This window comes from Lytechinus pictus, chromosome 10 (genome assembly GCF_037042905.1).
Source record: "Lytechinus pictus isolate F3 Inbred chromosome 10, Lp3.0, whole genome shotgun sequence".
Taxonomy (NCBI): Eukaryota; Metazoa; Echinodermata; class Echinoidea; order Temnopleuroida; family Toxopneustidae; genus Lytechinus; species Lytechinus pictus.
This window is the reverse complement of record NC_087254.1, coordinates 25,357,577-25,500,227: the sequence shown is the minus strand read 5'-3', so window position 1 is coordinate 25,500,227 and position 142,651 is coordinate 25,357,577. Positions and strand designations below refer to the sequence as shown.

Genomic DNA, 142,651 nt, shown 5'->3' with positions numbered 1-142,651 from the left:
AAAAGAAAGAAAAAAAGGTTATCACCAAAAACCAGGAAAACCGATCGATAAATATGTTTTACACTTATCAATCAAGGTCCGATCTTTATCAATCAGTCATGATTTTGTCTCGAATTAAAATTTGAAATGGTGTCTTTGCCAAATTACATTAAATTTTGAATATGAAATATATATTTAGAAAATAAAGGGATAAAATGTAATAACGGGAAAGTATGTATACAAACATTAGATATCTTGATGTTCCTGCCAAGGAAGGTTTATGGAGGCAAAGTATGTCAAGTTGGCGTCCTGTCCGCACCTGAATGCCAGCGGCGTGGTTAAATCAATATGATTATCTGACCATCATGTTTTGATTTCATCTCCCATTATCCCCAAAATATCCCCTAAATTTTTATATCGGTTTAAATGATGGTATAAATCATCTATGGAAGGCCATCGGCGCCACAATCCATTGTCTTTGAGTGAACGAGGGCCACGCCGATGAACCAATGAATACAATGACAATAAATTTTCTCTTATATAGCTTCATTTCTTTGGAACAACCTCCCCCTGCGAATTCGCAATGCCAACTGTGTCAATACATTTAAAGTTATGCCTAAAACTCATCTTTTTTTAATCTCAAATTGATCATATCATATGTTTATTGGCCAATTTGAAGGTATTTTTTTATTCCTGATCTGGTGAGAACTAGTAAATTGTAATACAGTATTATTTTTGATACATTTTGCTGTGCAAAGTATTTCTATTTCCTTTATACTTCATATTTTCTTTCTCTTAACCGCTTAGAGGCAATTTGTGAATTTGCGGTATATAAAATTATTATTATTAATATTTTTTTAGTATTTTTTTTCATACTTGTATTCAGAGGACGGGATATGAAAGTGCATAATACTAGATTAGTGATGCCGTTGGCTTTCCATAGCATAGACTGATTGGATAAATCAAATTCCTTTGCAAGACGAGGTTCAATGATGTCAGACAAGACGCACTTGGTTGATTATTACGTCAGTGATAACCCATCAGTGTATCATCATTTGTTTTATGAAACCCTAATCGGTAAATAATTTAGAAGTATAAGCGGTCCGATTCAATAAGATACTGTGACTACTACCAGCTGTAAGAGTCGATTAATTTGAGAGGGCATGACGCGAATCCTTGCGTGAGGGATATCTTACATATCATACTCATGACTATGTCTGAAAAAAACCAACAGTCCCCACTTTTCGCTGTTGCTACACAGACGGACTTTACGACGGTATATTGATTTTGGAAGAGACTTTTGGGCCCGTCGTCATGGTCGTAAAACACTGTGCCCTGCACTGTAAGTTGTGTGACATGATAATTTTTTTCGTTTCGCATCTGCAAAGGAAACATTCAATCTGCGTTTCGTGTGCAAAATTCTGGTTGCTACTATGGTAACAGCGATATATCTGATTTAAGACGACTTTCCAGAGCCACATTTGGTTCCTCCCAGAGCTCGAGAGGCCGCCCAGGGGGCCCACTTCTATTGATGAGTGGATACCAGGCGCGATCATGCGTAAAAAGGGAGAGTGGGCAAGTACGTTACGTATAGGCCTATATGTAACGTTATAAGGGTGTCAAAAACGATGTTTAAAATACTGAAAAGGGATATATTTCCGATACTTGTAGGGTTTCACAAGCCAAATACTTGTTAAGGGATGCATTTTCATCATCTGGAAAAGACTTGCTTCCTCTGTTTAGGGTGCTTTTCAAACCCCATGGTCGCGCCAGGTATCCACTCGTCAATGGGAGTGGTCCCCCCGAAAATTTGAATCTAATCCCCCATTTCGGGGAAAGTAAAACATAATGCCTATTATTTGTGTGCTGGAGGCATATTGTTTGTGTAGAAGGAGCAAAGAAAAGAAAAAAAACAAGTGGAGCGCCTCTGGCTGTCTCACCTGCATCACGTGATTCAATATAGCAGCAGTGCTGACTTTGAAAACTACTATAAAATAATTGTTCAAAAAACACCATTCATATAATTATAATGATAAAATACGTTCATTGACAATAAATAAAATTTGACCTTGATCATGAGACCCAAGACTTGTCAGTGATACTTGATAACCCCTATATCCACATTTTGTAAACTATATCTATAAACTTTGAAAGTTATGACAGCAATCTAATAATTACCTCCAAAATGGCCAAAGTTCAATGACTTTGGTCATGTGACCTGAAACTCGCATGAGATGTTCAGTGATACTTGATTACTCTTATGTCCAAGTTTTATGAACTAGATCCAAACTTTCAAAGTTATGATGGTAATTCAACAGATATCCCCAACTTGGCCAAAGTTCATTGACCCTGAATGACCTTTGACCTTGGTCATGTGACTTAAAACTCCGGCAGGATATTCAGTAATACTTGATTAACCTTATGTTCAAGTTTCATGAACTAGGTCCATATATTTTCTAAGTTATGATGTCATTTCAAAAACTTAACCTTCGGTTAAAATTTGGTGTTGACGCCGCCGCCGTCGGAAAAGCGGCGCCTATAGTCTCACTCTGCTATGCAGGTGAGACAAAAACCGCAAAGTCGGATGGTTTTCAGACAGATAGGCCTATTGCATATGCTGTGTACATATCAACGCATGCGAAATGGTTTAGCTGGAGAGATGATCTGACCATGGAATCAATTGTCATGCCAGTGATCCACATTAGATGCAACATCGATTCGATGGACTGTAATGATTTATAACTAAGTCTGAATTCAGTAAGTTTTTCCTCACTCAATATGTACTAGATTTGTTTGAAAAACCACTTTCTTATCCATGTCATAATCTACGTTTCGTATGTCTCAAGCCAGCCGAAGTCATGATAGTACAGCCCCGCCGCGAGCTCAGGCGGGCATATGCTATGATGACCAGTCGTACATGCATGAAAGCGGGATTTTAACAATTTGGAATTAGCATGCTGGTATCGCATGAAAGAATTTTGCACACGAAAAGCAGATCTATAGGGCCTGTACACTGAAATACGTATTTCTAGTTCAGTGGGCCTGTAACACAAAGCTTAGCAATGATTGTAGAACAGTTTTCTACGTTCGATTCTATTGACTATAATGTACAATCAATCTTGAAAATCGAGTCTGATTAATTGTTAAATTTTGTGTTACCGGACCCTAATGTCGCATTCCAGAGGTTTGCGAAAACTCGCTATACCCTGTTTATGACGTAGCCGTTACCTTTGACACTTGGTGTGAATCTTCCTTGTCCTCTGAGAGGGGATACACACGAGTATTTCTTTTTGCCGTCAAATTCACCGAGATCGACGTGAGAGGATCGAAACGCTTGGCTCTACACACAACCATTCGGATGAATTTGGCATAACCGCGACGAAAATTCTTGTTGGTAGCACCATAGATGACGCAGTTGACGCTGCTGTTCATGTGCGCTAACGTGAATGTAAAGATATAGATGTTACGGTTTGCCACCACTTGTGTGTCGAAAAGGATGGTCATCGAGAACGGTAGCCACATGACCAGGTACATGATGACGATGATGAATATAGATCGAGCAAGACGAAGATCGCTCGCGCTAGCTCCTCCCTGCGCACCGCGGTTATTTACGTCGTTGAGATGGCGTGCTGCGCTACTGGTAGTCGTATGAAGTGGGTACCGCGTGGTCAAGTGCTTGTGGTCTACTGTGGATACTCCTGGTGCGGTGATGGAGCGTTCTTGCATACGGCGGATAGCCGCGCTAGATTTCCGAGAGAACCGGAAGATACCTATGTAACTGTAGGTGATGACGCAAAGTGGTAGAACGAACGTCGTGGATGCAAAGAAGAGGGCGTAAGAATGAACGAAAGCCATTCCTCCAGTGCAAGACATCACCTAAAAAGAGAAAAGTCCAACGAAATGAAAACGAAATAACAGTAACAAAATAATAGGCCTATGCCGTTTCATTATGTGGACAGTACTTCTTTGATATAATGAAATGGAACGCAATGCCTGTTAAAATGTGTGATTCGTCATATGTGTATTTAATTTCTATGATGTGTATTTATCAGTTGAAATATCCTTGTGAAGATTGTATTTGTATTTAAATTTCTTAATAAAACTCATAACTTTATATAAAAAACAAGTGGAGTGCCTCTGGCAGTCTCACCTGCATTTAATATGCGATTCAATATAGCAGCAGTGCTGACTTTGAAAACTACTATAAAATAATTATTCACAAAAAACACTATTCATATAATGATATAATACAATGTTCATTGATCCTAAATGACATTCGACCTTGATCATGTGACCTAAGACTTAATTGTCAGTGATACTTGATTACCCCTATGTCCATATTTCATTAACTATATCCATACATTTTCATAGTTATGACAGCAATTTAACAATTATCTACAACATGGCCAAAGTTCATCGACCTTAAATGACCTTTGACCTTGGTCATGTGCGCTGAATCTCGCACAGGATATTTAGTGATACTTGATTACTCTTATGTCCAAGTTTTATGAAGCAGATCCATAAACTTTTAAAGTTATGGTAATTCAACAAATACCCCTAACACGACCAAATTTCAGTGACCCTAAATGACCTTTGACCTTGGTCATGTGACCTGAAACTCGGGCAGAATATTTAGTAATATTTGATTACCCTTATGGCCAAGTTTCGTGAAATAAGTCTATACACTTTTTAAGTTATGATGTCATTTCAAAAACTTAACCTTGGGTAAAGATTTCGATGTTGATTCCCCAACATGGTCTAAGTTCATTGACCCTAAATGACCTTTGACCTTGGTCATGTGACCTGAAACTCGGGCAGAATGTTCAGTAATACTTGATAAACATTATGTCCAAATTTCATAAACTAGGTTCCTATACTTTCTAAGTTATGCTGTTATTTCAAAATCTTAATCTTAGGTTAAGATTTGATGTTGACGCCGCCGCCGTCACCGTAGGAAAAGCGACGCCGGTGAGACAAACACCCGTTATCAATATTTTGGTCCGTAACTCTCACGGTAGTCATTTTTGCCGACTCGGCGGACCGTGGTTCGAGCGGGAGGGTATCTCACCTTCCAGTCGAATTCATGGACGCCCCATCCAAGGATGTTTGGGAGATCGATTAGGAAGGCGACAGACCACACCGTGAGGAGGACAAAGGGAACGGTCCGCCGGTTGAAGACACGATGGTAGTTCTTCCAGTGACAAATCCACACGTAACGGTTGAAGGCAATGGTTGCTATGCTCCACAGCGAACACGAACATCTAGAGGTAAACGTAGATAAAGAAAAAGTGAGTTTTGCTTCGGGAGAGAGAGAGATGGATGGGTTCAAGGTGATATTATAGCGCGATTCCAAACAAAAAAAATAACCATCTCGTGATATCAAGAAAGATAGAGGAAAGGGTTAGTTATAGGGAAGAGAGTGCTTTTGGGACTCGAGTCTTTAAAATGGGGGGAGGGTGGTGGGTATGGGGTAATTTGGTGGCGCCACTAGGAATATCAAAAGGGAACACAAGCGTCTATTAAAGTAATAGATATGGAGTGACAAAGAAAAAGTAAATTGTAGATGGGGTTTATAAAGGTAATGCTATTGAACATCTATCCTTTTGCGTTGTCTGAAAAAGACACACACACGCAAATATATATATATATGATAATTTAGGTTAAAGAAAGATAGAGAGTGCTTTAGAAACTTGAGTCTGGAGTATAAACCGAGAGACAAAATGTAGTGATGGTCGATATAGTGAAAGAGAATGTGATTCTGCAACTTTTATTCGGTAGTTCTTTGTATATCGGTTTATTCAGTAGCGTACGTAGGTTTTTTTAAAGGGGGGTTGGAGTTGAATGAAAATTTGACAAGCAAAAAAAAAGTATTAAAAAAAAATCGGGGGGGGGGGGGTTGAACCCATGTAACCCCCCCCCCCCCCTGCGTACGCGCCAGGGTTTATAGTGACGCGACGTTGAATGAGATTGAACGATATGAGGTATAAAGAGTGAGGACCCGCATAATTTAAAAAGGGAGTTGAATCGATCTTCTGAGTTTGATTTACATAATATAGAGCAGGTGGAATATATGCCTCATAATATGCCATTTGATTAATAAGAGGGAGGAAAAGAAAAACGACGGGAGAGAGATACAAAAGGGAAAGAAGAATCTGACCTTAGTAATGTGTATTTAAATGGTCATACAGTTCTGGTTCCAAGTCATTTAATTTCAAATCCTTATCATTTTGGTATCCATGGAGAAACTGAAAACATTTTCTCTTGGCAAAAACCTCTTCTCATGGCGACTTAGTTACTAGTATTCCTTCAAAACGATGTAACGAAAATGCTTAGGTCCGACTTCCGGAATATATGCACTGTTGTCCGCCATTCGCTTTTGACCGAGCACGCTTATCACGACTCTATTGTGATTATGCCAAGATATGGAATCACAATACAAACTAGGCGTAAATATTCTTTCGGTGAACAACATCGGTAGTTCCAATACCTAAATACTCACCTTGTTAATTGGCATATCTCAGTCACTTCAAAAACCAAGCTAAACGCTAAATGTAAAAATACAGGCGTGTTTTTTTTTTAACAAGGACACGGATGTCAAATCTGGGTTCACTGAACAAGGTTTCATTTTTTAGATAAAAATTCAACTCAACATTTGACAAATATCTGATATAGCAAATAAGTCGAAATCTCCCTAATTTTATACAATGGCGAATTCATTAAAAACCGTAGTGTCTTATACATTTTCTTCCTTTTATGCAATAGATATCTGTTTGTTTATTTCCAATATATTTTGTTTAAAATGTAATAACTTGATGTTAAATGGAAGGACATAAATAATGATTTCAACTTTGAAGAAATTTCAGGAAGAAAAAAGAGAAAAGGAATCTTTAACTTTCTTAAAGAATGATTGGAAGAGGCAGAATAATAATAATTATAAGAAGAAGAAGACGAAGAAGAACAAGAAGAAGAATGAGAGAAGAAGAACGATCTTAACTGGATGGGAGAAAGTAAATATTTATTTGAACTGAAACTTATCTGAAGAACATGAAACGGCAGAAGATGATGAAGAAGAAAAGGGTGTGGATGAAGTAGTCAAAAGACGAGATGACTTACGTAACGATGCATATGACAGCGATGATTTCGCACAGCCAGTCATGTTCAAAGAAGAAACCGGATTCGTTGGTGATGCTCCCGACCACCGAGGCGAGATTGACCACGATAGACACCCCTAGATCAGCAAGAGCTAAGTTAATGATGAACACATTACCTGAAATATATAAGAAATAAAAAATGTCAAATTATTCCCCGACATGTATTTTACGTCACCTGATTCATATACACACAAGATCAGCACATTTCAAGATTCTTCGCATCCTTTTTTTTTTATTATTAGTGAGAAATACTCGGCATGGCAATATATATAGATTATAGATTTAAAATATGTGGAGTTCAATCAATGGAAAAGTGTCTTATAGCGTGAGTGGGAAAAACGGAAATGTTTTTGTTATTGTAAGAAGAGTAAATATCAAGCACGGAAAAAAACTTGGGTACTCAAAGAGTATTCTTTGCCATTCTGTAATAACTTTCTAAATCGTCAAAAAAGAGAGATTACTATTCATTTATCTACAATTCATATCAGCGGGGTTTTTATTCCGCAATGGAGAGAATGAAAAATTGTTCGTTTGTTTAGTCTTTAGAATGCTATTTGAGATAGGATAAAAGAGAATGAACGTTAAAGAAGGCATGTTGTTCACTCTGATTTCATTATTTTAAGTGATGCCAAATTATCCTTATGAAATGAATCATGGAATCTGCAATGTAATTATGTGAAATATGATAGTTGTGCTTGGCCTTACGCAAATTTTATTTTCTAAAGTGAAATTAAAGGATTCTGTGCAACCTTTCGGTGAATTTCGTGAAATAAGCGAGAAACACTCGGCGTTGCAATACATATTGTAGATAATAGATTTAAAATGTATGGAGTTCGATAAATCGAATAGTGTCTAATAGCATTGAGGGGGAGGACGGAAATGTTTTTTTTATTTTAAGAAGAGTATATTTCACGCACAGAAAAAAAACCTTGGGTATTCAAATAGTATTATTTGCCATTTACTTCTGTAAAAGCTTTCTAATGTCTTAAAAAAATAATGTTCATTTATCTACGTCAGCCGACCTTTTATTCTACAAAGAGAGAATGAGAATATAAGAATATATATTTCTTTTGGGGTGCTTTGTGTTATAGTGGTTACGACTCTCGTCTTTAAATCTGAGGGACGTGGCGGTTCGATTCATAACCATGACGTGTTTCCTTCAGCAAGAAATCTACCCACAATGTGCTGCACTCAACCCAGGTGAGGTGAATGGGTACTCGGTAGGAAGAAGTTCCTCGAATGCTTTGTGTGCCTTCTGCGCCTATATAGCGGCTCGGCTACAGCCTTGGTAATAATAATGATGCGCAGTATAGTAGCTGCGCTATATAAATGGTCCATATTATTATCATTATTATAATCATTATTATTATTGTTGTTGTTATTTATATTATTATTATTATCATCATTATTATTTTTATCATTATTGTTATCATTATTATTATTATTACTATTATTGTTATCATTATTATTATTATTACTATTATAAACAATATTGTTATTATAATAATGCGGTACGTCTGTATTTTCATAACAAGCCAATTTATAGATAACAGCCTCGCATATCCACAGATATTTGATAACATGAATAGGTTCGTTGGTGTGGACTTTGAATAATGTAGGCCAATGTGAAAGTGATGTTTCATGAATAGTTTGAAATTCCTTGAAGAACAGAAAACGTTTACACCGGGATATTGTCAATATGTGTTGCAGAGAATATCACAGATATCACTTAAAATAAACTCGCATATGCATTGCATGTACTGTTCTGCATACTACTGATGTGATGAATAAATCATTTCCTTGATACAATTTACATATTTAAACAATAGCAAAATAGATCATGTATCAATGGAGTGTGATCAGGGATCCGTAACACAAAGGTTACCGATTGATCGCTAATTTCAAAGAACAATTCTGATTGGTTCATAGTCAGTCTACTTAGCAAAATGCGCATGCAACGATGATCTTGATTGGTCATTTCATTTAGCGATTAATCGCTAAACTTTGTGTTACGGCGCCCAGATCAAAATTCGTTTGACATCGGAAGCTTTTTAAGACGTTCATCTGCATGAAAATGAATACAATTATGAGAGAAAAAACGTAACAAGACCCTGTCAGGGAGAGGAATGACCTTGGCAACCATGTTTTCACCCTTAGGCGATAAAGAAAGTGGATTTTAGCGCTGTAACATATGTTTTTATAATAAAGAATTGAATTTGGATTTTTTTTCGGAATAGATGGTTTCTTTGTGAATAACAGTGCATTTCGTTGTTCTACAAATGGGGAAAATTGCAAAACATTAATGTGCAAATCATCCACAAGGCATAAAAATTGGCAGACCTCATTAGAAGACTAAACATTTGAAAGTTGATTGAACATAAAATACAAAAATATCCGATTAAGTTTTATAGTTGTGAATACTGATTATTATAACAAGCAAATTATAGCTTACTTGTGGTTGTACATCTTAGAAGGTATTTTCTAAACATTGACAGATCGAGGTCGTATTGTACTTTAACCTACTGGGAACATGAGTATATACTACAGGCTAATCTAAGAAGAAAAACTTGTTTAGGTGGGGGGAAATGGATGCGGCATCCATGGCTAAGGAGTCAAAGACAGACAACCAGGCTTCAAACAGATCAGTGATTAATCTCGTCAATTATCCTGCAAAATGGAGAGTTAAGTATTTATTTTTCGATAACTTTATGGCTTTATTTTGAAAACAACATAGCAAAATATTGGAAAGTCGTCATAAATTTCAGCAATGATTATTATAATCATTTCTGAAATTTATGACGACTTTCCAATATTTTCCTATGTTGTCTTCAAATTAATAATAGATTAGGAGCTACTGTACGTTACAACAAATCTATTGTGGCCGAGTTATTTGCCACTTGTTTCGGTTAAATAAATAGTGAAAAAGGATGAGAAATAATACGAAAACCATTTTACGAGAATCTTGTGGAGTATTATTAGTTTTTCAATTTAAATTTAAAGTCCCAATGGTATTAGTTTATTTATATTTAGTTTTGATTCTTTTTATTGGATTAATGCGCCGAACATCAAAATTCTGTGCGCGTTCATTAGATAAAGTGTGTGGCTAAAGCCCCCGCTACCCCCAACATTCTGTGGTCAATTTATTTGTTTGTTATATGGAGGCAAGTTCGATATTCTTCAAATGTATAGAAGGTTGTCTTAATTCATGCAAATTACATAAAAACAAATATTCTGAACACGTTTAGGCCATTATTACTTTCAAGTCAATTCCTTGTCACTAAACGCTATGCTACAAAAGACTCACTTTGCATGTAATCATTATAAACGTATTCATCTTAGTCCGTTTTCCCCATCATCATGACATTAATATCCTTTGAGTCTTTCATCAAATATATGTTTTTAGCAGCATTATGTTTGTATAATTTCACATTCTCGTCAAAATATTGAAAGGTGTTTTAACGATGATCGTTCCCTTAAGCTGGAGAAAATACGTGAAATATCCACATAAGAGTAGGGACAGGAATGCATGGAAAGGGGCAACAGTAAACTTTAAAAAAAATGATTCTGCAAATAAAAACGTCTCCTCCTTAAAATGGGGATCACCTTTTAAGAAGGGACTCGAGTTGCATTTTGAAAAATGAAAGACGCAATGTAAATACTTTGTACCATCACCGGATAGATTCGTTTATTTCATACCTTTCATTTTCTTTGCATGTGTTTAATGTTTCAAGAAAAAAGTTTCATAAGATCTAAATACATTTCTGGTTTCTGAATACTCATGCATTCACAATGAGATCGTGCGTTCGATCTGAGTAGCCTCTTCGTTGTCGAGGATTCCATAGCTTATACCATTGTCATGTGTTTGAATTGTTACATTCATGCTACATATAGTTAGGTGGAAAATAAAAGACCAAAAAGTTCTAAGACATATTCTGCATCGTAATCAAATTTTAATATTGATAAGTTAAAGTATACGAACAAGAGAAATAAAATAAAATAACGAGTTATGTTAATAGAATGGACTGGCATATTGAGGATAAACGTGCGACTACGATTGAAGTAGATTTAGGTGCGTTTAGGTGTGCAGGGGTACGGTTTATTTTCATTTTTTCAAATGCCAATTCGTCCAATTACCAATTTGTCTACTATCATTAGGTCTACCATCTGTTCGTCCAATTTCCACATGGTCTAAATGCCATTTTATCCATTAACCATTTAGTCTAATAACCAGTTGTTCCAATAGCCATTTAGTCCATATATCATTTGGCCTAATTAGACTAAGTATTGGAAAAAATGAATGAAAATAAAACGAATATTAGACCAACTGTTATGAGACGAAATTGTCATAGACAAACTGGTGATTAGATGAAGTGATGACTGGACCAAATGGTTGTTAGAAGAAATGATGATGGACGGAATGGCGTTAGACTGAATTAAGGTAGACCATGTGGTGAGTGGACGAGTTGGCAGTGGACGATTACCGTGCAGGGTAGGGTTAGAGTGGTGCAGCTCCGTGTTTAGTGGGTATAGTATAGATGAGTGTGTGGGTGTGAGGTGCTTGGCTTGGTCTAGGTAGGGGTGTGTGTGAGTTCGCACACGTGTGTGTAGGGGTGTGCGTGCAGGTGGTGTGTGTATGTGTGTTTATTGAAAACAAAAACATGTATGTGTGGGTTGTACACACGTGTGCGTGTGTGATTGTTGCGTATGTATGTGATAGTTGCGTATGTATGTGCAATGGGCGTGTGGGTCCGTGTGATGTGCGTTGTGCAAGACGGAGAAAGACGTGGAAAATGCAAGAGAGGGGAAAGGGGTGAAAAGAATGAAAGACAGAGACTAATAATATCAAGAAAAAAAAAAATTTGCTAACGTATGTTCAATAAATATTCACTACTATGAAGGGGGAGAGGTATTTTGGAAGGAAGAGATAGTTGTCAACTTTTATTTTCACAGCAGAGCATCCAACTTTACTTACGTCTTTTGAACGTGACAAGAAGACGAGCAAGCCATTCTAATGATACTAAAGAGAGAAAGAGACAACAGATAAGAAGGGGAGGGGTGTAGAATTTTAAAACAAAATGATATATCCCATTTACGCAAAGATCTTGATTTAGGTTGTCATTAATTACCAATCATATTGTTGAGATCACTCACGAGATTGAACTGATCATTTCTTACGCAAATGCCCTTCATTCATGTTGTTCTGTGACTGACATGACCATCCATATTGCTGAGATTGGTTACAGAAGTAAAGTATATAAGTGGTTTATATATTATTATATCACGTTCTTTCTTCGAGATGACCGATGAAATCACATTCGAGTCTGAGAGATCACGATCAGTCTTTGACGTTTATTTACATGGTATTTGAATGACTGGTTTGATCAAGATGATCACCTTCATGAAAGCCATAAGTGGAGAAGACCATAAATGTGAAAATGTGGTAAGATATATAAGAAATATTTTTTTAGATGGGCAAAGGATGATGACGATAAAGGTCAGAGAAAATGGAAGAAAAGTGAGAGATGGGAAGATGAAGAGGGGGGGGGGTATGTGAACCAGTGAAAGGAATGGTAAATGTTTCATGCTTTCCCATCCTCTTCTGTCATGGCATAAGCATGTTGACATCATTATTTATTTATTTTATATACATTTTTCTCTCAAATAATCAGCTATTCGTGGTACTATACCATTAATCTTTACCTTTAAGTGAGGAAATAGGACTAAGTGTGATTTAAGGAGAGGTATAATTTTGCTTAAATCAGACCATTGAAAACCATTAACCAAAAAGTGCAAAATAATGACATGTTTTTTATTTCTACTAGGTATAGTAAACATGGTAAATGGAAACTGTGTGTATATGTATACCAAAAATAAATAAAAATGTCTTATCATCACTTCTTCACGATATTGTTGTTTGAATGGTTTTTAGTAATATAAATATTTCGAAATGAGTAGGCCTACATTCTTATTTCCTTCATTACTTTGATGTTCGTTGCGTCTAATGTGTTAAGCATGCAGGTGAAGCTACTGGCAATCTGTCATTCTTTTCTGCATGTACTGTCAATCTTCCAAAGCTTGATCAGCACTTATGTTTGTCAAGCAATTCGTTTCATTAATTCATTTAATTGAAATCAGGTGAACAAAACCGTAAAACGATACCGGGAGTTCTGAACACTTAATCTTTCACCATTATTGATCAAATGCAAATTCTGTAGGTTTTTAGGTGTAAATTTCTTCCATTAATTCGTCTGCACTCAATTCATTAACGTCTGGTCTTACATCACCATTTCCATCACTATTTGAATGAGCAAGAGATGCTCCAATTTGTTCAAATACATTTCTACTTTCATACACGACGAGAAGCGTGCAATTCTTGTAATTATCATTCATATTTACACAACGTACGGAGTGTTCAATGATTGCACTTTAGAAGATTCTTAACTTTAATCATCAAAACATGATGTATGAAATTTAATGAAGAACATGTTCATTTTTTCAGGGTCGGACTTTTTGCAATTCTTGTAAGGTACTTGGATTCTATCTAAGATATTCCTAATATCTGGGAATACCGTGTCACTCATTTACTATTACCTCGGTGAATAGCTAGGATTTGGTAAATAAGTGGGGCCCAGGTAGGGATCTGACCATGGAAGATTCCGACAGAGACAGAACTTACCTCATGTTGGAGGTGGGGGAGGGGGCAATATTATTTTAACGGGGGACACGTGACGTGGGGACACTTCTCATAACAGGTGAGAAACAACGTATAACGTGTTGCCAAAAAGGGGGCACTATACCTCATGTGCCCTCCCCACCGGTATTTCCCTTCATTATTTCATATTGAATAAACAGAGTGGGGTAGTTGTTTTAAAGAGCCAACAATCAGGGACGTACTTAGACAGGAATAACCGTCCTTTCTGGAGATTCGGATATGGACCCTACGAACAGGGCTTTATGTATAATCATGACCGCCGACATGTCGTTTAATTATTATCTTCTGAAATAAAGGTCGTCAATGAATATTGCAACCTTAAAGTATGTCCTATAGTAGCAACGACTAATGTTGAAGTGTGGATTCAATCAGTATTCTGCTCTCCTACATAACAGATGAAATGGATACGTTGTTACGAGGGATCCCTAGAATACATTAGCATCGTAAACATAAACCTAAATCTATCATAAAACCCTATTGCAACCCTAACCATATATATTATACGATATAAAGCTGGGAGCAGTTGTCGTCGGAGCAAATGTCGTGCCCCCCTTGACGTTATATTTTAAGGCATTTTTTTATATTAGTGGACACATTAGGGAAGATAATCATTTTTCATTGCGTCAATAAAACGACCTTTAACACTTATTATGTACACAACAAATTCATACTTGACTAGGCTCTCATGTTTATTTTTACCAATGAAGCCGAAATCAATATCAAAAATTTGAGCACCCCAAATATATATGGTATATTTAATTTTCACTTATATTTTTTAAATAAAACATTAAGAAGTAGGTGGTGAAGATTTGGACTCTTTGATTAATTAACTAATATTCGATTGAAATTCAAATTGCGAAGGCATGCGAAGCTTTGTGAGATTTCAATGAGCTCATTAGCCTACAAACAAAACACGTCTGCTGGGTTTAACCTAGTCTGCTGGGCAAACCCTTCACTCGAGTTAAGGGTCTGAATGTGCAGCCTACTCATGCCTTGTGTATATACTGAAGGCTCTCTCGCTCAGGTTTTGTATGTGCTAGTCTTTGCGTGGAGGCACACTTGTTGATCAAAGTTCCAATCAGGGTCTGTGCCTGCAGACTAGGTTTAACCATCTTAGGGCCTTTCACACATGAATCTTGAATCATCTGATTGCAATTCGTTTTTAGAATCATCGGACCTTTCAAACGGAAAATTCGTACCGTAATTTGAGTGAAACTTAGGTGGAATTCACCTCCGGAGTAAAATTTGAATTCGTGATTGTGATTAGCGTTCGTGATTCTAGTTTGGTTTCATACGTGCTACAAATTCATCACTAAGCCTTATTTTTCACTGGAATCATTCAAATTACGATTTGTTTTCACCGTGTGAAAGGGCGGTCAGACTACTTTCACATCAAGGTATGGTCGCAGCGACCGCACCCAGCGACCGATCCGTTGTGGAAGCTTAAAAGTGCCACCCAGATGTTCAGATAATCATCCTGTCATGTCTACAATCATTGAATAAGATGATCTGATGACAAGATCTTGTACAATGAGGAAGAGGACCAAAGAAATTACAAGAGTGAGCACTAAAATGCATTTATTTGTGATAAATAAATGGAATACTGTCAAAAAAAAATAATTTTCAACGAAATATATCATTCAGGTTTAAAGTTTGTGTTTAATACTGTATTTTGACTTTCAAAATGGCCGCCATAGACATTGATTGTATTATGTACAATGCGAACTGGGAAATCAATTTTCACAGGAGTCAGCACCATAAATGCACGTAATTCTGATCTATGAGTAAAATATTGTCTGAAAGCATAATTTCTAACAAGATATATCAGTTCTCCTGCTAGGTAGGTGATATATACTGTATTTTGAAAGTCAAAATGGCCGCCCAGGCCCTCACATTATTATGTACAGTGTGAATGGGGACAAATGATTCTAACAGATTTTCGCTTTGCTTGACTAAATGGCGGTGTACGAGTAAAATATTGTCTGACAACATGATTACTAACGAAATAGATCATATTATATAAAATTTAGGTGATTAATGTTATGTTTAAAATGGCCGCCATATGCCCTTTTGAGAAAATTATCTGTCCTCATTCAAATTGTACATAATACAGTTAGGGCCTATGGCGGTCATTTTCAATTTCAGAATGCAGCATTTATCACCTTGATTACACCAGATATGATATATCTCGTTAGAAACCATGGTTTAGACAATATTTCACTCTTACATCACAGTTTCATGCATATTTTATTATTCCCACTGAATATAATTTATGTAACATAATTTACTTAGGGCTTGTAGCGGCTATTTTCAATGTCAAAATACAGTATTTATCACTTACATGGTAGAAGAATAATATTTTAATCATACAAAAGGATGATTATGGATATCATAGTCAAGCAATTCTTACAAAATTACATGTCCCCATTCACATTGTAGATAATATTGTTAGGGCCTATAGGGGCCATTTTGAATTTAACAATACAGCATTTATCTCATGCATGACAAAAGAAATGATATGTTAAGCTAGAAAACATGTTTTCATACAATATTTAACTCGTATATCACAATTACATGCATTTCATGTTCTTATTCTTGTGAAAATTAGTTTCTCCATTCGCATTGTACAAAATGTAAAATGGGCCTATGGCGGCCATTTTGAATTTCAAAATACAGCATTTATCACATAAATTGCATCTTAAATATTATATTTCGTTAAAATTGTGTTTTTAGCCAGTATTCCACTCGCTTATTTTAATAATATGCATTTTAGTACTCACTCTTGTGATTTTCTTTTGTCCCCATTAACATTATATATACTGTCAGGGCGTTTGGTGGCTTTTGAGTACTAAAATGCTTCATTTATTACATACATGCTTGACATAACAAATGATACATTTCGTTAGCAATCATGTTTTCATCCATTCGTTCACAACAAATCACAATTACTTGCATTTAGTGCTCACTTTTGTGATTTTTTTTTTCCAAATTCATATTGTGCATAATGTTGAATACAGCGGTCTATGACGGCCATTTTAAATATCAAGAAAATAAATATTTTTCAAAAAGCGTTTTTTCCGAGAGTATTTCACTCCTGCGACACGATTACATACATTTTATAGCCAATCTGCTGGCAGTTTTATGATTTTCATGGGTAATTTGCATATTTTGGCGGCCATATTGGAGTTTGCCAATTTGCGGAAAATGCTCAAGGTTACACGGGTGGCATCATTCAGATTCGTAATCAGCACCCTCGAATTGACAAGAAATCATCAACAAAATATTGTATATATGAAAAAACAAGGTTTAGTCAATTTTCTATGAGGCCTTTCCTGGACTAAATCGGATTTGCAAAAATTACAGGTTCTTTAAAAGTAACCATGATTATTTATAGTGCTTAAATAAGAAAGACGCTATTATACTTTCTAAATTCAGATCACATCCACTACCTGTTACCAAAGGCCGTTGTAATGCTAACATCCATCATTCTGAAATGCAGTGTACGCTTGCCTTTCTCCTGACTTAGGAGACGACTATCACTACTTGTCCCTTTTCCATAAAGAGAGAAATGTATTGTTCACACAGAAATGACAGAGTATACGCCGTGCATTTAAGTTCCCAAGTGTATTGGTGACGGAAAATCTTGTTAATACTAAAAAAGTGGGCGTCCTTAAAAAGATAAGCTAAATATGCCCACGTCATTATGTTAGAATTTTGTCACAAACCAAAGAAAGAAGAATGTATTCTTATTTCTTCTTATTTCTTCTACTTTTAGTTCAGTTCGTATCCGAAGTGGTAGTTTAGTTCATTTTCTTCTGTAAAATAGATTGTATAATGTATTATATTGATATGAAGTTATAACTGATTAAATATTTGTTTTATAATTTGATATAAGTTGTTTATTTTATGTTGTACTCTCAAACCCCGAGACGGGGTCGATAGAGTGAATAAAATCTTATATTATTAACGTCACAAAGGATGAATAGGGCATTTCGATCGGTCGCTGAGTACAATGTGCTTATTCACATCAAGCTAGCATCGGTCGCGATCGGTCGCTGAAGTACCTCTCCGACCGTACTCAGCGACCGATCTTTTTGACCAAAACGATCGGTCGCTGAGTACGATGAAATGCTTTCACATCATGATCTCATCGGTCGCTGGGTACGGTATCTGCGACCGTACCTTGATGTGAAAGCAGTAGAGCCGACAGTACTCAGCGACCGATCGTATTTTATGCTTTCACATCATGATTTCATCGGTCTCTGCGACCGTCCCCAGCGATCGTACCTTTGTGTGACAGCAGAAAATGTTTCACATACATAAGGCTGCAGGAGGATGGGGGTCGTCACTGGATGAATTGACATTCACTTTCGATGCTTTTGCATTGGGGATTATGCAATGTGGGGGAAATATGTGTATGAAAAAGAAAGAGCAGTTTGTAAGTGCAAAATGTCATTGTCGTCTGCCTTCCTTTGCGCTCAGTAAATTAAGGTCCATGTTCCTTTCATCTCCAGAATGTAACTAACATAATTCAGCGCATGGTGGTAAAAAGGATGGATATTACGACTGAATGAAAATCAATTCATGCAGCTTCGAATTTCTAAAGAAGTACAAAAGAATACACAGGTGCCCTGTGGTCTATGGTGGCGACCTGTGATGTCGCCAATGTCATAGGAAAACTGAAAAGTGTTGAAATAGGTTATTGAGAATATTACCAGTTTGATTTGATCATAAAATGTGTGGTTTTTAAACACATGGCGAAATATATCTCAAAGCCTTTTTATTGCTTCAGATGCATTAAAAGTATAGCAATTGCTAGGCTTTAATTTGCTCAACTTTTGCTTGATTCCATATGCATACAAATGAGCGAGCAAATGGTTTTGCTAGTATGTTCAAGCAATCGCTTACTGACTGCTAGCATTTCACTGACGATTAAGCTATCGCTAAAAAGCGTATGCATAAAAGCCCCCTCACACCTGACCGAATGTATGTGGACGAAGGGTGACGAATGGGAAAAATGTACGAAATGCACGCGAATTCAACGAATTCAAATAAAATTTCCGTCAAATCATACGATCAGTAACTATTGTCAAATTTTATCGACAAGCGAAGGATGAATATGACATGCGAATGTAGGGCGCTGCACTGTGGCGACCACCACTGGCTTTTTCTGTTCTTATCTTTTGGATTTAATTTCTCTGATTTCATCGTATATTTAATCGTTTTTCGTCACTGTCAATGTACCATCATGCCTTCTTCGTGTGTTGCTTCATTATTGATCCGGATCTTTTTAATAATTCTACTGATTTCACGACTTTTTATGACTGTGTACTCATACGGCCACGCCCAAAATGCTCAAGGATCTATTTCTTACACGCGTACCGAACTGTTGTTCTACCGGACCGCCCAGTCCCCAAGGAGCAAACCACGGGGCTTCGGTGATTTCCCACGTGAAATTCTACCCCGGAAGAGAGGCAAGAAGGGAGGGGTACGGCAACGAGTGAGGAAGAGAGGAGTGAAACCACAATTGCCTTCTATCGTTTTCGGCAATGTCAGACCCGGATGTCAGATCCCTACCCAACAAATTAGATGAACTGCGTGCAAATGTCTGTTTTCTGCACGAGTATAGGGAATCATGCTTACTATGCTTCACGGAAACATGGCTCCATGAGAACATTCCGGACAGCGCCTTGGACATTGGAGATTATGAGGTTGTCAGAGGTGACCGTACTTCGGAATCAGTTAAATTCCGTGGAGGAGGTGTTTGTATGTTTGTCAATAATAACTGGTGCAATAACTGGACGGTGAAAGGGAGAGTATGTACACCCGACTACGAGTTGCTAGTTGTTGGACTTAGACCTTTTTACTTGCCAAGGGAGATTAATAGGATTTTCGTACTTGTAACATACATTCCACCACACGCTAATGTGGATATCGCCAGTAGAATAATATCTTCAAAGGTCAACGAACTTGAGACACTGTCACCAGACTCGGCTAAGATCATTCTGGGGGACTTTAATCAATGCAAATTAGATGAAGTGCTTCCTACATATAATTTGTTCATCAGCCTACACGTAATGATGCTACTCTTGATTTATGCTATTGTAATATTCCGAATGCTTTCACATCGAAGTCATGTCCACAGCTGGGTAACTCCGACCATAACAATCAGGGTACTAACTGACTAATGGATAATTTGTTTTTCCTTTCCAATCATCGCAGAGCAAAAACGGAAATCAGCATCGTGGTTCGGCCTTTGAAGACGGTCTTTGAAGACACAAAAACGAAATCACAACGAGAAAAACGTGTTGTGATTTCGTTTTTGTAGATCAAAAACAGAATAATGAAATCAGAAATGCTTTTGGGCTCTTTCTGATTTCTCATTCTATATTTGTGTTTGTTATATATCAAAAACAAAATCAGAACACGCTCTCCGCTCCGTGATTCTGTTTGGAAAAACGCAGACAGCGAAAACGAAATCGGAAACTAGCTTTCTACTTCCTGCTCTGTGATTTTGTTTTTCGCACAGCCAACAGCCATATCGAAATACGGTTTCCGCTCGTCCTTTCTTTCAAGTATATTAAAGAGCGCCCTTACGTTTCCGATCGTTATACACGTGCATGCGTGACTATTAAATCTCAGGCTTCTCTCATGAATCTTACTAGTAGTATTTTAATAACTTACAGGTTTCTTTACAGATGTTCTTTTTTGTGATACAACCATCAAGAAATGGTGAATAGTTTATTTGACTTTAGGTTGTACTGTTTTTCAATTAGACATATATATTATGTATGTTCATCAATGTAAGAGAAAAGAATATATATTCCTTAAAATAATTATGGAATCAATCTTGTTAGAAAAAAAATGTATATCAGATATTTTGAGAACAAATTGAATTGATTTAGAATTTATTCATGACATTGTTTTACTTCATTTTCGTTAAGAATTGTCAAATGTATGGATGTGTTGATCCGCACAATATTTGTACATTTAAACCAAGCTGTGTACATTATTTATGGTGTAATTTTTTTTACATCGCTTTTTAATTTATGATAGTGAATGTAATATTTTACTATGTTCAATTTTCTTTGATGAGATGCATACATATTAAGGGGGCTCAAATTTGCAAATTTAAAGGAATAAAGGGCTCTTTCAAGCATTTTTTTTATTCACAAAAAGGAATTTTTTCAAGGGGCCCCAGGGTTATTCCGAAGGCCAAGCCGGGGTAACCAGGTATCCTAACTTGTAGAACTTGACTCGCGCAACCTGATAACTACTATATTGACCCGGCCAATGAACATTTAGGGGGCTCAATCTAAAAAAATAAAAGGAATAAAGGTCTATTTCAAGTATTTTTTTTTATAAAAAAGTAATTTTTTAAGAGCCCCCAGGGATATCCCTACGGCCTAGCCGGAATAACCAGGTATCCAGGCAACCAGATAAACACTAGCTTGACCCGGCGGATGCACATTTAGGGGGCTCAAATTAACAAAATTAAAGGAATAAAGGGCCCCTTGAAAAAAATGCTTTTTAAATAAAAAATGCTTGAAATAGCCCTTTATTCCTTTAGTTTTGTTACTTTAAGCCCCCTAAATGTGCATGCACCGGGTCAATCTAGTAATTATCTGGTTGCCCAAGTCAAGTTCTACAAATTAGGATACCTTGTTACCCCGGCTAGGCCGTCGGGATATCCCTGGGGGTCACTTGAAAAAAAATTCATTTTTGTAAATTAAAAAAATGCTTGAAAGAGCCCTTTATTCCTTTAAATTGGCAAATTTGAGCCCCCTTAATATGCATGCATCGGGTCAAGCTAGTGTTTATCTCGTTGCCGAAGTCGAGTTTTACGAGTTAGTATACCTTGTTACCCCGGCTAGGCCGTTGGGATATCCCTGGGGGCCCCTTGAAAAAAAAAATCAAATATTGTATGCCCTTTTATTCACTCAAGTTGGTCCCCTTGGGCATGCCAGTGTTTTTATGGTTGCCCGAGACGCGCTTCACCTGTTAAATCCCCTAGTTAGTCTTCAAAACCCTTAATTTTTTTATATCGAATATCGAATATTGGTCCAACTTCACACGCATTTTCATATCAAACCTGAATATCAAACTGTCCATCTTTACAGTTTGAATTTTGAATATCCAACCAACTTCCTGCCGGTCAACATGCATGCACTGCGCGGCATTTAAAAAAAAAAATTTATTCTTTATTTAATTGAACATAGTAAAATATTACATTCATGATCATAAATTAAAAAGCGATATCAAATCAAATTACAACATAATTACAAAGTTTCGTTAAGAATGTACAAATATTGTGATCAACACATCCATACATTTGACAATTCTTAACGAAAATGAAGTAAAACAATGTCATGAATAAATTCTAAATCAATTCAATTTGTTCTCAAAATATCTGATATACATTTTTTTTTCTAACAAGATTGATTCCATAATTATTTTAAGGAATATATATTCTTTTCTCTTACACTGATGAACATACATAATATATCTAATTGAAAAACAGTACAACCTATTAAAGTCAAACAAAATATTCACCATTTCTTGCTGGTTGTATCACCAAAAAAAAATTGTAAAGAAACCTGTAAGTTATTAAAATACTACTAGTAAGATTTATGAGAGAAGCCTGAGATTTAATAGTCACGCATGCACGTGTATTACGATCGGAAACGTAAGGGCGCTCTTTAATATACTTGAAAGACGAGCGGAAACCGTATTTCGATATGGCTGTTGGATGTGCGAAAAACAAAATCACAGAGCAGGAAGTAGAAAGCTAGTTTCCGATTTCGTTTTCGCTGTCTGCGTTTTTCCAAACAGAATCACGGAGCGGAGAGCGTGTTCTGATTTTGTTTTTGATATATAACAAACACAAATATAAAATGAGAAATCAGAAAGAACCCAAAAGCATTTCTGATTTCAATATTCGGTTTTTGATCTACAAAAACGAAATCATAACACGTTTTTCTCGTTGTGATTTCGTTTTTGTGTTTTCAAAGACCGAACCACGGGGCTGATTTCCGTTTTTGCTATGCGATGATTGGAAAGGAAAAACGAATTATCCATTAGTACCCTGATTCATAACAACATACTACTTCTACCATCGTATCGCCAGAAGCTGAAAAGGAGCAAACCAGTTGCTAGGAAACAGCGCGTATGGAGCTCCGACGCTACCGAGGAACTGCGTGCGAGCTTCGATTGCACAGATTGGGACACCTTTTTAGATTCATCTGAGTCGTAGTCGATTTGACATTTTTTTTCTTGATTCATGTTCCTATGGGGTCCTAGAACAAATTCAGCTTGGTTGCCCAAAGTTGCCGTTTGGGCAATTTTGCTAATTTGCATAAATCCAAAATGGCCGCCACATGCCGTCTTAAAAACCTAAGTTTTGAACCACTTGCCCCAAAATGACGAAGAATAACTCCTTTTAGGGGTTTAGGGTTGTGTAGAATCCATTTCTGTTATTATTTTTGTAATATAAGGTCATCTTCATGTCAAATCCAAGATGGCCGCCATCAGATGCCATCTTGAAAAAATAAATTTGAACCCTTTGCCCCAGAATCATGAATAATAACTCTGTTCGTGAGTCATTTGGTATGTTGATTCAATTATGCTGTGATTTTGCATAAAAGAAAATTTTCAGATCAAATCCAAGATGGCCGCCAAACGCCATCTTGAAATAATACATTCCGAGGCTTTTACGTGTAAGAGCTAATGTAAAGGGATATCAGTAAGAATACTCATTTGTTTTGTTAAGTCCCAAGTCTTAGGTTAAGGTGGAGTCACATCTGAGATGTCAGATTTCGGCATTAACTGCTCACCTTAGAATGAACCCTCTTTAGGTTTGGGCTATGATCCATTTCGCGTATATTTTTAGTTGTTTAATGTCCATCCATACTTTTGTACTGAAGAGGCTTTTAGAGTCTTATTTGAATTTGAAAGTGTTTTCTCCATATTTTTCCGAAAATCAATGTGTCAGATGATTGGTAGGCATCACTTCGTCTTAAAAGACGATGGTGTAGTGCTATGTCTTACATTTTCGAGAGTGGCTGTAAGTGGCAGTCTCTAGAGCAAATTTGTGCAGATGAAGGAGAATGACGCTGAGACGGGTTTAGATGGAGATGCTGTCCTAGCCTTCCTCCTCGGTCTTTGGTCTGCCAATTTAGCATTCCGATTATTTCCTGACGTCTTGACCCCTGTACTTAGTAGCTCTTCATAGAATGGTGACTATCATCTACATCTTCATAAGTGTTAGTGTCAATGCCGGCAAGTTTTATGTCACGTTTTCAGGTGTAGCTGGGATGAGACCAATCACACAGCTCACCTTACCTGGGCGAATCGCTTCTGGGATTCGCCAATGTTTCATGCGGCGAACATGCCCCAACCACTTGAGGCGCCTTTGACTAGAGAGCGAGAATAAACTGAGGATGCCAGCACGTACGCTGAAGGCCTCTGTATTTTATTTGTACTTTGTCCTGCCATTCAATGTGCATGATACGTCCGAGGCAGCTGACATGAAAGGTGTTTAGCCGCTTTTCTTGGTCGGCGTACGTTTTCCGGGACTTACTTCCGTACAGGAGCTTTGCCATGACTGTGGTGGATTTTCCTATTCTGGTGCTTATCTCATTGTCCAGGGAAAAGAAGCTAGAGACAGATAGTCGATCCAATGTAGGTGAAGAGTCCTCCACAACCAGACGAGTGCATGCTGTTGATAGAGATATCTGGAGGACAGTCAGTGTCTTGAGTCGATCAGGATTTCTGTCTCACAGGCTGATGGGTGATCCAAACTCCTTACATGCACAGGACAGGCGGCTGTATGACTATTTCTTGTACTCCCGCTTCTTGAGAGGCAAGGGCGACATCATTTCCGTACAACATCTTACGAATGAGAACCATCCTGACCATTATTTTGGCACGTAGTCGGTCTCTGGTACGGATATAGAAGCCTTCTGTGCATTCGCCAAATGCATACTGGTGAAGCATTGAGAAGAAGATCCCAAAGAGTGTCGGGGCCAGGCGCAGCCTTGCTTCACGCCACTGCTCACAGGAACTGAGTGAAGTTACCAGATGTTCCAGCGTTGTAGGAAACTGTTGTCATGGAATGATACGACCATGGAACAGTCTTGGGGGAGCCTATCTTCTGCAGGAGGCTAAATAGTGCACTCCTGCTGACCAAGTCAATGGCTCTTGTCAGGACGAAAAGTCCAATGATTATAAAGGAAGGTAATAAGTTAACTAATTTTCTGAAAAATCACTTTTTAATTCAAATAACACTTCGAAATCCTTTCACTAGAAAAGTATAGTTGGACGTAAAAAAAATTATATGGACTCCCGAAATAGATCATAGCCCGAACCTTGAATTGTTTCAATCTAAAGTGAGCGGTTAATGACGAAATCTATCAACCTTCTGACCATCTTAGACATGACTTAACTTCGAACTAAAGATGGAGTGATTAAAAGAAATGAAACATTTTTACTGAAATCCTCTTAAATGAGCTCTTACACATAATAGCAACCTCTTCAGGAAAGCGTGTACGCTTTTAGGGAGAGTACTTCTTTACGGTTCAATAGTCTCGGGAAGTATTTTTTTAATATTGCGTTTAGCGGCCATCTGGAACATGTTGGATATGATCTGAAGATGATTCAATATTGCAAAATCATTAACAAGAATGGAATCAACATACCAAATAACTCACGGAAAGAGGTATTATTCATGATTCTGGGACAAAGGAATCATAAGTTAATTTTTCTAAATGGCATCATCTGGCGGCCATCTTGGATTTGACCTGAAGATGATATTATATTGCAAATAGATAGCAGAAAGAGATTCTACACATCCCAAAACCCATAAACAGAGGTATTATTCGTCATTCTGGGGCAAGGGGATCAAAAGTCAATTTTTCAAGATGGCATCTGGCGGCCATGTTGGATTTGACCTGAAGATGGCCTTATATTGCAAAAATGATGATAGAAATCGGTTCTACACACCCCTAAACCCCTAAAAAGAGTCATTTATCATAATTTTGGGGCAAGGGGTTCAAAAGTTAGGTTTTCAAGATGGCATCTGGCGGCCATTTTGGATTTATGCAAATTAGCAAAATTGCCCAAGCGGCAACTTTGGGCAACCAATCTGAATTTGTTCTAGGACCCCATAGGAACACGAATCAAGAAAACAACTTCATCGGAAAGAACATTTCTAGGTTGGTGTGTTGAGCCTATGGGACTGTCAAATCGACTATCGGTAGATGAAGCAGCTACAGTTATATCTGCGTATATCAATTTTTGTTGTGAATCTTCGGTTCCTCATAAAGAAGTTAAGTCATATCCAAATAGCAAACCATGGGTTACGAAGGAACTGAAGGTGTTGTTGAGACAGAAACGGGAAGCTTTTCTTTCTGGACAGAAGTCACGTGTCAACACAATACAGAAGGAAATTAATAAACAGGTTACGAGAGCCAAAGTGATATACAAAAATAGAATGGAAAGGAACTTTAATTAAAATAATCCAAGAGCTGCATGGCAGCAAATGCAGATAATGACTGATTATAAGGACACTAAGAAGAGATTATTAGATTGTAATCAGGATTTTGTTGATAGTCTAAGTGAATTTTACGTCCGATTCGATGTACATGATTTTTCGATTCAGAATAATGCAATTACAGATAGGTTGTCTGATGTAATGCTTGACCCAAATGAGGCTATTTGTATCAGTGAACATGAAGTACGGAATGTATTTGCAAAAACAAATGTTAATAAGGCATCTGGGCCAGATCACATTTCTAACAAAGTTTTAAACAAGTGCAGTCAACAACTTGCTTATGTTTTTACATGTATTTACCAATTGATTATGAGTACTGGTAGGATTCCTCGTCTTTGGAAATCTTCGATTATTATCCCAGTTCCTAAGATTAAAAACCCTAGTGAATTGAACCAGTACAGACTAGTTGCTCTCACATGATATCCTATGAAATGTTTTGAACGTTTATTGTTAAGGCGTCTAAGAAACCATGATATTTTTGATAAAGCTCAGTTTGCATATATATCAGAACAATAGAGGCGTCGAAGACGCAGTGTTAGTCTTTCTTCAGGGCGTGTATCAGCATTTAGATATTCCCAAGTCTTATGTCAGGTCTGTTTTTATAGATTTTTCAAGCACCTTTAATACCATAGTACCTCACATACTGATAGATAAACTACTAAATATGAATGTCTCACCGTGTCTTGTCAGAATTATTTACAATTTCCTTATAGACAGACCACAATGGGTTAAGTGCAATAATTTTAATTCTGTCACCAAAAGTTTGAATTTAGGTGCTCCTCAAGGCTGTGTAATTTCACCAACTCTTTTTTCTCTCTATACAAGCGATTCCAATGTCACCCACGATAATTGTTCAATAATTAAGTATGCCGATGACACGATCATCACTGGTTTCATCCTAGGAGACAGTAGGTCATATCTTAGGGAAATTGATCAATTTGTAAACTGGTGTGATCAACATCACCTAGTTCTTAACGTAAACAAGACTAAGGAAATGGTATTTGATTTTCGTCGTTCTTCTCAACCCCATGAACCATTACTTATTCACGATGAAATGATTAAACAAGTTTCTGAATTTAAGTACCTTGGAACCACTATTGATGATAAACTGAACTGGAACAAGAACTCACAAATTGTAGCAGGCAAGGCATGTCAAAGGTTACACTTTTTTGAGGAAACTCAAGGAGTTTCGTGTCGATAATAGGATCTTGGTTTTTTTCTACCAATCCCTTATTCAGAGTATCCTCACTTTCAATTTTTTGTGCATTTTGGGTAATCTCCCAAATAAAAATCTGAAAAAGATCGAAAGACCCAGGAAAATCGCACAAAGACAGATTCACTCGGATCTTCCCCCATCAGTACTTTGTATGAAAAACGTGTGTTACTAAAAATACATACAATCATGAATGATTCATCACATCATTGCACAGTTTCTGTGGATGCAACCGCTCAGGCATTCGCCTCCGTGCAACCAATAGTAACCGTTCACGATTTAGACAATCGTTTGTACCAAATGCAATTCATATGTACAATGACAAAGTTAAACGCTGAGGCTTTTGTAACCACGCATGTCAGCATTCAATTCTTGACAACGTCTTTGCCTGTCTACCCAATATTATTATTATTATTAAGTAATTCAATTCAATTCGAACACACTTGTAATCGATCTCCAGCCCATTCTTGCCTCTGTCCTTCCCAGCTTGTTATGCACTTCAAAGTCGGTTTTTAATGTGTTCTTTCTTATTATGTAATTACTTTTAACTTATACAGCTGTGTATCTTCGCTGCAATTTTGTAATGCCTAATTATCATTCCGTTTAAGCTTTTTTCTCTCCCTCTCTCTGTCTCTCTCTGTTATGATTTCCCTCTATCTTCTTCGCTCACTTTCCTTCTCCACTGTGTCCACTTTTGTTTCTATCCAACTAATTCTTTCCCTTCTTGCTTGCATGGTCTCTTCCATCTATCTCTTAGTTAACTCTCAGCCGTTTCTCACTCTTTGTCTTTAATGGGTAAATTATTTGACATCTCCCTTCTATGTTGTATTGCAATATATGTTTGAATTGTTTATGTATATTTTCTTCAATATATTCGCCCAATGTATATGTCGTTTGTGTTTGTATACTTTATATCATTTGCATGTACAGCCAGTGGAGGCCAAATTTCTATGTATTTTATCATGGATCAACAATAAATGAATCTGAATCTGAATCTGAAGTAAAATGCAGCCGAAGGGTTGATTAACCCATGCAATAAGACGAACGAACAGTGAGAAATGGTTTGATATGGCGTACGATTAGAAACGAAGACGAGGGAATAGATCGGGCGTTCTTGTATGTTTGTGTCATCGTGTTGCTTCGTCATGTTCGTTAAAGGGATGGTCCGGGCTGAAAGTATTTATAGTTTAATGAATAGAGTAGTATTCACTGAGCAAAATGCCAAAAATTTCATCAAAATCGGATAACAAATAACGAAGTTATTGAAGTTTAAAGTTTAGCAATATTTTGTGAAAACAGTCGTCATGAATATTCATAAGGTGGGCTGATGATGTCGCATCTCCACTTGTTCTTTTGTATTTTATTATATGAAATTAGGTTTATTCAATTTTTTTCCTCCAAGAACTAGAAAAATTGGATTGACAACTGATTTAGTGCATTAGATATGTATTGCTGCAACTTATTTCATTATAAGGGAAACATATTATTCACACAAGTATGAAATAATATGATTTTATGTAATAACACAAGAAAACGGAAAGTGGGGATGTGACATCATCAGCCCACCTAATGAATATTCATGACGACTGTTTTCACAAAATATTGCTAAACTTTAAACTTCAATAACTTTATTATTTGTTATCCGATTTTGATGAAATTTTCGGCATTTTAGTCCAGGATAGAAGGGGTCGAACCTTGTTTTTTTATATATACAATGTTTTTTTATGGTTTCTTGTCAATTCGAGGGTGCTGATTCCGAATCTGAATGATGCCACTCGTGTAACCGTGAGCATTTTCTGCAAATTGGCAAAATCCAATATGGCCGCCAAAATATTCAAATTACCCATGAAAATCATAAAATTGTCCACACATTGGCTTTAAAGTACATGCAATTGTGCTGCCGGAGTGAAATAATATCTGAAAAAATGATTTTTGTCAAAATATTTATTTTCTTGATATCAAAATGGCCGCCATCATAGACCCCTGTACAATATGAAAGGGGAAAATTAATTTTTACAAAATTGAGCACTGAAATGCAAGTAATTATGATCTATGAGTGAAGCAATGTCTGTAAACAAGATTGCTAACGATATATATCATTTGTTATGTCAGTTATGTGATAAATCCTGTATTTTGATATTCAAAATGGCCTTCAAAGGCCATAACACTATTATGCACAATGTGAATGGTGACACAAAAAAATCACAAGAGTGAGCACTAAAATGCATTTTGTTGAGATAAACGAGTGGAATACTGACTAAAAACATTATTGTTAACGAAATTTATTATTTAACATGCCATGTATGTGATAAACCCTGTATTTTGATATTTAATATGACCGCCAAAGGCCCTAAAATTATGATCTACGATGTGAGAGAGGACAAAAACAATCACAAGGTGAGCACTAAAACGTATTTTTTGTGGTAAATTAGTGGAATACTGTCTTCAAATATAATTTGCAACGAAATATATTATTCGGGTTTCATATTTGTGTTAAATATTGTATTTTGACTTTCAAAATGGCCGCCAAAAGACATTGACTGTATTATGTACAATCGATCTGGGAAACCAATTTTCACATAAGTCAGCACCATAACATGCATATAATTGTGATTTAAGAGTAAAATATTGTCTGAAAACATAAATCCTAACAAGATATATCATTCATTCTGCCAGGTAGGTGATAAATGATGTACTTTGAAAGTCAAAATGGCCGCTACAGGCCCTAACGGTAGGCCTATTATGTACTTTGTGAATGGGAACATATAATTTTAACAGAATTTGGCTTTGCTTGACTAAATGGTGTTGCATGTATGAGTGAAATATCGTCTGAAAATGTGATTTTGTAACCAAATAGATAATTTCTTATGTTATTTAGGTGATAAATGCTATATTTAAATTCCAAAATGGCTGCAATATGTTTCTTTGTGGAAATTATCTTTCCCCATTCAAATTTTACATATTAAGATAAGGGACTATGGCGGCCATTTTTCATTTTTAAAAGGCTGCATTCATCACCTTTATGACACAAGCTATGATATATTTCGTTAGAAATAGACAATACTTAACACTTACATCAAGATTAAGCCATTTTCATAGTAAAAATTTTGTCAAAATCATTTGTCCCCAGTTACAATGTACATACTACTTTGGGTTATGGCAGCAATTTTGAATGTGTCAAAGTAAGGCATTTATTACCTTCTCAACCATTTTGTGATGTATTTAGTCAGAAATCATGTTCAAGACCAAATTTTACCTATACATCACATAGTTACGTGCGTTTTTGGTTCTCATTCTGGTGATGATTAGTTTCCCTATACGCATGTTACAGAATTCGTAGGGGCTTGTGCGGCCGTTTTGAAAGTCAAAATACAGTATTTATCACCTATGGGAGAGGAAATGTTATATTTCATTAAAAAAATCACGTTTTCAAACAATATTTTCCTTATGCAACAGAATTATATGGATTTCATAGTCAGGCAAATCCTAATTCTTTCAAAAGTATTTGTCCCCATTTACATTGTAGATAATACTGTAAGGGCCCATAGGGGCCATTTTGAATTTTACAATACAGCATTTATCTCATGCATGAACAATGAAATGATATGTTTCGCCAGAAAAAATGTGTTTAGACAATATTTCACTCGTATAGATTACAATTACATTCATTTTATTGTTTTTATTCTTGTGAAAATTAGTTTCTTCATTCGCTTTGTTCATAATACAGATAGGGCCTATGGCAGCCATTTTGAGTGTCAACATGCAGCATAATTACCGAAATTGCAAGGGAAATTATATGTTTCGTTAGAAATCCTTGTTGTCAGACAGTGTTACACCAATATTTCGCAGTTATTGGCATTTTAAAGTCAAACAAATTCAAAGGTTGTGAAAATTATTTGTCTCCTTTTATATATTGTACACAGTATAAGGGGTCTATGACAGCCATTTTGAATATCATAATACAGCATTTATCACATTAGATAGTATACAAATGACATAGTTTTGTTAATAGTCATGTTTTCAGACAGTAGTCCACTCGCAGGTCACAATCACATGCAATAATAGTGCTCTTGTTTGAAAAAATATTTTCCCCATTCATATTCTACATAATAAAGTATACAGGGGTTATGGCGGCCATTTTGAATATCAATAAAATAAATATTTTGTCAAATATCGCTTTTCCAATTGGTATTTCACTTCTGCACAACAACTACATGCATTTTATAGCTAATGTGTTGGCAATTTTATGATTTTCATGGGTAATTTGCATATTTTGGCGGCCATATTGGATTTTGCCAATTTGCAGAAAATGCTCAAGGTTACAAGAGTGGCATCATTCAGATTCGGAATCAGCACCCTCGAATTGACAAGAAACCATAAAAAAACATTGTATATCTAAAAAAACAAGGTTCGACCCCTTGTCTATGGGGCCTATCCTGGACTATTTTGCTCAGTGAATTCTACTATATGTATTAAGATATAAATATTTTCAGCCCGGACCATCCCTTTAAGGGTTCTTTCGAGATCGTTCCACTTTGGCAAAAGCACGACGAGGGATTATGCGCGACAATAACACACGAACGATTACCGCAGACTAAATAAGAGAAGCGAATTCAAACAGATGACCAATTACGATTTTTCAATTCGTCGGGAAATTTTAAACATGTTCAAAATTTCCGCGCGAATTTGAATAATTGCAGCCGTAGTTCAGAAGATGTACAAACCCAGACACGAAGGGTAATTATGATTTACTATCAGTTACCATTGAAAACGATTTTGAAAAAAGGCCTTTCGGCAGCCATCGCAAGGCATATTTCATGCAATTCGGTTAGGTGTGAGGGGGCCCTTACGACGAATTGAAAAATCGTTGGTCATCTGTTTGAATTCGCATCTCTTATTTAGTCTGCGGTAATCGTTCGTTTATCATGTTTATAAATCATTCGTGTGTTATTGTCATGCATAGTCCCTCATCGCGCTTTTGCCAAAGTGGACCGATCTCGAAAGAACCCTTAGCCATGTTAACGAAGCAACACGATGACACCAACGTACAAGAACGCCCGATCTATTTTATCGTCTTCGTTTCTAATCGCACGCCATATCAAACCATTGCTCACTCTTCGTTCGTCTTATTGGGTTATATCAACCCTTCGCTCGCCTTCGGCTGCAATTTACTCAAAGAGGTGAACCGAAAAATCGATATCCTTCCCATGTCATATTTATCATTAGCTTACCGTTCGTTGATAAAATTTGACAATAGTTACTGATCGCATGATTTGGCGGAAATTTTATTTGAATTCGTTGGATTCGCGTGCATTTCGTGCATTTTTCCCATTCGTCATCCTTCGTCTGCCTACACTCGGTCAGGTGTGAGGGACTTTAAGCTCTTTCTTGGGTTTATTTTCAAGCTCCGTCAGAGCAGCTTGAGCGTTCGCGTTTTTTAATTGCCACCTTTCGCAATCCTCACGGACGCTAATATTAGGGTCCCCTAACACAAAAGTTTACGCTTAATCATACACTTGATTTTTAAGATTGATTGGGATAGTCAATAGAATCAAACGTAGAAAACTGCTCTACAATCAATGCTAAGATTTGTGTTACAGGGGGGTTACAGGCCCTACTGTTCTGCTTTTCGTGTGCAAAATTCTTTCCCGCGACACCCGCACCATACATGCATGTATTACGACTGATGGCTGGAGTTATTCGAAATGCAGGATCTAAAATAGAATATGACATGGATAAGAAAGTGGTTTTTCAAACAAATCGAGTACATATTGAGTGAGGAAAAACTTACTGAATTAAGGCTTAGATATAGATCATTACAGTCCATCGAATTGATATTGCATTGTGTGTGGATTATTGGTGGATGACTGGCAATTGATTCCATGGGTCAGATCACCTCTCCAGCCGAAACCATTTCGCATGCGTTGATATGTACACAGCGTATGCAATACGTTTGAACATGCGGGTTTCTTTTGTTTCTTTTGTTTACTCCTTCTACACAAATGATACGCCTCTAGCACACGATGTAATGGGCATTATGTTTTACTTTCCCCAGAAATGGGGGATTAGATTCAAATTCCGGGGGGACCACTTCCATTGATGAGTGGATACCAGGCACGACCATGGGGTTTCGAAAAGTACCCTAAACAAGGGAAGTCTTTTCCAGATTATGGAAATGCATCTTGTAACAAGTATTTGGCTTGTGAAACCCTACAAGTATTGGAAATATATCCCTTTTTTCAGTATTTTAATCATCGTTTTTGACACCTTTATAACGTTACATAGGCCCATACGTAACGTACTTACCCACTCTTTCCCTTTTTACGCGTGGTTGCGCCTGGTATCCACTATTCAATGGAAGTGGGCTCTCGAGCTCTGGGAGGAACCAAATGTGGATTTGGAAAGTCGTCCTAAATCTGATATATCGCTGTTAGCGTTCGCGTTCTTCCAACGAAAGGTCGGGATAGATGTTTCAGGGCCGTCGCTAAAGGGGGGGGGGGTGCGACACCCCCACCCCCCCCCCCCCCCACTAATTTGGATATTGTTGGTTAATCAGCGCTGTCTTCGGGAAAATAAAACAAAGGGGCGAGAAGAAAAGAAAAGAAGGGAGAAAGAGGAAAGAAAAAGGGAAAGAAGAGAAAGAGAAAAAGAAAGCAAAAAAAAAATAAGGATGGACGGAAGAAAGAAAGAGACAAAGAGGAATAGAAAAGCAACAGGAGAAAAATCAGAGAGAAGAGAATGGGATAGACAAGGTTTTGAGTACGTAAACCTGTGTGTCGGTGTAATTAAAGATGTGGAGTCTGAGATATTGGAAAAATTATAAATTGCCTGTTACGCAAGCGCAGGGTTGTTGGACTGAACGCTTGTCGGGAAAATGGCAAACTGTCGGGTCACGCAGGGTTGTTCTATTTGCTCCATGTACCTTGTTCTTGCTCGGTCTTTGAGTTCCATTATCTTTGTCGGTAAAATAATGTCAAATTGCATACTATTATTGTTAAATTGTAATTTTTTTTCGTAATGCGATCGTGGGGAGCTCTCTGTAAGCTACCGACAATGATTAGAAATTCCCGGTTAAAGGTCTAAATCCTCACAAAAATCAGCTCACGCTCGCATCATTTAGTGAAAATGTTGCTTAAATTTCCCTAAGAATGCCACAAATTTCCTAAAATAAGCACATTGTTAAATTGCATATGCCGCATCTGACTTTGTTCTTTATATTTAAAAAACGTGTAAAAATAATTAAGTTTTCAAGTCAAAACCTCAAGAGTTGTCAGCTCGCGCTTCTGTACCGACAGTGATAAGAAGAAATTAAGAACGTCCGGTTTAAAGTCTAAATCTAAAAAAAAAATCAGCTTGTGCTTCGCGCTCGCATCATATATTTAGTGAGTTCAATATTCTCCCCACAATTTTCCTTCATGTCGGGCAGTCCTTAAAAATTCCCTTTTGGGTCAGTACTATACCAAAAATTTCAGTTCACGCTTTGCTCTCGCATTATGTTTATTGAGATACACAGCTTGTGCAGAGACTGAGTTTGTTTAATGTAAAAACATGTTTAGTTTTCAATTGAAAAAAAACGAAAATGTTCAGCTCGCGCTTCGCGCCAGCATTATATTTAATTGAGATACATAGCTTGTTCAATTACATATGCAGAAACTGAGTTTGTTTTAATGTAAAAACATGTGAAAATTTTTATTTTTCAATTCAAAATATCCAAAATTTTCAGCTCGTGCTTCGCGGTCGCATCATTCAATGATACACTTCCTTTTTATGATTTCAAAAACTGCATTAGCTACCCATCATGTTAATGATTGCAAATAGTGTTAAATTTGTCAAATTTTCAGGTTGAAATATGAAAAAAATCAGTTCGCGCTCGCGACAATTGCTTAGTCCAGTGCCCACATTCTTCATGGTTACAATGCTTCAAATTTTCTGTTTTTAGTTCTAAATCTGAAGGAAACGTCAGCTCGCACTTATTTACTGTTTTCTTTATTAAAAATGTGCTTAATAAGTCCAGTTATCACGTCCAATATCTCCAAAAAAATTCAGCTCGCGCTTTGCACTTGCTTTATTAATTCATGCGTCACTGCAAAAAGTTAATTAACATGTCCTTGTTCAGAACGGTTAATTAAAAGTATAAGCTCGTGCTCGCATGAATTTTTATACACGCATATTATTCATGAAAAAAGTGCTTGGAATGTCCAGTTTTTCGTCGGAAATCAAAATTTCAGCTCGCGCTTCACGTTCGCATCAATAAAATTGTTTGGTTGATATATCCACCTTCTTCAGGTCGGAATATAGTTTTTTTTTCAGCTCGAGCTTTGCACTCGCTCTATATGATTAGTGAGAAATGTATTATATTAATGATTCACTTTAAACAGATAATTAATATGTCCTTTTTCAGAACATTTAATTAAAGTTTCAGCTCGCGCTAGCATGAATTGCTTAGTTACATATGCATATTGTTCATAAAAAGTGCTTACGAAATGTCTGAAATCAAAATTGTCAGCTCGCGCTTCGCGATCGAGTCCGGGGGGGTCACTTCCATTGACGAGTGGATACCATGCACGACCATGGGGTCCCGAAAAGCACCAGTATTTTTCCTATTCTAAAAATGCACCCCTTAACAAGTATTGGCGCGTGAAACCCTACTCTTAACAAGTATTGGAAACAAAACGATACCCTTGGCAAGTATTCCCTGAATTGAACCCCTAAACCAGTACAGCGATATAATGTCACGGACGTCGGTTTTACCTTTACCTACATCATTGGGTTTAGTGCGGCCCCACCTAGCTCCCACAACTCGCGCAAATCGGACTTCAACACGTAGTGATGATCTTGGGGCAAAAAGTACATCCTTCGTATAACATTTTAGTCTTTTTACTCTCGCAAATTTGACCCTAAACACGTAGCTTTCCTAGCAAAATATATACCCTCTTTTCATTATTTTAGTGTTTTTGACACCCTTATCACGTAACGTGCCCTATCTTGAAAAAGACATCATTTTACGTGTTTCTTTGGTCGCGCATGATATCCACTCGTCAATGTAAGTGCCCCCCCCCCCGAATCAATTATTGTTTGGTTGATTATCCATCATCTTCGTGGTTACAATCGAGTTGGAGAGAAATGTATACTTTCATGGATCACTACGAACAGTCTTTAATAGGACTTTTTGCTGGCCAGTATAATAAAAATTTCAGCTCGCGCTTTGCCGCGCTCGCATGGATCGTTTAGTTAGATACCGCCCGTGATGAGTACAAAAGTACTGTTACTCACAATGTTCAATTTTCAGGGCTAAATATATAACATATCCAAAAATTTGAGCTCGCGCTCGCATGGTAATTCATATTCAGGCCTCGTAAAATACCCTATGTTGCTTCTAAAAATGAAAATTTAGTTAGGACTAACCCCTTGATAAAAAAGAAAGTCAGATTTTGGCGGCCGCTACGGGAAAATAGGGATGAAAATATCCCCCCCCCCTCATTGATGAAAGCTGGAACTGATAGGTATGACGAAAGAAAATGTGACTAAGGAGAATGTAGAACACTTCCAGGATTCATGGTCTCCGGACGTCGGTAATCGCTACCGATATTGTCGGTAATCAGGGCCTCCCCCCCCCCCCAGAAAAGGCATAGCGACGCCCCTGAACGTATAACGAGGATAAGTATTTTTTGAAGAAAATGTAGTATAGGTGAATTAACACATATTGATTCACCTATATATTGGCTTCTGCCCGAAAGCTTCACGAAGACTAGTACTGATCTTGCTACGGCCCTCTCCATACTCTTGATCTCACATATAAAGGGAGTGAAAAAGAGTTGTGTGAAGAGAAAGTTTGTGCGATGAGAGGGAGAGCCAGGGGGAGAGATAGAAGGGGAGATTGATTAAGAGAGAGGGGGAGAGAGAGGAGGTAATGCCAAACGTATTTCCTTTGTAACGATATACCATTTTATCTTGCAATAGGCTTTAATTATAATAAAACTCATAAGTGACAAAATCTTTGTTGAAATAGGCCTATCTGAACATTCGCAGTTTTCTACTTTGTAGGTATTACGGATCAAAAGGTTGAAAGAAATTCTCATGAATGGAGAAATATCATGAAACTCAATATTTTTGTTCGCTTTAGATGGAGAATCCCAGTTATTTTTTTTATTAGAAATTAATATTTCTTCAGTAATTACTACTGCTTTGACTGCTAAACCTTGACATTCAAAGGGACCGCTTTTATTCAATTCATTGAAAAATAGAGAGTACAACATTCAACACGTACAACCTTCTGGCAAAATATGCGACTATGAAGAACTAAGGAAGGGTCGATCACAATGATATCCACGTTGTTATGATTTCATGACTAATGGTAGTGTTGTCATATCAGTCTTGTTTTTCTAATATTTTCTGCATTCCATTGCATGTATTAAAGGCGATGTTATCTTAATGGCATATTACTACTAAGAATAACCTTTGATGAAGGGGTCTCTCTACTATATTGGTAAGATTAAAGAATATTTTATCAAATCCGTTTTTCAAATATTTATTTTTAAAATACAACAACAAATAAAACGCAAATATCAAGCTAGTTCAGACCAAGAATAAGGCTCGGCAATCCAAGTGACGTCTATAACAAGGCCAAAAGACCAAAGTTATCAATATATAGGACTATAAAAACAAGGAGCGCTGCCCAAAAGATGCATAGAAATAACACAGATATTGAAATTCAGTATTATGTTTATTCGGAAATACACGAAGAACATTCAGCTTTAAGAGCAATATCAGTAAAGCTTAGCATGTTTTAATTCCTAATACAGTTAGGCAAATGGACACTGAGTAGTAAAACCATAATTTTAAAATAAAAATGGAACTTTAGTTCGCCAGTTAACGGGGTCGCATGTCACATGGAAATTAAAAAGGGTGCATAAAAGAAGGCACAGGGGCAAAGTAGAAGCTTAAAGGGGAATCCAACCCAAATGAAAACATGTTTTTATAAGGAAAAGAAAAATCAGACAAGTTGATAGGTGAAAGTTGAACAATATTGGACAAACAACAAGAAAGTTATGAATTTTCAAAAGTTGTAAATATTGGTAATCAGTATACCCATGGACACTTCAAATTGGCCGCATATGGGATGTCATAGTGATGTAAGGCAAGGACTACTCTTCCATGTACTCCAATACATATTATGGCTAAAATGTCATTTTTCCCAAAAGTTTTATTTCAAATTATAATTTTCTTTCATGAGGACATAACACAATATACTACCTGGGTTATATTTAGATTACTGCCCCAGGGGAATGGGTACTTAGGAGAAAACCACAAATCCCTGATAATAAAGTACATGGCCTATGGGAAAGTTGTCCTTGCCCCTTGTCATAATTTACTTACCCAGTTGCCAATTTGAAATCTACATAGTATTAGTGATCTCAATTTTAAAGCAGCTATAACGTTCTTATTGCTTGTCCGATTTCTTTCAAACTTTCACCATTCTGTTTAATTTATTTTTCTCCTTCCCAACACAACATTTTATGGCCAAGGCTGGATTCCCCTTTAACATTGCAGGACGCACTAAATAACTAGGGCATTTCCATAAAATAATCAACCTTTTTGTACGTCCGACCCCCATTTTTCTCAAGAATTACTTCACTCCATACACTGACCAAGTCATGGTCCCTTGAGAACATTACAGGCTGTCAAAAGAACTAGAAAAGAGAGACAGAAAAGTTCATGAAGGTCCCGAAAAGAGAGGGTCGGATGGAGTTATGAAATTGCCCCTTAGTAACTGGAGCATTTCAGCAAGTGGTTTATATCAGTTGTTATTCCTGTCTCGTTTTTCGAATCAATGTTTATTGATACTTTATCCTTTTCTTCTTCATTATTTCCTTGTTTGTATTTTGCATTTATTTTTAATCATTTCAATCTTGTAAATATGTTTCAAGAAAACATAAAAAGGGGCTCCACTCATGCACATAAACTGGAGATTTTATGAATGCTTTAAAGCTCAAAATCTCTCTCAAAAACAAATATTTTCTGATTCGATTTATTCGTTTAATATTTTTTCTGAGCATATTAATAATAATGATAATAATACTAATAATAATAGTGATAATAATAATAATGATAATAATAATCGTGCTACGGTCCTCTCCATACTCTTGACCTCAAATATTATTATGAAGGAGACCCGTACACGTACACCTACAAGATTAATAAGAGAATAATAAGGACGCGTAGCTTCACCCAAGGTCCCTCGGAGCTGTCATCCATTCTGAATCAAGTTGTTTGCATTTATCTAATTTCTCTCAATATATATGATTATATATATATATATATATATATATATATACATATATATATATATATCATATATAAACCCCTAAAAAAGTTTGGAAATCTGACTTTGATCGATAATCCTTCCTCGGTTTTGGTAAATATTAATGTTTGATTGATAGCAATGAATAGATCATTTAATTTTCTTTAAAATGAGACCCTACATGATATCATTATGGTTCACATGGAGGTACAGTGCCTTGTAATGTGGGGCAAGGTCAAAATTCAAAAGTTGCAAAATGACACAATATTGAAAGCAACTTTTTTCCGTGGTGATGAGGTGTTTCTCAGCGGTTTCTTTTGTTTTCATGCACCTTAACATCAACATTAACATGGAGATCTGTGAGATAACATGGTTTAAGTCGTGGTTTGAAATACCCACGCATGTTTGTTTGTTTGTTATGTGTTTGCTTGTGCAGATGTGTGTTTGATTCCATGTTAATGTTGATGTCAAGGTGCATGAACACAAAAGAAACCGCTGAGAAACTCACTCATCACCATGGGAAAAAAAAGAACAGTGACTTTCAATATTGTGTAATTTTGCAACTTTTGAATTTTGACCTTGTCCCACATTTCAAGGCACTGCACCTCCATGTGGGGTCACGAAGACGGGCCAAATGACGAGAAGACGAATTGTTGGCAAGTAAACTTATTTGGGTGAAAAGGACATGTTTGATAATAAATTGTTGAAACTTGGCACTTAGCCAGCCGAATTGCTTTGGAAAAGATGATGAGTTGTTGGAATATGGCAAGTCAACTTGTTTAATTGGGACATGAAGAAATGTTGAAATTTGCCAAATCGAATTATTAGGGACAAAAAAAATAGTTGGTCAAACACTTGTCATCTTGTCCTGTTGTCCCAGACAAGTTGACTATTCAAGTTTCAACAACTCATCACCTTGCGTCCTTGTCCAAAAAAGGTCAAGCTCGTCAATTAACCGTCTTCTTATCTCGTCAAACGGTTAGCACCTATAACCGGTATACCCTTCATAAATTTCAGAATGAGACTAAAGATATTTGGGGAGTGTGAATTAAAATTGTGACCTACCGATATTGCGGAGTTTGTGATAAATAATAACAGCAGCGATAATCATGATGTTACCGCATGTGCCAACGATAGCGTTGAATGTGGTCCATATCTGAACGATAGTGTGGATGACAACCTGGTCAGCGTACGGGTTTTGATAGAGCGTTCTCGATGTTGTGTTTCCCTCGAGAAATGCCATTTTTGTACCTACAGGAAAACAAAGTTATACACAACAAAAAAAGTTAGTCCCCCTTAAACAAACATCCATAATTTCCGAACCACTGGGAGTTTTTAATATATATTTTTACATGAGCGTGTGGGTATTTTATAAGCTACCCTCTGAGTGAATGTTACGGACGTATTGTATGCCATGCTTCAGTGAGCACCGTCAGAAATGAAAAAAATGTTACTTTTAAAGTCGCAAGCAAAATATCATGACTTTGATTCCATTTTATTGGAACGAATTCCACATTCTCATGAAAAAATAGCCAGAAGTTTTAAAAAAGGACTTTCTAAAAGATGACAAAGCTGTTCTGCTAAATTTCACGGCTGAATAAACACAATTGTGTTTTAAAAAATCAAATTATAACAAATTTTGACTTAAGTCAAAATTTGTTATAAAAGATTTTTATACATTTGTTTACACATTTCTATCGATAGAAATGATGGAATATGATGACAGTTATTTTGGGGAAAAGTATCTTGAAAAATATTCATCATTTCACGGCTCAATGAACATTTTGATGAAAATAAAAAATGTTCAAATATTACAGGAAAGTATTGTTTCATGTTGGGAAATGGAATTATTCTATCAACTTTTCTTCGTTATGTTCATGACCAATTAACATGCTTCAATTATTCAAAGGAGTTTAATTAAACATTCACGCTTGAATGTGAAATGTGAATAGCTCTTTTTACGCTAATGACAAAAAATGCAATTGCTAACGATGGATCCCTGTCACAAACCTTCTTTCATAGTTCATTTGATTTTTATGAAGTAGTAGTAGTAGTATGGTATTTTTATTCAATCAAGAAAACTGGCAAAAACAGTCCAAAGACTGAAAAATCCAGTGTTCAGTATAAACAAAGGCAAAGTACAATATTATAAAGATGATATATAAGCAAAAAATTACAAACAACCGATAATCATATTACACAATCATAAAAGATATACCAGGAAAAAAAAACAATGAAAAAAAAAACACTTTAAAAAGTAACATATTGATCGATGAAGCATGTACAAACGTCAATAAGTGTGAAGGTGTAATTCGAACAGAACGCAACTAGGGCATTAAATGCTATATTACATGTATAACCATGTAATACGGGACAAAAATAAAGAAGAAAAAAAGAAGAGAGAGAGGGAGATAGTGAGAGAAAACCAATATGACGGGAAACAGTAAATATAAAAAGCAAATGAGAAAAGGAAGAGAAAGAAAGAGAGAGAGGATGAATGATGAAAAGAGTGGAAAAGGGAAGAGAGTGGGTGGAAAGAGACAGAAAGGAAATAAAAGGTGAGATGTGTGGTCGATGAGATAATGGCAAGAAAGATAGGAATTGGCACGAATTACAATTTAGTATATAATGGCATTAGAGTTAACTATTACATTCATTTGATCAAAAAATAAAAATTGTGCAGATCACCGGATTGCCGGGGGATAATAACCAGTTCAGAAAACATTACAATTAAAATATAATTAGGTAAAAAAAATGGCAGTAACAAGCTTTGAATAGTGCACAAAATCACAGTGAGCTCATTTACTCGATCGAGGTAAAGTAAAAGAGGAAAGTGAAGAAAGAAGGGGGTAAGAAAGGAAAAGAAAAAGATCAGAAAAGGGAAAACAATAGGACAGTAAGAAATAAATGTATTGAGCAAGGTTTGTGATAATATAAAAAATACAACAAAATCATTGTGAATTCAATACAGATACAATGTGTGGTATTGCAGATTGTTTATATCTTCGAGTTCTGAAAAAAGGTATATCTCAGCATTCAGAGTTCCGCAGCTGGACATTCGAGCGGGACTGGGATCTTCTGGTAGGGGGGGGGGCATATTTTGATGACGCTCAGATTTTAGTAATCCAAGTCCATATAACGTAAGCTGATCGAAATAAGGTAGAACATTCGGGAATGCAATGCAGCGTAGAGCTCGCTTTTGAACACGTTCTAGTTCTTCCACCTGGGCTGCAGTAAGACTCGAACTCCAAACTGGTGATCCAAATTCTAAAAGTGGGCGAATGTAGACTTTGAAGATGGTCACCAAATCATCTACGCCGCGCGGGGCGAGAGATCATGAGCTCAACCTGACGATCAAATTTAAGATTCGACTGGGTCGTGATTCCAAGTAACACTAATGATTCCACCCATTCCAAACGGCAATCATTGATATGAAGAGGCTCTTTAGGAGGAGTAGATTTCATGAAGCTAAACTGCATAGCCTACATTTCTCAGGTTTTAATTTCATATCATTTTCAACATACCAATCGCTTAGGGCATCAATATGGCTCTGCATGGCACCAACTTGGTTCTTCCGAACAACTTCAAGAAGACTCAGGTCATCCACGTATTTCCAACGATTATTAGTGGATAAAGCGGCATCGTTGATCATGGCAAGAAAAATGACAGGACCCAACTTTGTCCCTTGAGGGTCTCCGCACGTGAGGTCCAGAGCACTTGAAGTCTTTCCTTGATAACGCACTGATTGGGAGCGATGAGTCGGGAAGCTGCAGACCGTTGGAAGAATAGAGGTATCCACATCAGAACCAATCAGAACCTATCAGCTTCTGGATAGCTAATGTGTGATTAATGAGAAATTTCCGATGTCTAATGCTTCAGTGAGCACACAATATTCGAACATTATGCAAAGGAGAAGAAAGTTCAAGGCCTTGGCCCCACTCCGTGCCGTATCGAATGATTAATTTGGTGTGCGCGCCTTTTGGTTAGTGTCACTCTGAAGCCATGTGCGAAGTTTCATGAAAAGAACTGTTGGCAGAAGTTACAAAAACCGTCCATGAAACAAGCCCTCGTTTCAATTTTGTTAAAATTTTGATTCCCTCTCTCATAGACATTGTGTATAATATCGGTGCATTGTGTTTAAGAATAAGTAACCCCTCATTCATTATGGTGGAAATTTTTTTAAACTGTCTTTAGCAAGGTCATTTGGCAGTAATGCTTATCAACCTATGGGCAGAATTCTGTGCAAAAATGAAATCGATCTGTTTACTAAATGGATAAGTGAGCCCGCATCAAAGGGGGGGGGGTGGCATTTTCAATGTCACAGACTCATTTTTGAGGGGTTATAAAGTGAATAATGGGGGCAAATTAAGTTTTAAAGGTGTCTTAGCTGATGTTGTTTTTGATAATCCATCCTTTTTATCACCACACACTTACCGAACTTTTTACAACTTCATGGTTGAGCGATCACACTTGAAAACTTAGGAATGAATACTCTTTATATTGCATAAATGCATTCTGTTCCTAACCATTTCCCCATACAGGATCAGTTGAATTTAAGGACAAATCGGTGGTTAATCCAGAATTTGAAAATAGGAAGGGGGCCGAGAAATTGGGGGAGGGGGCCACTAACATTTTCCAATTTTAACATGTTTTTTTTTGTTATAGAGGATACTACCATAAACCCCTATGATGATACGCCACAAAAAATGTGCTCACTCAAACATGAACATACGTTTGGAGTGGCTAAATGATGGATAATAAAACAGCATTAAAACCGAATGAAAAATGAACTTTTTTGAGAAACGACTCGTGAATAAGAGGAGAAAATTAAAGGTTCTTTTTGATGAACAGAATGATCTTGATTATTGATAATATAGATGCAAAACAAGTGTTATATTTCTTGCGTAATTGGAATTTCATATCACTTAAGAAAAGCATTTGCTTGCTAAAAACAGATTAATAAAGTAACTAAATTCATGTAATTTGAAACTTTGTTAAAAAGTAATTTGTTTTGGGTTTATCTCACTGAAGAATATATATCCACTCAGTTTTCAGAAGCGTAACACGTTTTAATGTTTTTTTTTCTCATTATATTGCATTTTCCCTTTAGCTTTTTTAATAATCGGCCATAGAAACGTATATCCATTTCTTTTGTACGAATTTTTTTTATAAAAATCTGAAAATGGACACATTTATATTTAAATGTACATAATAGCTTGGAAATATACTTTTTTTGCTCGCATTTTGAATGACAGGAAAATCCTTGTTATTTTATCCTTAAAATAATAGAATTATGCAAGATTAGCGTGATAGAATAAGAGTAACATTTTGTTTCTTCTGTATGACGAATGATAAAAAAAAGAAGATCGATAATAAAAAAATATTACATTTTCTGCATTCAACATTTTTCAAATCAGCCTACGAATATGTTTTGCTTATTTTTTTCATTAAAAGATGCTTAAAATTGAACGAAAAGAAATAAAAATCCTTGTTATTTTATCCTTAAAATATAAAAGAATTATGCAAGATTAGCGTGATAGAATGAGAGTAACATTTTGTTTCTTCTGTATGACGAATGAAAATAAAAGAAGATTGACAATGAATTTTAAAAAATATTGCATTTTCTGCAGTCAACATTTTTCAAATCTGCCTACGAATACGTTTTGCTTATTTTTTTTTTCATCAAAAGATGCTTAAAATTGAAGAAAGATGATGTTTTGAAGATGTGTTGGATTGAAAAAAGGATAGCTTGAAAGGTTTATCCTTGATCATGTTTTATCTGAATTATTTTCGTAATGCTCTTTTCTTCTCGCCTACGTACATAAAACAACCTGTAAATATTATCGCATGCATACAAATATGCCCAGTCTGTATATTGCGAGTTTTGTGACCTTTTTCTGTAGACCTTATTCAAAAAATAAAAAAGCTCAGATCTTTTCTATCGAATCATTTTAATGGTGGCATGAAGAACACAATGGCAATGATAATTGGCAAACAGTGATGCTTTATTCATCAGCTTTTTTTGTGTGTCTTTCAGCGACATTGCTTTACCTGTTTCTATTTTACTTTCGGAGGTATTTTTTTGCCTTCAGCTCTTACTTGTCTTTGTATACAGGAGCGTATCATTCAGAATGCTTTAACTCTGGTACATTATGCAGGAGCCGTGTAGACATTCCGTAACATTATTTTCTAATAGGCCTACATTTTCCAGATGCTATTTTGTTACAATGGATTCATATATCGATATACGTCTGTTATTTTTATCAATTGCAATGTTTTCCTAATGATAATATTTATAGTCTCTGCTATGTATGCATTTACATTTGCTTTCTTCCGAATCTTTGTGCCATGCCGATGAGTATGGATGTTTTCCCATGCATTCTTTAGATGAGAATTTAAATAATAATAGTAATAATATGCATATATATAGCGCAAAAACTATTTCTATATATTCTATTGCGCTGCAAGAGCTTCCCAGGTGCTTTTTTAATTTTAACTTGAAATTTGTAAATTTGTTGAATTCCTAATGTTGAACTTGAGGGGAAGTTTGGTCCAAAGTCGTGGGGCTGACATCAGAAAATCTCTTAGTGTTGCTTTAGTCTTGTGTGGGGATACTCGCCGTGTGAGTGTATCTGTGAGCTACGTAGGTGATGGTCATGAGATCGGGATTTCAATTTCAAGAGATCTGAGATATAACTTGGGGCCTGATCATTAAGACCTTTAAAGACTCATTAGGATCTTAAATGTGATTCTTTGCCGGACAGGTAACCAGTGTAATTCTCTCAATAATGGGGTGACTGGAGAGAATTTGGGAAGACGACATATTAAACGTGCACATGTGTTTTGCACTCTCTGCAGTTTGCTTATTTGAGAATCGGGTAATCCATAGAGAACACTATTACAATAATCCAATTTACTTGTGATACAAGCATGAACAATAGTTTTCATGCTGTATTGATAAACAAAAATTTACGGATACGTCTCAAGCTATAGATCATAAAATAAGCGGATTTACAAACATTGTTGATTTGTGATTCCATGCTTGAGTGCGTATCAAAGACTACACCAATGTTTCTGGCTTTATCTGATGGAGTTATAACCGAATCGCCAACAGTTAAGCTATACTGCTATAGCCCCCAAGTTTTGAAACCTGACGTGGGGTACCAATGACCAACAATTCAGTTTTTCTATCATTCAACATTAACTTATTTTGAAGCATCCAGGTTCTAATGTATGCCACACAATCTTCTAATGATTTATCATCTCGTGATGCATTTGGAGAGAAAGATAAGTATAGTTGTGTGTCGTCTGCATAGCAGTGGGAAGTGATACTGGGAAACTCTCTTTTTATACCGTAAAGAAGTCTATTTATGTACATAGTAAACAATAAGGGACCGAGACGTGACCCTTGCGGTACACCGAAAGGCACCTTGAATACATCTGACATACGGTATTATCCATTTCGATTGACTGCCTTCTCTCTGAAAGATAGGATTTAATCCATTCGAGTGCATTGCCATTGATTGCAAAATGATTTTGAAGTGTTTCAACTAAGCATGAGTGGTCTATCGTGTCAAAGGCACTGCTCATATCAAGTAGAAGCAGCAATGAGATCTTGTGATTGTCCATGGACATTAAGAGATTTCATTTCATTTCATTTCATTTATTTTATTTCAACACGGTAAACGAACTTCAGCCAATGGCTGTTCTTCTGAACGTCCGTGCGTACATATTAAAATCACATTACATGTATATACAATTGAGATACATAATACGAAATAAATATACAATTAAAATATCATCGATATTACAAAGAAAAACAAACAAACAGAACAAACAAGTTTACATCACTCTGGCGTCCAATCTAAATATGTTGAAACTAGTTACTTTTAAGTCATTAGGTAGTGCGTTCCAGCTTCTGGCCCCCCTGTACTGTAGACTTATTTTCTTATAATTGCTTTTAGCTAAGGGTAATTTGATTTTTAGAGACGATGATCTTAGCATGTAGTTACAATCACTTAAAATAAATTGTTTACGAATGCTCTCTGGTAACATACCATGCATTATCTTGTACATTGTTTGTAAGGTGCGTACATTTCTTCTTTCTATTAATCTTTTAATTTCTAATTCTTGAAATATATGTTCGGATGGATACATCCAATCCACGTCTAATACACAACGGAGGGTTCTATTTTGAATTCTTTGTAAATTATCACTCAAAACCTTTCCTAAGTTGCCCCAAATTATATCACAGTAATCAAATTTGCTTTGTATTAAACTCTTGTAAAATATCAGTGCTGTATGTTTAGTTATAACGGTCGGATTCTTTTGAGTAGGTACAGATTTTTATTGACGTCTTGTTTCAGTTTTTCTATTTGTTTGCTCCAGTCAAGGTATTGGTCAATCAAAATTCCTAAGTATTTCATTTGAGTGACTCTTTTGATAACATTAGCTCCTATAAAAACATTGGGTACTTCTATTTTTTTTATTCGATGTCTACTCCCAATCAACAAAAACTCACATTACTTTATATTCAACGCCAGTCTATTATTCGCTAACCATTTGTTAATTGCAATAAGATCATCATTAAGGTTGTTTACAAGAACGTTCACATTTTTATTTTCTGTATATATACACGTGTCATCTGCATAAAGGGACACTCTACAATGATTAAGAATACTTGTTAGATCATCTATGTATAACACAAAGAGAAGTGGGCCAATATTACTCCACTGGGGAATTCCACAAACGATATCATCAAATGATGAATTAACACCATTAACAACTGTACATTGACGACGTCCAATAAGGTAATCTTTGAACCATTTCAGAACCTGTCCATCAATGCCCTTTCTTTTTAATTTGTTCAACAATATATGGTGGTCTACTGTGTCAAACGCTTTTGTTAGATCTAAAGCGACTAGCCCGACAAGGCTTCCTTTGTCCAGACTATCAAGAACGCTTTCTGTAACATTGAGTAAAGCTGTCATAGTCGAATGTTTGGGTCGAAAACCCGACTGCTGTGTACAAAGTAGAGAGTGCTTATTCAAATATTCATACACTTGACTGAATACAATCTTCTCTATGATTTTATCATTTTTAATTCTAAGGAGGACTGTTTCAGTACTATGGAATTTTCGATATGCAGACTGATTAACAGGCAGAAGTCACTGAGATTCAAGGTGCCCTAGAATTTGTTGGGTAGCAGCGCCTTCAGCTAGTTTAGAGATGTACTGAAGATTACTAACAGGTCTCAAATTAATAAATTCTGTTTCAAGACCAGGCTTCTTTAGCAGTGGTTTAACTCTAAGGCAAGCTTCCACTGAGCAGGAAACTGTCCTGTTGACAGAGACAGGTTAACCATAGATGTAATAACAGGTGTCAATACATCAAGACATTGCAATAACAACTTTGTAGGCAGTGGTTCATCGGACAAGACTTCTTATTAAGCTTCAAAATCAGTTTTTCAATATCATGTTCTGTCAATGATTTGAAAGAAGATAAACTTTCAATCTATGATGCACTTGATATTACATCAAGAATAAGCTTAATTGTCATCATCTATTTCATTTAGTTTCAACTCTATATCAGCATGAATTTTCCTAGCTTTGTCTACAAAGAATTCGCCTAATTGGTTGACAAATAATTTTCTATCAATATTACTTGGTATTGTCGGTTGTTTGTTTGACCATGGACCTACTACTCTGTCAGAGTAGTAGGTCCATGTTTTGACATATTCAACAAGCCCTTTACAATATCTAATAGCGTTTTAGTGCTGTCTTTGTGCTCAGCTATCAAATCTTTTAGGTAAACCTTCCGTGCTTCACTCAATAAAAATGAATAGGAGTTACGGATGACTTCAAATTTGTCCAATCTTTATCTGTTTTAGATTTAAGCCACAATTTCTCTGCTTTCCTTTTCATTCTTTTAATATCGATTAGTGCGTTTGTCAACCATGGTGCGTTAGGTCGCAAGACAACATATTTCGTCACAACAGGTGCCTGCTTGTCTAATATTTTACTGAGAGTTGTATTGTACAATGAGGCTAGCTCAGAGACATCATTAGGAGTACTGCTACAGAGAGGGATTTCAGCTATATCCCTTTTCAAAAACTCATTATCAATTGCAGACAATACGAAACGACACATTTCGAACAGGGAGTTGAGGTTTACTAACATTGAGGTAACACATGACAGGAATGTGATCTGAGATTACAGAAGAATATGCCCAAGGTTTACGGATGATAATATCATCGTCAGGTTGTCTTCTAATCAACAGATCAAGAGTATGGCCATGCACATGCGTACAGAAATCAACTAACTGTGCACAGCACAGAGACTCAAGCAGGTTTATGAAGGATTGAGAGTCTCTATTATTGGTATCAACATGTATATTGAAATCTCCAACTATCATTAAAGGAACATTGGAAAGTAAGTGACTCTGTATATAGTCACTGAATTCTGATATAAAGCATGATACAGACACAGGGTGCAATTCTGAGTATGGAGGCCTATATATATTTATTAATTATAACTGAAATGATTTACATGAGATCTGGTACTCGGCAAATTCGAACGATGTTTTTTCACCAGCAGATGCTTGAAAGGCATTGATGATGGTTTCTCTAAAAACTAGTCCAGTTCCCCCACCATGGCAGTTGCATCGAGGGTGATGAATGAACTTATATCCGGGAGGAACAAATTCACGCAGAATTGTAGAGTCACTGTCCGTTAGCCAGGTTTCTGTCATAGGGAGAAGGTCGGCGTTACTGTCACAGATGAAGTCGTATATTATCAGTGATTTGTTGCGCACTGATCGAACATTCATGGAGCAAAGAAGAAGCTGTTCCGATGATATTGACAGTTTTGATTGTCGCAGGCTGTTTCTCCTCTTGCCTCCTCTTCTTCCTCTCCTTGTTTTCTTCCGCTGAATTCCATAGTCATGGATGGTGTCATGAACAGACGACGATAATGGAAAGTTTATGGATCTCCATTGCGAAAGTTCATTAGGAGAATACTGGATCCTTCGCTGGAGACAGGGGACCCTGTGAGTAGTAGATGATCGTACAAGTTCATCACGATTTTCCGGTCCAGGGTTCGGATGCACGTCACCTGCGTGAAGCAGCTGCAGCTCCAGTTGAAAGGTAGCTGTAGTATTCGGATTGTAGGGAATTCTACACTTGAGAAAGCGTTTTCTGTTGAAGGGTTCATTATCTGAAGATGTAAGTCTAGGTTGTCCACTAAAGTATGCAGTCCCTTTCACAGTAGCATAAAAGCAGAGAATCAACAATAGTCTAAACCGAGAAGGTCCCTTTGTGATACCTTGAAGCTCAAGACTCTTGTAATTCAAGTTCACTCAGGCACAAAAACATAATAGACTAATACTACTTACATAGACATGTACAGTGAAAATGGCCTCCACTTTGCTACAAAACTCAGAATCTGAAGAAAAATCTAACATCAAATTACAACATTAGATAAACAAAATATCACCTGAAATTTGTCCACTGCTATCTAAGATACATATATAACAGCTTAGAAACAATATAAAATACTATGGCACAGTATGAACAGCAAATAAAGAGCTCTTTGGGAGAGCAAGCAAAGAGCATGTGCATGCTGATGCGCTACTACCCAGGCCAGTAATGTATTTACTTCTTTGTTTAACAATACACAACCCCAGTTTCTTCCTAGTCACGGAGATGGTGCAGATAACTTTGAAGAAAGTATTTCTAAACAACTAAATCCTGAAATGCAATCTCTTTCCGTAACAATCGATCCTAACGACCTTTTATCACCAATATCTGAATCTTAATACCTGACTGAAAATGAATTTGTTAAAGAGTCTTCCGCCTTTAAAAAAGATATGTCTTTCTTCCAGTTTAGTATTAGAAGCCTCTCAAAAAATCTGGACAATTTCAAATCATTTCTTGACCAATTATATTTTGATTTCTCTGTTATCGGGTTATGCGAAACTTGGCTGACTGATGGAAATTATCCATTACATCTTTTGGATAGGTATTCATACCTTGGGAATAATAGAAAAAACAAAACCGGTGGAGGTGTGGGATTGTACGTCTTGTACCAATTTCAAACGAAGTCTTCAGAGAATTTAAATCAAATGTCAAACCTTGCTGAAACTGTTTTTGTTGATATAATTGTCCCAAGGGGGGAAATCTTGTCATCGGGGAAATTTATAAACCACCTCAAGCAAATCCTCTTGATTTTTTTTAATTACTTATGGGTCTTTTATCTGCAACAACTCTAGAAAATAAAGTATGCTTTATCATGGGAGATTTTAACTTAGACCTCTTGAAATGTAACTCGTGTAATGTATGTCAACAATTTTATGATATAATGCTTTCGAAATCGTTTTTACCCTTAATTTACAAGCCCACTCGAATATCTGATGTATCTTCAACCATTATAGATAACATTTTTACAAATGTTGATCAGTGCTTAAGTTCCGGAATTATTATCAGTGATATGTCTGACCACTTCCCCGTATTTACTTTTTCCCCAACCCCCGACCATAATCATAGACTGCTCCAGGTCTATGACCCGTAACTTTTCTGAAGACAATTTATACAAATTTAGAGAATGTTTAGCACAAGCTGACTGGTCCCAGGTGTACATAAATTCCGACCCTAATTAAGCATATAATATTTTTGTTAACATGTTTCTTAATTTGTATAATACCAACATTCCATTGAAGTCTTCAATCCGGAACTACAAAAAAAAACTCCAAGATCTCCCTGGATCACTATGTCTCTTCTTCGTTGTATTAATCGGAAAAATCGTCTTTTTTATAAGCACAAAAAAATCAAATCAGACCAAAGTAAACGTCGATACTCTTCATATCGTAATACCAGTGGCGTAACAGGCGGGGGGGGGGGCAAGCTGCCCCCCCCCCTGGCGGATTTCACCGGGAAAATAAAAGAAAAACGGGAAAAGGAAAAAAGGAGGGAGAAAGAAAGGGAAAGGGGAAAGGAAAGGGAAAGGGAAAAGTGAAAAGAAAACGAAGAAAAAACTTTTCAATGGAAAAGGAAGGAAAGCAGGAAAATGTACGAAAGAAGAATATTTGAGAAAGAACAAATCCTTCCGAAATAGGCCTATGTAATACAATAGCACGGCGGGAAATAAATTAAAAGATGACAAAATGGCAAACAATTGCGGGAAACGAAGGTAGAATGTAATTAATAAAAAGCTAAACTGGAAAACAAAGAAAAGGGACAAGAGAAAAAAATAATAACACGACCGGGCTGCCGATGATTGAAATTAAACAGCGGGAAGAAAGATGGACTGCATACAACATTGTGCTATAAGCTTGCTAAATTGTATGCAAAATAAGCTACCGGGGCTTTGCACCAGACCCCACGCAGTAGGGGCTCTTCATTTATAACCTTCAAATGGCTCTATAACGCCCCCCGTTAAATCACTGGCATACAGGCGGGGGGGGGGGGGGGGGGGTCTTGGTTCCACACCCAAGAGGAAATAAAAGAAATTATAGGAGACAACGTATAATGAAATGAATGGAAACAATGAAATTTGTTATTTGCTGAATATAATGGAAAAATATTTCACATAATTAGAATTTAATTTCAATAGGCAATTTTTTTTAGCTCGCTTTGCACGCTGGCGACTTTTTACAAATTTTCCCCACATTGCTATGTTTTGCCCCCTCAAAATATTTGGTTCATTACGCAACTGGGTTGAATAAATGTGTTGTGTAAAAGCTTTATTCTGTATATGCCCGCGATTTGATTAAAATAGCGGCAATCTGCGAGGTTTAAATGACTTTGATATCAAGAAGTTCCGGGGGCTCCGCCCCGGACCCCAACCGTACAGCACTGCGTGTTGAAGGGTTGGGCCATGGCCCCAAAAAGTTCTACAAACAAGAACAACAAAAAAGGAGGAAAGAAAAGCAAAGGAAAAGTGTAGGATATGATTTTATTTACTGAATATAATGTCAAAATATAGCTCAAAGTTAGATTCTCATGAAAAGGTGATTTTTCTCGCTCGCTTCGCTCGCTCGGGACTTATATAAAGCAGCCTTTTAGCACTTTTGCTATACTGCGCCCCTCGTTTTTTTTTACTCGTCACGCTACTGCCGCAAAGAGACCTGTTCACAGTGGCGTACAGACCACAAAAAAAGGAATCTAAAGAGAGAAAAGAGTGAAATATATTATTCTCTAGATATCATGTCAAAATCTATCCCATATTGGATTTGGATTAAAAAGGTCAACATTTTTGCTCGCTCGATTCGCTCGCTCGCAACTTTTTTTAAAAGATATATTCTGCCCGATACGCAATATCTGGCCTTCTCAAAATAGTCACCTCATTCATACCATGATATGACCGGGAAATTTTTGGCTCTTGCCACCCCCCCCCCCCCCCCCCCCCTGGCCACCGACCCCTGTTACGCCGCTGCGTAATACCCTTACTACTTTACTTCGGACCACTAAAAAGAATTATTTTTCTAGACAATTTGAAGAAAACAAATATGATGTCTCAAGTACGTGGAAGGTGATAAACAATGTTCTAAATAAAAAAACAAAATCACCATTTCATTCCTTCTGTTTGCAGATGACTCCAATATATTCATCTCTCACAAAAATCCTCAAACTCTCTTACATACACTAAATCATGAACTGATTTTTGTTCTTAGCTGGATACATTCTAAGAAATTGTCTCTTAATATCAATAAATCAAATTATATCTTATTCAGTAATACGATCGCTAATTTACCCGGATCTGTATTTTTAAACAACACACCTCTTGCAAAGGTTGACACGATACAATTTCTTGGCGTATATATCGACAATAAATGGACTTGGAAAGCCCACATTAATCACATTAGTAAAATTATATCCATAAATACTGGTGTCATCTGCAACTTAAGTCATCTTTTTTTTCCCACCCGTGTCTTGTTATGTTTATACTCAACTCTAATTTTGCCGTATTTAAATTACGGTATCCTTTCTTAGGGGAACAGTTCAAAACTTCATATCAATAAAATTTTACTTATCCAAAAAAGATTAATAAGAATTATTAATAATTCAAGTTACCGGGCTCATTCTAAGCCACTCTGTTATTCATGTAATGTTCTTTACAAATCCATGATCTTTGTGCATTTATTAACCTTGGAAAATTTATGTTTCAACTCTCAAGAAAAGAATTACCCACTACCGTATCTTCTCTATTTAGAAGGAATGACGAAATTCACAGCTATCCTACTCGTTAAAGTCATTATTATCATCTTCCACGTACTCGTACAGCTTTTTCACATAAAACAATTATTGTCAAAGGTCCATTATTTTGGAATGATCTACTAACCGACTTTAAAGATTGCAATTCTATATTCACTTTTAAACGTAAATTGAAAACTTATATTTTAAACAAATATCTAAATGACAATTCCTCGGCTCCCTAGTGTTCCTCTCAACTATTTTCAGTCCACCTCCCTCTGTTTTTGCTGTTTGTTTTTTTCACTCCTTCTTCTTTCGTTATTTTTTAGGAAATATTTTTTTTCTCTCTCTTTCTTTTCTTGTAACATATTGATATTAAAACAAGTTGACAACTACTTATAATTTTATTAATAGGGAAACTATAAATTACAAGCTCTGCTTTTTAATAGTTTGCCCTTCATATCCTCATCTTGTTAATATATCTGTCTCCAATCTGAACGTTTAATTGTATAACATTTATCTTATTTATTATGAATAATGGTGATGTATTGTATTATTATGGATGATTTACTGTCTTTTGATGGACGTTACATTATATTTGATATTTTATGCGATATGAAAATAAAACCAAACTTAACTGAAAAACTGAACCATAAAATTCACCAAAAACAACCTTCGCCCAACTTTGTATTTACACAATCTGAAAAAAAAACGACTCTTGTGACTTTCAAAAAATTGTAAATTTTAATTCAATCTTTGATTACTCATGCATGACTCAAGCGATCAATCTCATTTTTTTCCAGTTGTTGCTTAATGAGTGCAAAAAACTACCTTCCAACATGACCAGGTATTATATCTCAAAATTATTCCGTTCAAAAGTTACAGCATTTTGATTTGGGGGGACTTACTTTTCTGCTGTGTATATAAGAGGATTATCTGTGCATCATCGTGTAAATCGCTGCCAAGTAATAGTTAGTTTATCACGCTTAATATCATTTCCAAACACCAACGTTAAAATCTTCAATATCTTTTCCATCTCAGAATTCTCACAGATATTATGGTAATTTATGATTTGTTTTTCTTTATCCCCTTTTCAACTTCGCAATTCATTTATGCCACCATCTTCCATAAAAAAACCACCCACGCACCATATTTAGATATTTCACACGTTGTGATCCATCCTAAATCTGTCAATGATTCTTAGATAACTACCTTCAACAGAGGAACGTATAATTTTTTTAGGAATTAAATGGAAAATCTTCGAAAACATGTAGCGCAATATACAATATAGCGACCTATACAGTATAGAAATTTTTGGAGTGTGGATGGGTATAAATGGTTAGCATCTACAGAAGAAAGAGAATGGAATGGAATGCAATTTTAAAATAACCTTCTTGCCCCTCAACAACGGCAAATATTGACTCCACGATACACTCTGAGCGTATATATCTTTATATATAAAGAAAATACATCTTAACAAAATTGTAAATTTAAAGAAAAAAAATACCCCGAAAATTAAGCTATTTAACTATTACACCCTATATATCCTGAAAGAATATATACTCCATAAATAATTTAAAACCATTTTATGTGATATATGTCTACCACTTGGTTGGATAATCAGGAGGTGTAATCTACAGTGAGGTAATATTAGATTCATACCAAAATGCGGTATGAGAATAAGGTGGCGTTGCAAGAAAATATTTGCAATCAATTGTAAATATTCTGTTGCAATTTTAAAGTCGAAAGATGAAATTTATCCGGAACAAAATCAGTTTACACTCCTTTTTGGAAGAAGCAAATCAATCGCATTTTTATTTTACAATTCGGTGCAAAACAGTGATTTAATGACCGAAAATAGACATGAAATTGATCGCAAGTTAATCGCAACGTCTCATTAGACTAAAATAAATGAATCCAGACGTCCACGAAGTCATAATCCTGCAAGAGTTGCAGTTAAATTGATTAAAAATGCCTTTTAAATGAAATTGGCATGAAAATTGTTTAATAAACAATTGTTTGTATGGTGAGAGCCCAAAGGGGAGAGTAAGGCCTACTCACCTCCAAGGCTGGCTGCTGATCAAACTTCGTCTCACATTCAGATGGAAAGTTGTCCAACCAGAACTGGTAAATGACAGAAAGACCTTTGATGTGTAGGCCTACCGGAGGATGCGGAGAGCAACCTGTTTCATCCGAGGATTCGGAATAAGTGATGCGAGCAGAGGAGAAGTCTTTACTGGGCGGTAGTATGATTGAGGACAGAAATGACGTTATTACCATGACCCAACTCACGAGAAGACTGCATGGTCGTGACTGGGTTTGTTGGGAAAGGTTTATGAGCGTGGTGGTGTGAGTGAGCGTGCGAGTGAGTGTGCATGTGGGAGAGGGAGAGAGCAGAGCGAGAAATATAAATGTAACAAAGAGAAAGAGAGAGTAAATGGAGGAAAACACATTCTAATTTAGTGTGTATCATATTATGTTCGTACCTTAGATGAGGAGATTTGTTATGAATCGAAGATTTACAGACAAAATCTTCAAACAAACACTTTGAAAAGTCTCGATAAAGCGCACCAAATGTTATTTGGAGAAATGATTTTGAAAAGTGCAAAATGGTAATTAAAACAGTGGTAGTCGTAATGATAAATATCACTTATGATAAAAGAGTGAATGATGGTGATGATGATGATGGTGATGATGATAGTAATGACGATGATAATAATATCCTTACAACATTTATCATATAACTATTTCAGTGCCCTTTGAATTCACGACAAGGAGACGATAAGAGAATAGAAAAAATGCACACCAATATTCTCTCTGTATATAATTTGCCTACGTGAATTCATGCTGATCGATGTAATTGACACGCATTAAAAATATGTATTTGTTTAATGCTTTCGCAGGAGTTGGACATGCGACGTCCACAGTCCAAACCCTCATTTCCACATAATCATAATCTTGACAAACACTTATTGAAAAGTATCAATCGACCCAAATAGTCTTTGAAATTGCAAAACATCGTGAATGAAACGAGTCATGATGCGAAGTTCGGTGAGATCGACACGTTTCAGCGGAATCGTGCATATAGATATTCTGCAACACTTCGTTTCCTTTTCTTCATCACCGCGAAAGACTATTTTTTTTTAGCTGTACGGGTTGTTGTTGGTTCGTGATTAATTCATTGAGTAAAGATAGACATGATAGAGGGGGAGGGGCTTGCTTGCTCTAGCCCCCCCCCCCTAAAAAAATACGACCAAGAAAAAAGGGGAAAAGGAAAGAAAGAAGGGTAAAATATTATATTATTTTCTGATTATTATGTCAAAGTGTGTAGTAGCACTTTGTAACCGAGGGGAAAAGGCGCTATATAAAATGACCTTTGGATTGGATTTGAAAATTTATCACAAAATTCCTAATTTATCACAAAATCCCTAACTAATGATTTTCAAAACGTTGCCTCATCAACTGTAAATGCATGATTTAATTACGTTTCAATAATGAACATGACTACACTACAGATAATAAACTATAGAAAGGTGGTAATGACATAAATAATGCCCCTAATTATCAAAATACAGAACAAAATAGAAGCATTAATTTGGGATGCACAGACAACAATCCTTGAAATGAAAATAATGGTAGGGATGCATCCCAGTCGCATAAATACGAGTATTCACACTGCAACGTACGGATGATTAAAAAACAGTAAATGTATTGAAAAGCCCGTCAAATATGACAAAAACAAGCTTGGGGTCTGTATCGTAAACTGGTAAACCTGCTGGAACAGCAGTTTCGTCATAAGTCTCGGAGCTGACGAAAAATGCAAGCATGTCGTTGGCCTCGACTCTTGGAAGAAACTGCTTTTGTGATTCACCAATTTCGAGCATTAATTAGGGATGCATACCCAGCTGTACAAGTAGACAACAACAATCCTTGAAATGAAAATAATTGTGCAGTGACGTATCCGAGGCCAGTTGCATGAAGATCAAATAGGAGTATTCACACCACGACCATCGGAGGGCTCAAGAACACAGTTAATGTATTAAAAACACCTGTCGAAGGACAAAAAACAGCTGGGAGGTCTTTGTCCTAAGTTTTGGAGTGACGAGAAATTACAAATACGTCGTTGGTCCAGACTCTATAGGATGAAACTGCTGTTATGTTTAACCAATTTTCGATAAAGACTTCTTAATTGTGCTTTGTCATGAAGGTACTTGGTTGTAGTTCCTCCAAAATACTCCTGATGGAATTTTAACTGGAGGTTGTTGTGGTGGTTGAGGGTGGATTTAGGGAGTTTTTAGAATCGCAGCTTTGAATTTATCTGGGTCGGTTTGACATACCAGGGTAGGGTGGAGATCATTCCACGATGCAATTGTGCGGCGAAAGAAAGAGTTCTTGTACACATCGAGCCTGGAAGATGGTACCTAAAACTGGAAGGAATGTCCCCGTCTGTTCCTGTTCGGCTTAGGTTTAGTGTTTGCTCGGGCGTCATTAGACAATACATTGTTTTATGTTATCAAATGCGTCATGGAAGCGAAAGCTCCCTATAATCATAGAGCTTTTAATGTTCTGTATGATCACAACACAGCACACAGTGTGTCCACTGGCGTAAATCCCGGGGGGGGGGGGTGGGAGGATGTATCCCCCCCCACTTTTCGAGGAGGGGGGATGGCCTGTACAAACACCCCCCCCCCCCCAGTTTTTACGAAAGAAATGGAAAAAAAATCACAAGAGATAATTGTTTTATTGGTGAAAATTCTTCCTAAAATACCGCTTAACAAATAAAACAATATTATTAAATCATAAAATGCAAATAAAGAGCCAGTTCACAATTTCCAAACGAAATACTTATGTCCTTATTATAACATTGAAGAGAACCCCCCGTTTCTTCCAATTCATCAATGTTGGGGTCTTTGGGAAGGGATTAAGATGGAATGTCAAAACATTTTGAGTGTAATCTCTAATAAAACCATTAACCATCATGGGGTAAAAAAGATAATAATATTGGAGGGTATTTGCCATATGGACATACAGTGGCGTAACTACGGGGGGCATGGGGGGCACATCCCCCCCCCCCCCCCCATCGGCTGACCAAAAAAAAAACGGGGAAAGTGGGAAAAGGAGAAAAGAGGGAGAAAGGAAGAGAAGCGAAGTGGGAAAGAAGAAAAGATTATTCATTATAATGTTATATTATATTATAATTATGTTATGTTCCATTATACATAAGAAACATTTTTATCATAACTTTATGAAACATAATTTGCCCAGGGCCTCCGTCTTCATTGTTCCTGGTGCTCGCATTGTCTGTTTAACGAGATGTATAATCCTGTTGTACTAAAACATCCCGTTTTCAAGTCAATATAAACCAAATATATTTCCTAGCACTTGAGTTATCGTTGTTTTACGTAGTTACATATGCTTCTTTTTCATGACTCAAAAAGTGATTGCCTCATGTTAAGGTCTTCGTATATATGAAACATTTCCTGTCCGTGATTAGGTTCGCATTAGTGGATTGGTGAGATATGTCTGCTCTTCATGAATTCCTAAAATCAGTCCTTAAAATGTCCCTTCTTCTGATCTGAATATCAAAAATTTTCAGCTCGCGCTTCGCGCTCGCATCATTTGGTTAATGAAATACGTATGGTCCTAGTTAATTCCTACAAAGAAACCTTAGAATGCCCCACTTCAGGTCTGAATTATCTAAGTTTTCAGCTCGCGCTTCGCGCTCGCATTGTTTAGCGAGACAGGTACCTATCATGATTACACAAATTTGATTATAATGTCCCTTTTTAGGTGTGAATATAACAAAATTTCAGCTCGCGCTTCGCGCTCGCATTATTTGATTAGTGAGTATTTACATATCCGTTTAATGACATTGTCCTTAAAATGTCTCTATTAGGTCAGTATAACTGGCAACTGAGCGCGCTTCGCGCGCTCACTAGCGCACTCACTCAGTGATTCAAAAATTTTGCTGGTGCCCCCCCTCCCCCAATGCCGTGATCCACGGTACGCCACTGTGGACATATCAATGACAATTCCTTGCATATCTAAAAACATGATTGCAAAAAAATTCCAAAATATTTCAGTCATCCCCCCCACCCATCAACACGGATTTACGCCAGTGGCCACACACACACACACAAAACCATTAATTTGAAGTGCATATCCAGGGGTACATGTAGACAATAACAATTCTTAAAAGTGACACATCCGAGGAACGTTGCAATAGGATTGTCGACAAAAGTCGTCATTAGACTTATTTTTCACTGGAATCGTCATTAATATTCAAATTACGATTCTTTTACCGTGTGAAAGGGCGGTTATTCACGGCTCTTTTTCAGAGTTAGGTTATTCCTTTACGTAATTCAGCACGTTTAGTTTGGTTGGTGTGTTTCACAATCTAATTACCCCTTTCGTGACAAGATTTCAGTTGATGTATATGATAAATGTCTGTTACGCGCATGGAGAAAATAATGATGATATAACAGTATTTATAGCAGGGACCTACCAGGATTATAGTCTATCGTTACTGGGGGTGCTGAGCATTGTCATAGATAATCCTCCGGGGATTTATAGCGCATATGTGTCGTACCTTAATAGGCTAGGGGCGCTCGATTACCAGGGCTCCTTGGTACATTTCCTTTAAAGCAACTTTGATCCCGCAAGAATGAAATATGTTAGACATGTTCTACATTTAATTTCCTTGCAGATTGTAGATAAAATCTTACATCACCAAGCAAACAAAATGCATCTCGGGATTGATTTACTAGTCGAAAATCCCGGTCGAAAATATGATTTGAAATTTAAGATTGATCTATTTTTACACTCATTTCCATCCAGATGAATGATGAAGAAGTTGGCTGTCTTGCTGCAATTTAACGTAAGTCCATTCGATCAGGACCATTCCTTGATTGCCAATTTGCAATTAGTGAAGTTGAAATTAAAAGGTTTTATTTGTTGAATATAATATACAGTTGGGTATTATCAGCATAAAACATCTTAGATACAGGTCAAGGATTTTATTGCTCAAACATTCAAGAGAAGTATACAATATAAATATAAATAACCGGACGTATTAGACCTTGTGCTACACATTTGGTAAGCACAGAACACCGAGCATCCCGTATTACCACGTGATGAGTATATTTGTCGACAAATATGAAGTAAGTCGTTTAAAGGAGAATGAAACATTCAGAACAAGATAGCTTGTGTGAAAACAGAAAAATCAAAGAAACAGATCAATGAAAGTTTGAGAAAAATCGGAAAAATAGTGAGGTTATGAGCATTTGAATATTGCGATCACTAATGCTATGGAGATCCTCATATTGGCAATGCGACAAAGATGTGTGATGTCACTTGTGAACAACTCTCCCCATTACTTTAGTATATATTTCACTTAAATTGCCTCTTTCATCACATAGATCAGTAGATCATGTGTTCTTTCAATAGGAGAGCATGTAATGCATATTGTAAAATAATACATCATGGATAAAGACTTTGTATCACCATAAGAAAATGCACAAACAGACATTTTGGGTTTTTTTATAGTCCATCAAAGGGAAAGTTGTTCTCATGTGACATCACACATCCTTGTCGCATTGCCAATTGGAGGATCTCCATAGCATTAGGGATTGCAATATTCAAATGCTCACAACTTTCTCATTGTTTGTCCGATTTTTCTCAAACTTTCGTTGATCTGTTTCTTTGATTTTTCTGTTTCGACACAAGCCTACTTATTCCAAAAGTTTCATTCCCCTTTAAGTGCTTTATCTTTAACTCCAAAGCTAAATGACGATCGCCGCAGAAGAGTATCATGTTCGATCGTATCAAAATATATTCTAATTAAACCAGAATAACCTCATCACCCTTATCTAGTGTCAACATAATATCATTAGGCATAGGCGGATCCAGGGGGGCGAGGTTGTTGTTCGATGCTCATTATGTAGGCCTAAATTATGACATTTCGATGACAGCAATTCCATGGTAATATTCTCAACCTTTTTTTTTTTACAAAGTAAATGAGGAACCTTGATGCAAGGTTAATCGTTCAGATGCAGCGTTTATTGTTCAGCTCCAATGCTTATTCTTCAGGCCGTTGTAGATACAAGTTGTTTTTTTTATTATTCAGGCTGTCGATCCTTTTGAAAAGGTTGGTTAATTGTTCTGTTATGACAACTTTCACCAACCTCTGCATAATTAAATTCAGTCCATTTTTGGATATCAACAAATTAAGTGCTTTGTTGTCTAACCCATTATCATTTATCATGCCTTTTAGTGAATTCTTCTGCAAGCATCCTTCTCTTATCATAATAAACAAGGTACATAATGGAAATCGGTCTTTGTAATTGCTTGTGGCATTTTTACTGTGTATGAATAATATATATCCACCTTCATTATCTATTTTCTTTTCTGCAAGTATTAAACAACTGCTCTGCTGACGATGAGTCTTGTTCGTTGTTAATTATCATTATCCACCCGATTCTTACAGCATATATGGCATAAAAAGTCACCTTCTTCAAAAGCTATTTGGGGATTATTTTTTTTATGACATGTATAATAATATTCCACAATGTTATGTTTTGATTACTGCCCTGAGGGCAATGGTGCCGATTAGAACCCAGGCGATTAGAACCCAGGTGGCTGTTTCATGAAATTTGTTTTATAACGACAAAAATGTGCATTTGTTATTATAACAAGTCTTTATTTTGAAACGAGGCCCAGAAATACACGGACAACAAATTTGCATTTTCTCCACCACTTGTAAACGATCCTCTCAGTGTAATTTACATCGTCTCAAATTATCTCAGTTATATAATATAATCGTATTAATTTGAAAACCTTTTATAAGCAAGGTAATATACATTCTTTACAGAGAGTTGGTGATAATGATGAAATGGCATAGCAGAAAGTATGAATTGGAATAATGTAATGGATCGTATCAGAGCTTCACAACACATAATACTAAAATTAAGATAAACAAGTATGAGAGAAAGACATTTTGCAAAAGATGGCATGAAAGAGAGATGGGGTGTGAGAGCCACAGGGAGAGAGGCATAAAAAGTAGAGATGGAGACCAAAAAAAAAGAGAAGTAGGATAATATACCAAACAGAATAACAGAGGAAAGAGACCATGCAAATGTTCAAAAGCGATAACATGAAATCAAATATACACAACAAAAAAAGTAAGTCCCCCCTTGAACAAACATCAATAATTTCCGAACCAATACGAGTTTTTGATATATTTTTACATGAGCGTGTAGGTAATTTTATAAGCTACCCTCTGAGTAAATGTTATGGATGTATTTTACGTCATGCTTCAGTGAGCACCGTCAGAAGGCAAAAATGTCACTTTTCAAAAGTCACAAGCCAAAAATCATGACTTTGATTCCATTTTATTGGAACCGATTCCACATTCTCATCATGAAAAATAGTCAGAAGGCTTGTAAAAGGTACTTTCTAAAAGACGATACATTTTTTGGCTAAATTTCACGGTTGAATAAACACAAGTCCAAATTTGCTATAATTGGATTTTTTACACTTTTTCATCAATAAAAATGATATAATATGATGACAGTTATTTTGGGGAAGAGTATCTTCAACAATATTCATCGTTCCACGGTTCAATGAACATTTATTGAAAACAAAAAATACGGTTTTCAAATATCATAGGCAAGTATTGTTTCATTTTGGTAACTGAAACTGATCTTTTATTAACCTTTTCGTTATGTTCATGACCAGTTAACACTCTTCAATGATTCAAAGCCGTTTAATTAAGCATTCACGCTTGAATGAACATGTGGAATGTGATTAGCTCTTTTTTACGTTATTGGAAAAAATGCAATTTGTAACTATGGATATCTGTCACAAATCTCCTTGCATGGTTCATTTAATTTGATTTTTATGAAAATCCCGATGTTTAATGCATCAGTGAGCACACAATATTCGAAAATTATGCAAATGAGAAGAAAGTTCAAGGCCTTGGCCCCACTTTGTGCCGTATCGAATTGTTATTTTGGTGTGCGCACCTTTTGGTTAGTGTTACTCTAAAGCCATGTGCGAAGTTTCATGAAATAACTGTTGGCAGAGGTAACAAAAACCGTCCATGAAACAAACCCCTTATTTCATATTTGTTAAAAGTTTGACTTCCTCTCTCATAGACTTGTGTACATTATGGGTGCATATGTTTAAGAATAAGTAACCCTTTATTCAATATGGTGGCTATTTTTTTCAAGGCTGTCTTTAGCAATGTCACTTGGCAGTAATGTTTATCAACCTATGGGCAGAATTCTGTGCAAAAATGAAATCGATTTGTTTATTTATGGATGAGTGAGCACGCATCAAAGTGGGAAAATTGGTATTTTTAATGTCACAGACTCATTTTAAAGGGTAATAAGGTGAATATTGGGGGCAAATTCGGTTTCAAATGTGACTTTAATTGCTGTTGTTTTTATCATCCATCATTTCTATCACCACACACTTTCCGAACTTTTAACATTTTCATGGATGAGCGAGCACATTCGAAAACTTAGGAATGAATACTCTTTATACTGCATAAATGTATTCTTTTCCTAACAATTTATCATGATTAGTTTAATTTATGGACAAATCAGTGGTGGATCCAGAATCTAAAAATGGGGGAGGGGCTTATAATCGGGGGAGCCACCAACATTTTCAAATTTTGATATGACCTAACAAGTTGTAGAGGATACTACCAAAAACCCCTATGATGATACGTCACAATATAGGGGCCGCGGAACGGTTTTCAAAGTGTGGGGAGGGGCTGAGCCAAACGTGGGGGGGGGGTGGTCTGACCATGCAAAAAATTACAATCGTATGGTAATTTTTACACTTTTGTACATGCTTTTGGAAAAAAGTGGGCCCCCACCCCGCTTCCGCGGCCCCTGCGATATTGTGCTCACTCAACCATGAACATACGATATCAAAATTGTGTGTGGAGTGGCTTAATGATGGATAGTAAAACAGCATAACACCATAAAATTCACCTAAAAACAACTTTTGCCCAACTTTGTACTTGCACAATCTGAAAAACGACTCTTGTGACTTAAAAAAATGGTCATTTTTAATTCAATCTTTAATTACTCATGCATGACTCAACCGATCAATCTCATTTTTCCCCGGGAGATGTTTAATGAGTGTAGAAAACCACCTACGAAATATCATATCTCAAAATAACTCGGTTCAAAAGTAACAGCAATTTGATCTAGGGGGGACTTACTTTTTTGTTGTGTATATATTGGTTTGCAATAATATTCCTTATGTGATTTCTTTCAAACTGTGTCCATTCTGATTTTCTTCTCCTTTTTCATATAGACCATTTCAATACCAAGGATGAATTTATATCAAGTATATAGCTAGAATGCATGACCCTAGCATCATTAAGATATTGCTAGTAATTCTATATTGGGTTGGGTTTCTACTTTGCAATCATGAAACAAATGCATAAAAATACAGCATTATGGCAAATGCAAATTGAAATTCTTGATATTGATAATAAGTTTTGTGTGACATTTATTTAAATAAGTTTCTGATTGCACAAAATCTGCTCAGAGGATGAACTATGAAAGATATATCTGAAAATCAAATACAACTTATGAAAGGCAAGGCACAAGAAAGCTAAACATAACCACCACATATAGGGGTAGCACCAAGATATTTTGATGGGGGGGGCAAGATTGCCTATTGGTGATGCCATATTTTTTTCTCAGTTGAATTATAGAACTCTTGTAGGGCTACAGCTTCAGACCCCTATTTTTTCATAATTTTCTTGTCTTCTTTAATCCTCCCTCGTATTTCTTTTAATTTTCCCACTTTGGCTACTCAAAACAAAAAATCATGGGGGATGACTGCTCCCCCCCCCCCCCCCTTGTGACAGCACCCCTGATGATATAAACCAATCTGATTCATGAACTTGGGCTGTAATTTTTTAGCGTTCTTGTAATTTTCAAATAACTAAGTCTTTACGTATAACTAGAGGAAAAAGCAGGTGTTTATGACTGATGTAGAGTATGTCAATTGGGAACTTCAACACAGGAGGGGTAGACCATCCAGTTCATTTGTGTTCTTCTTACCCATTCCAACTTTATGCCTCCATTCCTCAATTCTCTCCCTCCCCCTTCTCCTTTTATTTCACCACCTTAAAGGAATGTTAGGAACATTTTATAACATCTATAGGTCGTGAAACTAGTTAGATAGGTACAAAATTCACCGTGAAACCAGGTAACAAATATTGCTTTCAAAACAATTTGATTTTAGGGGGTGCTATTTCACAAAGAATTTAAGTATGACTTAGTCATGCATCGGCACAGACATGCACATATTATTTTGCTCCTAATCTCATTGATAGATGCATGGTAACAAGCATTACCTGTAATGTGCATGATTATTTTTTGGTGATGCATTACATCCCATATGCAACAGGAAATTTAAATATAATTTTACAGTTACACTAAAATCTTTGTGATGCACTTGTTGTTAAAACAAATTGGAACAAGAAGTGCCAAAAATCTTTACCTCACATTTTTAAAGTCTTAATCATATCATTATGTAAATTGTAAAAAAGATCTTACTGTGACACAGTAATATTTGAATATATTTGTTGGTTTAAATGTTACTCAACACCTCATCTTAAGCTAATGTCATTAAAAAGGACTGGGGAAACCAATCTGGCTTGCCATATATATTTCAGTCACTTGTATTAAATGTGCAACAAGAATTATGAAGGCAGTGGATTAACTTATATTTTTTATTCATTTCAATCTATTGATTCATATTTATATAACATAAATGTTTGGCAAATGTAACATTATTCCTCTATACTACTACATGCATTTACATTCTCATTTCACATTAAAAAAAAACCAATGTAAATTTCCAGTATAAACCAGAAGACATTTAGGTCTCATTGATATCTCACAGATGTGACCCTATTAATATAAAGGTGAATATAGAGGACATACTATGTGTTCATAAATGTGAATAAAATTCCCATTAAGAAATTGAATGGAATCATCAATTAAGAAATATGTACATACATGTGATATGAAATATATAACTTATATTTTAGATTAAAAAGCAAAATTCAAGTTCAAGGATGATAGCAGACTTCTACAGTATTTCTAAACTTTACACACAAAAGTCCAATAAGGCAAAGTATTTTATATGCATGGTATATATTTTGGCAATTTCAGAAAAGTTTTTGTGAATAAAGTTCAACAATAAAAGGGTCAAATTTCATTTATATATCATACGACCTCAAAAACAAAACATACTTGAAAATACAACTGTGATTGGGTTGCACTATGCTGTCTTTGACACATAGGCAAGTATTATAATACAATCTAAACTATAATCTGAATAAGCAAATACAACTAAACATGAATAAATTCAATTGTTGCGTTATAATGTACTGATTAATATGTCACTTTAACTTTTCTTTTGTTTGAGGTCTTTGAAGCCACTCGCGCCAAATATATACCAAAATAGGCTGCATACTCATGTGGGGGGGGGGGGGTGGGGGTGTCACCCCATGCACAATCGACAATGCCCAAAAAGGGTATTGCAAAAATGAGATGAATTCTTGAATTCTCCAATAGCTAATGCAGGATGGATGGCATAGGCACAATATGAATGAATGCATTATAGTAGACTTGCGTAGAAATGGAGATCAAGAGGACTGTTTAATTTATTTTTCAGTGTCCCCTGGTGTCAACCTATTTCAACCAGCATAGACACAGCTAATATGTGCATTTATGCATGGTCTGAAACTCCCTTTAGGAGAAATTTGATTAAAAACAAGACCAACATAATAACTGTTTTGCAAAATCTTGGGAAGCATGGTGTATAGGTATGCTTAATATTAATTGTTCCTTTTTGTAATTCATTTTCCATAGACTTACAGTTACGCTTTGATTGTAATATTGATAGCATCCTTTTGTTACAAGACTCTGGTCTGATCAGCCTTCACTTTACAGGCAACTATTCAACAAAAATACTGAAGTGCGACTTACACAGACAAAACTATATCAAAACTGGCAAAACTTAAGCACTTCACAAAATTTTCATGAACCAAGTTCATTCAACTTGATTGCATACTTACAAATGAACAGAATAGACCCTGCATAAGAAAGCAAGGTTGAATTTCATTTCAATAACAATTCACTCTCAGTTCAGATTGCAAATATATGATACATTGATAAAACGAACATACCCAACAAAAAATTAAAGAAGCTTGATAAAGATGATAAAAAATACACAGGTTAATTTGTAAAGGTTGATTCATTTGGAACCACATAAATCTGTTCAAATCAGAAGTCTGACAATATGTAAATAACATGTTATTCATAACACAACTTTGGAAGTTTTACTTATGAAGACTGAACTATACCTATAAATTTTGTTTTTAACGTCACAATATTTCATGGACCAAACTGATTTCAACTTAATTGCATAATTGGAATTTAATGTATTAACTGAGCATTTAAATTAAAATAGATATTTTTACACATTGCAAAATATCCTTCATGTTATAGGTTGAATTTCAGTTTAAATATTTCTGTAAGAAAAGTAGGCAATGACTCGCATTTATTTCAGATTTCAAATACATGTACATGATAATTAATGGTTAATGTAATAGTTAAAAAAAAATTAATCCTGTGACAATTGCTCCCCTGCAAATATCTATGAAGACATAGCTTAAGGTTGAGATGGGGGGTGGGGTTATTCAGAATGGTTTGAAGATTAGGGTTAGGGTTGAGTTTGAGGTTAGGGTTTATGTATGATTGGTTTAAAGTGTGAAATTTACCCGGTAAATGGGAACAATTGTTGCAGGAGCAAACGCCATGGAACCTAATATAACCACATATAGGGCACATATGTGGTAAACTGCCATAGATGCTATAACCAGAGTTGGGCTCAATTACTTTCTTCAATTACAATTGCAATTACGTAATTGAAGAAATGTTCAATTACAATTAATTTTCAATTAACTTACATTTTTTTCAATTACAATTACCAATTACTTTTGTCAATTACAGCTACAATTTCAATTTCTTTCTATAAAAGTCATAAATGAAATCAATTTGTATTCTGTATCTACATGTACTAGTATCGCCTCTTTCAACATAATTCTAAGTTACAGAGAAACTGACAGGATGGTTTCTGTTAGATATTACGTATTACACCCTTTGATGCTGAAGTAGTTGACATGAAAAAGGTCATGAAATTAAATCATAAGTAAAGTAATTTTATTGTAAAGTAATTGAATGTAATTAAAAGTAATTGACAGTAATTGAAGTCGACTACATTATATTTCAAAATATTGCAATTACTTTCCCTTTCAAAATTTCAAATACAATTACAATTACTCTAAAAATGTAATTAATTATGTAATTGATCAATTACCTTGTAATTGAACCCAACCCTGGCTATAACAAATACATATTTCAAGTATGTCAACAATAACTTTCTGAATGAAGTTCATGCATCCCGTTGCCTATGCCTTGATTGGACGATGGTGTGTAACATCTTCTCCATGTTACCAAATGGAAATTCAACCAAGACGCACAAGACCAGGGCAACAGAATGGGCCAGTAGAATAGAGCCAGCATACAGATAAGTCTGTGATCAATTATCCAGACAGAAATAAATACAAATCAACGTTTTAAAGGTTTTTCAAGTCTGTCTAAGAAATTCTTAAATTTCAATGAGGACCATACTTCACATTTTTTTCTTCTACTTTAATATCATGTGTGTACCAGGTGGGTGTTTCATATAGCTGTTCGTAAGTTAAGAGCGACTTTAAGAACGACTGGTGATCCTTTCTTGTGGTAAACGCTATATTGAATTGGCGATGGCTTAGCGCATAAGAAGGGTTCACCAGTCGTTCTTAAAGTCGTTCTTAACTTACGAACAGCTTTAAGAAACGGCCCCCTGGAGTGATTGTCACTTTTCATAGTACATTGTTTCTACTTGATTCCCTTTTTTTACTACTTATCATGTTTACCATCCTCTCTTGGTAATGTTATTATCTTCATTTAAAGAGACATTTGAATAAATATAGATTTAGAGCTTGTTTATCTGAAATGCATATATGCAAAGATTGTATTATGAAATTTTCATCCCATTCCATAATGGGAAGTGGTTTCATGCTAATAAGAATTTTTTTTTTAATGAATCTAGAATTTCTAGTTCAGTGTTGACCTTTCTGTGTTTGTGTTAGGTTGGCTTTTACATCACCATAGCACCAAACTTCAAATGAAGCACCTCTTAGAACAATCTATTATGTGTTAAGCTCATTTCTACTAAATCAGATGAGGGGATTGGTGTAAGGAAAGGCAATCTAAATTATGCTCTTACACCAACACCAGCACCAACTTCCGAACTTGAATCTACTCATTGCATTACACGAATGTCATGTTTGCTGGCAGAGGATACTCACCAATGATATCACAGACCAATGAATAGGAACGGCTAAACTATAACCATACAGGCTCTGTATAACAGGATGTATAAGGTAGGTTGAATAGGTCAATCGACTCAACGGCACCCAGAAGTTCCAGGATAAAATATCATTGACCACTCCTGCAAAAGAGTGGACAGTACTGCAAATTAAGTCCATGGTATGACTAAGTAAAATACTATTCAATTTCAGGGGGAAATCGAAGTGGCAATTTTCAAAAAAAGTAACAGCAAAAAAGCAGATATATAATGACAAAAACACTACTTCCATTGGTCCATCTGAAAAAACCTGAAATTTGTTTCCTTTACTTTTTACCCCCCCCCCCATTCAAGAGAAGGCATGTTAGGTCAGTCAGTAGAGTGGTGGTTTTGCAATCCACCAACCAAGGTACTATTCCCACTTGATGCGCTAGTGTTTTTCAGGAAGGCTTTTATCCACAATACCAGGTCCCTCTGAAAGGACCTTCAGTCCTTAGTTTGCTTGTTTATAATCATTCATGCTTTCTAATTCCAAGCAATCAGGTTAAAAAACCAATCGCCAAACCCCAGACCTTTCCTCTCACCTCCGTATCCATAATGACAAGCAAATATGACCCAAGAGACAGCTAGGGCCCAGGCGAAGCGAGAAAACGTAAGGGACATAATGTTAGCAGCCTGGCTTGGCGTGGAAACACCTCTGTTTGCATCGTAGAGACCGTAGACCACCGCCATGGCTACGGCACTGGCAACAGCCCAGCCTACAGCTGCAATTACCTGCAAACAGAATTACAAATATAACAGACAATTGAGTGAAGAATTTCTTTACTTTTAGCAGGGTATTTCACAGTGTTTTGTTTTTTACATGTCAGAACCTGTGAGGATGATGAAATAATGATATATCAAGACTTTAAGAAACTTTTTCCGTTTAAAACATATGCTTACTGTGACCACTCAAATTTAACTTTAATATCAGTAAAAAGCCGGCAAAAAAACATTTTTTATTTTCAGAGCCTACTTTTCACAACCAACTGCGTAAAATCTACAACATTAGATAAGCTTTAACATTGCAGTGAATGGGTAGTTTTTAGCATTACAGGGGCGAAATTGCCCAGAACCCCCACGTGATATTTTCCTTGGTATATAGTAAAACATCAACATGAATGATAGCTACTATCTCTATAACAGAAAGCTACATGTGTCTGACCAAAAACATACATTTACATTTCATTCAAACAGTATTCTGAACATTTCAATGACGTATCTTATCATTACACTCCAACATTACACAAATCTTCCTCATTCAAATTAAAAAGTTGATTAAGTTGAGACAGATCACTTCTCCCTCTTTCACTCCTGAACAAGAATAGTTTCATATTCCAATAGTTATACATACACTTACAGGAGACATTTTAAGTTTCTTGTTTCCAATATTATACATGGCATAACCAAGAGCCATGCCTACAAGGTAAGGTGGGATGCGACAATACGGTTTGTTGTAGACGATTCCATTGACATCATTAGCAAACATATATTCCGTACCAGGAGATTCTAATACAGTATCTGCAATTCTGATAAAGAAAACAATATAATAATAATAAATAATAATGTGACTTACAAAGCATCAAATCCACTCTATAGAGTGGTCAAGGTGCATAAAGAGCTAAGAATTAAATGAAAGATTTTGAAAAGTCTCGTCAGAGATACATTTTTTTAATGTCCTTAGGAAGGCTATTCCACAAAGTGGGGCATGCATGAACAAAGGATCCCCCCCCCCCCGTTTTGAAATTTGAAACTGTTTGGAATTACAAGGTAGCCAGAAGTGGATGAGCGTTATAAAGACCTACTTGGTCTGTAGTAATTGATAAAAGATGTATAGATTGTATTGTGGTGCCGACAAGGTTATAGGTTATCATAGTCTTCAACTGAAACTGGATGCATGAAATATGATATCATGGAGCATTCTCTGCATATAAACTCCAATGACAAATGATTTTTGTTAATCTTATTCTTGCATCAATTTGTAACTGTCTATCTGATCCTGGCTTCACATTTCTTAGTATTTATCAATTAAAAAGGTTGACTGACTTATAGCTAATGAATATGAGTTGGTTACATACTTGGGTTACATCAATCTATACTTTTATAGAATGTCAGTTGCCAACCCCTTTAATATCAAGAACATATTATCTTAATCCTGCACTTGAAAAGTTGTCAAAATTATTAGTTTTGATTCAATACAAAAACAACAAATTTAAAAAAAAATTGCATGCAATGGTTACTCTATATGAAACCCTAGCATTCCATAGAACTGTGGACCAAGTTTATTCAGAAGCCTGAAGATTGATTTATTATGTTAATACCACACAATGGCCTGTATTCATTTTTAATTTAGACCATGGCATAACTGTGTGCTAAAATTATGGAAAGCCATAAATATCAAAATTGTTTTTACTGTGCTTTTTTCCCCATGCTTTAATTGTGATGAAGTTCCAGACATTTCAAAAAGACACAACTGGCTATCCATGGTTAAGCCACAACTTTAGATCAGAGTTAAATTAAACCCGAGCTAGAGGATGAAATCCTTGAAACAAGTTAGCTTGTGTGAAAACAGAAAAATCAGAAAGAAACAAATCAATGAAAGTTTGAGCAAAATTTATAAAAAATAAGGAAGTCATGAGCATTTGAATGTAGAGTTTAAGTGATGCAAACATCCTCCCAATGGCAATGTAATCAATATGTGTGATGTCAAGTTTGTACAACTCCCCAATCACTTTCCTTCATATTTTACTTAAAAAGACATTTTTATCAAGTCTATTCATACTTCAAAAGGTTTTTTTTCAAAAGAGGAATAGAGGTTTCATAAAATATATCATGGAAAAAAGAGTATTTTTGGTCATCATTAGAATGAGCTAATATAGATATTACAAGGTATATTTTAGTGTACAAAGTGAAGAGTTGTAATTTTGTTACATATCAAATCTTGGTCGCATTGCCAACTTGAGGATCTCCATAGCATTTGTGATTTCCACATTCAAATGCTCAAAACGTTCCCATTGTTTGTCTCATTCTTTCATTTTTCTGTTTTCATATGAGCTTACTTGTTTGATTCTCCTTCAAGAATACAGGCCAATGTAATTCAGTATATATCTCACCCTTGGGCTAGTATTCCAACCTCAAAGTTATTCTTGTAAACTAGTACCGCAGTTGTGATGAAACTGGCCACACATGTAATAATCAATACTAGCATTCCTTTAACACCATACCTGTAGGAAAAGAGAGAGAGAGAGAGGGGAAATTATCAACCAATTGGAGAGTGGCTTTTCATGCTAAAACATAAAATAATAATAATAATAATAATCTGGTTATTTATAACGTACATTTTACGAATGTAAGTGCTTACACATTTATTATTCAGTTCAGTTTCAGTTCAGTTTGGTTTATTTTTCATTTCTCATAAATCAAATACAATGTAACGTCCATCGAAAGACAGTAAATCATTGATAATAAAATAATACAATACATCACCATAATTCATAATAAATCAGACAAATGTTATACAATTGAACGTTTGGATTGGAGACAGATATATCAATAAGATGAGAATAAAAGCAGAGCTTGTAATTTATAGTTATTATTAACCCGGTGATCAAATTAAATCAGTCATCCCTGCACACAATGTATGCACATCCTCCACTCCCTGTGGGGTATTCTAGCCAGTTGACATAGGAGAGCACACAATACTGGAAAAGCTACCATGACTTTCGCACCCTATCGGGCACAAGATATCGAGTGTAGATTAATGCCTTACCAAAGGACGCTATGCTGCAGTGGGATTCAAACACACGACCCTTTGATTACAAGGTGAGAGTCAGAACCACTACACCAAGGCTCTTCCATATACCCCAGCCTGCAGGTTTTACATGACCGTTGACACAACACCATTTAATGATTCAAGGCATATGAATACAATGTCAATAGGTTGAAAGTAAATTCCAGCTTTCGTTATTGGAAAATTAGTTTATTAAAAACAGAATTCTACGACTGACTAACTAAATTAAAGAAACTCAAACACACATAGAAACAATATACATGTACCTACCAGAACATAGGGAGGATTAGAAGAGGACTTATGATGAAAAACTGCATGTCATTGGCAAGGTACCAGCTCCATGCTATACACTTTGAAAGGTAGAGTAGAGTAAAATGAGTTAAAGTCAAAATTGGTAAAATTTGGAAATGAGGTAGAATTACATAAAATGAGGTAAAATTAGGTAAAATGATGTAAATAAATGGATGGAAAATTAGGTAAAAGAAGTGGGTTAGGATATCACAGGGCCTATACTGAAAAGTTCTGTACGATCTTGTCTTTAACAGCCCAATTGATTGGATTAAATAGATAGGAAGTGAGAGGAGCTTTAAAAAAATGCATACACACAAAAAAAAACTGTTCAGAATATCGAATTGGAGGTGTATAAGAGGCATGTTAAATCAGATGATATTAATATGACAGAACAAGGAATACAAATGTTATTTACAATGTCAAAACACCTCTCCTCTCCCCCCCCCCCCCCCCATAACCAGAAATACCCAGCACACATAAAAATAATTATGAACATCAAGGTCCTTACATCCTGCCGCAGACCAGGAGGAACAAAGTTATTGATGTAGAGGAGATCTGTCCACCACCAAGCGTGACAAAGTTTAACTCTATCATCAAAACGAAAGGAAACGGGTCCCTGACTCATGTAGGGTATGAAGTACATCCAGATTAAGATGATCACAGCCAGGCATGGAGTCAAACTAGGGGAAAGAAAAATGATTAAATAGGGTAAAGCTGTTCTTCAGTCATGCATAATCTTATGACTATATACTTACCGATTCTTTTCAATAAAATTGCTTTAATGCTTTGATTATTCCTCGTAGGATTATTGCCTTGACAAAAATTCGATCTTTTTTAATTTTTTTTTTTATAGTAATTCCTCAATCCACCCTTGTTTTGAACTTTTCCTTCATGCTCTTATTATATGTATGAATCTATCATAAAAATGTATTTCATATTGATAATTTGTTATAATGATCTCATGTATAATCATCATATCATCGTAACTGTATATGCTACTTCTCTGTTCATTTCATTTCATTAGAATTGAAAATAAATGAATGGAATAGAATATCTCCAATATGAAGAGTCTAATGAGATGGTGAAAGTATATTTTAGAGGGTGTTCCATGAAACTGTTCATAAGTTATTGAAGACATTACATTTGACTGGAACATGTTCTCTGATTCTCAATCATTTTGATTCATATCAACTAAAGTTGAAAACTGCTTTATTAAGATTAAAGTTCTTGTCATTATAAGCAGCATCTGAATGCAAAATTTATTTTTGGGCAAACTTAGATAGGGTTAATTATTGGAAATTCAGACCCAATATGTTAAAACTCCCGGCAAAATATGTGTAATCTCACAGGGACAAGAGTGGTCACTAGTCGTTCATACATCATACGTAACTACAAACAGACTTTATATGGAACACCCCAGGTGACATGACATCATAAAATTGTTCATTTGTAAGTTACACTGGACTTTTGCACGACTGGTGATCCTTTCTCGTTCCAACTGTTTCTGTGTTTTAACATCATGGATAATTTTCTGATAGATTCCAATTCTAATACAATCTTGACAAACAATAATCTTTGCAGTGAAATGTTTAACAAAAAGAAGATCAGGGGAGCATTTCATGAAAGGACTTGTCAGACATTTTATCCTACAAGTCCCATTTTATCCGACAGTTGCCATAGTAACAGTGCCTCTCAGCCAATCAAAATCAAGGAAAGATGTCAGATCTGACAACTTGTCGGACAAAAATATTGATGAAACGCCCCCCAGATGTGAATAAAGGGACTATACATGTACATCATTGAGAATCTGATTTAGAGAAATACTTTAACAGATGAGATGCAGAACGGAACAGTATTTATGTGAAATTGAGACTTACCGTATATACCTGTGTAAGTATAGCCATCCCCAAGACAGTTTCCCATCATTTTCATTCATCTTCTTCAATGCATGGTATGTCAAGAGAAAACCACTAAAAAACATGGATACAAAGAGAATACAGCTGTCATTGTAAGGATTTATTTAGGCCTCATTTAAATCAAGAACAGAAACAGGGAACCCCACTAATGTGATCCTGATTGTGTTCAAAGGGATAAGTGCTTGTTTAAAAGACAATGAAGCATTATGCTCTTGGTTTTCCATAGTTGGGAATGATTGAGATCAATCACAGTTCTTTGAAAGACAGGGCCTTGGTCAAAAATTGTTTTGACTTGAGCAATTATTTGCATCTGTGACTTAGCCTTAGGCAGAGATTACTGTATTCAAAAAGAAAATTCTGATCCCAACATTCTATTTCAGCATAGTTTTTGTTCCCTCACATTATACTATATCAATTCTAACTTCCAAGTTACTTTTAACTCCCTGCCGGAATGTTAGGGTGGCTATCATGTTTTAAAATTACAGGAAGGTCAAACAAACAGGAGTTTTGACATGAATACTTTATGGAGTTGCCCTGCTTTATGAAAGTTAGGCACTATTCTTATATATGTGGTGTAGTGTTTACCTGAGCAAGAAGAAGGAATCCACTGCATATGTAGCAGCAATAAGAGCCTGGAAGCTGAAATCCTGAAGGAAGTTACCAAATGCAACCAAAACATTTTCTGAAAGAGAAACATTGGATTAAAAAGTACTGCAAGTTAATATTCTGTTTTAATGTTTGACTGGACATATGTAAAGAGAAAGATAAATGTTACGTGAAATTGAATTTATTTCACCTGTGATGTAGTTGAAATACAATAAATGTATGGTGCAATTTTTTTTAAATGGTCATTAAATGTATGGTGCATTGAAAAAAATAGATTTCATGCACAATGTAGTTCAAATATGCATCACTCAAGAATGAAAAAGGCGCACAAATTTCTAATGCGTCATGAATTTGCTCTAAATTTCTTGTACTTTAATAACAGAACAAGTGGAATGCCTCTGGCCGTCTCACCTGCATCACGCGAGTCAATATAGCAGCAGTGCTGATTTTGAAAACTACTATAACTCGCACAAGATGTTCAGTGATACTTGGTTACTCTTATTTCCACGTTTTATGAACTAGACCAATACACTTATAGAGATATGATGGCAATTCAACAAATACCCCCAACGTGGCCAAAGTTCTTTGACCTTACATGACCTTTGACCTTGATCATGTGACCTGAAACTCGCACAGGATGTTCAGTGATACTTGATTACTATTATGTCCAAGTTTTATGAACTAGACCAACACACTTTCAAATTTATGGCTGTAATTCAACAAATACCCCAATTTGGCCAAAGTTCATTGACCCTAAATGACCTTTGACCTTGATCATGTGACCTGAAACTTGCACAGGATGTTCAGTAATACTTGATTACTATTATGTCCAAGTTTCATGAATCAGATCCATAAACTTTCAAAGTTATGATGGTAATTCAACAGATACCCCCAATTCGGCCAAAGTTCATTGACCCTAAATGACCTTTGACCTTGGTCATGTGATGTGAAACTCAAGCAGGATGTTTAGTGATACTTGATTAACCTTATGTATAAGTTTCATGAACTAGGTCCATATATTTTCTAAGTTATGATGACATTTCAAAAACTTAACCTTAGGTTAAGATTTTGATGTTGATTCCCCCAACATGGTCTAAGTTCATTGACCCTAAATGACCTTTGACCTTGGTCATGTGACATGAAACTCAGGCAGGATGTTCAGTAATACTTGATTAACCTTATGGCCAAGTTTCATGAACTAGGTCCATATACTTTCTAAGTTATGCTGTCATTTCAAAAACTTAACCTCAGGTTAAGATTTGGTGTTGACGCCGCCGCCGCCGTCGCCGTCGGAAAAGCGGCGCCTATAGTCTCACTCTGCTATGCAGGTGAGACAAAAAACGATGACTGATGACGAAGCTGATTACAGATGATAATGATTGTGGAGGAAGTGGTGGTAGTGATGATGATGATAGTGGTGGTGGTGATGGTGACAATATTGTGGTGGTAGTAATGACGACAATGATGATGATGATGATGATAGTGGTGATGATGATAATGACGATGATGATGATGATGGTGGTGATGACGATAATTACCTGATAAACCGGCATTCATCACCATAGAGAATGAATGACCCAAGATGATCCAAGTAATACTAATAACTCGGATACCATTCAAACAAGGAATGCCTCCTGCAGCCTGCTTTGAGCTAAGGATCTTTGGAAGGTTGCGAGACATGGAAAAACAGAGAAGAAACTGCTTCCACAATCCTGAAACAAATACAAAGGAATGTGTGTTCATATGACACCCTCCACCTGAAAACCAAAAATAAGCTACCTGAAAGGACTTGAGAGTTTTCTACAAAGTTTGAAAGGTAAATCCTAAGCTTTAGATGATATATAACTTGTCGAAATTGATCACAAATAAACTTCACTAGTACTTGATTGAATGTAGGAGATATTCATTGCGAGCTTCAAAGTGTAAGTCAAGAAAAAAAGGTCACTAGTACTTGATTGAATGTAGGAGATATTCATTGCGAGCTTCAAAGTGTAAGTCAAGAAAAAAAGGTTGAAGTTTGTGTGTTCATATGACACCCTCCACCTGAAAACCAAAAATAAGCTACCTGAAAGGACTTGAGAGTTTTCTACAAAGTTTGAAAGGTAAATCCTAAGCTTTAGATGATATATAACTTGTCGAAATTGATCACAAATAAACTTCACTAGTACTTGATTGAATGTAGGAGATATTCATTGCGAGCTTCAAAGTGTAAGTCAAGAAAAAAAGGTTGAAGTTTGATGTGCATGCAATTATGAGATGTGCATAGTAATGTGCAATCAAGAAAAAATAGATTGAAAGAAACTCTCCTATCTCCCTTTTTAATTTAACTTTACCACCTCATATTTTAACATTATGAAGAATGATAATTTCTCTTTCAGGTATTGAGATTTTACAATTCGTATAATAACTTACTATTTCGGCTATTAAGACAGAACCTTGCCAAGTGACTTATTGTTGGTTTTGGGGTGGAGGGTCAAATATCATTCAATTACGATATGACATGTGAACTTCAATGCCAGATCTAAAAGTGCCTTGCTCCCTTCAAATGACCTTTGACACTTTCAAGTTTCAACTCTGCCAAAACATGGTGTCTATTATTAAGGTTTGTCAATGTCATCATATCTCAGTATTCCTATAAAGCCTAATAGGCAAACAACCGCAAGGAAAGAGAGAGAGGAAGAGAGAGAGAGATATATAATTCCCTTACTGTTTGGGGTTTTGTTCACACTGACCACTTGATAATGAGATCCAGCAAGCAAAGCTGTTGTTTCTGATGCTGTGCCTGGAGCAATCTGAACCTAGAGGGAAAAAATAAGATGCTTTATCATACTGAACAAGCAAATTGAATACCAGCACAAATATAAGAGTGAAAATGGATCAAGAGCTAGTGAGCCCATATCTTAATAACAGACATTTAACATACTTCTGAGCATGGTGCTTATTATAATCAAGGTCCTGATGCATGAACAATATTCTTGTAGTATCTTTGCCATCAATGGGTATCTTCCTTGGGCTCCTTGATTTTGATTGGGTGTTGAGCATGACTATTATTAACCATGGTAGTTACAATGGGATGGCAAAATAATTTTCTATGCATTGGGGTCCAGGTGGTTTGGGGTTGACTATAATTCTATTAATATCAGAAGAAAAATAGGCAGGAACTTAAAACAACATTGTCTCATGCAATAAGAACAGCTCTAATCAAGTGGTTCTTTTTATTGGTCAGCAACCATTCTCAGACCTGCCAACCTCTGGGAATGTAAAAGTGTATTCTGTGATAAAAAAAAGTGTATTTTTCCCCAAAAAAGTGTTTTTCATAATAAAATGCGTGGCGCACTCGCTCATCGCGGCGCTCAAGCTGCATTCAAGCTAAAATGCGCACTGCTCTTGCAGATGAAAAAAAAAAACATTTAAACATGTGTATATTTCACCCTGGTTTTAACAACATGATTTAAAAAAAAACAAGTTACCTGAAATTACATTGATCTAATAACTATATTTGTGTAAGTTTTATGAAACAGAGATATATGATTTTTCTCAATAAATTACGATTTTTTTTTATACAAAAACATATTTTTTAAAGAAAAAACGTACTGCCGTATTTTGGTTGCAAAAACGTACTAAATACGCCAAAAACATACTGGTTGGCAGGTCTGCATTCTGTAATGCATGAAGCAGGGAGAAAGACAGGAGTACAAGTGGAGAAACTGTAATAGCTAATTCATTTGCAATGCAAAGCAACCATCAGTCACATTATTCTGCTGTCTGTACATGTATATTGAATTAAAAAAAAAAAACTTCCTCTATTGCATGGAATGGAAAATCCCTCATATATCGATTGGATGCACTTATCAAAGATTCTCTTACCTCTCTATCCCCAACTTTGTTTTCATGAATCCCTTCCCTTTGTCTTGTAGAACCATAACTCCCATCAGTGGAACTCAGATGTAGCTTTTCATTTGACCATTGACCTTGAAATTCTTCACCTTTTTCCCTATCTGACCTGAGGTCATCTACACAAGCATAGACAGAGTCTGGGTCATTGTCTTTACTCCTCCTCTTATCAACAGTGGCATAGATACTAGAGGCATCAGTTGATCTCTGAGATGGCCTCTGATCTCCACTAGATCCATTAGCTGTGCCATGTGGTAGCGGAGGTAGGGACGGTCTCCGCCTTTGGTTGCGGGTGATGTGTTTGTCTAGTACTGTGCCAACAATACTGAGCATGGACAGGATACTAACGAGAACACTGAAAAAAAAATTAAAAGGAGAGAAAATTTAAATATACTACTTCTACAGAAACTTCATATAAAGACTTCTTTACAGTTTATTCACATCATGTTTCATGAACAAGTATAGAAAAAAATGAGGCGGAGCTGGAGGAGGGGAGGACCCGGAGGAAGATAAGAAAAGAAGGAAAAACAGAAGGCAGGAAGAGATAAGGACAGATGGAGCAGAAAAAGAAGAAAAAGGAAAAGCAAGAGAAGAAAAGAAAGAAAAAGAAGATGTAAATGAAGAAGAAAGCAAGGAACGCGAAGAAGAAAAGGAAAAGAAAAAGGTGTGAGGAAGGGAAACATAGAGCATACCGGTACTTACATCATTAATTATAGCAAATATATTTTCAGAACTATAAAAAAATGTATGCAGGTTTTGTTTGAATGATGCAATATTCAAATTACATACCATGTTCCTATAAATCCGCCATTAAAAGCAGCATGGGGTTTCTCTGTACAATGGACTGCTGAGCCAGCAACATCCTTTAATCCAATCCAGCTCACATTCAGTAAATCTGAAGAAAAAAATATGATATCAGAAAAAAATTTCTATCAATCCATATCTCCAATTGTATTCTACACTGTGATTTCTGTCCTTCATGTAACATATCATTTCACTTTGTTTTACCTACACTCCTTGAAGATTGAAATGGTGTATACTATTTAACTTCTATCATCTGCCAAGCCTTTTCTTTTTTGTGGAATACATGTTCAAAATGAGAAAATTAGGCACATGACATATATATCTTGATAACATCATATTTTCTTGTTATTTCTTATATAAAATGTTGAGTAAAGAATGGAAAGTAACCAGTTTCCACTTTCCACTAAATTTTTTTCTTCTTCAATAATACGAATCCTAACCTGACTATTACCAGCAGCTTCAATATGGTTCATGTGTATGCAGAATATGGAGAGGAGAGAGAAAAGGGTCATGCTTCTTAATATATAAAGATTATAAATTCTAGAGTGACACCAAAGTAAGGAAAATAAATGGGAAGTTGAACCTGGGTAGTCTGGCAAATGTACCCTATCAGTTTAATTCGTAGCTGTAATATAAGTCTACAGCAAACCATGTACACTTCATAATAATCAATTGTAAATCTCAAGCACATACTATGCATCCAATATACTTTGAAAATCAAAAGAACATCCCCTCGTCACCAAAACAACAATCCCTGGGCCTTCCTGTGTCTGAACATAGCTGCAATGTCTTTGTCATGAATACAGCTCAAAGTGCATTTCTAGAAATACACATACTCTAATGTATTTATAATATCACAAACTTCCTCACCAATTTTTGTTTATTTTTTATTCATATGGACAAATTAAAATGAATATCATTTTCTGTCATATCAGTTAATTGCTGATTGTAACAAACATATATACAGATACAAAGAATCAAGATTTACACTGTAGATTAGGAGAACATACAAACAGCAAATAATGTAAAAACAATAGTTGTCTTGCAATTATTTTTCAAGGCTATTCTTTTATTTTAAAAAGAAAGGGCATTGCAAGAAAGAAAGGTATATAAATGAACACTTGATCTGCAGATTGCAATTGATTGCAATGTTTTTTATGTGTTGATAATCAGGGCAGAATTTCTGCTGTGAAAATAAAAGGAGAAATAATATATTTTACAATTACATTCATTTTTTTGTTAAACATCAAGAATTCCAATAACAAAGCTCATATTTTCACTGGAGCTATACAAGCATATAGATTTCATGATTTAAAAAAAGCACCCATTTACTCTTTAAGGTCACTATATATTCCTAGTTCATGCAGTCATCCACTATACCAACATTTTTTTTTAAAACATCCTTTGGTGTGAAAACATTGCAAATCATAATTAAAAACCAGTTTGCAACCATATACCGGTTCACAAGTAATCCCAGGAATAGGGATTAGAAGAAAATTGACCATAGCACAGCAATAATTCATCCTATTTGAAAAAAGTTTGGAAAATTAAGAGAAATAACTTATGCACGAGTTATACCTCAGTACTAAGAGCACCTCTCTAGTGTCTCTTGAAAATCAAAATTTTGCCAAATAAAGAAAAAAGATTCTAAGATATAATCTATAAAAAAACAACCAAAAAATGTACAAGAAGCTGTATGTACTTTACAGTACATGTTCATTTAGCTCCACATCATATGTACATATCATGATTAAGCATTTTTCTTGTTATGGTAAAAATTATCCCTATTCACCTAGGCTATCAGCTATCCAAATACGTTCAGTTTGGAAAGGTCAAATAACATGACTCATAATGGCATGATGTCTGTTGAAGAATAGTCTCAATAACAGTGGCACAATCAAATCAAGGAACTGTTAGTCTAAAGTACTAACAGCTCCCTGGTCAAATGATGAACTGTGATATTTATACAGCATGCCCTAAATATGACTAACAATTTAAAGAATCCAGATTTATACTTAATCAAGTTTATGTATTTGAAAAGCCCACTCAATTTTGGAAAGCAATGCACATTACTCACACACACTCATAATATACCTTATTCGATACTTCACAATCATTTTTTTTTTCAACTCTGTTTTTTTTTTTTTGTTACTGCAATTGCAAAAGTCAAATTAATTTCCTTTTTAAATTAAATCCCAAAGTTTCACTATATGGTCATGCTTGCTTTCACAGTTTATGGCCCCTTTAAGGTTTGGCTTTCGTCGTTCAGCTTACAAAAGTAACATTCTCCATAAATTCCAATTATTTCAATAGATCTTTCCCATCATACCTCAGGGTTCCTCTTAAGATTACTGTTAATAGTCTCTTAACAAATCTTCTTCGAATCAAAATCTGCAAAAAGCAACAACAGTTAAATAGTAGAAAGACTTTCAAGGCGGTGCAAAATTGTAATACTACAAACTTGGAATGGGCTGGAAACAAAAATGCTGCAATTGATTGTTGATTCAAGTGGAACGCCTCTGGCAGTCTCACCTGCATTACGCAATTTAATATAGCAGCAGTGCTAACTTTGAAAACTACTGTAAAATAATCATTCACAAAAACACCATTCATATAAAGACATAATACCACATTCATTGACCATAAAATACATTTAAACGGTGACTTAAGACTTGTCAACTACACCCATGTCCACATTTCATTCACTCTATCCATAAACTTACAAAGTTATGATGGCAATTCAACAATTACCCCAACATGGCCTAAGTTTATTGACCTTAACTGACCTTGGTTTTGTGACCTGAAACTCACAGGGGATGTTCAGTGATACTTGATTACTCATATATCCCAAGTTTTATGAACTAGATCCATAAACTTTCAGAGTTAGGATGGTAATTTAACAAATACCCCCAACACGGCCAAAGTTCATTGACCTTAAATGACCATTGACCATGGTCATGTGACCTGAAACTCGCACAGGATATTCAGTGGTACTTGATTAACCTAATGTCCAAGTTTCATGAACTAGATCCATAACTTTTCAAAGTTATGATGGTAATTCAACAAAAAACCCCAACTTGGCCAAAGTTCATTGACCCTTAATGACCTTTAACCTTGATCATGTGACCTGAAACTCAGGCAGGATGTTCACTAAAACTTGATTAACCTTATGTCCAAGTTTCATGAACTAGATCCATAAATTTTCAAAGTTATGATAGTAATTCAACAAATACCCCCAACTTGACCAAAGGTCATTGACCCTAAATGACCTTTGACCTTGGTCACATGACCTGAAACTCGAGCAGGATGTTCACTAATACTTGATTAACCTTATGCCCAAGTTTCATGAACTAGGTCCATATACTTTTTAAGTTATGATGTCATTTCAAAAACTTAACCTTCGGTTAAGATTTTGAAAATAATTCTCCCAACATGGTCTAAGTTCATTGACCCTAAATGACCTTTGACCTTGGTCATGTGACCTGAAACTCAGGCGGGATGTTTAGTAATACTTGATTAACCTTATGTCCAAGTTTTATGAACTAGGTCCATATACTTTCTAAGTTATGATGTCATTTAAAAAACTTAACCTTAGGTTAAGATTTGATGTTGACGCCGCCGTCGGAAAAGCGGCGCCTATAGTCTCGCTCTGCTATGCAGGCAAGACAAAAACTGATGAAACTAAAAAAAGTTACAATATCAACTGGGGTTTTGAAACCTGACCACTAAACAGGATGCAACTAATTTTGGCATCTTATCTATTGGACACTTAATACAATGTTTCTAAGCGATGCATACTATTACCCCGGCCTTACTACACGTGGGTGGAAGGTGGCAAATGTAGATAAATGCCTTGCCAAAGGACATGAGTGCTGTGGTGGGATTTGAACTCCGGACCTTGTTGTTCAAAGTCCGGAGACTTATCCACTGAGCCACAACACCTCTAATCTTTACTTAATCTTAGTCTTTACTATTGGTAACAACACAACCAAAAATGAGTTTTATATTATACAAATGATCCATTGAATGTTTATGAGTGCAATGGACAGAATACTCCATGAGGTTGAATGGATCATTATTTCATATTTCACCGAATGAAGTATTCTGTCCATTGCACGAATGAAAAAAAAATCATTATTTGGTTTATGTGACACCTAACAATTGATCTTTTTTCATATGAAATTTATATGAAATTTATGAATTTCGATGCAAAACATGCTCATGCAGTGCGAGTTTGGTCTGTTGATTGTTACATCACTATAACATGCGCACTGCTGGTGCCCACAGCATGAGCTGCAGTCTCGGTGCGCACGTGCAATGAACAAAATCGTATGGATCCAAAATTGCACGGTTGATGACGTCATTGCAAAATGGGCTGAATGAACGATATCAAACAACCAATCAAATCACAAGGATCTATCTAGGTATCATATAATATACAAATAATGAATGTTTATGAGTGCAATGGACAGAATACTTCATGAGGTGAAAGATGAAATGATCCATTCAACGAGGCGCAGCCGTTCAACGAGGCGCAGCCGAGTTGAATGGATCATTATTTCATCTTTCACCGAATGAAGTATTCTGTCCATTGCACGAATGAAAAAAACATTCATTATTTGGTTTATATGACACATAAAAATAGATTTTTTTTTTCATGTGAAATTTATGAATTTTGATGCAAAACATGCTCATGCAGTGCGAGTTCGGTCTGTTGATTGTTACATCATTACAACATGCGTATTTATTTGTCTCGGTGCGCGCGTCCAATGGACAAAATCGTATGGATCCGAAATTGCACGATTAATGGATACAAAATTGCACGGTTGATGACGTCATTGCAAAATGGGCTAAATGAACGATATCAAACAACCAATCAAATCGCAAGGATCTATCTAGGTGTCATATAATGATGAATGAATGCAAACCATAAAACACCAAGATGTACAGTACTTGCATTCAATGAAAAAAAATATATATTTGAACAAGGGCAACATGTACTCTGACCTCTTATCAACCAGACATCATTTTATCTATTGTCTGAAGTCGTAAATTTCAGATAAGAGGTACTCAGACATATTGACTGCCATTCAAGAAGTTCATTCATATGATTTCACAGCACCAAATGTAAACATGCATGAGTAATTTTCATAAGAGAATAATGAATTCATACTCTATTTTGCAATGATAAAAAAAATTGTTTTTCCTCATGAACATATTATCATGATAATCGAATTCTAGTAAATCAATATTGGGAAAAGATTGGCATTTTTACTTGTTTTATTTTACATTATTAGTTCTTATTCTACCAAAGCCTATTCTACTACCATGGAGCTAGCTCCATGCTACCACTTGCAATATTTTTAGGACGATTAAAGTATTATTTGGTAAAGGGGTTTTAAGGTGTTAATAAAGTAAAAAGACTGCTCTTACAACTGTTCTTACAACATTAAAAAGATCAAGATATAATTTCTTAAGAATTTCACTTAGATCAAGTCAAAAGGGGGAGGGGGAGTCGAACATGTATGTATGACAATCAACAAATACACTAGATAAATACATTCATCTACGTTTTCTTACTCTTTCCTTTTCTTAATAATCAATCATCATTTGATCATCAAATGCACACAACTCATGTACATAACAAAAATGAAATTAATGTTAGCAACATGAAAATTAATTCTTGTATGAAAGTGCCATAAAATTCAAGCAAGGATGGCATACTGTATTTACCTAAGAAGATTTCAAGCCCATTCTGTATGTCATCTTCATGGCAGGTAATAGGAGCACACACTCCCCAATTGATTGGTAGGGTCTGAAAGTGATATTCAACAAAATAATTATGGCTCTGTCACCCAAAGCTAATAACAACAGATCACGATTATTACATTGTCAACTGAAACACATTTTTTTATTTAAAAGCATTGTATATGTTCATGAATAAAACAGACTAGAGCATTACTGGTAATTTGAACAAAATAAATATGCAAATGATGGTATTTACATTGCACTTCATAATAAGTAGTAATAACAGGAGCTGAGGACAACCTAGTCCCAAAATATCCTGAGAATCTACATACATGTATAAAGCTATATCAGACCTTTGAAATTTTGAAAAACAGTTTTACTAGCATCGCATCCAAAAAAATTCAATGAATGAATTTAGCTGTATCATGCTCATGTAGGCATACACTGTAAATTTATCTGACCAAGGAGAGTGATATCTCCTTGATCTGACTTCACAAATATGAAAATTTATAATCGATATCTCTGTTACTCCTTGATTGGTTATTGACAAAACCTAAACATCTTCTCTCACTTTTCTGCTTTAAAAATTACTTTAATAAGGATGAACTCCCCCTTCAAGCGCATCAATTAAATCATGATTTCTCTCTGTATACCAAGACACATTTTTTAATATCAACAGCTATTAGATAGAGTATGATCGCTTTTGTTTTGGATTAAAATATATACAGAGGTGAATGATAATTTTTCAACTCACCAAAGTATGGTTAGCACTTAATGTGATGTTGAGTCCCATATCAACAAGGCAGTATCTAAAATCGGTGATATTCATGCACTCGTCATAATGACCAATCCATGCTGTGTTCCCAACAAGAGTACCAGGCGTCGGCTTTCCAAATGAATCCACAACTGAAAGATATTGGTGTGAAAACAAATTAATAATCACAAAAAAACTTCCATCCCATTGTCAATATCAATGCAAGTCTTGAATATTCTTATTTTTTTATGTATACATGCATTTACAAGTTTTTAGAAAATCATCTCATTCTTTTATAGGTTGAAACCATAGAAAGCTCTGCACAATTTAACCTTGGGGCTTGGACTCCATGCAAAAAATACACATAAGCATTGTACAATTTGTCCTGAGAGCCCACCCCCCCTCCCTTCCCGCGCTAAAGCCCCAGTCACATATAGACACGGATCCTCACGGATCAACACGGCAATGCCGGCATGATCCGGGGAGGTCCGGGATAGCTTTGCCCCGGATGACTGTAAACACGGCATCAACACGGCAGCTTCACACGGATCTACACGGACCATGCCGGCAGAGCACGTCGTCAACACGGACCGACACGTCAGCAACACGGACCTACACGTCAGCTACACGGACCAACACGTCAGCAACACGGACCAACACGTCAGCAACACGGACCATCACGTCAGCTACACGGACCAACACGTCAGCAACACGGACCAACACGTCAGCTACAAGGACCAACACGGACCAACGCGTCAGCAACACGGACCATCACGTCAGCTACACGGACCAACACGTCAGCTACACGGACCAACACGTCAGCTCAAGGACCAACACGGCAGCTATATTGACCAGCACGGCAAATGAAAATCTGTTCATAATAATGAGCTGATATTTATTTATTTAATTTTTTTATTTATTTATTTATTTATTTTTTTATCATCCTTGTCGCAACATTATATTATGTTGTTTTTAAAAAATATATCAAAACTCAAAACTTCCTTAACCAGTAAAAACGCTGTTTTTTTTTTTATACAACACAGTTTACTGTTTTAAAAGTAGTTGTTAAGTACTTTAAATCTTGAACGACAAATTTAATTTCGATTTGATTTGATATCACTTTATTGAAATCACAATAAAGGAAAGAAATTTACAAAGTCAATAGAAAACATAATACAAATTAAGATAGGCCCAGGTCATGACGCATAACTGTCGATGCAGGGCAGTAGTATAACACTTAATGTACAATTTCGATGTAACAGGTACATTACATAAATTATATACATATAACATATTAAAAAAAAATGAAATGTGAAATAATAATAACAGACAAAGTTGGGGTAAATATTAGAAAAAAAAATATTCATACATGCACTAAGTTTACAAATATTAGGTTGGGGCCAATATCCAAAGCGTAAGAAAATATCATGAATCATTTAATCATCCATTTAATCATAAATAAATTGAGCATGTTTGTGTCAACTGTTTAACAACTACTGAAAAGTTCATAAAGTAAATAGCGTTGTAAAGATTTGATGGGAAAAAAGAACACGGACTGCCAAGGATACTCCAGACAGCCACACGGACTTACACGGCAGCTACACGGACCCACACGGCAGCCACACGGACCTACACGGCAGCTACACGGACCATCCCGGATGGCTTTGCCAACCCGGCAGTCCACGGATGACGCCGGATGTTTTTGACAGTCAAAAACTGCCGTGTTGGCCTCCCGGACGTTCAAGGACCAACACGGACCACCCCGGACCTCCAAGGATGCCCAAGGCGCCAACACGGATCTCTCCCCGGACCACCCCGGATCAGATCCGGGGTGGTCCGGGGTGGTCCGGGGTCTATATGTGACTGGGGCTTAAGGACTCATTGACCAGTCAGCTGAAAGCTCACCTTGAAACAAATTGGGATCTCCTGAAAAGAGCTTCATCAAATCTGTCAGGCAAACTTCAGAAACATTCTGCATGGATGCTTCCTTCTCAAAGACATTCCCAGGAGGCAAGAAGTGGGCAGCATCTCCCAAGAATGTACCTTCATTGTTACCAACATTTCCTTGGCAACCGGTGCAGATTACAAGAACAACAGAGAGTGTGATGTAGTAGACCATCTTCACTTGATTATTTCCTAGGAAAAGAGATCCCATACAGGATGAATGGACTACACAGGCCAAATATTCAACTTGAAAATGCAGAGCTCTATCAAAACATTCAGAAAAGAAATTTATACACATATACCATGAATTATACAAAATGGATTTACTTTTCAAGGCTTACCTATACAGTATAGAATACACTGTACATAATAGGGTACCTCATGTGCAGTAGAAAGACCAGTATTTTAAGATCTCCTGATTTTTATGAATTATATTAGTATGGAAGATATTTATATTGCAATTTAGAAACCAGTTTGTGCATTATGATGTTCTGACTTTGGAGGATCGTGTTTGTGACAGTTATATCAGATATTTGGAGTTATCAGTTGACTCCAACTGGAACAAGTTCATGAGTGTAAGCACCATACCTTTGTATGTATACCTGCGGCCCGTTGCAGAAAGAGTTGCAATCACTTGCAACTCTAAAAATCATGCGCAACTTGATTTTCAACCAATCAACAGCGCGCATTTGGGACTTGCTATAAATTTTTTGACTCTCTAACACTCTCTAACACTAGGCTCTGGTGAACCAGTGCTTTTGTGAACCAGTCATCAAGGAATCATCAGTTTGGAATTTCTTTGGAACTTAAATTGTCTGCTTACCGTAATCCTCAATGAATATACAAGTATAGAGGCCACTGTAATCATGTCCTAGCTTTGATCATCTTGTAACTTTTGTGACACTGTGTACTATAATTAATGCATATATGTACATTAAAGGAATACCAAACTTCGAGTTCATTGGAATACAATCAAGAACCTACAATTATCAGCTAAGCCTATGAAAAAGAGGGGGAAGAAAACTTTGCAACATCTGAAATGCATGACACTAATAAAATACCGGTTATCATTGGTATGAGGATCTGCCATAACCAACGTACCAACACTAGACACAATACAACCAATCAAAGAAACTTAATAAAGATTTTAAGAAAGGAACCCAGATGTCGATATAATTTGTTTTCCGTATTTTAGCCCTATCCAATAAAATGATGACTTAGATATTGTTGTCCAATAAAATTCTGTTGATGTAATCACAATCTCAGAAACATGGCTAAAATACTGTGACACAACACTTGATCATTTACATGCATTTATGGTTTTCTTTGTGAACAAATCAGTGGTGGAGTCGGATGTTATGTCATGTGCCTGATGATATTGAAATTATGTTTGCTAAACCTGACCCATTATTGCCATGTTCTTTATCACGCATAATTTCTGTATAAATGTATGGTCTATTTCCCCCTAGAAATGGCAACTCAGATCTACATACATGCATCATCATCACCTAAATATCAATAGTCTCTGAGTGAAGTATCCAGTTGCTGGTGTGACTCTTCTAGGTGATTATATGAATGATCTGGATCTCCAACCTTTGTTAAATAACAGCTGCCTCAAATAAATAAATAGTTGACAAAACTACAAGGGGTTTAAAATATCTCAGAACATCTAGTCACCAATTATGCTGATTTCTAAACACTCATCTTTGCTTTCTCCAATCCGAAGTAGCGATCACAATTGTGATCTGCCTGGTCACTGGATGCCCCTGAATCATGCAAAACTACGACAAGGCATTTTACCCTCTTTAATAAATAACCTAATTGGGGGGGGGGGGGCACTTCCATTGACGAGTGGATACCATGCGCGACCATGGGGTCTCAAAAAGCACCCTAAACAAGTATTTTCTGAAAATGTACCCCTTAACAAATAACAAGTACTGGCGTGTGAAACCCTACCCTTAACAAGTATTGGAAACCAAACGATACTCTTGGAAAGTATTTCCTGAATTGAACCCCTAAACAAGTACAGCGATATTTTACTTATTACAGTCACGACATTGGTCGTCGGTTTTACCTTTACCTACATCATTGGATTAAGTACAGCCCACCTCCCACACCTCGTGCAAATCGTACTCTAAACACGTAGTATTGACTGTTGGGGCAAAAGTACATCCTTTATAAAACATTTTTTTTTATACCCTCACAATTTCGACCCTTAACACATATAATAGCTTTCCTAGCAAAATAGATACCCCTTTTCCATTATTTTAGTGTTTTTGACACCCTTATTATGTTACGTACGTAACGTGCCCTATCTTGAAAAAGACATCCTTTTTTGGTGTCGCGCATGGTATCCACTCGTCAATGTAAGTGGCCCCCTCCCCCCCCCCCCCCGATCCTGCTTTATCCACCTCACCTAAATGCTGTGGATCACCAATTCATCATCTTCACCATCATCATCATCATCATCACCATCATTGTCATCATCTTCACCATCTTCATCCCCTTTTAATTTCATCATCATCATCCACATCACCATCATCACCAATCGTGGTCATCATCACTATCATCACCATCATCATGCACTGGTGCATCATCATCTTCGATTTCATCATCATCATCATTATCAATCATCATCATCAGACATGATCATCCAGCATCATCATTACAATTTTTACATTAATCATTCATCATCAATACAGCATCATCATCGTTGTCGTCGTCGTCATCATCGTCATCCAAATTACGGAATCATGCAATTATGATACCCTCATCGATTTATGTGCAGGTACCATACCGCCTACCGGTACGTATACCTACGTCAGCTACATGTATACCCAGTTGTTGTGTGTCCGGACGATCAGTTTTAGAAAGTCATTTGGAAAAATTTACAAGCAAAGTTTCATAAAATGTTTAGTGCAAAATGTTAGGACTTAGGTCATATTATAGAGAACAAAACAGAAGATGATTACAACTATTGAATTCGTATTTTTAGTGTAATCCAAAGACAAACAAGTGGAATGCCTCTGGCCGTCTCACCTGCATCACACGATTCAATATAGCAGCAGTGCTGATTTTGAAAACTACTATAACTCGCACAAGATGTTCAGTGATACTTGGTTACTCTTATTTCCACGTTTTATGAACTAGACCAATACACTTATAGAGATATGATGGCAATTCAACAAATACCCCCAATGTGGCCAAAGTTCTTTGACCTTACATGACCTTTGACCTTGATCATGTGACCTGAAACTCGCACAGGATGTTCAGTGATACTTGATTACTATTATGTCCAAGTTTTATGAACTAGACCAACACACTTTCAAATTTATGGCTGTAATTCAACAAATACCCCAATTTGGCCAAAGTTCATTGACCCTAAATGACCTTTGACCTTGATCATGTGACCTGAAACTTGCACAGGATGTTTAGTAATACTTGATTACTATTATGTCCAAGTTTCATGAATCAGATCCATAAACTTTCAAAGTTATGATGGTAATTCAACAGATACCCCCAATTCGGCCAAAGTTCATTGACCCTAAATGACCTTTGACCTTGGTCATGTGATGTGAAACTCATGCAGGATGTTCAGTGATACTTGATTAACCTTATGTATAAGTTTCATGAACTAGGTCCATATATTTTCTAAGTTATGATGACATTTCAAAAACTTAACCTTAGGTTAAGATTTTGATGTTGATTCCCCCAACATGGTCTAAGTTCATTGACCCTAAATGACCTTTGACCTTGGTCATGTGACATGAAACTCAGGCAGGATGTTCAGTAATACTTGATTAACCTTATGGCCAAGTTTCATGAACTAGGTCCATATACTTTCTAAGTTATGCTGTCATTTCAAAAACTTAACCTCAGGTTAAGATTTGGTGTTGACGCCGCCGCCGCCGTCGCCGTCGGAAAAGCGGCGCCTATAGTCTCACTCTGCTATGCAGGTGAGACAAAAAGAAGGCTTCAAAAATATTAAGTGTCGGGGGGCCACTTACATTGACGAGTGGATACCATGCGCGACCAAAAAAACACGTAAAAAGGATGTCTTTTTCACGATAGGGCACGTTACGTACGTAACGTGATAAGGGTGTCAAAAACACAAAAATAATGAAAAAAGGGTATCTATTTTGCTAGGAAAATTACGTGTTTAGGGTCGAATTTGCGGGATGATAAAACAAAATTAAAATGTCAACTCAAGGATGTCCTTTTTGCCCCAACACTACGTGTTTAGAGTCCGATTTGCGCGAGGTGTAGAAGGTGGGGTCGTACTAAACCAAATAAAGTAAAGCCGACGACCGAAGGACCCGTAACAATAAAACATTCCTGTACTTGTTTAGGGGTTCATTTCAGGGAACATTTGCCAAGAGTATCGTTTTGTTTCCATTACTTGTTAAGGGTAGGGGTTTCACACGCCAATACTTGTTAAGGGGTGCATTTTCAGAATATGGAAATTACGTGTTTAGGGTGCTTTTCGAGACCCCATGGTCGCGCATGGTATCCACTCGTGAATGGTGTAGTGTCTTGAGATAAGACTATGGATTATTGTATTAGGCTGGAAGGAGGCTGGCAAATATGGACGTCGTGGGGTAGTCATCACAGTTGTGAACGATCTAATATCTGGCAAATATCTTTTTGAATAAAGACATGAGAACCCACAAACATTGGACTCGATCCTGATTACTTGTTGTATGGAGTGTCAACGCTACATTTGGCGACGAGATAGTGGAAGCCAGGTCAGAAAAGACGTCGATTGTGAGTATGGCTCATGAAATTGCTCCAGTGTCGCAATTCGACCCGCATGGGACGGCAGCGAGTACGCAGTGGCGTAAATGGATCCGTGGGTTTGAGCTGTACGTTGCGGGGAAAGGAATTACTGATGTGGGGCAAAAAAGGGCTCTGTTGTTGCACAGTGCAGGGCCAGCAGTGCAAGACATTTTCTTCACGCTAGAACTACAACAGGGAGCTGATGAGTATGAGCAAACAAAGAAAACGCTTGATAATCATTTTAAGAGACAGGTGAATGTGCCTTATGAGAGATATTGCTTTCGGCAACTGAAGCAAGATGCCAATGAAACTGTAGATGAGTTTGTTGTGAGGTTGAGGCAGCAGGCAATGTTGTGCGAGTTCCATGATTCGGACGAACAAATCAGGGATCAAGTGGTGGAAAAATGCAGTTCACATAAACTCAGAACAAAATTATTGGAGAGAGGTGCTGGTTTATCTCTACGAGAGTTAAGAGTGATTGCATCTACATTTGAAGCAACCCAGACGCAAAGCCAACACATGATGGATCGCAGTACCAGTAGAGCATCAGCTGAGGTCCGGGCTGTTCAGGCTGGAGGTCTAGGTCGGGCGCGACATGCTGCAAGTGATCGTCCATCGAGTAAGACGGGGAAGTCATGTTACCGATGCGGGAAAACAGGACACTTCGCGAAAGACGACAATTGCCCAGCGAGGAAACAGCAATGCAATAAATGTGGTAAAACTGGACATTTCGCTATTTGCTGTAAGTCAGTTGCAGATACGGAAGCACAAGATAGAAGGAAGAATGATGGGAAAACTGGACATTTCAAGAAGAAATCAAAGAAATCTAAAGGACACATTCGTAATGTTGAAAAGAAACAGTGTTCCTGTAATCATGGTACATGTAACAATACTGGTAGGTCAAGGAATGAGGAAGATTCTGATGATGTTTATGCATTTTATGTCAATAGTATCAATGCAAGTAAATGTGCAAAGGTAGATGTAAACATTGGAGGTGTTGTGGTCAAGAATATGATTATTGACAGTGGGACAGAGGTGAATATCATTGATTCTGGTACATGGGAGAATATGAAAAAAAATAATGTTGAATGTAGATCGGAATTAACCTCTCAAAAGTTATATGCCTATGGTTCAGAGGTGCCCTTGAAGTTAAAAGGGAAGTTCGTAGCTAATGTCGCTGTTACAGGTATGGAGGTGCATGACACAAACTTCTATGTGTTAGATGGTACAGGTCATTGTTTGCTTAGCAAGCAAACAGCAGAAAAGCTGGGTATTCTCAAATTTCAGATACCAAGTCAGAATGTTGGTATGGTAGAACTTGATAATTATGGTAACCTGTTTGAGGGAATAGGTAAGTTGAAGGAATACAAGCTGCACCTACACATAGATACAGAAGTAGAACCTGTGACACAGAACATGTATCGTATTCCCTACAGTCTTAGAGACAAAGTGAGTGAGAAGTTAGACGAGTTAGAGTCTCTTGATATTATTGAGAGAGTAGAGAGCCCGAGTGAGTGGGTGAGTCCGGTCATAGTAGTACCCAAGCCAAATGGAGATATTCGTCTCTGCGTGGATATGCGGCAGGCGAATTGCGCAATCCAGAGGGAACGTCACCCGATTCCTACAGTAGATGAGGTTCTTTATCAGATGAATGGTAGTACAGTCTTTTCGAAGTTAGATCTGAAATATGGGTATCACCAGATAGAGCTTGATAGTCAGTCACGTGAGATAACTACATTTGTCACACATAAAGGGCTATATAGATACAAGAGGTTGATGTTTGGCATCAATGCTGCTCCTGAGAAGTATCAGAATGTTATGAGTCATGTGCTGAGCGGTTGTGATGGCGTGGCCAATATCTCAGATGATATAGTCGTGTATGGTCGCACCAGAGAAGAGCATGATTTGAGGCTTCATCAGGTATTGTCACGGCTGAGAGAGAAGAATTTGACCTTGAATAAGGAAAAGTGTACATTTGGGTCGGAGAGGATTACCTTCATGGGTCACACTCTGAGTGCTAAGGGAGTCCAGCCAACCCATGACAGAGTTGACGCATTGAGGAATGCCGGAAAGCCGAAGACGTCTGCTGAGGTTCGAAGTTTTCTTGGGCTAGTGAACTTTTCTGCTAGATACATTGCTAACTTGGCAACAATTGCTGAGCCTTTGCGCAGATTAGTCAGGAAGAATGAGCCTTTTGTTTGGGGACCAGAACAAGATGAGAGCTTCACTCAGTTGACCATGGCCTTGACTGAGGGAGAGGCATTAGGCTATTTCCGACTTGATGGGGACAATACTCAGTTGGTGACGGATGCCAGTAACGTTGGTCTTGGGGCCGTGTTGTTGCAAACCTATCAAAATGAAACTCGAGTCATCAGTTACGCAAGTAGATCCCTCACGGATGCTGAGAAACGGTATTCTACTACCGAGAAGGAGGCTCTTGGAGTTGTCTGGGCATGCCAGAAATTTCATAACTACCTGTATGGAGTACACTTTGAGCTGTTAACGGATCACAAACCTTTGGAAGTTCTGTATGGACCGAAGTCTCGACCTAACGCTAGGATTGAACGTTGGGTTACGAAGTTGATGTCTTACACGTTCTCTGTGAAGTATTTGCCTGGTAGACAGAATATTGCTGACATTTTGTCGCGGCAACCTGTGATGTCACAGGGTGACGAATCTAGAATTTCTAGTCTTCAAAGAGATGCAGACATGTACGTCAGATGGCTGGCAGAGGAAGCTACACCCAATGCTTTGTCAACTCGGGAAGTTGAAGAAGCCTCCAAGGACGATGAGGAACTGAAGTTGGTCCGAGAAAGCTTGGAGAACAATGAGTGGGGAAAAGAAGTGGTTCCATTTGCTGCGTTCAGGAATGAATTCAGTTGCATAGGATACCTCTTGCTCAGAGGAACCAGGATTGTCATTCCGAAGAAGTTACGTAAGCAGTGCGTAGCTTTAGCACACCAAGGTCACTTAGGCGTGGTAGGGACGAAGCAAAGGCTTCGTACAAAGGTTTGGTGGCCACAGATGGAGAAGGAAGTAGAACGCTATGTCAAGGCATGCCATGGATGCCAAATAACAGCAGCGATGCCTTCTCCAGAGCCACTTTGCCCTACGCCATTGCCAACGGGACCTTGGCAAGCTGTTGCTATTGATCTGTTGGGTCCGTTGCCATCGAAGGATTATATCTTTGTTGTGGTGGACTATTATAGTCGCTATTATGAGATTGATATCATGAAAGATACCTCAAGTGATAGGATCATTGAGTCGTTAGAGAAGATGTTCTTACAGCATGGTCTCCCTATCAGTATCACTTCTGACAATGGACCTCAGTTCATTTCCCAGAAGTTCGAAGAATTTCTCTGCAAGAATGGAGTAGAGCATAGGAAGGTTACGCCTCTACATCCAGCAGCTAACGGAGAAGTTGAGAGGCAGAATAGGTCAATCATGAAGAGAGTTCGCATTGCACAAGCTGAGAAAAAGGACTGGAAAAGAGAGGTCAGACAGTACATGTTCGCGTACCGCACTACACCACATAGTGTAACTGGAGTTACACCAGCGGAAATGATGTTTCAGCGTAAATTGAGAACCAGACTACCTGAAATGGAAGAGAAAGTGAGGTTGGATGAAGAAGTCAGAGACAGGGATGCAACAGGAAAGCAAAAGAATAAAGTGTACATTGACCAGAAGAGAGGTGCAAAAGAGAGAGAATTTCATGTGGGAGAAGAAGTGTTGTTGAAACAGACAAAGATTGACAAAACTAGTACACCATTCCACACAGAACCGTACAAACTGATAGAGAAAAGTGGGAACAGTGTAGTGGTAGAATCCTCAGAGGGGGTAAGGTACAAAAGGAACAGCACGCACATTCAAAAATACAACAGACCTGATTCAGAGAAAGATGAACATGAAGACAACTCAAAAACACCAACAGAAATGACACAAGACAAAGAAGTAGGTAATGCTTCTGTAGCTATCAGTAGGCCAGTGCGAGAGAAAAGGTGCCCCAAAAGGCTAGATGATTTTGTGTTATACCGTTAATGTCTTTAATGCAGATTCATGCATTGTCATGATTTGTTTAGCTTTATAGTTGTCAATTCAAGCAAAAGAAATCAAACAAAGGAGAAATTGCAAATTTTGAAGAGTTGAAGTTTGGGTATGTATCTTCATCACCTGTGTACAATTATGTATGGTTATGTAATGTTATACTGCTAAGTAACAGTTTGACATAAAAAGGTTTTATTATGTTATAATAGATACATACAATCTTCTGTTGAAAGAAACATGAAGTTGAAGCATAAATGTTTCAGTCATTTAAGTGTTAATTGAGTTATAAATGGGTATATGTATGAGTTTCTAAACAAAACTCACGAGCAAAAACAGTATTTTCAATGATTACTCAAAAAACCTGGAAGTTTTTACACATTTACATTAAGGTGAAAGTAAATTAGTACTGGATATTACTATTCATTCACTATTACATTCTTCAAACAAAAGCAGTAAATTCGTTTCATTCAAAACATATTCCTAGACTCTTGTACTATGTTTTGGTATTGGTCGCAGTTGCAAACAGGTTTCTAATGACAGAGGCCTTGGATATTATTTTGTATATAGATGTACATAAACTGATATGTAGTTGATAACACTTTGCTTACAAACAGGTGTTTAGTTAGTTCAAAGTTAAAATAGTGTTTGTCTTTAAAAAAAAATGTATATACAGTTGGGTTGGAATACTATATGACATTGTGAACAACTTCAAAATAAGTTTTCACTTCGTGGATGTTTAGATCTTAGAAAGGGAGGAGATGTAGTGTCTTGAGATAAGACTATGGATTATTGTATTAGGCTGGAAGGAGGCTGGCAAATATGGACGTCGTGGGGTAGTCATCACAGTTGTGAACGATCTAATATCTGGCAAATATCTTTTTGAATAAAGACATGAGAACCCACAAACATTGGACTCGATCCTGATTACTTGTTGTATGGAGTGTCAACGCTACAAATGGAAGTGGCCCCCCCCCCCCCGGGGTCCGGACACCCCACCCCCCATCCTACGGTATATTCATGTAGCTGTATAGTCGTAACTTGTAGTTGTAGGCAATGCTAGTGCCATAATAACCCAGGGCCGGCCAGGGAGCTCCGGCCGCGCCCGCGCAGCTCAGCGGGCCCGCTGCGCGAGCCGGAGCTCCCTGGGTTAACGTTAGTGCCACAACAGACTGTAACTGTGTCGTCAGCTCCGTCAGCTCAACTTCAACTTACCTCTAAACTCTAGCCAACTTAACCACCAACGAACTAACAGTTACACAGCCACCTCCTCCTTCTTGCTCCTAGAATATAACATCAGTCCATTTACGGTCTGGGGTCACCATTTAAATCGGGCCTTATATAAATGATGTTCAACTTCAGCGCTGCATCAGATCTATGAGGCGCCGAATGTACCAATATTATATAGAACAATTATTTGTTATATAATCATTATTTATTAAATAATAACTATTATTTATATATAATTTACATTTTATTTGTAAATAACTACTATTATATAAAATATCATTTCTAATTATTTATATATAATTCCAAGTAATACTTCATTATTTGTAAATAATAATAGTTCGACATTCCATTATTTATAAATAATGATTATTTGTTTTTCATTATTTATAAATAATGATTATTTGTTTTTCATTATTTATAAATAATGATTATTTGTTTTTCATTATTTACAAATAATGATTATTTGTTTTTCATTATTTATAAATAATGATTATTTGTTTTTCATTATTTATAAATAATGATTATTTGTTTTTCATTATTTACAAATAATGATTATTTGTTTTTCATTATTTATAAATAATGATTATTTGTTTTTCATTATTTATAAATAATGATAATTGGTTTTTCATTATTTATAAATAATGATTATTTGTTTTTCATTATTTACAAATAATGATTATTTGTTTTTCATTATTTATAAATAATGATTATTTGTTTTTCATTATTTATAAATAATTTGTTGAGTTTTCCATTATTTATAAATAATGATTATTTGTTAAATAATGAAAACGTCTACTTCATTATTTATAAATAATTTTTTCGAGTGCACCATTATTCTCATTATTTATAAATAATCATTATTTAATGTTCGAGTTTTCCATTATTTATAAATAAAGATTATTTGTTAAATAATGAAATATCTACTTCATTATTTATAAATAATAATTTTGTTTCAATATCCCATTAATCATTATTTATAAACAATTTTTACAGTTTGCCATTATATACAAATAATCATTATTTATATACAAATAACCATTATTTATTAAATAATGCCATTATTTATTAAATAATGCCATTATTTATTAAATAATGGAAAACTCGCTATAACATGCAAATGTGGGACCGCCCATGATATGAATATTCATGATGCGATTTCCTTTTTCGTGATTTTTCTTCACAAATTTTTGTCCATTTCCTCTTCATAATGACATTTCTTGAAGCAATTTTCTAGGGATATGGTCTGATTGTAATATTCTTCATTTTCTATATAACTTCGTCTTCGTAGAAATATCAAAAAGTGTAATTTTATACGATTTTTCCTACAGTTCACAATCCCCATAGGCGCGCGTGTACGGTAGGGACAACCGGTGAATCGACGGAGTGCTCTTCATCGAAATACTACGTTGGTTGGTCCCCGGAAGTGGCGGGCGGAATTTAGCCCGAATCCTCGATGGAAGTCGATCAAGTGCATATGAGCTGAGAGAGTGAAATATCAGTGTACTTGTACAGGCCCTTCTACTTTTTATAAATATTTCTTGTTGCTTTTTTTGTTAAGTTAATTTTTCCTGGTGTAGAGATAAGTTTCAGTTCTAATAATGCACTTCAAATACATTTTGGAGTGTCTGTTTGAGGCGTTTGGGGCGATTTCACCCTGGCCCCAAAATGCTCGCAACGACAATACGGGGGCATGATGACCCCTAAATTTTTAAAAACTTATTTTTCTATTGAAAATTATCACAAAATTCACCAAAAGTGTGCACGAAAGCCTTCGTATTTCACTTTTAAAACTCCAAAAAGTGCCCAAATGACAAGCTTGGTCGCTTCGCTGTGTCGCTTTCAACTTGAGAAAGTTTACGCGTCTGCTTCCCCCCCCCTCCTCCGAAAGAAATTATGTATATGGCCATGCTCTAAAGAGCCTGGCACATTGATTTATGTATACTTTCATTTTCATTATTTTTATCTCATTATCAACATGGCCTTACGCAGAATTTTTTCCAGGGGGGCCGGGGCCGGAGCATGACGCGCGTAAACTTTCTCCAAAAAATCTTGAAAGCAAGACAGCCACGGGACCAAGCCCAAATGACAAGCTTGGTCGCTTCGCTGTCTCGCTTTCAACTTGAGAACGTTTACGCGCGTCTGCCCCCACCCCCCGAAATAAATTCTGTGAACGGCCATGCTCAAAAGAGCATATGGCACATTGATTTATATGTACTTTTCATTTTCATTATTTTTATCACATTATCATCATGGCCTTACACAGAATTTTTACCGGGGGGGGGGGGGGGGGAGCAGCTAGGACGCGCGTAAAGTTTCTCAAAAAAATCTTGAAAGCGAGACAGCGACGCGACCAAGCTCAAATGACAAGCTTGGTCGCTTCGCTTTTTCAAGATTTTTATGAGAAAGTTTACGCGCGTCCTGCTCCCCCCACCCCCCCCCCCCCGGAAAAAATTATGCGTAAGGCCATGATGATAATGAGATAAAAATAATGAAAATGAAGTATACATAAATCAATGTGCCAGGCTCTTTAGAGCATGGCCGTATACATAATTTCTTTCGGAGGAGGGGGGGGGGGGGGGGGAAGCAGACGCGTAAACTTTCTCAAGTTGAAAACGACACAGCGAAGCGACCAAGCTTGTCATTTGGGCACTTTTTGGAGTTTTAAAAGTGAAATACGAAGGCTTTCGTGCACACTTTTGGTGAATTTTGTGATAATTTTCAATAGAAAAATAAGTTTTTAAAAATTTAGGGGTCAGCATCATGCCCCCGTATTGTCGTTGCGAGCATTTTGGGGCCAGGGTGAAATCGCCCCAAACGCCTCAAACAGACACTCCAAAATGTATTTGAAGTGCATTATTAGAACTGAAACTTATCTCTACACCAGGAAAAATTAACTTAACAAAAAAAGCAACAAGAAATATTTATAAAAAGTAGAAGGGCCTGTACAAGTACACTGATATTTCACTCTCTCAGCTCATATGCACTTGATCGACTTCCATCGAGGATTCGGGCTAAATTCCGCCCGCCACTTCCGGGGACCAACCAACGTAGTATTTCGATGAAGAGCACTCCGTCGATTCACCGGTTGTCCCTACCGTACACGCGCGCCTATGGGGATTGTGAACTGTAGGAAAAATCGTATAAAATTACACTTTTTGATATTTCTACGAAGACGAAGTTATATAGAAAATGAAGAATATTACAATCAGACCATATCCCTAGAAAATTGCTTCAAGAAATGTCATTATGAAGAGGAAATGGACAAAAATTTGTGAAGAAAAATCACGAAAAAGGAAATCGCATCATGAATATTCATATCATGGGCGGTCCCACATTTGCATGTTATAGCGAGTTTTCCATTATTTAATAAATAATGGCATTATTTAATAAATAATGGCATTATTTAATAAATAATGGTTATTTGTATATAAATAATGATTATTTGTATATAATGGCAAACTGTAAAAATTGTTTATAAATAATGATTAATGGGATATTGAAACAAAATTATTATTTATAAATAATGAAGTAGATATTTCATTATTTAACAAATAATCTTTATTTATAAATAATGGAAAACTCGAACATTAAATAATGATTATTTATAAATAATGAGAATAATGGTGCACTCGAAAAAATTATTTATAAATAATGAAGTAGACGTTTTCATTATTTAACAAATAATCATTATTTATAAATAATGGAAAACTCAACAAATTATTTATAAATAATGAAAAACAAATAATCATTATTTATAAATAATGAAAAACAAATAATCATTATTTGTAAATAATGAAAAACAAATAATCATTATTTATAAATAATGAAAAACCAATTATCATTATTTATAAATAATGAAAAACAAATAATCATTATTTATAAATAATGAAAAACAAATAATCATTATTTGTAAATAATGAAAAACAAATAATCATTATTTATAAATAATGAAAAACAAATAATCATTATTTATAAATAATGAAAAACAAATAATCATTATTTGTAAATAATGAAAAACAAATAATCATTATTTATAAATAATGAAAAACAAATAATCATTATTTATAAATAATGAAAAACAAATAATCATTATTTATAAATAATGGAATGTCGAACTATTATTATTTACAAATAATGAAGTATTACTTGGAATTATATATAAATAATTAGAAATGATATTTTATATAATAGTAGTTATTTACAAATAAAATGTAAATTATGTATAAATAATAGTTATTATTTAATAAATAATGATTATATAACAAATAATTGTTCTATATAATATTGGTACATTCGGCGCCTCATACAGATCCCGTACGTATCACGCTAGCTACAAAAAGCTGGCTGCTAGCGCTAGGCCGGCGCGGCCAGGCCGGTCAGTCACTCGCGCTTTCGCTGGCGCTTGCCTGGATCTAAATAAGATAATCAGTGAGGATTCTCTCTCGAGTTGATGTTATCATTACTCTATTCCACAAAGTCCCTTCAAACCCTTATCATATTTATTTGTCGACATAGATCTAGCTTAACGCTTTTATTCCTTAAAGCAATTAGAATGGAAAGCTCTTTTTTTTTGTGTGTGTGTTTTATTGAATCAATATAATCAAAAAACATAAATGGAAAGCTCTTTCTTAATTTACGACTATTCAATAACTTGTTTCAAAACTAGGATTGCATAAATACTGGAATCATCATGACTATTCATCACTATTATTATCATCATCACCATCATCATCATCATCACTGTCTTTGTCATCATCATAAATCACTATGAAAATCATTTTGCGAATACATGTAGTACTATCATTAAAGTAATTGTCATTATTGTAGAATGTCCTGGAAGAGAACAATTTCCTTAAGTTTTTTTAAGCAGGCAAGAAAGAAGATCATTGTGTTTGTTGTATGAAGAAGCATTTCAAAATGGCAAGTGTAATATTAATAATGGTTGTAAATGACAGATATAAAATTGTATAAATATTATACTAAAGGATTCCCAAATGTGTGAAGTATACGTTTAATAATTTTCTTGATCTAGATTTTCATGAGATTAATCTAGCACTTTTCATGGTGAACTGAAAACTAATTACAAGCTGAGATTTGTTAACTTACCAGAATCTATGCTGTGTGTAGTTTTGGGGTTTTTGAAAAAAGCCACATGTATATAACTTCATGTATATCTATATTAGATTCATGTTAACCACATTTGAATCCTTAACATTCTCTTTTGGATAAATCTGTCATACTTTTATCAAGGCACATCCAAGATATTTCAATATTACAATTATCAACATCATCATCATCAACATCATATTCATAACAATTTAAGTGAAAAACATAATCACAGACACCTGTAATAAAGAAAACAAAAAGCAAAACAGAACAAAATACAAAAAGTTCAGATGGAAAAATATATATGGATAAATATTTATTGATAAATTTATGTTTTCTAAGATTAATTTATGTACAAACATACAAAAAATAGAGTAGGACTAGGTCATAAACAAATTAACATACAACTACTTTGGGGCAGTTTAAGCAAGAATCACAAATATTTCCAGATATATAACACCGTTTCAAGATATTTCTAACAATTCAATAATAACAATAATCACATACATATTTATTTGCGTCTCTTCTCACTACAACAGTGTACCTGAACCAGAGTTGAAAGAATAGAATGTCTGTGGCAAGTTAAGAAAAGAGTGGTACTTCGACTTCAAAATGGTATTACTTTTTTAGAAAATGTTGATAAAATTTGAAAGTTCTGCTTCTTTGTATGATTTTTCTCTCTTGTTGGTGTGAAATCTACCTTTAATGGAGAGATATTGCAACTTGTCATGGCTTAGCTGCCCTCAGCTTTACATTAATTGTTGTCCAATACATAGTTCATCATAATTTCTGTCAAACAGTATACTTTGTTATCATTTTCATAAAACCATTCATGAATTCCCCAATTATCCTATACTTCATACATGATTTGAATCAAAAGCCAACTAGAACCCAGAGATTTGGGCACAAAATCTCAAAATGAATTTGAACCGAATACAATAAAATGATGACCCAAATGTTTGTATGTATAAAGGCCACCGCACACCTTAAGACTGTTCGCAATCCGATTTTGGAACAAAACACATTTTGCTCATTTTCTGAAAATGTGAATGGAACATCATTTTATTTGAAATTAAAATTAATCGTAAGAATACTAATATTATAACCATTTTGAAAGATTGCAAGCCTTCATTTTGGAGTAAAGGCCAAATTAGTTTCAAATCGTATAGCCAATCGTACGACTGCTATGACGTCATTACAACTAGATATTAAATTTGAATTCGCTTTTATTCTAATAAGGATAACATAGTCACAGATTTGGAGGTATTCGTACAATGACTTAGAACATTACACAGTAAAATATTCCAAGTCTCAATATTAGCATCAAATTCTACTACATTTTATTCTGAAATCGGGTCACAGACCAATCGTAAGGTGTGCGGTCGCCTTTACTAAAAGATATGTGCCACATGACTCTGGAAGAAAATGTGTCATTGCTGAAAAATTAGCATGAAATTCCATCAAATATTGGGTATTTATCCAAGCACTGTCAAACATATTCCTCTTTGTGATAGTTATCATCAGAGTTATAGGTTTTCAGCTAAAACTTCTTGATTTCACAAAGATAAGTTAATTTCAAATTACCAGATCTATGTCTATGATAATATGGTTACAATTAACCTTGACTTTGAAATAATTCTTTGCTGCAACTATACTTTCTTTAACCTTTAATACATATTACACATGATGTTGCAAAGAAGATTGTATTTCTTTATAAAGTGAGATTGTCAAAGACTGTTAAACATAACACATTTTAAATTTTTGAAAATTGTTTTTCTTCCATTCTTAGATAGCCCTATTTATTTGATAAAATCAATTAAAAGCACTCTTTCCACTTCAAGAAGGCAAGCATTGTGTCAATGTGATGTCATAATAGAGAGTTTTTGCATTACTATGGAGCTGCTGTCTACAATACTCCGATTCCTTTAAAAATGCAATTAAAATCACAAAGAAGAGCTGAGAAGCTTTTGTCTATAAATTTGGCTGACAGCTGATCATCTGTAGATTTGCACGGACGAACAATTGCAAATATATCATTGTCCAGAGTCAAGAGATTCCGCTGCTGTCCCGGTCCACCAACTTTCAACAAAAGGCTCTCAGCTCTCCATTGTGATTTGACTTGCATTTGCAAAGGAATTGATGCATTGCAAGGAGCGGCACCGTAGTAAATGCAGAGGCATATACAATTAGTTTATGGACCAAGTTTAAATTTCTCACAGGTGGAACCACAAGATCCCTGTAAAAATCCTTTGGGAATTGCATAATACAGTATTGATTAATAATATTTATAATTATCATACTGTAATTTTCAAGAGATTGTATTTTCTTCATAAAGTGACACTGTCAAAAATTGTTGAGAAATATACCATTCTTTGTTTTTAGAAACAAAATTTTTATTTTGTGATATTTCCTTCATGTAACTACATCATATAATTCAAAGCTAATATACAGCATTATTTCAAATTTCAGAAAGCAAGCATTGTGTCAATTGGATGACATAAAAAAGTCCAATTGGCATCTATACAAATACATAAGGATAAAGTTTAATTTTCTAACAGCTGAAAAAAAAATTTCACAAAATAAAAAAAATACTGATACTATGCCAACATGAAAATACAGTACATGATTATAAATAAACTACATATAAACATTAGTACAGTAAATTACAAATATCAGTCAAAACCTTATCAAATTCTTGAGAGCAAGATCATTAACATTACATAGCGATAAAATGGAGATTTAAAAAAATAATATACAAATAACAAGTCCCCAGATTTCAAAATAACACAGATGAAAGAATGCATAGATATACATACTTTTTCATTCCATTTTTTAAAAATAAATCATTTAATTAACTACCAGTACTAAATTCAAAACAGTTTGATAATCAATAATAGTACTCATACATGGGAATACATGACCCTTCTTGCAAATTACGATTACAATTTACCATAAAACTGTGAACATTACACTTACAATAATGACAATGACAATAACAAAAGGGTGATTTACATACAGTTCATTCACCATCACACCACATGAAATGATTCCTATCGTAGGGAATGTGAAGACAATCATTGTACACTTAAAAGTTTTCTCAAATTATTCATAACTACTACAGTAAGAAGGTCAAAGTTCAATATTTGTCCATACATCCATTTCTGGGTGAAGGGCATTTGACTCTTTAGGGCATTATAATCAGCATTTTGCAGTCACTTTGAATATATACTACTCTTGATGTGAACTTAAGCTTAGCTTTAAAAATATTTTAAAATACATATTTCTTGTACTATACATATACAAGTAAGAGACATATACATAACTAAAAATTAAAGTAATATAAAACTCAAGTATAAAAATATATAAATTATGAAAAATATGAAAATACAAGTAAAATCTCCCTATAATATTTAAAATCAAAGACCGATACAGCTTTATTAACAAATTGTCAGCCTGAAAAGAATTCAATGTAGATAGAGAATATAGATATACAGGTAGATATATAGTAGACAGACAGCTAGACAGCCTGACAAGACAGACAGACAGACAAACAGACAGATAGATACATAGATACATACATACATAGATACATAGTCTTTTGAAAATCAGTAGTCATTGCTGAATGTTACATACTTAGATAATACATCAAATCAAGATTACAAACATAAAATATGATATCATATAAAATACAATAACAAAATACAATCAATTCAAATGAATTGTGGAATATGGAATGAATGAAGGAATCAGTGATTTTACAATCAAAATAATATTCAAGAATGCATAAACACAACACAAGTTTAAAAGCGTAGTTATGTGCATGGCATAGTCTGGTACATGCGTAATTAACCTTGCTGTCCTAATTAACAGTAGGTAGGGAGCCATTATTTCTAAAACATATTACACCTTAAGCTCATGATCATCAAAAATTACATAATAATAGTCATAAACTAAGGGAATATTGGTTAAAATATTGCAGATCATTAAATTGATTTCACAAGAAAAATACTAAAGACAAATACTGAATAATAGAGATACCTTCTCAATGTTAATGATGGGGGAACTCTACGGTTTCGTATCATTTTGACCCTTGACCTTGTACTTGCATGCCTCCTGAAGGGGAACCTTATGGTTTGGTATCATTTTGACCTTTGGCCCTGGACTTCCCTGAAGCTGCTTGTCGAAGAATCTTCTCTAGGTTGCCGATCGGGAACTCCAGGATGAGCGTCACCAGCAAGGCAACAACATGACTCAAGAGAAGGAATGATGCAAACATGTAGATCTGTGTGAGACAAGAGTGGAAGAAAGACATAATACAGGATGTCAAAATGATGACCCCAACCAACAAGTAATGATGCATTATTTCAGCTGTGAAAAAACTGTCTTATTTAGAGGGCTATTATTTTTTCACCCAGTAATATTAATTATGAATTTGTTGTCTTGCAAATTTGTGGTATCTAAGGATCTACCTTGTAGCTATCGTAGGTGCTGATGGTGTGCCTGCAATCAAACCTACAAGGGGAAAGTTAACAAGATGGTTCACAAGCCATGAGTCTCACCTTATTTTGCGATATGCAATATGATCTTTTGACCCCTTGATGACCTTTGACATTATCATCCTAAATAATACATGTGTGGTATTACACAATACTTAATTCTACCAAGTATAAACACCACTGATGCAGATATAAAGAAATGATAGCAGGTTGAACAAAAACTTCAAAAGGATGAACATGACTTTATATCATTTTTACCTTTTGACCGCTAGATGACCTTTGACCCCATCATCCACATGAACACATATGTGGTATTACCCAAGGATCATATGTACCAAGTGTGAACATAAATATGTAGAAATAAAGAAATGAGAGCAAGTTGAACAAAAACTTCACATTTTGACCCCTAGATGACCTTCGACCCATCATCCTCAACAACACACATGTGGTATTACCCAAGAATCATTTGGAGCAAGTGCGATCAAAATTAATGCAGAAATAAAGAAATGAGAGCAAGTCAACAAAAAATTTTGGAACAAACTAACAGACTAATGGACTAACAGAACAGGAAAAGTGATTACTATAGGTCTCTGCCGAACTTTGTTCAGGCAAGACACAAATCGATGCAAAGGTTTGAGGTTCGAGCCCCAGTAGCGTCTATCGGATGGTGGCGTTACAGGTCAGTCCAAGTAATCATATCTGATTGGTACACATCCATAAAAACTCAATTACACACCCTCTTTCTGGAATGCTCCCTAAGGATTGAAGAAAAATACAAATTGTGCGAGGAGAAATAGAATCTGATGGCTGGGTTAGTAACATATTTTCAGTGCTATAAATTGGGGACATTGCAAATACAAATACATCTCCAAAATCTGATTTTACCTCTAGATTACGAAGCAAGCATGCATGATCAATCCATTCTAAAATGGGATGTATGTAGGAACTATGGCATGTAGGCTATGTATATGTGCACAAATAAGAAACTGCGTCCATGGCTGTGCAATCGCGAGCACTCAAGTATACAAAGAGAAAAACCACAGGCTTTTATTTCACATCACCTTCACACTTACCAAAGTAACCATAGACCAATGAAAAGGCACGGCCTGGGCGTAGCTGTAGGTATACATGACGACCGGGTGGAAGAGGTATGCAGCGTATGTCAACCGACTCAGAGGAACCCAGAAAGACCAGCTCAAGAAGTCATTGATGATCCCTGCAAATTAACATTCATTTTTTTAAAACAATTTTTGTTTTTGTTGATCATTTCATCTACAAAAGGAAAATATATGAATAGCGATCTTCAAAAATAGCTTAATGAATGAGCATACTCCTATATTGGAACATGGATGTCCTAATAGCTCCTTGATCACCCGTATGAAACGAGAACTTTAAAATCTGTTTTAAAAGGGTTTTGAAAAGCAATGGGTGAAGGGGTTTGGTCTTCTTTGTAGAAGTCTTCAGTGCTTCAAATGATCTTTCACTATCATATCTGGTATTTTGAAGTCACCCTGTGAATATTTCATATTACAAAATACAAAACATACTACATGAAAAGAATTTAAATATTCTAAAACTAATAATCTTCAAGTAACATATGACCCAGTTCAGGCCAACGACAAAGTCGGCATCACATTCACCTTTTCGTGCATAACAGATCATAGAGTTCACTCACCCGCGTAGCCATAATGACATGAAAACACTACCCAGCAGAGTGCGATAGCCCAGGTAAATGTGGAGAGGCTGTTGTAAGCAATGCTCGCAGCAGTGGTTGGGTTAGATACCCCTCTGTTTGCGTTGTATAGACCGTAGACTACCACTACACCGAGACCTGCTGATATGGCCCAACCTGTAGCTGCCAATACCTTTAAAGGATAAAGGAAATATGAATACAATTATGGTGACGTACATATGATAATAATGATAACAAAAAACAATTATTCCGTTATCTGGAAAAGTCTATTCAAATTGTGCAAAATAAATCCGCACAATAATGCACATAATGTTTCCTCTTCATCGATCCATGTTATATATATAAGTATTGAAAACCATGCAGCTAATATTTTACAAACTCCCAAATCATTTTGTAACTTGAACTTAAATTAAATCAAACTTTCAATTCAAATAGTCTTGCTGATTTTAACTCTCACCGGTGACAACTTGATCCTTCTCCGACGACTCTCCATCTCACAAATGAAGTATCCCATCGCCATGCCGACCAAGTATGGCGGGATGCGGCAGTAAGGTTTCACGTATATCAATTTCTGAAAAGCAAGGTCCACATTCAAGTTTGCCCCAGAGCCACTGGCAAAAAATCTGAAGAAGAATATATTGAGTAAATGATTATTTCTTTTTTTGTTTTGGTATGAATTTGCAAAGCCAATTTTCATGACATAATCCACATTTTAACACATATTAAATGGGAATTTAAATCTACTGGTTGATCAAGTAGATCAAGAAACATCCAGAATACTTTTACTCCTCCACGAACACATTAGCAAAAAGTGCTTTATATGTCAATGGAAAACGGGTGGTTTTGACACTGATAAATAAAATTTGCATAATAGTATCATCACTTTTCACATAAGGACAGGAACAATTTGAGTAAAGGTTTAGTCACCAAACTCATTCCAGATTATATTGTCAGTATCTATTGGATCATTCAGCACTAAGCTGTTTGAACAAATAACATTCAATGCAGGGCCCTAGAAATAATACCTAAGGGAAATCCCCTATTTTGCAACATTGTAGTAATATTAAATCACTGTTATTTTGTGTAATTTTGAAAATTTATAACTTCTAAATCTATATTCATATCTGATACGTTTATGTTTAAAAGAAACATGTAGAAATGGGAAAAAAAGGAAAAATGTCAATTTGAAAAAAAACTGATCAAAATAAGGTAAAACATATTTCATTGTTCTGTATGATCAATGTCTGATCTACTTCTTACCCTGCAATAGAAAGAAATAACCCTGGTAGAAAATCATTCTGATAGACCAATACTGAGATTGTAATGAAGCTAGCAGCACAGGTTACAGCTAACGCAATCATACCAAGTACAGGGAACCTACAAGAAGAGATAATCCTTCTGATTAATAACTCATGTTATTGATAATCCACAATATAATTTAGAATATTGATAATCCACATTATTGATAACCCATATATTTGCTTATCCACAATATTGTCAATCCATATTATAGACAGTACACATCATTAAAAAACTATTATCATTTATGACTTTATTTTCCATTGGTCCTAAAAATTTGATATCTTTTCAAAACACAAAATAAAATTTGCCTTAACTTTTGAAGATTAACAATCCTTCTTTAATTAAAACAGATTCTAAGTACTTTGCATTCAGTAGTCCCATTTATTTACTTAATTAAGTGTTTGAAATATATGTATCTTTTCTACATGAAGGCGCTTGTACCTTCGCAGTTTATGATTGTACATTTTGTTTTGCTTTATAACAATATTAAAACAATATATGTAGAGCTGAACCCTTCATGCATGATTTTAGATTTTTCTACTTTGCTTTTTTCTTCCTTTTTTTTCCTGAGATTAAAATTGTATTCAGATAAAAGAAAGCCAGTATAAAATAAAATCAACAATACCTATGATATACAGTATGCCAAATCGACTCTAATATACATATGAATGGTATACAAGATTGAGATCAGCAAAGACCCCTGTCCCCCCCCCCCCCCCCCGATTCCTGCGACAGAATAATCCCCAACTAGAAATAAAAGTATACTGACCAGAATAAAGGCAGGATGAAGAGAGGACTAATGATGAAGAACTGCATATCATTGGCCAAGTACCATCCCCAGGATACACACTATGAAGATAGATAAGAACAAAGAAATCCATTAGTGACATATATACTATCACAATGCAATGCATCAATCAACACTTTGCCACTCTCCACCCAGGGGTCGAGAGTGCACATCCTCCACTCCCTGGGGAATATTCCAGCCACTCATCAATGAGGCGCACACAAGACTGGACAACCCACAGTGACTTTCATATCCTACTAGATACCCACTTAGCACCTGGTGGGTGTTTCATAAAGCTGTTCGTAAGAGCGACTTTAAGAATGACTGATGATCCTTTAATGTGGGAAATGATATTGACCATTAAATATTCATCGGTGATTATTTACACGTAAAAAAGGTTCACCAATCATTCATAAAGTCGCTCTTACGAACAGCTTTATGAAACACCCACCAGGTGCTAAGTGGGTATCCAGTAGGATGTGAAAGTCACTGTAGCTTGTCCAGTCTTGTGTGGGCCTCAATAGTGAGTGGCTGGAATATTTCCCAGGGAGTGGAGGACGTGCATTGTTTGTGTGCAGGAGTGACTGACCGGATCCAATGATCATGGTAATAATGAATCTGTACTTAGATATGTACCATGTCTTAAGCACCTTAAACATAACCAAATTATTACTGTTTATCATTATTACAATGAATAATATCTTACATCTCTCTGGCCATCCGGTACAAAGTTATTGATGTAGAGCAGATCGGTCCACCAATAATTCTTGCAGAATCCAAGGGTTTGGTCATACTTGAACCAAACTGGACCTTGGTTGAGGTTTGGAAGCACGAAGGTCAACACTAGGATCAGAAGAGCAAGGGTTGGTGTTAACCTGTTAAGTCAAATGAAAAATGTTCAACATTAAGTGGATATGTATATTGTGTAAAGAAAGAAGCAGTCATCATTGTAACCTTTCACATTCATTCCATGATTTTTAGAAAAAATGGTGACAAAATATTCCACTGTGAAGGACTGCTCTTCAAATTCATATTCAAGCTTATCAAAAATAACTATTCAAAATGTTTGGGCTTACCATATACATGTATGTGTATAGTCCCATGCATGCTCCTCTGTTCAAGGAGGGGAGGGGGAGGAGTCATTTTTCAAAATGCGCTAGCATCTCAAAATGAGTTCAAACATAATCTTATGAAATGACCTTCCAAGTATTTACATATTGGTAAAAAAAAAATTATTTGCCAAGTGATTACAGTATAAAATATGTATTTTGCTAAGAAATCATCAAAATGAGCTTGCCACTACTGCCAGGTGACAGGTCTGTTTCCGAGTAATAATAAAAATGACAATACCCCTTATCTGTGTTGGCGATCTTCTCTTTGCTTGCTTTTCAGCTTAAATTTCATTATATAAAAAGAGTTCACTTTACAAAAATTTACAAGTTCTTGATAAAAGATAATACAATTAACCTTCAATTAATTGAAAGTCTCTTTTGTGATAGCACTGCTTGTTGCAAGTACAGCCTTGATTGAGAAAATTCTAAACAGATGAATGGTAAGATTACTACCTGATGTATCTATGGATGTAAAACCAGAGCCAAGGTATCTTTCCTCCGGTCTCTTTCATTCTCTTCAACGTGTGAAAAGTCAGGAGTAGGCCACTGGAAGAATCAATAGGTGTACCAAGATTTTGACTATTCATACACATACATTTCTTCTTTTATTTTGTGTGTTCAATGAAATCAAAAACCTTGATAATAAAATGATTTTCGTCAAATGAGGTAAATAAGGAAATCAGAATATTGAAAATGTATAAGGTGCAGTGTGACAGGGCGGTATCACAAGTGCCTTCCCTCCACATATCATGCCACCCCCCCCCCCCTTTGTTTAGTGTAGGAGATCCTTGATACTATTACTATGTTGCAATGTGTCTGGATCACCTACATTCCTTCTGAACTTGTGTAACAACTTTGATTGATACTGTCTATTTGATTATTTCATTGTCAAATTTAACTGACCAAATGTCAAAAGCTTAGCAGTTTTCCTCCTGCGTGCTCAATGCATGTGCACACATGAGTTTGACACATATAACTACATGGGCTAGATGATCGATGATACTGCTGGAGTTCCATCATCTTACCAGCCTTTAATTTTCACTACTACTCATGCAGAGCGACAGGGTTCATTCAAAGGTATGCCCTCCTTTCTCCAAGATCCAATATGGTGAGTTGATTGCTAAAATTGTCATCCCTTTTGTTTGTCACTTTAATCAAATTTCTATTTTGGTGGTGGGATGTGCACAGGTAAATACAGTTAATTCCCAACTGGCAAAGAGCTGGCACCCCCCCAAAAAATGCAAAGGATGTTGTGTATTTAGTCCGCTGGCTGTCTATCAGGTTATACGTAACAGGTGAAACATGAGGGTGGGAATGACAAATGTGTCTTACCTCAGAAAGAAAAAGGTATCTACTGACAAAAATGCATTGGCGATGGCTTGGAACGCAAAGACATCCAACCATCTAGGTAGGACTGATATGAAGTTCTCTGCAGAGACAAAAACATAGAAATCAAGCATGAATAAAGATTCAAACTGAACGGTGTCTACTAAGTAAAAATGCAATGCTGATAGCTTGGAAAATATGTCAGACCGGGGGAACGTTTCATCAATATTTTCATCCGACAAGTTGTCAGATCTTACATCTTTCCATGATTTTGATTGGCTGAGAGGCACTGTTCCTGTGGTAACTGTCGGATAAAATGGGACTTGTCGGATAAAACGTCCGACAAGTCCTTTCATAAAATCCCCCCCTGGAAACATATTGTTAAGACTGATTTCAAAATTCTCTGAAGATAAAGAAAAATAACAAAATATCAAACTCTCTTAAAATGCTCAAATGCTAAACCATTCACATTGATTTATTGATTGTTTAATGCTACAACTGGAAGTTATCTTCAATATCCATTGCAACATTGAGAATGATGAGAAAATGCATATCAATGAAAATTGTTTTAAGAAATTTTTTGGAGCATTACACTGGAAATATATCGGTTAACAAGCTGTGCGCCTCACCGTTTGCTTGGGCCTGTAGTATGAAGCCTAACGTGTGACCCAATATGACCCACGATATGCTGATGACTCGGATTCCATTCAGACAAGGTATGCCGCCCTCTGCCTGCTTGGTGTTGAGAAGCTTTGGAACGTTACGAGTCATTGCAAAACATAGCACTATCCTCGTTACTATATCTGTGTTATATCAAAAGAAAGCAGATGTTATCCAATGCTACAAATTAAGAAATAATGATAATGATGATGAGGAGGAGGATTATGATGATAATAATGATGATGTTGCAGAGCTGCCAACATTGGGATGATAGAATCCAGTAGATTTCGCGGAGGTATGATTTTGTGAGGGAGCGGCGGAACGTTGTCCCACGGATGGGAGTTTTGGGTAGCAAAACACATTAAGAAACAACATTTGATAGTAACCGACAGCTGTCTAAACCATAAAAAAAAAATTCCGATAGATGAAATGCACATTAGAGAGAATTCATGAATTGTCATTGACTAAATATACACTTCAGGCAATACAGTAGATTTTTTAAATAATTCATAAAAGAATGCATTCAACATGAAAATACTAAAAAATACCTTTAATTGACCAGAGGGGGAAGGGGCTGCAGTACCAGTAGTGGTAAACATGGTAAATGAGCTTTATATGTGGACTGTTTAAAGTCTCTGAGGGATTCCTGTGAAAACTGTCACACAGTCCCATTCTGCTTGAAAAGTATCTTTATCTTTTGTCGTCTTGGTCTTGGATGACTCCATCTCCATGATCTCCATTGTCACTGGCGATGCGATTGTAGTGTGGATAAATCGGGACGGGGCGTGCTTCGCACAGCTCAGCCAGCCACTGAGCCAGCGCCAGGCTAGCTCACTCACGAAAGAGAAAATGTTTGAATCCGATCAACCCAAGTGAAAGTAGGCGAAAAAATCTCCACTTTGCTTCTAATTTTTCAGGATTGTCAATAAAATTATTCCTGAAACTGAAAGTCGAGGTGTAAAAGTAATCCAATTGTTAATCCCATCGTTGATCCACAGTTTCAGCTCGAATAAGGCGCAAGTAAGCTTACGAAAAATGCCTCGCAGTGCTCGTGAACTTTCCTTCTCGGAGCTTCCTGGCGCAGTGCGGCCGGCTGGAGCCCCGCCGCCGGGGCGCATCGGGGGCCATGTGCATAGAGTACCGCTGAAGAGTTTTCATCACACATTGCAGAACCCGGAAATAAAATGGCTTGTTAGACTACTTCACCAGTCGTTCAGTAAAATTATCTTCATTTACATGGGAAATCAATGTACGATTATACAAAAACTGGTAGAAGTTACTGGGTAAAATGAAAATGTGATAAGGAGGTTCCACGTGGGTGTTAGGGAATTGAACATGCTAGACTCGTTAAACAGTCGTTTGTATGAATTTTACAATTTAACAGCTAAAAATCCTGATTATCCGGGAGATTTTGGCATAGGGTCGGGAGAACGGGAGATTGGATCGCAATCCAGTATTCTCCCGCAGGATCCGGGAGACTTGGAAGCTCTGATGTTGAGAATGGTTCTGACAAAAGGAGAGGGAGAGGATGAGATGAAGGAGGGAGGACACAAGCAAAGGACAGAGGAGATAAAGGTAAGAAATTTTTTTTACAATTTTTGCATTTTCACTTATGAAATCCAATCATCACTTTGTAAGCTGGTTACTTGTTTTGAAACATGTGGCAATACAAAATAAGAACAAAGAACTAATCACATTGCTCAACTATCTGATACATATACGGTTAATAATAAGCAAACCTGAAATCTAGCAACAATCCCTTTTTTAATATTATCAGATCCAAATAAGAATTCCTGCACACATTGGATCTAAATTTTCCGCTCCCTGGTGAAGCATACCTCAACATGAAAACATGTCATTCGACTTACTTGGGGTTTTCTTGTGCTTTATATCAACAGACAGCACACTGTTGGATGTGGAGGCAGGTACTACCGAGGTCAAAAGAGGTGTTTTTTCATTCTTTTCATTAGTGATCTGTAGAGATTAGAAGAGAGGAACATGATCAAAATTTTAGGGGTACTCCTTGGGAGGTGTTTCATGAAAGTTATCAGCCCTGACAGTAAGGAATCATAGTAACCGTTTAGGATCAGTGCTTTTCAGCCAATCAAAACCAAGGATCTCACTTAAATTGTCCGAGCTGACAACTTTCATGGAAATACCAAAAAGCAGAGTATAAAAATTATAAGTTTCAAATTCTTTTTATGTCATTTTAGGAAGATTACATTTACATAATCGATAGGTCTACTACATACATACAGTATTGCTCTCCAGATGTTTTAAAATTGAAAATATTACAAAGTGAAGCTGAATGGTTGAGCTGAAAATTTGTACAGAGTCCCATGATACAGATTCAGTTTTGTGAGCAGTGCATGTGACTAACATGTGACTCAAACAAAAACAGTAGTTAATTATCATTCAGTGTCTAAAATATTAGACCATAAACTAATTCTTAAGTGCTTTGTTATCACAATTTTCCAATTACTTTGAGACATTTACTGCCATGAACCAATCTCATGACCAGTAAGTGACTTTATTCAATTCATATTTGGCCACAAAGTTTTATCAAACCATGATGAATCTTTCTCCTGAGTCCTGAAGGTCATATTGAAATACCAAAAAGGACATTAGTTGATAAGTTAGATACAGAGAGGTTTCATAATGTAAACAAGAGGGTTGCAATTACCTATTTGTTTTGATTTGTTCATTTTATCATGGAAATATGATTGTGCAATATAATAAAGCTGGTCATAAATGATGTTAACAGCAAACAATATTTGCATAGTCCTATAAAGCCATCACAGTGCTCCAAAGAATGACTAATAAATGCCACAGAGGAGGAAGGAAGGGAACAATGGAAATAATTGCAAAAATCTTTTTTAAATCAATTAATCATCTACTGCTTTTGACAGAAAATGAAAGAAGCAACAATAAAAGAAGTGTGATGACCCAGTGGTAGGATGGGGGGTCGGGTGTCAGGACACTTTATATTTTTGAAGCCTTCTTTTTTGTCTTTGGATTACACTAAAAATATGAATTCAATAGTTGTAATCATCTTTTATTTTGTTCTCTATAATATTTCCTAACATTTTGTACTAAAAATTCATGAAACTTCGCTTGTAAATTTTTCCAAATGACTTTCTAAAATTGATCGTCCGTACACACAACCTGTCCGGATACACAACAACTGGGTATACAATGACCCTTTTGTCAAGGGGGGGTGGGCTAAAAAAAATATTAAAAAAGTGGTACACGTGAAAAAATAATGCTTCATACTTCAAATAGAGGAAGTACACACAAAGATTTTTACAAACTTTACCTCATTTCCGTCCTCACGATCGACAGCTAACTGGTCATAGAGGTTGGATGCCTTGCCACTTTGCTGTTGCTGTGACCCTTGACCTTTGACCTCATGACCTCCATTGGCTTCACCCGAGGGATTGCAGCGGTTGACTTCAGATGACCTCTTAAGGCAATAGTCTACTACAGAGCCCAGTATCGTCAAAGCAAATAGTGTGCTGATAAGGACACTATAAAGAGTAGAAATATAATTCATATTACAAAAAAAAATGATAGATAGCCAGAGATAACAAGTAAGAAGACTATCAGTATAAAATGAGATATTAGGGAACTGTGAGTCTGATTTTCCAATGCTACCGAAAGTATTGATCAAACTGTGTACAGTGGGTAGTATGAATTAAGGATAGTTGTATAGATAAATCATAACACAGGTCACCCCCATTTTTTTACTAAAATCTGTACACATTTTGCTTCATATTATACAAGTTTGCAACAACAAAAAATTATATCTGCCATTATTTCAGGTTTATTTTGGTTAGCTTATAGCATATTGGTCACTTGTTTTTGCTAGTATAGTTAATAGAAAATAACATTGGTCCCCCTTTTCTTATCCAAAAGTGAACTATTTGACCATCATTTAATATTTATTGATGGTAAGTATTTAACACCCTATCTGAAGCCAATGAAGGTTTTAAAAACAGAAGGCCTCAAAACAAAATGAGTAATTTTGAGTAGAGTCTACCATGCGACTCCCAATTCGATTTTAGAAAAAAACATTCCACTGTACACGCGTTACTTTCTTTTATTCACAAAGTGGCAAATGCTATTGATAATTCTCTGCACACAGTTGGTGTATTCCTGGACCTTTCCAAGGCATTTGACACGATTAATCATGATATTTTGCTTTACAAGTTATCACATTATGGTGTGCGTGGAAAGGCCTTGGAATGGTTCACGAGTTACCTAACTAACAGAAAACAATTTGTTTCAATAGAAGACCATAAATCTCAAATGAAAACTATTTCTTGCGGTGTACCGCAAGGATCACTCTTAGGCCCACTGCTTTTCTTGTTGTATATTAATGATTTTAATAATTCATCAAATGACCTATCATTTATTCTTTTCGCGGATGACTCGAACCTTTTTTTGTCACACCGTAACCCTAATTTACTACTTACCATTTTGAATAGGGAATTGCGGTCTGTTCAGACATGGATTCAAGCAAATAAGTTGTCACTCAATGTAAACAAAACAAATTTTATGCTTTTCAGTAACTCTTTTAATTCTTTGCCAGACCATGTAATTATAAACAATGTTAATTTGCAATAAGTTAATTCCACCAAATTTCTCGGTCTTTACATTGATCATGAATTATCATGGAAATGTCAAATTGATTATATATGTAAGTTATCTTCTCGTAACACTGGCATTTTGAATAAACTAAAATATTTTTTTCCTGATCACATTTTAAAAACATTATATTCTACACTTGTTTTATCCCATATGAATTATGGAATATTGGCCTGGGGTAATTGCAATACAACCTTAATTAATAAAATATTCACGATACAAAAACAAGCAATTAGGGTGGTTAATCAAGTTGGTTTTTATTCCCATACAAACCCATTATTTTTCCAAAATAAAGTACTCAAAATTTCTGATATATATCCATTTCAAGTTGGTATATTTATGTTTCAGCTTTCAACTTGTAAACTTTTATATTCATGCACTTTGTTAATACGCTCTGGCCGAGTAATGAGTAATAAATAATTGTCATAGAGTGGCGGACTCTTTTTTATTTATTTATTTTTTTATTTTGTATTCCTTACACAATCGTCACATTTTTTGGCATTACTTTGTTATAATCAATTTACTTACCTGTCCTCTCCTCATAAAGACCGATTTTTTTTTCTGGATCCTGCAGACTTAACAAGCCTTGCTTTTTTATGCAGGTTCCCTCATATTTCACTCTTTTAAATTGTCTTTAATTCCAAATTGCTATTTTCTTTAATTTGAATTAATTGTTATGCCTTGTCTGATTTGTATTCTCATAAGTTTTCTGATATTGTTTCATAATTTTGTTTGTACTTGTGAAATATGTGAAATCAAATCAAATCAAATCAAACAAATCTATTTGAGATGTGATACAATACATGTACATGTACTGTAGGTAGTCAAATGTGCTATTAGACCATATGGTTTTCAGAATCTTTAGGTATTTATTTATTATTATTAAGGTACCAAAATCTCAAAAAGGCCAAAATGTAGATCACAAAAAGGGAGCTACACCTTACCAGGCCATGATGAAGCCGATATTGAAGTCAGTGTTAGGTTTCTCTGTGCAATGAACGGCTGATGTCAACATGTTTCTAATGGACAACCAAGGAATATCCAAAATACCTAGATATAAATTAATTATTAACATAAACATGAAATTTATAAGGATTTGAAATCAATGAAAATCACAGTTTCTTAACATGCACTTTATCTAAAAAAAATAGTCCTAACTTTAAACCTCAACTTCCAGAGAAAATACATGCAGACATCATACATGTATACACACATGTGCACAATACCTTAAGTAAGAAGGGCAATGTTCATTTCATGTATTGTTTTTGCTGTTTCTTTTAACCCAATCTCTGCCAAGGAGTGAATGCTGGATCTGATACTGTAGGTCTCATTCTTTATAACATACCCTGAATCTTGTCTCAAATCAATAAAGACATTTTTTTTCGAAATCCCCACTGTATAACAAATACAGGTGTCTAAAGGTACAAGTGGTACAGTAGTTTCTCATGGATGCACTCAGATGAAAACTTAAATTAGTTCAAAGATACAGCTAAACCAGGGGGTGCACAAAGACTTGAAATCGGCTGTACAAAATATGGAAATGATGGAGTCAATTATCAAAGTCCATCACCGAATGAAAATATTGTTTAATGTATCAGTATACTGCATACTTGTACATTTTTTTTAGTACCTACAAATCTTTGTTACATTAAGAGCCCCATTATGTACATTTAATCAACTGTTAACCAGGGGAGTGTTTCATCAACATTTTTGTCCGACATGTTGTCAGGTCTGACATCTTTCCTTGATGTTGATTGGCTAAGAAGCACTGTTACTATGGCAACTGTCGGATAAAATGGGACTTGTCGGATAAAATGTCTGACAAGTCCTTTCATGAAACGCTCCCCAGGTGGTTCTTGTATTAAACAGCTCATGGGCATTACAGAATTCGGTATTCAACGCGATTCAGAATTATAAACATGTGTTGGGAAACTACAAATAAGTACATGCATAGATTTTTCTAAACGAAGGGGGGGGGGGGTGATGAGTCTTGCAATTCATTTTGTTTCATAATTCAAAATACCATATCATTGACATGGCAGAAAGTCAAACAGCGTGATTTTCTGAATGGAAATATGTTTGTTGAACTATAAAGCTGATGTAACAACAGCTCTTATCTTCAATAAATATTTACTCTCAGATAGAGCAAAAGATATTTAAACTCAGTCTGAGTACTTTGACATTTATAGTAAACTTGATTGTGGGAATAATTTAAATGTAATATTCATTCCTGTAGGTGATACAAAGCAATCCAATTTTTCTTTTTTATATTTCAGTACATTTTTTCTGCTGTGGTAGTAGATAAAATCAAAGAAGGAAAGGAAGAAAGGAGGAATGATGGAAAGAAAGAAGGAAAGAAGAAGGAAAAAAAAGAAAGTGGAAAAGAAAGGATAGAAAGAAAAATGGGAAAGAAAGGAGGATAGAAAAAGGGAAAGAAAGAATAACAATTTTATAAAATAAACGTGTAACTTCAGAACAATGTACTAGTACTTTAGGCAACACAAAAGATGCATGAGACTAAAAGAAAAAAACATAAAGAAATGTCACAGTGGGAATCTCACACAATATAAATATATCACAAACAATATCAAGCAGGGAGCCTGATCTGATCCCAGTCTTTTTAGGATTGAAGCTTCCATAAAAATGATATTTGTTATAGATACAGAAGTGAAAGCTTACCTAGCAAAAGTTCAAGACTATTTCTCACATCTTCTTCACTACACGCCTCTGGGGCACACACACCCCATTGGATTGGAAGGACCTGATATGAACGACAACAGAAAAATTACACCATCAAAATAACCAAGAGAAATAATCTGAATAATCTCAAGTCTGAAAATAATAGGCATTCATATAGCGCCATCTATCTAGAAATATTCTATTCCGAGGCGTGATGTTATTATTATTATTACCCCGGCCTTAGCTAAAGCTGCCTTTCAGCGCTCATGCATTCAAGGAATTAATCCTGCCAGGTACCCATTCACCTCACCTGGGTTGAGTGCAGCACAATGTGGATAAATTTCTTGCTGAAGGAAATTACGCCATGGCTGAGATTCGAACCCACGACCCTCTGTTTCAAAGTCAGAGGACTAATCCACTGGGCCACAATGCTCCAAATGAGTGAATTCACACTCTAATCACTCAACCCTTCCCACCTTCAACACGATCTTCTGGAGCCTTGATATCTGCTACTAGTCCTGGTCGATATTTGACTTCCGTATTAGTTATCACCAGCAAAATACTGCTCATAACATGATACATCAACAAGTCTGAAAATTCATTATCAGCTGCAATTATGTGATTATATGAGAACATGGAAGGGGGGGTGATAGTATTAAGTTTTCATAAGTGCCCGTCCAGGTAAAACAAGCATTTTAGTTGTTCCATTTAACTTATGAAGTTCTGAGTTGGTCTAAAGCAATACAGAGCAGCATTTGTGAACAATAAATACTAATTAACTTTTCATAATCAACAATATTTTGGTCATATCGTGTTATTGTGATACAGTGTATGTCAGCATAATCATAAAGCCATTATCAAATAATCAATATTTGTCCGATATTGCATAATTTTGATAATACTGAAATACCACCCAACACTATCTGCTACAAAAGCATACATGAATGTATGATATCCATCAATTTTCTTTTTTCATATTATATCTGTTCTGTACCATTCAAAAACAAAGAAATAATCATGATCAGTTAGACTGAGGCTTGAAAAACTACAGTATAATCTTCTTGCTCAGATTTTGAAACCTCTTACTCAACGCAGAGCCTTACCGTTGAGAAACCAAAGAGCGATGTGAGGTTGGCCTGCATTCCTACTAGACAATGTCGATAGCTCTCAATCTCCATACATTGATCAAAGTGGCCCAACCAAGCCAAGTTACCAGCCAGGATACCTGCTGCAGGTTTGCCAAATGAATCCACAACTAAAGAATGAATGGAATGGAAGATTTAAAGAAAATTATTGTTGTTGTATAAAGAACACAACATGAGAAATTGATATGACAAGTCTGTTAAATTACATGTAAAACATATCAATACAGGAATAAAATATAAGAAGGCTTTCAAACTTTTATATCTAAAGCCTACAGTGTAGGCCTATAGGGTACATTTCTACAGTATACTACAGTCCAAGAGGGGAATTTTTTTTCTTTAAAAATTCAAAAAGGCCATTGAGAAGAACATGCAGTCAAATGAGTTAATCAATATGAAATATGTAAAGACATGGCTTTGGTGGCCTTGAATTCATTTTGATATTTAAAGGACAAGTCCACCCCAACAAAAAGTTGATTTGAATAAAAAGAGAAAAATCCAACAAGCATAACACTGAAAATTTCATCAAAATCAGATGTAAAATAAGAAAGTTATGACATTTTAAAGTTTCACTTAATTTCACAAAACAGTTATATGCACATCCTGGCTGGTATGCAAATGAGGAGACTATGATGTCATCCACTCACTATTTCTTTTGTATTTTATTATATGAAATATGAAATATTCTAATTTTCTCCTCATTGTCAAGTGATACGATTATTTTCCTCCCTGAACATGTAGAATTAGCATTGTTTAATACTACATGTATATGGTTCAGTCAAGTTGGTCCTTATTGTCAAATCTATAAAAATTAAATATTGTATAATTCAAACAATAAAAAACAAAAGAAATAGTGAGTGATGGACATCATCGACTGAGTCACCTACATGTAGTTGTGCATATCATTGTTTTGTGAAAATAAGCGAAACTTTAAAATGTCATAACTTTCTTATTTTACATCCGATTTTGATGAAATTTAAAGCACTATGCTAGTTTGATTTTCTCTATGTATTCAAGTCAGCATTTTCCTGGGGTAAAATTGAGCTTTAAAGAATCTTGGACTTTCCATGTGTAAGGTCAGGCACTTGAGACCACATGATAGTTAAACAAAAATGAGGTTGAAATTGAAAAGTATGTAACAGCAATGACAGATAAATGTCGTGCAAGGGTGTATGAACAAAATTTTGATAACACCAGACAATAACAGATCCACGATTTATAGGGAATACTGTTCATTGCCAACTTTAAATGCAAAGTTTTTCATAATGTACAACATCAGGTGGAAGTACAAACAAATTTTTTTGAAGAAACACCCACTCATTTTGGGAAACATGCATACAGAGTGGAACAAATCTCTAGATAAAGGTCAATCAGGTCTATCCCAACAAAAAGCTTGAAGCGTGACACAAATCAAACAATCATAAGAATTTCATAAAAATGGGATGAAAGATAAGTTTGTTTTTTTTAATTGCTATATTACAAAAAAAGTTATAAATGAAAATCAAAATGATATACATACAAGTCTCTGATGCCACTCACTAATCTTTTGTATTCTAAATCACACAATATTCCATGTTTGCAAAGTTAAGACTCTGCATTAAATCACAATAGATTACAACAATAGAAAATCCACTGAGAATACAGAATAAATAGTGGGAGGGTCACAACATTAGTTTCATTTGCATAATGACCAGGATGTGCATAAAACTGTTCAGTGAAATTAAGTAACAAGTGGAATGCCTCTGGCCGTCTCACCTGCATCACGCGATTCAATATAGCAGCAGTGCTGATTTTGAAAACTACTATAACTCGCACAAGATGTTCAGTGATACTTGGTTACTCTTATTTCCACGTTTTATGAACTAGACCAATACACTTATAGAGATATGATGGCAATTCAACAAATACCCCCAACGTGGCCAAAGTTCTTTGACCTTACATGACCTTTGACCTTGATCATGTGACCTGAAACTCGCACAGGATGTTCAGTGATACTTGATTACTATTATGTCCAAGTTTTATGAACTAGACCAACACACTTTCAAATTTATGGCTGTAATTCAACAAATACCCCAATTTGGCCAAAGTTCATTGACCCTAAATGACATTTGACCTTGATCATGTGACCTGAAACTTGCACAGGATGTTCAGTAATACTTGATTACTATTATGTCCAAGTTTCATGAATCAGATCCATAAACTTTCAAAGTTATGATGGTAATTCAACAGATTCCCCCAACATGGTCTAAGTTCATTGACCCTAAATGACCTTTGACCTTGGTCATGTGACATGAAACTCAGGCAGGATGTTCAGTAATACTTGATTAACCTTATGGCCAAGTTTCATGAACTAGGTCCATATACTTTCTAAGTTATGCTGTCATTTCAAAAACTTAACCTCAGGTTAAGATTTGGTGTTGACGCCGCCGCCGCCGTCGCCGCTGCCGTCGCCGCCGCCGTCGCCGTCGGAAAAGCGGCGCCTATAGTCTCACTCTGCTATGCAGGTGAGACAAAAATTCAAATAATCACAACATTCTTATATTTTCCATCCAAGTTTGATGAAGTTCAACTTCCGATGGGTCAATCCAGTAGTCAGTAGAGTGAATAATTAACTGTTTTTCCATCTGTTCAGAGAGGATGAAAAGTGCAATGTCCTTTATTTCCTTATTTCCTATGGTTGATTATCATCAGGCCATGGCCTACTGGCATGACAAACTGTTGCAAGTCTTTTACAGACAATTGTGTGCCGTGCTAACATGTACAGGGACTTCATTTAGTCTACAATTGTAGACCCACATCTGCAGTGTGTGTATCACAGCTGATTCAAGGAGTCTGCATAACAGACTAGGTCTACTAGAGCCTGCAGATCTGTTTTTCTGAAATGGCTCGCTTCGCTCGCCCTTTCAGGCTGGTTTGCTTCGCAAACCAGCTGCAGATCCCACTTCACGAGCCATTCAGAGTCTGCATAGCAGACTAGACTTCATTCGGGGGGGGGGGGGGTTGAAGGAAGCGTGCAGTTGGGAAAAAACTTAAACTCTATAACAAAAACAGCATCCTTTTAAAAAGGGGAGATTCTGAGGAACACGAATGGAAATAGAACTTGTTCCAATTAGGAAATAAAGAGAGCCATGTTCCTTCCATAGTTGAGCTCAATAGTACCCTTTTTACACACGCTAAAATGTCCTTAACCCCGTACTATAGGTGGGGCTAAATTGCCATTTAGCCCCACCTATAGTACGGGGTTAAGCTTAGCCCACTTTCTTTTTACACAGCATTTTTGCAAAGTGGGCTAACCCCACCTTTAGTACGGGATTATTTGGCCCTGCAAAAAAGCAGGGTTATCCCAGCAATTGCGGTGCTAAGAGTGATAGTACGGGGTTAAGATCGCTAGTGTAAAACGAAAGTGGGCTAAGCTTAACCCCGTACTATAGGTGGGGCCAAATGGCAATTTGGCCCCACCTATAGTACGGGGTTAAGGAAATTGTAGCGTGTGTAAAATGGTACTTGTACTACGAATGATCGACAAAAACCACTAGTCCGGGGTTAGCGAGTTTCGTGTGTGAAAAGCAAGCATTCCTTATCCGGGGTTAGCAATAACAATTTGGCATGTGTAAAAAGGAAAAAAAATAGTACGGGGTTAAGGATAGTACGGGGTTGGCGATAGTCCGGGGTTAAGAAAATCCTGTGTAAAAAGGGTATAAGGCATCATTACATCACATGTACCTTTATCCGATTGATAAGAGATGGTGATTAGAAAAGAGTCTAGACTGTGTTCATGAGATTACAAATCCATGCACAATGGATGCTGTTTGCAAAGGCTTCAATTATGTACATACACATTTACACACATGTAAGGCTTTTCAAGTGATTACTTGTTGAAGAAACACAAAGTACATGTACCTGCAATGCTGAGAATTTGTAAGTAAAGATCATGCAGCCCAGACTGAAATAATTTCATATAGTAAGACTTACATTTAAGCACCAAATACACGCTGTAGAGTGTTAAAATAAAAAATTCTGATAAAAAAAGACAAAATAAGGCAATAGACATACATACATGTATTGTTTCTCACCTATCTGTGACTACAAATAAAGGAAAATAAAACCCTTCAAACAGGATAGCTTGTGCAAAAACAGAAAAATCAAGGAAACAGATAAACCAAAGTTTGAGAAAAATTGAATGAATGATATTTATGGGCATCTGTAGTTTAGATCATTATAATTGTAATGTAGATCCTCCCATTAGCAATGTGAAAAAGATGTGTGATGTCACATGTGAACAACTTTCCCATCACTTTTCTTCATGTATATATTTCACTAAAAATGCCTCTTTCATCAAATATACAGTATCAGTAGATCATGTATTATTAAAGGAGGGCATGTAATACAGATTTTCAAAGATTACATTATGGATAAAGAGTTTGTATCACCCTAAGAAAAACCAAAAAATATAAATTTTGAGGGTATTTTGTCGTACATCAAAGGGAAAGCTGTTCACATGTGACATCACAAATATTTGTCGCATTGCCAATGGGAGGATCTCATTAGTGATCACAATATTCAAATGCTCATAACTTTCTCATTATTTGTATGATTTTCTCAAACTTGCTTTTATCTTATTCTTTGAGTTTTCTGTTTCCACAAAAGCCAACTTGTTCCAAAGGTTTCATTCCTTTTTAAAGAGCCAGACCAAAGCTACATATGTAAATGTACAATGTGAGTTTTATTCATATTCTACACTTGAGAGCTGAGTATTTAGCTTTAACAGGTTTCGACAGTAAGCTGTCTTGTGATTTTCACCTGCCCGAAGACTGTGATGTCATTTTATGTTAGAAGCGTTGTGATCCCATAGGTTTATACAAAGGAAAACTGGCCTAACTGGGTGATTTTTCTGCCTTTTCAGAATTTCAGATAGTAAATTCATTTTTTTTTTCAATTTGCGCAGGAGTACATTAAGTTTACTATTCAATGTTAAATATAACAGTGTTAGCTGAATCAGTGAAGAATGGTATAACCCTGACTAGAGAAATGAAAATATTTATTTACAAATTTATCTTCTCATATTTCAACTTGTGATTTCCACTCTCTCCCAGCTCCCTGCTATTTATAAATTGAATTTGAAAAAGATCTGCTAGTTTTGACCTGTACTCTCAAAATTGACCCCAACGTTGGTAGCTTGACAGTGAGCAAATTCACTATCTGTAGTATTATACTGTTGTCAGATTGCGAGTTTTTATCAATTTACTACATGTAGCATAATGAGGCGAAACCTTTAAGGGGGCAGACATGGCATACATTATGGGGCAAAATCTATAAGAAGCTGCAAGGGAGCATGCAAACAAATTTGTAATAGATTTTGACACATATTTCACACTTTTTCCTTTCCTCTTCATTCTTTTTTTTCTCCTTTTGTTTCTTAGTCGTGAAAATAATTGGGGGTCCATGGCCCCTAAGCCCCCCCCCCCCCCCCCATCTGTATGCCAGTGATGCACAACCAAGATCCAGGATACATTTAAAAAGATTATAGACATGGCTTACATTTATTTTATCCTTTCCTTCACTAACCATTCATCTACATGATGAAAAAGAATCCCAGATTGTTTGGTTTTCTTTCAGTATGATAATCACAAGCTGAAGAAAGAACTTTTGTACAGATACATGTATGTATACCACTTTTTAGGTCCTAACTTCCATTTTAGTACCATAATTAAACTGGACTTACATGTAAGACATCTTCACATACTTAGAGGAAATTGAAGCACTGTGATCTTGTTAAAAATGGAAAATGCATATCAATCCATGAATTATATTCACTTATTCATTCACTTTCTCCCATTTAATTTCATAAATACCTTTTTATTAATTTGTTAATATGTGATTAATTACAAACTTATTTTTTCAATTATTCTCTTGTTCATTTATGATATTTCTTCATTAATCCATTCCTATTACTTGATGATTTTTAGTAGGATACATGACTAGCACTCCAAGGTTATACTCTACATGTATACTGTACATGGTACTATAAGTTATCATAGCCAAATTACCACCATCCGTTCTATTCATTACTGGTTTTATAAAGGCCACATTTCCTCTTCTCTGAGTATTGCTTCTCATTGAGGCATGTAAATAAAGAGGGCTATATCCCCGAACAATGACCAATCTGTGATATACTATATGTGCACATTTTAACTATGTAAAAAATACTACTGAACATCATGAAACTGTTGGTCTTTTAATTCATTGTATATTATACTATATTCGTGTGCAATTCAGTCTTTGTAACAGCGATTCATGATTTAATAAATATACATACAATCTCGTTTATAAGCACAGGTTTTCATATCAACTGGGTGGTGTGTCATGAAGAAAAGAGTGATTTTCACTGGCCAACGTGGACTGAGCCAATCAGGAGGAATTTACTTGCTTCATGAAATGTTCCCCAGCTGATGATGAAAACCGTCATAGTGTGATAAAAACTCAACAGTGCGTCCCAGAAAAAAGGAAAACCGGGATTCCCATGTCTTTTTTCTTCAAAGGCAAATAAAATATATTTCATTTACAATTATTACATAAACTAGTCATATAATTCAATTACATGTATTCCTAGAGCTTTATTTTGATACCTGACATGAAACAAACACTTCACGCATTAATGAGCGAGACGAGTTTGAAATTTTAATGTCAAAACCAGGTTGCACAGAAAAATGGGACAAGATTGGTTCGAGATACGACACCGCGCTTATTTGACGAGTGACTCATTACTTAGCATTTCTTTTGTATTCTTTGTTAAGATTCTCTCGCTGATCCTTGAAATGAGAGTGGATTCAGATTCACATGTGAGTTTCTGCGCAAATCGTTTCTGATATGCCTCAATATTTATTGTTTGTTATCTGCCATGCATGAACGATTTGCTTTAGGCTGTTGATTTCAAATTCGAGAGGAGATTCCACTCTTGTCATGAGTATCAAATTTATAGTAAAAAACATATTTAATAATTGTGAAATCTATCTCTGAAAACGGGTTTCCTTTTTTGTGGGACGGACTGTATATGTGTTATGTTTACATCAACCAGCGTGCACATGTACAATGTAATTGTAAGCTCTGCTATTGAAGGTTTGCCCCTCAATTCCTTTGTGTGCTTTGCATGTTCCAATGATGCTGGGTAACATAGAGGCAATGGAAGACTCAACCTAACAATAGACAGGAAGGGCAAGCTATTGTGTGTTCACCCTTTGCTTGTCCCTCCAGTCTTTTGTGCGTTCAGGGCTTTCTAAAATTTCTAATTCCTATAAAATATTTATAGGAGGATCAAGCTACACGTATGTTAAACAATTGCTTGCACCTCCATTCCTCTGTGTGCTCAGTGTTCTGGCACAAATCAAACTGCAAAAACAGTGCTAGAATCTGGCAATGAAAGGCAATTTAAATTTTTAAAATATGTTTCAAAAACATTTTATCAGTACTTACATGTAAGCATCATGTATTGGGTCATTCTTGGTCATGCGTGTGACCAAAATTATGACAAATTTGGATTTTAAGTTATAATATAAATCTAAAAATTTTAGCAATTTAGTACCATAATTAAAAGGTGAAACATTAGTCAGCTATCATTTGGAAATAGTTTTTGCTGGACATCTCTAATGTGCAGATTCAAGGTCAGAGGTCAAAAGAAGTGGGTCACGTGTGTGACTTCACACAGAAGCATGATTTTTAAAGTTCAATTTAAGTCACAATTTGTCATAATTTCTGCCACACACGTGACCAAGAATGGCCCTTAATAAATGAAAAAGGTAATGAAATGACATACCTGGCACCAATTCTTCCGTTTCATTCTGCAACTTCTGAAGTTCGTACAAACAGAGCGGAGAAACATCATTGATATTAGGGGCATCGGTCTGCATTACAAGACCACTTATCAAGTCCTCCGAAGAATGTGTTTTCCTACTGCTAGCTGAAACGTGATGCATGATAGCAAACCAAAGGATGCATAGATCTAGTAGAGCACGTGAAAGTGATGTATGACATGAAAACAGTCCTTTCCACTGGAAGGCCATACTGGTCTCCAAAAGATTGCTCGAAGGATCCCCTGTAAAATATGAATAATCAAAACATATGTTGAGGAAATTTTCTGGCATAATTTCTAATCTGTGTCTTTAATCAAAGGCTTTACGTCCAGGCTGGAAATATTTATATCTCAATAAATTCTAAATAACATAGAGTAAAATTCAAAGAGAAAAATGCTGAAAATTTGATCGAAATCGGATAAAAAATAACAAAGTTATTGAATTTTAAAGATTTGCATTATTCCGGTGAAACAGTTCTAGGCACGTCTTTATGAATATTCACTAGGTGGGCTGATGATGTCATATCCCCACTTGTTCTTTTGTATTTTATTACATGAAATAACGTTTATTCAAAATTTTTCTACCAAGAACTAAAACAATTGGATTGGCAACTGATTAAGTGCAATAGTTATTTTTCGCCGCAACTTATTTCATTATAACGGAGACACATCATATACACATGTATGAAAAATTGAAACATTTAGGATTTCATGTAATGACATAAGAAAAGGAAAGTGGGGATGTGACATCATCGGCCCACCTAATGAATATTCATGACGATATGCATATAGATCTACATGTAACTATTTTCCCAAAATATTTTCACAAGATAAACTTTAACATTCAATAACTTTGTTATTTGTTATCCGTTTTTGATCAAATTTTCAGCATTTTGCTCTGTGAATTTTACTCTATTTATTTAGAAATTTTCAGCCAGGACAATCCCTTTAAGACATGACTTCTTCTGTAGAAAATTTGGAACACATTTTGCAGAGCTGTCGACCTACATGTAGCTAGTGCAAGCTATGGCTATAAAAAAGTATGGCTATAAAAAAGGAATAGCCAACTTAGTCTTTATTAGACAGCTAGCAGCCATCTGTTTCGAGGAGTTTTTTGACATTTTTTTTTTTATATCTCTTCGGCGAGTGGAGCCAACAAAGTTCAGCAGAACAACCAACATAACACTGTATTAACAGCTCTAGACCAAACCACTAGTACGGTATGGGCCCTACATCCAACTGTGACTTCACATTTTGGGCAGCCAAGTTGATTATCTATCAATGTGACATGTTTCCACGGCTCCTCATAGACTGACAGAGGCTCAAAGTCAAACAGTCTAGTTCAGCATAAAGAAGATTTTTAAATGCGTTAAATTTCCCGTTATAATACTGGTTTTTTTTAGAAACGGTACGGTATCCAGTACCGGTACTGGCGGTATTGTCATCCGTCATGACGATTGAAATGAAAATAATAAATGACCCAATCATGCCAATGCCAATGGCAATGACACACGATTGAATAACACACAGCTAATAAAGGAATTCTCCGCCTCAAATTTTATTGGCTCACCTCTAATTCCAGCATCTAGATTACATTCATACTTGGTCGTCGTAAAATTTAAGTCACTTACCAATAAAATGTTCCTAATCTCGCCAACGTGACAGCATCGGAGCTGGAGCCGGACCAAGTTGGAGAGTTGTTCAGTTGTGGCTTGTGCTATCTGTGTACGGCTGCTAGCTCAGCTGCGGCTAGCTCCCCGGGCCCGGCCGCCCCAAAGTGCAATCTCGACCGATTGAGTCCAGTCGAGTCTAGTCTTGTCGGTACGGTCTCGTCGTACTGCAATCAATAGTTAATTAATTAAAGCATATCTTTGATCAATGAAATTCAAATCGTAAATTTAAAAGGTTTGTACAATGAAAAAGACTACTAGTGGAGTCAAGCTTTTAATGCCTACTCACCATGTGACAACAAAAATATTATATCTTTTTCACAGGGCCTGGGGGCCGGGGCAAAACCGTCCGCCAAAAAATTTGACAAGGAAAAAAAAAAAAGGTCTTCAATCACAAATGAAGGATTTCGTACCAGAAAAAAATTTGACAAGCAAAAAAAAAAAGATCAAAAAAGAAATTTAAAAAAAAGAGCTTCAAGCTCGTCAGGGGGTCAATAAAGGTCTTCAAGCTCGTCAGGGGGGGGGGGACAAAAAAGGTATTTCAAGCTCGTCAGGGGGGGCAGGGATACGTACTTTGCATGGGTTGTGGCTCGTCAGGGGGGCAGACTGCCCCCTCTGCCCCCCCCCCCCCCCCCCGTAGGTACGCTAGTGCCCCTGCTGTATAAAACATAGTTCTTTCTTTGGTTAATGTTTTTTTTATTTTTGTTGTGTGTAGCCCCTTTGTTATCGTTTTTACCAAGATGAGAGTGAATAGAAATTTATAATAATATAATTGGATTTATAACTATATGTTGCTTGCTTTTCATAGTATTCTTGGATCAGCACCACAATACAGTCTTTCATTTATCAATTACTAAAGACCAAGCAGGTCTTTGCGCTCATCCACTTCTTGTCATTCCAATAGTTTCAAAAACTTGGGGGAAAGATCATTTGCTTTTGCACGCCCCACTTTGTGGAATAGCCTTCCTGAAGACATAAAAAAGACATTTTCTAAAAACTTTTTTATTTAACTCTTAGCTCTTTATGCGCCTTTTAAGAGCACTGTACAGAGTGGATTTGGCGTCACATTATTATTATAGTACTAGCGGTTTGTTGGGAGAATACAAAGAGTAATTTTGAATGATTTTATTAACATTAAATATTGCAAACGTCAATTTATATCACCCTGTGAAAGCTGTGTCATCATGTTTCAATCCCTTTATAAAATACAAATAAATAAGGATCTAATATATGTTATTCAGTATTCATTTTATATATAATTCAAATTTAGTTGGCCTACTAATGGATACTTCTGGATGTTTCCGAACATTATATATTTAGAAATTCTGTCTGCTTTTTATGCCCGTTGGCAGGATCATGTCCTGGTGTTACTGAGCAAGGTGGGGGGTAGTAGGCATGGACGTATAGGCACAATTTTTTCAAGGGGGGGCTGATAATAATTGCCCAAATATCAACTTCGCAGTTTTTAATTTTCGAGCGAGCGAAGCGAGCGAACATTTTTTTCAATTATTATTTAGCCTTTTTACATGATGTGAAACGTGCAGAAATTATACATTCGGTCATAAAATTACCAATATATACACAAGGATATTTGGGCACCTCGCATAAGTCCTCGTTGCCCTACATTTTGCAACCCCCCCCCCATACACATTTGGATGTGTAGGTCTGGAAGTGGCACTGAAGGTGGGAAAGGTTACCCAGGGGGTGCCCAATAAAACAGTTGGGACCTTGCTACTACTGATATTTGCTATCGGGCGATTGCAATTTATTGTCGAAATTAATTATTTTTTTGTATATCATTCCAGAAATGAAATGTATTGGATCGATATATTTCTAACCAAGTGGTAATTGCAAAGTTTATATTAAATACTTCTTTTATTCCTCTTTGAAGGTGTTTACATTATGTTCCCAATTCTGCTCATTTGGAGACGTTATAAAAGAGGTATTTGACATTGAAATCATTTAAAAATAATATAAAAATTATAATTGCGAGCGTGAAGCGCGAGCTGAATTTTTTTTTTAATTTTGACCTAAAACGATACATTTTGTGCACTATTATTATGAATAGGATGCGAATCGCGAGCTAAAAATTTTGATATTTCTAACTGAACACTAGACATTCTAAGCAGTTTTACAGGATGGGTATCTAAACAGTCGTGCAGGCGCGAAGCGCGAGCTAAAACTTTTGATATTTTGACTTAAGAACTTGATATTCTAAGCACTTTTAATAACCATGAACAAATTGGTTTCTAACTTAATAATTTGAGATATTTAATCCCCCCCCCCCTCCAGAAAAAAGGAAATTCTAAGCACTTTTTTTTTAACTATGAACAAGATGGTAGTTAAAAACAATTAATTGGTGTGAGTGCGAAGCGCGAGCTGAAAATTTTTATATTTCGACCTGAAAATTTTGCATTCTGAACTTCATTTAATTATGAACAGGAAGGATATACCTAAACAGTTATATGAGTATGAAGCGCGAGCTGAATTTTTTTATATTCCGGCCTAAGAACTGGATATTATAAGCACTCTTTAATTGTAACCGTGAACAAATTGGTTTCTAACTAATCAATTGACCTGAAAATGTTTGATATTTTAACCTGAAAACTAGACATTTATCTTAGGTATCCAACTAAAAAATTGATGCGAGCGCGTAGCGTGAGCGAAATTTTTATTGTTATAATTACGTTACCCACCGCTGCCACCATGAAGTAATATGTCCTCATATTGTAGGGATGATCCAGACTCATTAAGAGCTCGAAGACATAATAAATAGTCAGAGTACAATCAGTCTTAGGAACTAGTAGCCATGATGTTTATTGCTCTAATGTTATTCGTTCGCGTCGCATCACATCTTGCGCGTAGTCACAATATAGATCTTGGACATATCACAACAGTTCTCTACCTTTTTTCTGTCCCTGGTCAGCCCAGTCCCTGCACTATCGGTGCAGAGAGCTCTAAAAGTCGCATTGCGTAAAAATCCCCGATAAAAGTGTACAGTTTAATTGACATTTACAGACAAAGATGGTGAAACTAAAAAACCGAATCAGTTGGAACAGCCCCGTGTGCCCGACAGTTTATAATTTTTTCTCTTAAACTCTTTCTTCTATTTCCCCTTCCCCAGTTTTTTCTCTCTTTCCTTTTTCCTCTTTTCTTTTTTCTTTCCTTTTTTTCGCTTCCTTTTTTTTGCTTGTGACTCGTCAGATGGGGCAGTCTGCCCCCTGCCCCCCCCCCCTTAGGTACGCTAGTGGCGCTTAAAGATTATGAATATATTCTGCCGCGAAAAAAAGGAAACGTACCTGAACACGTTTTCTTTTTTCTTCTCACTTTTACTTTCAATTTTCCTTTTATTTTTCTTTTAAGCACCGCCAATAAAGGGTAGCGGGTCCTTCACCCCCCCCCCCCCCTTCTCCCCCTCTCTCCGATCCGCCTATGGGATCATCTCAATGCATGCGAGAATCCGATCGAGTCTCCATCGGTCAAAATTCTAGAATGTCGTCTTGGAAGTAAACTTTCGGCCAATCGGATTGCAGAAAGTTTTTGGTATCAATGCGCATGCTAGCGTGTGTGTGTGTGTGTGTGTGTGTATTTGAGTTTTGTCAGAGGTGTATCAATCAGATATGATTATTTACGTCTGGGACCGACCTTTAACGTCACCATCCGAAAGACGTGACCAGGGCTCGAACCTCGAACCTCTGCATCAATTTGTAACTTCCCCACAGCTTGGATTACAGGCGCACGCCACAACGCCCTAGCGGTATATAGGTAGGACATGAATATGATGGCGCTCTTCAATCTCTCATTGTATATGTTTGTATTTTCTCTCCTCTATTCATTGAAGGTCCCCGGCTTCATATCCCCGTTTCTTCTAATTTTTCTTTCCTTTTCCCGAGAGCATGTTCCCATATTTTTTGTCTTTGCACTTTTTTTAATTTTCCCTTTTCTTTCCCTTTATCATTCTTTTCACCCCCTCTGTTTTTTATTTCATTTTACTTCCATTTTCTTTTGCTCCCCTTTAAAATTTTTTTTTTTTTTCACTAAATTACTTTAGCCCCTTTTAAAAGTGCGATATAAACTTAGTCATGGCAGTGGCGTATTGAGCCATGAGATTTTAGTGGCCAAAAATGGTGTATGGAGGGGCAAGAAGGCTGTGAGCGAGCAAAATTTGATCCTCTTTATACAAAAAGCTCATTTTTGTGATAGATTTTGACAATATTTCGAAAATAGTATCATATTTATACAATGTTCCATTCTTTTCTAACATTTTTTTCTTTATGGTGGAAATTTGTTTCATGATATTTCATATATAATTAATATATGGGGGGGGGGGTTTAGGGGCGGATCCAGCCTTTGCCAATAGGGAGGACTGGAAATTATTTTCAGCCATATTTTCCCCGATCGGCCGCTCGAAGTCGATTTTTGTTTGTCTCTTCGAAGGGGTAGTCGTAATAGTCACTTCTTAGCTTTTTTCTTATACATAAATATATTGTATTCTCATAATAGGCCTAAGTCTTATTTTAATAGTGTGGGCACGAAGCGGGAGCTGACCATTTTTTTTTTTTAGATTTCATGTATTTTGTTCTAAAATTCTGGGCAATGTATGTGATCCTGAACAGATGTGTATGCAACTAAATCATTACTGCAAGCGCGAAGCGCTAGCATAGATTTTTAATATACGTTTTGATCTGATCGAAAAGTGACCTGTTATGGATTGCCTTTACATATTTCAACAAACAAATATGATGCGAGCGCAAAGCAGGAGCTGATTTTTTTTTTGACATTTTTACCAAAAGAATGGATATTATTTATATAACTAATTGATGCGAGCACAAAGCGCGAGCGGAAAATTTCGAGATTTAGACCTACAAACGGGAAACTCTTTATTCAAGTTTTGTAAATCATGAAAAGGATGAGTAATTGGAAGTCTTCCTACATTTATAATGCGAGCGCAAGCGCAAGCCGAAAACTTTTGATATTCTGATCTGAAACTGGATAATGATTTGAATATAGAACAAGCTGCTTATCTGAATTAACATGCACGCGTGTATTTCAGATTTAGACCTAGAATCTCGGCATTCTGAATGCATTTTTCATCATGAAAATAAATAAAACGAGCGCGAAGCGGCGAAATGGGGATTTTAAGTTTGTTAAAGAATTAATATTTTTCATACATAACTCACCAATCAAAATACGAGCGTGCAGCGCTAGCTGACAGTTTTTGACAATATGGTTATTAGTGAGAACTTTATGGGATACATGAAAATAATAGGTATATCTGACAAATCAAATTTTCCGAGCGCGCAGCGCGAGCAGAAAATGTTAATATTCAGACCATAAAACTGACATTTTCACAAAGCACTTTTCAAAAATCAATTTGTAAATCAAACAAAATAATGAAAGTTCGATTTTCGAGCTGAAATATGTTTTGTATGTTGACTTCAAAACTTGATATTTTAAGCTCCATATTGAGCAAGATAATTATGTAAATCACCTAATAGGCAATGCGAACGCCGGTGCGAACGCCTAGCGCGAGCTTCAAGTTTATATAGTGACATGATTTTTGTCCAAGTCTTCCCCTCATCTTATTTTTTTTACTCTTCTTTTTTTCACCTCTCTTTTCCCTTTTTTCTTTCTCCCCCCCCCCCCTTTTTTTTTTTTGCTCAGGCAATAGGGGGGCCCCTGGATCCACCTACGGGGTTGTGGGAAAGGTTAGCCACCCCCCCCCCCCCAACTGCGTAGCCAGGATTTAATTTTGGAGGGGGCGGTACGTATAAGGTCTTTGGCCAACAGTTAAAGAGCGCGCGAAGCTCGCTCCCTCGGGAGGAGGGTGCAAGTTTTTGATATCTCATCAAATTCAAATCAAAAGAAGGCGTGTCTTTCGTAGTACCCTCAGCTCGAATATTGACTTGCTCATGGTGATTTAAAAAATCGTTTTCTAAAGAAATTATGTGCGCCCAAAAGTGGGAAAAGATTGAAGAATTTGAAATAATTCCTCTTCGCGCGGAAGCTTAAAACGTTTTATAGAAATAGAGAACAGAAATGATAGGCATATTGTGCCTACCTTGGTCACATCAGATTTGATTCTAAAAAGTTTATCCACATTAAATTTCGTTAACTCAAGTCTAAAAACAGAGTAAAAGACGGGTATAAAGGAAGGAAATAGGCCATATTCCTTCCCGCGAATGGCATTGAACATGTTGAACTCTCTGAATTTTAGAAATTTCTCGGAAACTTTAACCTGTCCTAATTATGATATATCTTAGATTGTATACAACTCGATTAAGAAGAAAAACGAGCTCGAAATGTGAAAGGGATGGTGCAAGCTTTATAGAAGAGGGACTTTTCCTTTCCCATGCTCGCGTAGTACGGAAACCTTTGTGATTTATTTTTGAAGAAAAAAAAATTGTATAATTTAGCTCATATTAAGCGCTTCCTTTTTAAGAAACTTCAGTGATAATCAAAATGTCAAATCAATGTCGCAAAATAAGACAGGAGATGGATGTGCACCGATATAGAATAAAGTTTAGCATAATAATCGTACATGCTTTTGCATATAGTACGGAACGAATTCAATGCCTCCCCCTTTGATGCTTTGCAAAAAATTACTTGCTGAAAAGCGGAAGAAAAATAGCATTTTGGGATTCGGAGAGTGATGGTAATGTTTACCCGCTCCGAACAGAAGAGCCAAAATTTTGTGTCAATGCAATATGAAAAAATAATACTTTTCATACTCTTTGCACCTATGTATACTTTATAACTTCTGGCAAGAATATACGATTCCCACAGCCGGGAAGGGTAAAAACTGAG

At 36.0% G+C, this 142,651-nt stretch overlaps 4 protein-coding genes and 1 pseudogene across 4 annotated transcripts; 1 reads left to right on the top strand and 4 right to left on the bottom strand.

Moving 5' to 3' along the window:
- Positions 1-3,114: 3,114 nt before the first annotated feature.
- LOC129270392 (melatonin receptor type 1B-like) lies at positions 3,115-24,443 on the bottom strand. Its single transcript, XM_064106072.1, has 4 exons — positions 24,422-24,443; positions 7,093-7,246; positions 5,048-5,240; positions 3,115-3,855 (listed from the first exon to the last, which is right to left on the bottom strand). The coding sequence occupies exons 1-4, from the start codon at positions 24,441-24,443 to the stop codon at positions 3,190-3,192; spliced, it is 1,035 nt and encodes a 344-aa protein (XP_063962142.1). The 3' UTR covers positions 3,115-3,189.
- Positions 24,444-40,868: 16,425 nt separating this feature from the next.
- Positions 40,869-52,439, bottom strand: LOC135155811 (uncharacterized). The gene is made up of 3 exons (XM_064106071.1): positions 52,418-52,439; positions 50,454-51,260; positions 40,869-41,157 (listed from the first exon to the last, which is right to left on the bottom strand). Exons 1-3 carry the CDS (start codon positions 52,437-52,439, stop codon positions 40,955-40,957), a joined length of 1,032 nt encoding a protein of 343 aa, XP_063962141.1. The 3' UTR covers positions 40,869-40,954.
- Positions 52,440-66,164: 13,725 nt separating this feature from the next.
- LOC129270382 (nose resistant to fluoxetine protein 6-like) lies at positions 66,165-101,527 on the bottom strand. Its single transcript, XM_064105662.1, has 18 exons — positions 101,364-101,527; positions 91,293-91,523; positions 89,388-89,539; positions 88,619-88,700; positions 82,871-82,976; positions 82,055-82,436; positions 80,895-80,985; positions 79,726-79,899; positions 78,167-78,263; positions 77,543-77,635; positions 76,174-76,345; positions 75,645-75,724; positions 74,698-74,808; positions 72,945-73,113; positions 72,130-72,319; positions 71,547-71,689; positions 70,566-70,726; positions 66,165-70,127 (listed from the first exon to the last, which is right to left on the bottom strand). The coding sequence occupies exons 2-17, from the start codon at positions 91,504-91,506 to the stop codon at positions 70,586-70,588; spliced, it is 2,397 nt and encodes a 798-aa protein (XP_063961732.1). The 5' UTR covers positions 91,507-91,523; positions 101,364-101,527; the 3' UTR covers positions 66,165-70,127; positions 70,566-70,585.
- Positions 96,102-100,145, top strand: LOC129264098 (uncharacterized protein K02A2.6-like). The gene has a single exon (XM_054901964.2). The coding sequence runs from the start codon at positions 96,102-96,104 to the stop codon at positions 100,143-100,145; it is 4,044 nt and encodes a 1,347-aa protein (XP_054757939.2).
- Positions 101,528-106,769: 5,242 nt separating the features above from the next.
- LOC129270381 (nose resistant to fluoxetine protein 6-like) lies at positions 106,770-135,875 on the bottom strand (annotated as a pseudogene).
- Positions 135,876-142,651: the final 6,776 nt, after the last annotated feature.

Coding starts and splice junctions, on each gene's coding strand:
- LOC135155811 (XM_064106071.1), bottom strand. CDS start 52,439: ATGGTCGGGGGTTGGGGAAAAA. Junction 51,261..52,417: donor GGTCGGGGGTTGGGGAAAAA/GTAAATACGGGG, acceptor TTTGTGCCTGAG/TGAACTTGAATTACAAGAGT. Junction 41,158..50,453: donor TGCCGAGTACCAGATCTCAT/GTAAATCATTTC, acceptor GTTTTCCTGTAG/GTACAAAAATGGCATTTCTC.
- LOC129270382 (XM_064105662.1), bottom strand. CDS start 91,506: ATGGTCTACTACATCACACTCTCTGTTGTTCTTGTAATCTGCACCGGT. Junction 77,636..78,166: donor GATTCCTTCTTCTTGCTCAG/GTAAACACTACA, acceptor CATGTTTTTTAG/TGGTTTTCTCTTGACATACC. Junction 73,114..74,697: donor GTTGGAATACTAGCCCAAGG/GTGAGATATATA, acceptor TTTCTTTATCAG/AATTGCAGATACTGTATTAG.
- LOC129264098 (XM_054901964.2), top strand. CDS start 96,102: ATGGCTCATGAAATTGCTCCAGTGTCGCAATTCGACCCGCATGGGACG.
- LOC129270392 (XM_064106072.1), bottom strand. CDS start 24,443: ATGGCAAAGCTCCTGTACGGAA. Junction 5,241..7,092: donor GCTGTCATATGCATCGTTAC/GTAAGTCATCTC, acceptor GTTTACCTCTAG/ATGTTCGTGTTCGCTGTGGA. Junction 3,856..5,047: donor TCCATGAATTCGACTGGAAG/GTGAGATACCCT, acceptor TTCTCTTTTTAG/GTGATGTCTTGCACTGGAGG.